At 44.6% G+C, this 121,896-nt stretch overlaps 5 protein-coding genes and 1 pseudogene across 8 annotated transcripts; 3 read left to right on the top strand and 3 right to left on the bottom strand.

Moving 5' to 3' along the window:
- Positions 1 to 1,105: 1,105 nt before the first annotated feature.
- LOC147316540 (uncharacterized) lies at positions 1,106 to 4,178 on the bottom strand. The gene is made up of 5 exons (XM_086258148.1): positions 3,890 to 4,178; positions 3,703 to 3,772; positions 3,120 to 3,294; positions 1,583 to 1,748; positions 1,106 to 1,430 (listed from the first exon to the last, which is right to left on the bottom strand). The coding sequence occupies exons 1-4, from the start codon at positions 3,935 to 3,937 to the stop codon at positions 1,583 to 1,585; spliced, it is 459 nt and encodes a 152-aa protein (XP_086114274.1). The 5' UTR covers positions 3,938 to 4,178; the 3' UTR covers positions 1,106 to 1,430.
- A 2,386-nt stretch (positions 4,179 to 6,564) lies between these two features.
- On the bottom strand, positions 6,565 to 21,225 carry LOC147316539 (uncharacterized; annotated as a pseudogene).
- Positions 21,226 to 22,567: 1,342 nt separating this feature from the next.
- ubr2 (ubiquitin protein ligase E3 component n-recognin 2) lies at positions 22,568 to 79,083 on the top strand. 4 transcript variants are annotated; one of them, XM_086260085.1, is made up of 46 exons: positions 22,568 to 22,681; positions 34,476 to 34,744; positions 34,820 to 34,898; positions 36,551 to 36,664; positions 53,549 to 53,679; positions 53,770 to 53,908; positions 54,059 to 54,121; positions 54,345 to 54,465; positions 54,546 to 54,653; positions 56,952 to 57,040; positions 60,246 to 60,344; positions 60,746 to 60,909; positions 61,273 to 61,372; positions 61,461 to 61,589; positions 61,737 to 61,920; positions 62,000 to 62,061; positions 62,152 to 62,262; positions 62,339 to 62,404; positions 62,530 to 62,646; positions 65,153 to 65,213; positions 65,299 to 65,423; positions 68,271 to 68,323; positions 68,431 to 68,533; positions 68,621 to 68,669; positions 68,751 to 68,905; positions 70,544 to 70,646; positions 70,967 to 71,076; positions 71,169 to 71,252; positions 71,356 to 71,534; positions 71,796 to 72,004; positions 72,085 to 72,178; positions 72,248 to 72,409; positions 72,559 to 72,647; positions 72,720 to 72,780; positions 72,864 to 73,012; positions 73,128 to 73,183; positions 73,360 to 73,456; positions 76,633 to 76,700; positions 76,791 to 76,929; positions 77,019 to 77,106; positions 77,184 to 77,314; positions 77,394 to 77,502; positions 77,580 to 77,714; positions 77,840 to 78,010; positions 78,088 to 78,189; positions 78,285 to 79,083. In XM_086260085.1, exons 1-46 carry the CDS (start codon positions 22,601 to 22,603, stop codon positions 78,424 to 78,426), a joined length of 5,250 nt encoding a protein of 1,749 aa, XP_086116211.1. In that variant the 5' UTR covers positions 22,568 to 22,600; the 3' UTR covers positions 78,427 to 79,083. The 4 variants fall into 4 exon arrangements, with proteins under 4 accessions (XP_086116211.1, XP_086116210.1, XP_086116212.1 ...); XM_086260084.1 differs by having other exon boundaries at positions 77,580 to 77,729; XM_086260086.1 differs by lacking the exon at positions 60,246 to 60,344 and adding an exon at positions 60,079 to 60,177.
- A 22,859-nt stretch (positions 79,084 to 101,942) lies between these two features.
- Positions 101,943 to 107,965, top strand: prph2b (peripherin 2b (retinal degeneration, slow)). Its single transcript, XM_086260080.1, has 3 exons — positions 101,943 to 102,803; positions 104,495 to 104,741; positions 106,340 to 107,965. The coding sequence occupies exons 1-3, from the start codon at positions 102,223 to 102,225 to the stop codon at positions 106,538 to 106,540; spliced, it is 1,029 nt and encodes a 342-aa protein (XP_086116206.1). The 5' UTR covers positions 101,943 to 102,222; the 3' UTR covers positions 106,541 to 107,965.
- A 2,179-nt stretch (positions 107,966 to 110,144) lies between these two features.
- On the bottom strand, positions 110,145 to 111,268 carry LOC147316536 (uncharacterized). The gene has a single exon (XM_086260081.1). It carries the CDS (start codon positions 111,011 to 111,013, stop codon positions 110,384 to 110,386), a length of 630 nt encoding a protein of 209 aa, XP_086116207.1. The 5' UTR covers positions 111,014 to 111,268; the 3' UTR covers positions 110,145 to 110,383.
- A 1,138-nt stretch (positions 111,269 to 112,406) lies between these two features.
- LOC147316535 (voltage-gated potassium channel regulatory subunit KCNG3-like) lies at positions 112,407 to 117,326 on the top strand. The gene is made up of 2 exons (XM_086260079.1): positions 112,407 to 115,484; positions 115,975 to 117,326. Exons 1-2 carry the CDS (start codon positions 114,916 to 114,918, stop codon positions 116,618 to 116,620), a joined length of 1,215 nt encoding a protein of 404 aa, XP_086116205.1. The 5' UTR covers positions 112,407 to 114,915; the 3' UTR covers positions 116,621 to 117,326.
- Positions 117,327 to 121,896: the final 4,570 nt, after the last annotated feature.

The raw sequence follows: 121,896 nt of genomic DNA, 5'->3' as shown, positions 1-121,896 counted from the left end.
AGAGCTGAGGAGAGCCCCAGATGAGAGCTCACTCAGCAGCCGCGGAGCAGAAGCCAGGGGGGGTTGCAGTGACGCGCCCGTGAGCTCCGCCGGCAGCCAGCTGTGCCTGAGTGACCGAGCCCCAGGCCGAGAGGCCGGGGGCACCCCACCTCTGAATTGGCCCGAGCGAGCCCCAGGCTCCAGGCCCCAATAAGCGGCCGCCAAGGAGTGAGCCGGTGTGTACCTGGACGCCCACCCCCAGACACAAAGAACCACCACCAACGCACCGATGTCTGAGGGAGTCCGCCACTGGCAGGGGAAAAACCAAAATAACCACCGGGTTGAGTCAAACGATGATTTCAATGATCACACGCGTGGGAGATGGACACCGTACGCAGACAGCATTAGATCTCAAAATGGTGGAGCATTGATCAAACTCTTATAGCCTCTAGTGGCCCCCACCTAATCATAAAAGCCTAAACATTCACATGCTTTCTCTCACACGGCGCCTAAGCTACGACCTTGGCTCCCTGTTTATCTGCTCCTGCTGAGATGGGGCAGAAAACTCCAGTATATTCTGTTCTCTTCTAATCAGACAAATAAGGCGATGACTTTCTGCGAACAGTATTTCTTATAACTCAGCAGTATAATGCATCATAAAACAATATCATTCATTCACAATAAATCAGCAGTCTAATGTAATGCAAATCAGTTTAACAGATGCAATAGTTACACTGTTAGACATTTTATTGTATTTTTACATTAACTTACTGGCAACACTATTGCCAGTAAGTTACTGTAATTACTGATCTACAGTATCTTTACTGTTGTGATGTTTTACAGTTCAACCACTTTACTGTAAACATATATTACAGTATAACAGTTTTACTGTAAACGTGGTTTACAGTTAGAAAGACTTACCGTGATTAAGTTTTATAGTATCACTGTACTGCAAATGTGGTTTATGGTATAACACTGTAATTGTGTACAGTATAATTTGTTTAGACTGTAATTGTGTTTTACAGCATATAAAATAATATTAACATTCATATTCAATATAAGAACATTTACAAAAAACAATATAATTCAATAAAGTAGTCTCAGAATAGTGAATTAAACCAACATTTATTGTTGATATTTTTTTTAACAAGAAAAACATTTTTCAACTGAATAAAAACAATGTCAATAACCAAAATAAATAGAAGCGTACATGAAAACTACACAGTCCTTCACCTTTCTGTGTCTGATTTTTTTAAGGAAAACAGTTTTTCATTCCACTAAAAACAGGACAAACCCACCAGCATGAACATTAAATAAACTATTACAATTGTAAAACAAAAATCATTTACAAAATGTAATAATTATCAGTGGGTCCCAGGAAATAGAATGTGACATGGGATTTAGATTTCCGTTACCAGGATGGTCGGGTTCAGCGTAGTCTTTATCACCACCTGTCAAAGACACATCATCAATATTCATGTTTGCTCAGGTTATTCACTTGTTCACATCTGTCTGAGATCATTCATACTGTTGTATGGATGTGTGTACAGTATGTATATAATTATCAGCTATGTAAAAGATATTATCATCTCTGTATTCTTACCTAGTTGGAAGTCCTCCATTCAAACTCAGAGAGCCGCTGGAGGAAGGTGGTGATCCGAGGGCTGATGCTTGTAACCTTCCTCTTTACGACACGACCTGTCTTGCGGCTTGTACCAAGTTTTGCAGGGCATTTTGTTCCCATGTCTGGATTGATCCTCACAAAGAACCTTTTAACGGAAAAAAGGCTGCTTTAATTTCAAAATTAAAACATACATTACAGCAATCACCAATATGTTTCTGCAACTGTAGTCAAGCTAGAGTTGGGCGATATAAGATTTTTTCATATCACAATATGTTTTTTTCATTTCAGGCGATAACGATATCTATCACGATATAAGCCAAATAACTATATTTGTAAGATTTAAATGTGCCGTTGCTCACAAGTAAAATGTGAAATAATCAGCAGCTTGTTTTTATTTAAATATTTATTTCCCATAATAAGTTCAACAGGGTAGATGTACTTAAGGAACATGAGACTTTTTCAGATAAATAAAGGCAAATATTGCAAACTACACAAAAGGCAGCCGCTAAAGCGTTTAAGTTTCAAAATAGAACAAACGAAACAGACTAAATTGTCAATTCCACTTAGAAACAAAATATTAATTCTAAAAATAAATCTTAGTTTGTTTTACAGAAGAACAGACAAAACTAACTTTTGTCAATATCAAATAAACTGAGAACTAAAAGGAAATTCTCAATCTCTCCTTGTTGTATAGCTGAGCTTTTCAAACAGTTGTAACAGTTACTTTAGTCTGACAAAAGCCGAATGATGAATTAGCGCTTCCAGTCAGAGACTGAGGCTACGTCCACACGTACACGGGTATTTTTGAAAACGGAGATTTTCCGTTTTCGTTTTAAAAAATAATCTCGTCCACACGTAAAGGCAGAAATGAAGGAAAACGCTGCTATGAACATGCCAAAGCAGCAGGTGGCGCTAGATTCCTAACCGTGCAGAAATGTTGGCCAATCAGAAGTCTAGAAGCCTCGGTGGGAAAAAGTAAACAAAGCTGGGGCATAGAAGCAGAACCGAGTCGTATGTGTGGAGGGACAGTAACTGTGTGTATATGTAAGCATTTAAACACTGCAGAGAGTAGAATTAACAGTAACAGTCTTGTAGAAATTCATTTCACCGAAACAATAACGTGGCGCACAGTGTGACGCATGCACCAGTTTATTGTATTTCCAGACTTGCTTTCGGCACAATTTACAGTGCACGCTGCTCTGTTTTTGTCAGACTTGAAATAGCCGAAATACCTTCACACTACGGAACTTCTTTGGCTCTTCCGTTCGACAATCTCTCCGACGCTGCGGCTGTGATTGGTTCGGCTCTGCGCTACTTAATTTGGATTGGCTGACCTTTTTTTTTTTTTTTAAGAGGACAAGAGCGGCGAGGTCTATCGCGATAGTTTAATTTCTCTATCGAGTAAAAGTTATATCGCGATACATATCGTTATCGTTCTATCGCCCAGCTCTAAGTCAAGCTATCACATATATTTCATTCTTAAATGGTGTAAGCTTTAATGGTGTAAAGTATTTACCTCTGTATCATCTCCAGTGTGATGGACGCTGACTCCTGATACTCAAGGTTGAAAACGTAGTATGACGTAAAGAATACAGCAAGGGTGCTGGCAAAGTCATGCATCTGCTCAGGCTCATAAAATGCCTTGCCCTCCAAACTGATCATCCAGCGGCTTGCAGACATGAAATTATTCCCTAAAAACAGACAAGAGTCCAATAAGACAATGTGCTCACCCTTACAAATAAGGTTTCCACAAGAATGCTGGATAGCAGGCCTCACACTGTACAAAAATAGAATCCACACGGTTTGCTGCTATTTCTCTTATTATTTATTATGTAATGAAAATTATGATCAATTACAGGAAAAAACTGCCTAATGTTTTGGCATTTTGGCCTGTGCTGAAATGTTAGGCTGTTTTTTCCTGTTGGTCATTGTGTATAATAAATAATAAGAGAAACAGCAGCAAACTGTGTGTATTCTATTTTTATACAATATAAAACAGACAAACCCCTGTTAAGTAAGTTGTTGTGGGTACAAATACCACAATAATTACATAGATTTTTTACAAAAATATTACAAGAGGATTGAAACTATTTACTTACCAAGCGCTATTACCCTTGGTGTGATGGGTAAGGTCATCTCTCTCTCAACAGACATCTTGGTGGAAAAAGCCTTTAAAACACAAAAGGAACTGATTTGAATGATGATACCCAAAATCATTGAAATATTTTTCCTTTGTTTATGTTGACAGTATTGAGAGTTCATGTGTAAAATTTTAAATATAATTACGTCAGCCAAGATGAAGATTGAGTCCTCTTTTTCTTGGAAGTACTTCATCAGAAGAAGGATGGCTGCTGTGGCGATCTGGTTGTGGTTCAGCTTTGCACTGTGCACTCAAGTAGCAGATGTTCAATCTCCTTGTTCCACTGAAGTCTCTGGCTTGCAATGCACCACACTGGGCGGGAAAAGACAGAGAGACAATTGTTAATTTAATGTTGCATTTATTTAACCCTTGAAAAATATATTTACATAAGTAAATAAAAGAAAAAAACACACAACCCATCTTTTCCAGAATAATTCAGCTAATGAGCTATTTCGGCCAAGCTAACACCGATTTTAAGCCCCCCCTCCCCCCCACACACAAAAAATATATATGCTCTTAAAAATTAATAAACGAGTATGTTAGGTAGGAGAGTCCTTTGTATTACCTTATGACGTCCCGTTTGCAGTTTCCACACAGAGGTCCAACAATAACGAGGTGCAAAATCTTTTGTCCTCTCGAGCATATCGTAACGAAGAGTTAACAAAGTTGGCCTGTCTTTCCTCTCCTGTCAATCACTGGATCACAGGTCATGTCAGTCAGGATATGGAGTGGTGGTTGGTAGAGGTAGGTGGTAGAGGTAGGTGGGTGGGCGGGGCCAGCATGCATTCAGTGTGTGTTTCACTAAGTTGGGTTGACTAGTTCCCAGAAGAGTTCTGTACATGTTGCATGTTCAGTAAATGAGCAATTCAGTTACTGCTCGACTGAGAAGCCTCCGCCAAATTATTACAATATTCTCCACTGAATGAAGTTCGCCTTTCTGCGTCTTTTTAAAATAACTTTATTCACTACTTGTCACGAGTACAAAATTACACAAAAACAGACAGCAGCAACAACCTAAGTGAAATCCAACAACAGAATAGTGGCAAGTAAAAAAATTAACAAAAGGAAGTGTGAATGTTGTTCAGGGTTAATCAGAGATAAGTGATGGAGATGCAGCAATGTGAATTCTGCTTTTTTTATTTGTAGTTAACCTTATAGTCTTTACATATGAATGGAAGTCAATTAAGAAAACACAGAATTTTGGGAGAGATTTGGAGAACCTTGCTTTATAAAATTTCCCTACAAGGAGGCCTTTCTGCATTCTTTTCCCTCTCCCCAGGAGCAGCTGTCACTTGAATTGATCTCTATGGCAACGCAGTGGCAAGCACACATTTGCAGCAGCTGTGCATGTGCATACAACTGCATGCAGCAGATTAGATGATCAGAATTATTGAACCTTACACACAGGCAAGTCCCCTAAAAAGTCAAAACCATAATACTTTCACTGGTATCATACTGACAAATGGCATAGGTTGGAGGAAAATCTGGAAATGGTAGGTATAACTACTACCGCAATTTAAAAAAATACAGTAAGTAACCTTAATATACCCATAATGCAAAGCAAATTACAGTAATTAACTGTAGAAACGTTTTCAGGTAAGTTACTGGGCATTTTGTGGTATTTTACTGTGAAAAATACAGCAAAGGTTAACAGTGTATCACCTTCTTCTAATTCAGGAGAATAATGCAAACTAAAACTACATAATAATTCACAATCTTTAATTAGGGGTATAACATGGCATAAAATAATATTCTAATCTCACACTCCCCCTGATGAGCTCTTTAGAATAAAGAGCTCACCTACACTCTGCAATCCAGTGTGGCCGAGTTCATTTCTTCTCACTCCTGAGGCCCTTTGTCCCCCTGATGGGCGAACCATATGTGAGATGACCTCTGTGTTTGCGCAGTTCAGATGCAAGAAAAACTGTTATTACAACAGTAGCAGGTACAGATGACACTCCCCAGTTCTCCCACAGCTTTATTTTGGTGCTACCTTATACCCTTCAGACGTACTCAGACTAGAACCTCTGTCCAAGGAGCTTTTAGCCTTTATTTTATTGCTGCAGCTACCAGTGTTGTCCAGTTGGGTGATCCTCTGCTCTCCTTTCTTCAACCTCAGGGGTTAGACAACCCTTCAGTCGTTGCACAGATCAGGGGATTATTCTGCCCTGATTTCAAACAACGATCTGTGTATCCTCGGGTCCTGTGTATCCTGTGCATCCCCCAGAAAAAGGAACAGGAACGTGTCCCCCTTTTGACCATGAGCCTCTCGAACCTTGTTGGTCTGGTGTTCCTGGATTTCCGCCAACCCCTTCATGGTTATTGCTGTGTTTATGGGATCCATCCTTTGAGGTGACTAATCGAAGCCCAAACGCCATGACCCTTGGACCCAGTTGGTGTCTCGGCAGTCACTGTGTCTGTCTCTGCTGCGAAGGATCCTCGTATATTTGTGACCTCGTCTGGTGTCTGTTCCTTTCTCTGTAAGAGACAGAAAACCAAAACACCTCTCTTCCTAGCCCTAATAATCTAATGTTGTTATCTACTGACCTTCTGGTGATTCAGAATTGGTTTAGAATATTCAGAATGTCCCAGGGACTTCTTCTAATCATATCCTATGCATGTGTAAGCGTGTTGGCATTTAGCCCTCTGCACTCAAGGCATTTCCTACACTTTATCAGTCCGGACCATCACGCAGAACAAAGCTTATGACCTTCAAAAGACCGAGTGCCAACTCATTATAAGCACATTTGCAAGGCGTGTCTGAAAATTATTAAAACCACTCATTTTAACAAAAGACATCAAAAACAAATTAGCCATTTTTAATTCTAACATTTGCCCCCCCCCCCTTTTGACACATTCCCATGTGTCAAATCAACGGAGCTAGAAAATTAAAAGAAAAGGTTAGTGACCTCATATCTTAGAAAGTATGAGACCTTCTCCTATCCAGTGTCGTTGCTCCAGTCTGTCATCCTGTGCCAGGGAATGAAGTCAATTTAATTGTCATGTTAGATCTGTTCAACTCCTGGCTCCGCCCAGAGCCTGCATCCGCAGAATTGCCATGAAACAAAACCTGTATTAATATGAACTTCACTTGAATATGAACATGTCGACACAGCAAAGGAACATGCTCTCCTTCTCGAGGACAGGCACTGACTCCCACTTATCTCCTGGAGCCAACTGTCCCTTAGGGAGACACAACATTGCAGCTACAAGGTTCTGCAGATTGTTAAGTTGATCTGTGTGTAATGCTCTGAATCAGGTATGTAAAATTAAATGAATGTCGTTTAATCAACTGCCACTACTTAAAACTTAGCAAAAGATATAACTGAATAAAAGATCACAAAGAAAAGCATGACATCGGTGTTATGTAAGCGCGTGCGGCCTTCAGTGCTCGAAGTCACTCCAGTCTATAGATCAGCCAAACATCGCGCTGACTGTAGCTTTTAACCCTTATTAACTTGAACACAACTCTATAATGAGCAACAAACTGCAATATGTATAAAAATGATCATGGTTACACCTGCAATGAAAGATCATATGATTATCCTGACACCTGTAAATAGAAGATTAACCTGAGGTTATAACAATAACTGTAATACAAATGTTAATGTAATGTCAATAGCTTCAAGCAATGTTTAATGCAATGCTTGTTATATGATTCTGATGTAACGATAATGCTGATGCTGAAATAACAGTAAAACACCCCCTTTTACACCCACTTTACATTCATGGGAACTGTGTGGAGAGGGTATGCTCCATGAGGTTTCTGGGCGTGCAGATCTCTGATGACCTCTCCTGGACTGCAAATACTACGTCGGTGGTTAAAAAGGCCCAGCACCGTCTCCACTTTCTGAGAGTGCTCAGGAGGAACAACCTGGAGGAGAGGCTGCTGGTGACATTTTACAGAGCCACCATAGAGAGCATCCTAACGTACGGCATAACAACATGGTATGCAGGGTGCTCAGCTGCGGACAGGAAAGTACTGCAGAGGGTCATCAACACAGCCCAGAAGATCACTGGCTGCTCTCTGCCCAGCCTGGAGGTCACTGCAAACTCTCGGTACCTCAGCAGAGCTGGCAATATCATCAAGGACCACTCTCACCCCAGCAACCAACTGTTTGAACTATTACCGCCAGGCCGACGGTACAGGTCACATAAAACCAGGACAAACAGATTCAGGGATAGCTTCTTTCCCAGAGCTATCACCGTAGTAAATAAGCACAAAAACAATTGAACCTATTCCATACCGTCACTGTCATTATATTATGCTGCTATTCATACTGTCATTATATTAATGCTGCTATCCTGTATATATTGTACATACTATTGTTTGAGTACTTACGATTGTTTTTTTGTACTTTTTATATTTTACATTTATATTTATTATTGAAACTTGCACCAAGGGAGTGGCACTCCAATTTCGTTGTACTCTGTACAATGACAATAAAGGCTATTCTATTCTATTCTATTCTATTCTATCCCGTTCATAAACGTCACACATAAACGTTTATAAATGCCTCTTTTAAATTATATTTCCCCCTGTTTTTCCCTTACTGACCACAGCAGGGGAAGCTTTGTTTTGATTCAGCCATGAATCCAGCTCACCTGATTCATCACTGAGCCCCACCGTCACTGGCAACTGACAGAGTGGCGCTGCATACTCGTCCTTTAATGTCACTATTTCCAATCTGTTAATTAGAGTGCTTAAACATGAAGTAGACTACGTCCACAACAAGTCAATACAGTTGTAAATGTGGCCAATTATCAATCTATTACCAATCAATAATGAAAAATAGCTTTTATTTTATGCATGCTTTTAGTCAACCACTCACCCAGAGGATCTCCAATCCCAGAAATTTCCTTCTCCTTAATTAATGAGTCCGTCCTCCTTCCATGCCCTGGTAACTGGTCCATCCAGAGCCATATCATCTTGAAATATACATACAACAAGCCAAACCACACCTTGGTCACACCAACCCTTTTCCGCCCTGAAGATGTCCAACGCCATCTTAGTCTGGACCAAGGTTTTAATAGTTTTGCAATTTTCATTAGTTTTTATTTTTATTTAGTTTCGACTTTGGATTTTCAATTTTATGTCAGTTGTAATTAGTTTTTACCAATTGTTTGCTAGTTTAGTTTAGTTTCTATTTTCTTTTTGAAAATCCTTAGTTTCAGTTTAGTTTTGATTAGTTTCAGTTATATTTTTAGTTGTGTTTGCAAAAATTAAGTGTAACAAAATCCCAGTTTCATCATATCAGTCATGCTCTTCTGCTTATCCTTGGGTATTGAGACTAACTATTAACTTTTGCAGCACCAGGTGTTCGTAATTTTGGTTCAAGTGAATTGATAAACCTTTTGAAGGCAATTGACTCACACAGTTATGTAGATGTCCCCGTCCTGTTGTCTCGGGATGCATCACGCTACCTTGCATGGGGTTAGCTTCTGTTTCTGGGGATGAGGGTTGAGTGGGGGAGCTCTTTGAGGAGGGGGAGTGTGCTCCCCCTTACCTTTTCAAGGTAAGCTAGGTTAGCCTTCTTGTGTGAGCTTTTCAAGTGCACTTTAAGGTTTATGGGATTTTTTCCCTTTAGAAATTTCCCTCATAATTTGTCTCTTTCCACTACAAGACACTTGCTTTATCCAAAACACAGTCATATTCAAAGTAATCCCAAATTGGACTCTGGCGCTTTCTCCCGACTTTTCCTGACATGATTCTGCGCGTGGACGGAGCAGCAACACAGACGACTCGACTAACGTACTGGCCACCTGCTGGCATAATGAGACAGCAAGAAAAAATCCGGAAACTAAACTTCATTTTCACCCTTGACTATTGTAGGACACGCACACATCAATGAAACTAAACACATTTTTGCTATAAATTCAGTTAATTTTAGTTAGTTTTGTGAACACTCATTATAGTTTTAGTTAGTTTTCCTTTTTTTTATTTTTTTTTTTATTTTCGTTAACGAAAATGTTTTTTCACTTCTAGTTTTCGTTATTTCGTTAGTTTTCGTTAACGATAATAACCTTTCTCTGCACACTGGAATAAACATAATCAACATGAGCAACATTTTACTGCGTGTTATTTCACCATCTTATTGATTCCAATGCTCCATCCTTATTTGGTTTGCGACATTATGTTTATCTAGAACTCCACTCTGTCTCTAAATGTTTGAAGAATTTTTCATGTTTGGGGTCAAATTTTGAGAATTTGACCATAAGTAAAATTTATGGTGTCATCACCCCCTTCGGGGCTTACCTTTCCCAATGTTGATGATATTCCTCCCTATTCTTTGCAAGTACCCCCTTTTGGTGGCGAGAAACTGTTGGTGTGGTCAAGTGGGTGCTGTAAAAACAAAAGCTCAGGACAGAACAGTTATCAGTCATGTACTTCATACAAAATTAGCATATATTTGATTTCATATTGATCCTCTGAGTGTAATGGTACATTTTAATTTGAATTTATCGAAGCTAAACACAATAATTTTTCTTTATTTGGTCTTGTTCTTGTGCAGCACCACCTCTCAGCACATGCCCCTGTCGGTTCTATCCTACTTTTAAATTGCTGACTATTTCAAGAAAGCACCTAAAAAACGGAGACCAGTGTTTGTTATTACATATCTCCATTTTGAATGTGACAAGCCTACCATTTCCCTGTTATTCCGAGCGAGCCCTTCCGAGATGTATCCAGTCTGCAGTCAGAGATCTTATTCTGAGTATTCACAGCAGCCGTAGCCTCTCCAAGATCTTATCCGTGCTGACTCAATGAGCCCATTTTGAGAAACTCATGCCTCTCCCATCGTTCCAATCCCAGTGGGCAGCCTTGTGGGGGTTTGAACAGCCGGTTCCGCTTTCTTAATTCTTCGATAAGTCAGGGCCAAGCCAGCTCCGATCAGCCAGAACCCTGTTACCATGGTTCCGAATAGGTAGATATCTTCAGTACTCAGGCTCACCCAACCCAAACTTCTTGTTGAGAAAGGGGTGTCAATTGCATTTAGGGACCAGTTGATCCAATCCATAATTCCTCTTTTAGGTTTTAGAGAACAGACTGTGAGAGAATGTTCCAAGGAAAAGTAATACAAAAAACATGAGACAAGACAAGGACATAAGAGACTAAGCAGGGAAGCTAAGGGAGAGGAGGAGGAGGAGAAAAGTGCGACCGCCTTCGTCAAGAGCAAAAGCAGAAAGAAAAAAAAAAGAGGGGTCTGTTAAGAGGGGTCTGAGGAAGAGGTTAGCATAAGCCTGCAAAGGTTTTTATCTGGCTCCAAGACCATTATCAGTCCTTCCTTTCTTCTTGCCTCTTTTTTGGCCATTTTGCAAGCTTATCCCATGGCTATTAGCTAAATGTTTCTATACAAGTTAACACTTCACCGTGTTGGAATTCGGCAGGGAAAAAAAAGAAACTGAGTTCGGCCTGATTTTATGTTATAAAGATGTCCTGTACGTGCGCAAAATACAAGTGCAATGAGTCACTTCTAATAATCTGAGTCCGTTTAGATCTTTTTTTTTTTTTTTTTTTTGCCTGTCCCGTTTGGCTCTTTTGCCATCAGAATTGTTGTCTAAAGGCAAAGAAAGATGCCCAACGGATTTACTTTACCAAATTGACCATCCCAGCCTTGCCGTAATGGTCTATTTGATTCACCTTTTATTGTTCATTTTATTTTCATTTACTGAATACGGGACAGACTTGACTGGGGGAAAGAAGGGGAGAAAGAAAGAGGGAAAGAGAAACAGCTGAGAAGAGGGACGGGGGAGAAGGGCAAAAGACAAAAACCAACAGAATGAGCAGAAAAAAAAAAGAAGAAAAAAAATGCATATAGCAATCACCTGGGTCACCTGCTGAGAAAGTTTAGATCATTTAAAACGTTAGGTACTCATCAGAAATTCACGAGCTTACAGAGAAGTGTCCACACAGGTCGCCATCTTGGCTCCTCCAGCAACTGATATAAGATGCCATAAGCTGAACACAGCTTCAACCGTCTGTTTGTTGAAAAATAGTAACGGACTGCATTTTCTTGTTAGTAACTTTAACGGCGTTGTAACAATAGGAATAGTAATTAGTTAGATTACTCGTTACTGAAAAAAGTAACGCCGTTTGTAACGCCGTTAATTGTAATGCAGTTATTCCCATCACTGATTATTAGAGAGGCACTGGGTTTTTACATTTGTATTGATCCGTATTTGATCTGTTGATTGTCATCACAATAATCGGCCTGTCTGGCTCCATTTTCATTCACTTGTGATGAAAATGGACCAAAACAGAATAACTGACACACCACACTAACGATACTATGAGGTGACGTTATAATACACTAAAACAATCATAAAATGTTGTATTATTACTGTTAACCATTCCTCACCGTCAGTCCCTTGACCGTGGTCGGGAGACGCGAGGGGAGATGCTTCCTCCAGGGCCGAAGTTTGTCCTCCTTCGGGGTTAACTCCCTTCACTTTTGTGGAGTAGTGAGGCAGACAGAAATCAGCCGAGGCACCGGAGAGTACTGAAGAGATGAGGCTTTAATAACAGTACTGCACACTTCGAAAACACACTGCATAGCCTGTAGCCCGTTAGAACGCTGCTCCCGGCCGCCCTCTCTACCCATGACACACTCTCTCCATTTTTATTTTTAGATAAAAGTGTTAGCCATTACCGCATATAAGGTGAGGTATAGTATCAACGAGTGCACTTCAGTGACAAAGAGGTTGGCTCAAGTAAGGTGTACATACATGTGCAAAATAAAGCATTTCAAGTGCTGTTAAGTAGAAAAGAAATTACACAACTGTAACTATTACATGGCGACCGGGAATAACTAACTTATCCTAGCATCTAGGAAGGCACAAATACAAATGGTTAAGTGCATGTAGATAACCCCGTAGGTCCTTCAGATACTTTACTCACTTTTGTTTTTAAATGTAAACACTGGAACAATGAAAAATATAGCTCTTTTAAACCATTGTAGCTAACAGTGTAGGAGGCTGAAACGATTTAAACTTGAACTGAATCTTCAGTCCTACTTGGAACTGTCCATGGTAGGTAAACCAAGCTAAGTGATCCACACTCCATACCGATCTGGAGCTCTGCGCCGACGAGTTGGTCGCTGAAACTGCTGGCCCGGGTGGTCTGGCTCACCCACCACACCCCCACCATTCTCATGGTCTACATGGGAAGGGGACAATGGGACAACCACAACCAGAGCGGGATCAGCTGCAACTGAGACAGAAGGCTGAGAGGAGCTGGGGCCATTGCCAGTTGCAGTAGAGAACAGACTGTCCAGACCCAGATCACGGTCTGCTTGGTCATCCTCTAAAGCTGGTGGTGGGACCTCTGTAGGGGACCACTGATGAGCTTGATCAAGGACCCAGGTATTGTCCAGTGGCTCGCGGCAGCGATAATGCTTTAGCTGGTCATGGTGGACAACTTTCACTTTAGACCTTGGGTTCTTCTGGATCCGATAAACTAGGTCATCCAATTGCCCCAGGACAAAGAATGGTCCTTCATATGATGGGAGGAACTTTCTGACGTGACGTGTTCCTTTGATGAGATACCACACAGGATCTCCAGTCTTATACTGTGTGTGGCAACAGTTCTTGTCGTATTGCCTTTTTGCACGCTTGACTGACTCACCCAGGGCTTCCCTGGCAATGAGGTGGGCCAGCTCCAGCCGCTCACGCATTTGCTGCACATACTCTGGAGCTGAGGGTTGGTTGTCTGGATCAGGAGGTAGACCTGCGACAAGGTCCACTGGCTCACTCAGTTCGCGGCCAAACATCATGAAGTTCGGGGTGAAACCTGTAGCACTGTGTTTGGTCACCCTGTAGGCCATAACAGCGTACGGGATCATCAGGTCCCAGTCCCAATGGCAACGCTCTGCTGTGGAGGCCAGGATCTTCTGGAGAGTGGCATTGAAACGTTCAACCTGGCCATCTGACTGGGGTCGGAATGGCGTTGTATGAGTCTTATCTATGCCAAACAAACTGCACACCCCCTGGTACACATTAGAGTCAAAATTGCGTCCCTGGTCACTGTGCAGTGCTTGAGGTATCCCGTAGCGGCACACCCACTCAGATGCAACGACCTCGGCAACGGTTGCAGCCCGTTCATCTGGGATAGGAAAGGCTTCGGTCCACTTTGTAAAGTAGTCACAAGCACATATTGGCTTCTGCGCTCCGTCTCATTCAGTGGTCCCATAATGTCCAGCGCAACGCGCTCCATTGGGGCTCCTACCCGGACAGTTCCCATCGGAGCTTGCGGTGACATGTCTGTTCTAGTGTGCATTGTCTGTTCTGAGATGTCTGTGTTGGTAGGAGTGTTTTGACATAAAATGTCTGACTTTGTAAGAGCAGTTTGGTCTAAAGTCTTTGTTTCTGGTGTAGTGGTGTTATGACTTACCCCCACTAGACACACCGCTGTAGTAGCCGGTTGTCCCTCCACCCTCACCGGACTCAGCAACAGGGAGCTGGTGTCAGAGTCCAACTCGCATTGGACTGCCTGATGACTGGTCCCCCCGAGATGCTTGGGGGGGTCCTGCACTCTGCATGGACAGGACTGGCGACAGGGTCTTCTGGAGAGGCTATCAGCATTGGTGTGCACTCGACCTGGACGGTGGATGATCTCAAAGTTGTACTCAGCAAGCTTCTCGAGCCATCGAGCTAATTGTCCCTCTGGCTCTTTCATTTTTGTTAGCCACCGTAGACTGCTGTGGTCTGTGCGCACTTTGAAAGGCCATCCAAGGAGGTACTGGCGAAAATGGGACGTGAAATCCACGACGGCTAGTAGTTCACATCGTGTGGTGCAGTAGTTTTGTTCAGTTCTTGATAGCTTACGACTGTCATATGCCAGCACACGTTCCACGCCCTGTTGCATCTGTGACAGCACCGCGCCGATGCCAGTGTCGCTGGCATCAGTGTCTAGTGTCATTTCTCCCTGGTCAAGTGGATAGCCAAGAACAGGGGCAGAGGTGAGTCGACACTTCAGCTTGTCGAAAGCTGCTTGGTGCTCAGCATGCCACTGAAAATGTGCATTCTTCTTGGTCAGGTTGTGCAGGGGTTGGGCTATAGAGGCAAAATCTTTCACGAACCGGCGATAATATGAGGCCAGGCCGATGAAGCGTCTGACCTCCTGGATGGACGTAGGTGTGGGCCACATCTGAACTTTTTGAACTTTGCTGGGGTCGGTAGCCACACCATGCTCGGATACCACATGGCCAAGATAAGCAACTTCGCGGCGAAAGAGGCAGCATTTGGCAGGTTTCAGTTTCAAGTTAGCTTGTTGAAGTCTATAGAATACCTGGCCAAGCCGTTGCAGCATCCCCGACACATCCTTAGCCAGTACGATGATGTCGTCCAAGTAGACCAGGCAGGTCTCCCACTGCATGCCAGCCAGGATGCGGTCCATCAGCCACTGGAACGTTGCCGGGGCATTGCATAGTCCAAATGGCATGACGTTCCACTCAAAGAGGCCTGTCCTAGTGCAGAAAACGGCGGCCCTGCGTGCTCTAGGTGTCAGCTCAACCTGCCAGTAGCCTGATGCGAGGTCTAATGTGCTGAACCATCTGGCAGTTGAGAGTGTCCAGCGTGTCCTGGATGCGGGGCAGCCGGTAGGCGTCTGTTATAGTGTGGTCGTTGAGAGCCCTGTAGTCAATGCAGAGACGGTATGTCCCATCTTTCTTACGCACCATAACGATGGGCGAGGCCCAGCTGCTGCAGCTGCGTTGGGCGAAACTGCTCTGTAGAATGTCTTTGTTTCAAGATGGCCCCGAGTATGGCAGCCTCGTCGCGAGCTCCCCCAAGCAACGGCTTTCTTCTGTGTTTAATTTTACTTTTCCTTTATTTTTTCACGAGCAGCACTTGTCTCCTTGTGTACGACCGACAAACCTTACTGGACATAAAAGACGGTCTTTCTTATAACTTTCCGGAGTTCAAGTTTTGCAACACGGACGCTCCGTTTGCAGACCCCCCATTCATCTCACCTGAGACGCCTTTGTTCTCTGGCCCTGGAGACCGCAAACGCCGACGCAGAGGGAGAAGATCTGGCGTTCTGGTTCGACTGAGACGGCGCACTTACAGACCACCGTTACCCAGTTTATTACTGGCTAATATGCAGTCTCTGGAGAACAAGCTGTGCGAGCTTCGGGCACGGATCTCATTCCAGCGAGAGATGCGGGACTGCTGCGTGATCTGCCTCACAGAAACCTGGCTATCGGACAAAGTACCGGACTCCGCAATACAACTGCCGGGGTTCTCTGTGCACCGCGCGGACAGGTCACAGGATCTTACTGGGAAAAGCAGAGGCGGTGGTGTGTGTTTCATGATCAACAACAGCTGGTGTGATTATGCGAACGTGCACCCGGTCAAATCCTTCTGCTCACCGGACCTGGAGTACCTGATGATTAAGTGCCGGCCATTCTGGCTACCGAGGGAATTTACAGCAGTGATTATTACGGCTGTTTACATTCCCCCACAAGCCGACACTGACCGAGCACTCAGGGAACTGTACAGCGCGATCAGCAGCGAGGAAACCACACACCCAGAGGCAGCGTTTATCACAGCCGGAGACTTTAATAAGGGAAACCTGAAGAAAGTCTCACCAAAACTCCATCAACACATCCTTTTCAACACACGTGGAAACCGGCTACTCGACCACTGTTACACCTCCTTCCGGGATGCGTACAAAGCCCTCCCCCGCGCCCCATTCGGCCAATCAGATCACTGCTCCATCCTGCTCCTGCCCGCCTACAGGCAGAAGCTGAAACAGGAAGCTCCAACCCGGAGGGCGGTGCACTGTTGGACGGACCAATCGGAGTCTGCGCTGCGGGACTGTTTTGATCACGCGGACTGGGAAATGTTTCACGTGGCCGCCAGAGACATTGATGAATACACAGACTCAGTCTGCGGATTTATCAGGAAATGCGTGGAAGATGTCGTCCCATCCAGAACAGTCAAATCCTTCCCAAATCAAAAACCCTGGATTAACGGAGATGTTCGCGCGGCACTGGCGGCACGGAACACCGCCTTTGCCTCCGCGAACACATCGGACTACAAACACGCACATTACCAACTCCGGAAGACGATCAAAGCAGCCAAACGTGAGTACAGGGACAGGGTGGAGCAACAGTTTGACAACCCTCGGAGTATGTGGCAGGGACTAAACACGATCACAGACTTTAGAGGGAAAACCAGCACACCGCAGACCACGGCCTCTCTGTGTGAGGATCTAAACGTATTCTACGCTAGATTCGACACAGCGAACACCATGAGACCGGACAGTGTGCGCACCGCGGATGACGTCAGTGCGCACACTGTGTCTGAGGAGGATGCGCGGAAGTGCTTCAGGAAGGTGAACGCACGCAAAGCTACTGGTCCGGACGGGATTCCCGGCCGCGTCCTCAAGTCATGCGCGGCTCAGCTGGCTGGAGTGTTCACGCACATCTTCAACCTTTCCCTCTCTCTGTCTGTAGTCCCAGCCTGCTTCAAAATGGCCACCATCGTCCCTGTACCCTCCACCATCTCCTCATTGAACGACTGGCGACCTGTAGCCCTGACCCCCATCGTAAGCAAATGCTTCGAGAAGCTGGTCAGGGACTTCATCTGCTCTGCACTACCTGACTCACTGGACCCTCTACAGTTTGCATACCGCCACAACAGGTCCACTGATGATGCCATAGCCCTGACACTACACACTGCCCTGTCACACCTGGAGAAGAGAGACACGTATGTGAGGATGCTGTTTGTAGATTACAGCTCAGCATTCAATACCATCGTTCCCTCGAAGCTGGACAGGAAACTGCAGGATCTAGGACTGAGCAGCTCCCTCTGCAGCTGGATCCTTAGCTTCCTGTCTGACAGACGCCAGGTGGTCAGACTGGGCAGCATCACCTCATCCCCCATCACACTGAACACTGGTGCTCCACAGGGGTGTGTACTGAGCCCTCTCCTGTACTCACTCTACACCTACGACTGCACAGCCACTAACAGCTCCAACATCATTGTGAAGTTTGCGGACGACACTACAGTGGTGGGTCTTATCACCAACGGTGATGAGACGGCTTACAGGGAGGAGGTCAGCGCCCTGACCCACTGGTGTCAAGACAACCATCTCACCCTCAACGTCGCAAAGACAAAGGAGTTGATAGTGGACTTCCGGAGGTGCAGAGAAGTACACACCCCCATCACCATCAACGGCGCTGCTGTGGAGAGAGTGAGCAGCTTCCGGTTCCTTGGTGTACATCTGGCTGAGGATCTTACGTGGTCAGTACACACAAACAAAACAGTGAAGAAGGCGCAGCAGCGCCTCTTCTTTCTCAGGAGACTGAAAAGATTCGGCATGAGCCCCCGCATCCTCAGGACCTTCTATCACTGTGCCATTGAGAGCATCCTCACTGGATGCATCACCACCTGGTATGGCAACAGCACCGCCTACAACTGCAAAGCTCTCCAGCGAGTAGTGCGGTGCTCTGAACGGATAATTGGAGGTGAGCTTCCCTCCCTCCAAGACATCTACAGGAAGCGCTGCCTGAGGAAAGCGGGGAGGATCATCAAGGACTCCAGTCACCCCAGCCATAAACTGTTCAGACTGCTTCCATCAGGAAGGAGGTTCTGCAGCATCCGGTCCCGTACCAGCAGACTGAGAGACAGCTTCTTCCACCAGGCCGTCAGACTGCTGAACACGTCATAGACACCTCAGCTTCACTACTGGAACTTCAACATTATGCACTCCACACTGTATATAAATGCCACTTGTTTTGCACATATTCAACTCTGTATATTTTATATATTTTATTATTATTATTATTATTTTTTTTTTTTTACTATTTAATTTGTAAAAATGTGTATACACAGACACACACACACACACACACACACACACACACACGTAGGAAAATATTTAGTATACACATCCAGAAATGCACACACTATTATATATTGTACATATATTTATTAGTTTCAGGTTGGCCATTCTTGTATTTTGCTCGTTTGTGTTGTTGTGTTTGCACATATCTGTTGCTTGTGGGGCTCGCACACAAGAATTTCACTCGCATGTGCTGTGCCAGTGTGCCTGCACATGTGATGTGACAATAAAAGTGATTTGATTTGATTTGATAGATCTGCTGATTAGCATTTTGCTGCTTTTCCCCTGCCATTCTTCGTGGATTTTGTTTGACTGGGGCACCAGGACGGGTTATGATGTCATGCTGCACAAGGCTGGTTCGGCCCAGGTCAGCAGGCCCTGTAGAAAACACATGTCCATAAGTGCAAAGCAAGCGTTTCAGTTGGAGCTGTTCATAGTCATTGAGGTCTGTGGAGCTCTGGGCATAGAGCTCCTGCAGGTGCAGAGGAACCACAGGAGGGCTGGTCAGAGAGTCTGCAGCTGGGGAGACCATGGAGGGTTCCACAGTCTCAGCTGGCTGGAGGAGCCCGGCAATGGATCCCGCCTTAATTGTTACTGCTTTATTGCCAAGGTTAAAAAGGCGAAGTGGGACAGCTTTAGAAGGCTGTGCGTTGACTAGGACTCTGGCGATAAGTACTTTGTGCTTCTCAACAAAACCTTTGGTGGGACTAAGCATCATGTCACCTCGAGCTGCTGCACCAGGATGCACATTGCCTTTCACCATATACTCTTGCCCCGGTTCCACCACCACAGTACTAGCTATTCTCACTGCATGTGACTTTGTACTGGCTTCGGTTTGGTAGTCGAGCACCTCTTCACCGAACAGAATGATGCGGCGTTTGCCGAAATCAAGACGTGCTTCAGCTTGAGTGAGGAAGGGATGCCCAAGCAGCACCTCATTTCCTGCTATATCTGCCACCAGGAAATCAACATCCACCTGTCGATTGTTGATATTGACAGGTATCTGGGCTTCACCTAGCACCGGCACGTCCCAGGTCCCACACCAAGCAAGGTCTCAACAACTGAGGGCTGTAGTGGTGGTCTCACGTCTGGGTGGATGGAGTTGTAGTAGGGCAGCAGCAGCACGCTCCTCTGGGCTCCACTGTCCAAAACAGCACATACCTCCACTTCGTAGAGGCGCATGGGGATACTCATTTCTTGGCTTTGGCACTTAAGGTGGAGCACAGTGGGTTTTGGGCTGTCCCAAGGGCTACTGTTCAATGTTAAGGCCTTGGTGGTTTTGTGAAGGGAAGGGCACTGCTTTTGGACATGGCCCCAACCTTGACAGTTATGGCAGCAAACCCCACTCCTTTTAAAATTTCTGTGATTGTTCGGTGTTGTCGAGGGTGTGTGTGGGACAAAACGATTCGGTGAGGGGCTAGCTGCAGGTGCATGCTCAGCAACAGTCTCATCTTTGTCTTTTTCTCTGACGACAGCAGCTCGGGGCCGGCGTTCAGCTGCGTTACGGGCTCCTTGCTGCATGGCACTGGTTACATAAGATGCAGCCCTTTTAGTGGTTTCGTGTCGGTGGGCTATTTCGTATGCACAGGCGAGTGTGCCTGGGTGCCTCTCTAGCAACTTCTGTACTATTTCTGCATCACCCAGCCCATTGGTGAAAACTTCAACAGCTATAGAGTCTTGTTCAATCTCTGCTCTATTACCATATGCAACAGCCACTTTCCCATAAATGTCATCTCTGAAAACATGCAGGGCCTCACCAGGTTTACGCACTCGCTGCCTCAGTTCTACAGCAACAGCAGCTGCATGGTCAGAAGAAGGGCCATATGCAGTTTCCAGTTCGTCCACCAGGCGGCGGTAATCCCATTTGGATGAGCGGGGATTTCTGTGGATAATGGCCCCTGCTGCTCCAACTAGGCAGAATTTAAGCTGAGTTGTCATTGGTTTTTCTGACCAATAGTTGGCTTCAGCGCAGCTCTCAAACCTGTGCAGAAATTCCTTCCACGGTGTGGTGCCGTCATATTGGCCCGGACGTAGGGTGGGGACTCTCTCTCTAGTGTCACCGTCCTCTTCACTGTCAGGTGGGGGCTGACGGGGCACACAGCGGGTCTTGCCTGGTTTCGAGCGGGGTTTATGCTGTGCAGTGGTTTCCCCATAGCTTATGGCTTCATTAAGGCTACTGGAAGGCATACATTGCATGGGTGTATTTAACATTGCGTTAAACTGAGCCGGTGTGCTGTGTACAAAACTGTCCATGTGAGCGGAGGAAAATGGGTTTGAGTCTGGATAGTGGATTTTCATTTGGGGAGTAGGAGCTGGATAATAGTTCATGCTGCTGCCCGTGTTTCCCTCACGGCTGTAGCTGCGGCATTCAGCTTCAACGAAGGGATTCGTGCGGGAAAACTGCGGCCGGGCAGGACCATCGGGCGGCGCGAATACACCCTCTCCATTAGCATGTGTGTTAGCACAACTTTCGGCACACAGGAATGGGTTCATATGTTCACATTTAGTCACAGCCCTGTCTCTGTTAGCTTCCCTAATGCTCGCGGCACCCTCGGAGACACTGGTCAGCGATATGAACGGGTTGGAGTAATTGGTCTCAAGTCCGTACTTTTCACAAGAATGGCGAGCAGCGGCCATCGCGAGTTAGTTTAGCTGCGGGCTAATACACTTGTAATTACAGTCACTCGGCTTTATCGTTAGCCGCTTTAGCCTGTCGGTTTTTCTCAGTGCTCACCACTCCTTTGACAACGTGAGAGGGTCCCTTCGTGGTCGCCAGTGTTAACCATTCCTCGCCGTCAGTCCCCTGACCGTGGTCGGGAGACGCGAGGGGAGATGCTTCCTCCAGGGCCGAAGTTTGTCCTCCTTCGGGGTTAACTCCCTTCACTTTTGTGGAGTAGTGAGGCAGACAGAAATCAGCCGAGGCACCGGAGAGTACTGAAGAGATGAGGCTTTAATAACAGTACTGCACACTTCGAAAACACACTGCATAGCCTGTAGCCCGTTAGAACGCTGCTCCCGGCCGCCCTCTCTACCCATGACACACTCTCTCCATTTTTCTCTTTCGCTCCCCGCGTTTCCTTCACGCGCATGCTCACACACACATCACATACACTCCTTACTGCACCCAGTCACACACAAGACAGCAATTCCCGCAACATTACTATTGTTATTAATACATTTTGTTCTTATTAAACTGAACTCGTGCCCAGGAGCTAAACGTTTGTGTTCTTTTAATCTGCGAGTTAAAACCAGTGCAGGTGGTGGAAGACAGAAGGACTCTGGCCAAAATAACATCACTGATGGACAGAGTCTCCCACCCTATGCATGTAAATGTTGTTGAACTGCAGAGCTCCTTCAGTGACAGACTGCTGCATCCTAGATGCATGAAGGAGCGTTTCCGCAGGTCCTTCCTCCCTGCAGCTGTCAGACTGTACAATCAGAACTGCTCCCAACAAACATAGATGTTTACATCAATGCTGTAACTGCAATAATTTAATCAACCGATTCGCACTACAACCTGGTTTTCCTCTTACCTGTAGTTATTTTTATTTAATTTTATAACTGTACAGTACTCTGTTTATAGTAACCATTGTCCATGTGTAAATATGTAAGAAAAATTGTGTATGTTTCTGTTCTGTGTACTGTTTGTTTGTATATGTGTCTTTCTGGCTGCTGTTACAACCAAATTTCCCCTTGTGGGACAATTAAAGGATTATTCTATTCTATTCTACTCACATATGTATACATATACACTGTTTTTTATTTTATTGTATTTATTTGATTATTTATTTATTTTCCGCCTTCGTTGTATTGGTTTCTCTTCTTACTTTAGCACCTTTGTGGTTCAGCTACCCAATTTCGCTGTCCAAGAAACTGCACAATGACAATAAAAAGCTCTAAGTCTCTATTCTAAAAACAAACACCGGAAAAAACAACATTGGCCACGCCCCCCATTCTGGTCATTTCCAGTTCCAGGTTCTTCCTGCTCCAGCACCGAGCAGAGGGAGGAAAGATGGCGGCGACCGAGGCTGACAGAGATCCGTCCGCTTTATGCTCGGAGTTCCTGGATTTCTCCGCCAAAGACACCGCGTCGGTAAGTGGCTCCAGGAGCCTTGAGCCCCGCGGACGCTGCGCAGCGTGTCCCGGTGTGTGGCCGAGCTCCGGCCGCTGCTGTCCGCGCGGGTCAGCGATCCGTGGTTGTTTTCATGCTAATGCTAATGGTAACCCTAAAGCGCTACAACTGTGTGTTCACGCCTGTTAGTAACGCTGATTAAGCTGTTAACCCTTTAATGAGACGGTCCTGAGCGCCTGTTTAACGTCAGAATCACCTGGTTGCAGAAGGTCACCTGACCTGAGTACACACAGGTGAACTTGCCTGTGCAATTGTGAGAGAACAGCTGGAGCAGGTGAGCATCTCGGGTGTGTTTGACAGCTGATGGATAGATACATGAGGTTCAGGTAACGGGGTGGAACAGGTCCTGAGAACGCTTAGACCGCTGCACAGGTACGTCTCACATTTAAGTATGTTTCTTTTTCCTACCTACAGCAGGTTGTTTACCTGACTGATCACCTGATTGATCAGGCCTTACAAAGTGTACCCTGACAAATTCTCCTGATGGAGGATCGTTACCTTTACCGCTGATTCTGAGACTCACCTTTATTTTGTCCTGCTGGCTGAACATAGTTGTGCCGCTCTATAAGAACACTACACCTGTGTGTACCTGCTGACCTCATCAACCCAGCAGGTAGTGTAATCACCAGGTGGGCTAAAACTTTGCAGAGGCTGGAGCGGAAATACAAATTTTAATCTAATGAAACACTCAGAAGATCATCAGGTTCTCTGATCGATCAGGCTGCTCACACAGCTCTCAGGACACGGACAGTTTCCAGTCTGACGCAGCAAAGTGTTTGAAATGTGCGCACCTACACACACACACACACACACACACACACAGCCTCACTGCTGCTCTGTCAGCAGCAGCTGTGTTACAGTCAGTCTGAGTTTAACTCTTCATGTTGCTCTAATATTTCAGTCTTAGGCTCTGTTCACACTGCAGGCGAAGGTGCATCAAATACAGCTTTTTTGACCCTATGTGACCCATCTATCCGATCATGGTGTGACAGTGTGAACGGCACAAATCCAATATTTTCAAATCCGATCTGGGTCACTTTCGTATGTCGTTAGCTTCATAGCATAAGTGCCTAAGTCATTGACTTAGTCAAATGACTTAGGCACTTATGCTATGAAGCTAACGATGTGGTACTGAATCCGATACATATCTGATGTTTTAGAAAGCGACTGCTATTTGAATGGTCATGTTGCATTAAATCCGTCTTTTAGAATAGAATAGAATAGAATTCAACTTTATTGTCATTGCACATGCACAGGTACAGGGCAACGAAATACTTGTGTCAAGCCAGCCTCCAATTCGAGACTTGCAGTCAAGCCAGCCTCCAGTTTGTTTTACGTTCCCTGTGTATTCAAAGTATTACGGGAATGGATGTGGAAACCGGATTTCAAAATAAAAGCCAACTTCGAGTGAATTAACAGATATGTTAAGAACATAATAACATATAATTTAGGCTTTTTTTTTTTTTTTTTTTTTTTTTTACAAACTCTAATGTTAGATCTATATGACACAGCCTTGTACCCTAATTGTGCCCTGTCACTATCAAGGCCATCTTATTTTGGATTTCAAAGTAAAAGCCCTGTGAATCTTCATTTTTGAACTACTCTTTCAATGACTTAATAATGCTCTTAAAAGCAAAAGTCGTATTTCCAAATACTATTTGAACTTTATATCAACGCTTTCCAACCACAGTCTTTTTCACAGTGATACCATATCAATATCAAGTCATTCTGATTTTGCTCTCAAAAATAAAAGCCTTTTCAAATTGTCCATAATTGACCTAACTTTCAGTGATTTCAAAATGCTCTAAAAAGGAAAATTCCTGTATCCACAGGGTAATTCCACCTTAGATCAACAGTATACAGCCCCACAGTGATACCATATCAATATCAAGTCATTCTGATTATGCCTTCCAAAATAAAAGACTTTTTAAATTGTCCATAATTGACCTAACTTTCAGTGATTTCAAAATGCTCTAAAAATGAAAATTCCTGTTTCCACAGTGTAATTCCACTTTAGAGCAACAGTATACAACCTCACGATGTTACCATGTCAATTTCAAGTCAGTCTGATTTTGCCTTTCAAAATAAAAGCTTTTTCAATTTGCCCATATATGACTTACTCTTGGAGCGAATTCAAAATGCTCTAAGATGGAAAATTGCTGTTTCCACAGCATAATTCCACTTTAGATCAATAGTATCCAACCCCACAGTGATACCATATCAATATCAAATCAGTCTGATGTTGCCTTCCAAAATAAGACTTTTCAAATTGCCGATATACGACCTACTCTTTTAAAGAATTCAGAACGCTCTAAAAATGAAAATTGCTCTTTCCACAGGATAATTCCACTTTAGATCAACAGTATCCAACCCGACAGTAAAACCATGTAAATTTCATGTTGGTCTGATTTCGCCTTTCAAATTAATGGCCCGTCGAATTTGTCCATATGTGATATACTCTTTCAATTATTTCAGAATGTTTTAAAAATGAAAATTGCTGTTTCCACGGGATAATTTCACTCAAGATCAACAGTGCACACTATCACGGTGATATCAAGTCAATTTGCCTTTCAAAGTAATGGTCCATTGAAATTGTCCATGTATGACCCACTCTTTCACTGACTTCAGAATCCCATTAAAAGCAAAGTTGCTGTTTCCACAAGATCATTTCACTCTACATTGACAGTATACAACCCCACAGTTTTATCACGTCAGTATCGGAATTATAATTGTTCATTTGGTACTTTTAATAATTAAACGCGGATGCTGTTAACAGGAAAATTACTGTTTCCACTAAGTAATTGGAGTTCATGCAAACCATACACAACCTCTACAGTGGTAACATCTCAATCTCGTTTTGCATTTCAGAGTACAAGCCTTTTGACTTTGTTTATAGGAGATTCTCTTTCCACAACTTCAGAATGGCATTAAATGGAAAGTTCCAGCTTCTATGAATTAATACCAGTTTGTGCCAACACATATCATTGTATATAATCTAACAGTGGAGTTGGTGACCATACTTTTCGGTGACATTAGAATGCTGTTAAATAGGAAAATCCCTGTTCCCATGCAATAATTTTTCCTCTAAATCAATAATATACTCCCTCAAAGTTGTACACTGTGAAAATCAAGTCTTTCTTGTTTTGGATTTAAAAATAATCGCCCTGGAAATGGTTTGCAAGTTGTTTTGTAATTTCTTTATATAGAATGACATCTTTCCACAGACTTGAAATATGAACGTACCATCAATTACAACTTACTGGCGATTTCAGCTTCCTTTTACATCTTCATGATTCGAATTCTGTCATAATCAATTGAGTCTGATTTTGCTTTTCAAAATGAAAACCCAATATGTGTTGAAACAGAAATTTTCATTTTTAAAACATTCTGAAATAATTGAAAGAGTATATCACATATGGACAAATTCGACGGGCCATTAATTTGAAAGGCGAAATCAGATCAACATGAAATTTACATGGTTTTACTGTCGGGTTGGATACTGTTGATCTGGAATGGAATTATGCTGTGGAAACAGCAATTTTCCATCTTAGAGCATTTTGAATTCGCTCCAAGAGTAAGTCATATATGGGCAAATTGAAAAAGCTTTTATTTTGAAAAGCAAAATCAGACTGACTTGAAATTGACATGGTAACATCGTGAGGTTGTATACGGTTGACCTAAAGTGGAATTACCCTGTGGAAACAGAAATTTTCCATTTTAGAGCATTTTGAAATCACTGAAAGTTAGGTAAATTATGGGCATTTTCAACAGGCCTTTATTTTGGAAGGCATAATCAGAATTACTTGAAATTAATATGGTAACATCGTGAGGTTGTATACGGTTGACCTAAAGTGAAATTATCCTGTGGAAACAGCAATTTTCATTTTTAGAGCATTTTGAAATCTTTAAAATAGTAGGTCGTATCTTGGCAATTTGAAAAGTCTTTTATTTTGGAAGGCAAAATCAGAATGACTTGATATTGATATGGTATCACTGTGGGGTTGTATACTGTTGATCTAACATGGATTCATCCTGTGGAAATAGCAAAATTCTGTTTAAGACCATTTTGAAATCGTTAAAAAAGTAGGTCGTATATGCTCAATTTGAAAGGGCTTTTATTTTTGAGAGCATAATCAGAATGACTTGATATTGATATGGTATCACTGTGGGGCTGTATACTGTTGATCTAAGGTGGAATTACCCTGTGGAAACAGGAATTTTCCTTTTTAGAGCATTTTGAAATCACTGAAAGTTAGGTCAATTATGGACAATTTGAAAAGGCTTTTATTTTTGAGAGCAAAATCAGAATGACTTGATATTGATATGGTATCACTGTGAAAAAGACTGTGGTTGGAAAGCGTTGATATAAAGTTCAAATAGTATTTGGAAATACGACTTTTGCTTTTAAGAGCATTATTAAGTCATTGAAAGAGTAGTTCAAAAATGAAGATTCACAGGGCTTTTACTTTGAAATCCAAAATAAGATGGCCTTGATAGTGACAGGGCACAATTAGGGTACAAGGCTGTGTCATATAGATCTAACATTAGAGTTTGTGTAAAAAAAAAAAAAAAAAAAAAAAAAGCCTAAATTATATGTTATGTTCTTAACATATCTGTTAATTCACTCGAAGTTGGCTTTTATTTTGAAATCCAGTTTCCACATCCATTCCCATAATACTTTGAATACACAGGGAACGTAAAACAAACTGGAGGCTGGCTTGACTGCGAGTCTCGAATTGGAGGCTGGCTTGACACCAGTACCACAATGCAGTTTGCATCCATCCAGAAGTGCTTTAGTGATATAGATATATTACAATATATATTAGCAATAGTATAGATATGTAGGTATATTACAGAAATGGGTCTATTATGGTATGTTATAATGTACACGGTATGAAGTATGTTGTGAATATTCGTACTGTAATGTACAGGCTGTAGTGAGTACAAGCTATGTACAGGCTATGAACAGGATATAACTATGAAAAACTATACAGAATATGAAATAAATAACTTTACAGAAATCTGAGATATACAGCTATACAGAAATGGGAACTATGCAAGTTGTAAACAGTTGTAGGATTAAAGATTATCGAATGTACAGAATGATTATTTACACAGAGCTATACAGTAGTGCAGTTAAGATAAGTGAGGGTGTGGATAGTTTCTACAGAGGCTATATAAAGTGCTAGTGGTTGTGAGTGGTGGTTCAGTCCATGTTATTATTGTGTGTTTGAGGGTACAGTTGTCCATTGTGGGTGTGTGTGTGTATGTTCAGTCCAGTTCAGGAGTCTGACAGCTGTGGGGAAGAAGCTGTTCCGGTACCTGGTGCCCTCTGGGAGGCTCCTGTAGCGCCTCCCAGAGGGCAGGAGGGTGAAGAGTCCATGTGATGGGTGACTGGGGTCTTTGATGATTTTCCCAGCCCTTTTCAGACACCGCTTCCTATAGATGTCTTTTATGGCAGGAAGTTGTGCTCCGGCGATGCGCTGGGCAGTTTTCACGACCCTCTGCAACGCCTTCCGGTCCGAGGCAGAGCAGTTCCCGTACCAGACTGTTATACAGTTGGTCAGGATGCTCTCGATGGTGCAACGATAGAAGTTCACCAGGATGTCTGAGGACAGGTGGTTCTTCCTCAGAGTCCTCAAGAAGAAGAGGCGCTGGTGAGCCTTCTTGACCAGCTTGGAGCAGTTGGTCGTCCAGGTGAGATCCTCGGAGATGTGGACTCCCAGGAACTTGAAGCTGCTCACACGCTCCACAGCCGTCCCCTTAATGTGGATGGGTGGATGTGGGTCAGCATTCCTCCTGTAGTCCACGATGAGCTCCTTGGTCTTCTCGGTGTTAAGCAGCAGGTTGGTTCTGTCGCACCACTCAGCCAGACGATCCACCTCCTCCCTGTAGGCGGCCTCATCGTTGTCACTGATGAGGCCAATCACCGTGGTGTCATCTGCAAACTTAATGATGGTGTTGGAACCATCAGCAGGTCTGCAGTCGTGGGTGAAGAGGGAGTAGAGGAAAGGGCTCATCACACAGCCTTGTGGTACACCGGTGTTCATCGTGATTGTAGATGAACAGTGGTTATCCAGCCGGACATGTTGGGGGCGGTTGGTCAGGAAGTCCAGTAACCATTTGCAGATGAGGGAACTGATGCCCAGGTCTGTCAGTTTCCTGATGAGTTGTGAGGGGTGGATTGTATTGAATGCTGAACTGAAGTCTATAAACAGCATTCTGGCGTAGGTGCTGTTGTTGTCCAGGTGTGAGAGGACAGAGTGCAGTGCGATGGAGACTGCATCCTCTGTGCTCCTGTTCTGGCGGTATGTGAATTGGTGGGGGTCCAGGGTGGGGGGGGAGACAGGATTTGAAGTGTGCTAGGACCAGCTGCTCTAAGCACTTAGTGATGATGGGGGTGAGTGCTACTGGGCGGTAGTCATTGAGGCAAGATGGGTTGGAGTTTTTGGGTATCGGGACGATGGAGGTGGATTTGATGCAGGCCGGTACCACAGCGTGGGCCAAGGACAGGTTGAATATGTCTGTGAGCACTCCTGCAAGCTCCCCAGAACACGCTCTGAGAACACGCCCGGGGATGCCATCAGGGCCTGCAGCCTTGTGGACATTGATCCTGCTCAGCACCGCTCCTACATCGGTGGGGGAGAGAGTCAGAGGTTGGTGGTCTGGCGTCACGTCTGCTGTGGTTGTGGGGTTCCCTCGCTCAAAACGAGCATAAAAGTTGTTGAGCTCATTGAGGAAGGAGACATCAGAGGATGCGGGGGAGGGTTTGGTGGTCCTGTAGTCTGTGATGGTCTGGAGTCCTTGCCACATGCGTCGGGGGTTGGAGTTGGAGAAGTGTTCTTCTACCTTTTTTTTGTAATGGTGTTTGGCTTTTTTTGATGCCCTTCTTTAGATTAGCCCTGGCTGTGCTGTAGGCGTGTGCATCTCCTGACCTAAAGGCGGTGTTGTGGGCCTTCAGGAGGAGACGAACATCCCAGTTCATCCAAGGCTTCTGGTTGGGGTACATGGTGATCCGTTTCTGGGAGGTGACACTATCTGTGGTTTCGGAGATGTAATCCAGTACAGATGTACTGGTCCAGGTCTGTGTGGGTGAACATATTCCAGTCTGTGTTTTTAAATCTGTCCTGGAGCACTGCGTCTGTCCCCTCTGGCCACACTTTAATTGTCCTCACAGCAGGTTTCACACGTTGGATGAGTGGTGAATACCTAGGTGTGAGGAACAGGGAGAGATGGTTACGTCGCTGACACAAGACAGACGCCAATTATCAGCGCCGGAGAAGACATCGTGAACGCTTCCTGGGCATCCAGTGAAACTGTTGGGAAGACAATGTTGGAGAAACGTGAACATTTTATTTGTACTGTATATTCTGCAGATTCTGACAGAAATCTGCAGCTATCCTTTGAAGCACCGCTCCTCTAAAACAGCAATAAGGATCATTATTAGGCCAAATGTAGATAACAAAATAACTTTATAACTTAAAGCAAAATTGGGAAACGTAAAGCCCGAAACAGTCAAACAACACTGGTTGCTCTGGGTCTAAACAGAGCGCGTTGTGTGTGACGTCTTCTGTTGCGCATGCGGGCCACTTTGAGGGTTCACACTAGATCGGAATTGAGCATTAAGACCTGCAGTGTGAACGTAGCCTTAGTTTCTAAAGTCAGCTGTTTTGCTGTCACTACACTTGAATCCAGGTTTGATTGGTTCAATGCTGAGAGCCCCGCCCCTTTCATATGAACACATAAAGCACTTTGAGTAGAAAAGCACTATGTAAGAACCAGTCCATTTACAATTTACCAAACTAGTTGTTGTGATATTTTTATACCACGGTTAGCATTTACAGGATATTGTTTTATACAGGAAAACTGTTACTCAATAAGGCCCATCTACTAGTTGTTTTTCTCTTTCTCTGTGACCCAAGAATTAATGTGTAAGACTCACAGGCTGGTACCCCAAGGTCGAAAATACCACAGAGACGAGACCACTTCCTTACTCCCATCCTCCCTTCTTCTTTATCTCTTAGAAAAAGGCTCGTTAAAGGCCAGGTGGTTTGTTTCAGAATTCACTAATGAAAGAACTCTGTATTTTATGTCTAGGAGTGTATTTTGCTGGGATGATCATAAATTGTAGCTGAACTGATAAACTACACACAGGATACTTCTTTGCTCACAAGGCAGGAAGACGTTTCCTTATTTGGTCTGTACCGGTTTGAACTGAGAACTTGCTGACACACGAACCTTTTTTTCCTCTATATAAGCTGTTATGTACTAAATAAACCTTTGAGTCGATTTGGGAAGACAACCTGAAGCAGTCTGTGTTTCCTTGTTCTCCCAAGCTGCTCCCGACGTCGTAACTAACCCAGCTGAATGGCATACCTGAGTGTTACTTTGAATAATTAGGAATCTTATAAGGAAAGGACAAAACTCTGCTTATCGCTCGTGCCTTGGAGGGAAAACCGGGATGGACATTTTTTCCTTCACTAGTCACAATCGTTGACGGCTAATTCAATAGTCGACGCGTCGTTTGAATCTTTGTAAAATCCTGAAAGACGCAGGCATAAGTAGGTTTTAAGAGTGTAATAACGAACTGAAACAGAAGATGGCAGCAATGAATCTACGAGAATGCCAGCTGCCGTTAAACCCGAAGAAGAAGAAGGAACCTCCGGTCCAAATTCAGGGGCCACATCCTTCGGAGGCCGCATTTGTAGGCTGATTACGTTACAGCGACGTGACGAAGACTGTCCAAATTCAAAGACTGCTGCAAATGCATCCTCCTTTTCCCCAGGATCCCAGGATTCATAGCGCGGCTCAGACAATTCAAGTTTCCAACAATGGCGGCCGCTGCTTAGCTTTAATAGTACACTTATTACTCTTTCTGGGTCACAAAATAAACTTTTAACTCCTGGCACATCATTTTCAGATCACCACAGTCTTTCGCTACTTAGTTAAACATGATATATAAGTCACTTAGATAACCTAAAAATGTTATTGTTTGACTTTTTTCAGTGTTTTGTTTGTGAGTAAATCGGTTTGCCTGAGATTAAAGTTATTAGATTAGATAAAATAAAACGTTATTAATCCATCGAGTGGGTTCCTCCTTTGTTTTCACACAGCTGAATAAATGTCAAACGGAAAACTGATTAAACAGTAGTGTGAGACGGCCGAGAGTTTACTCCAGTGTCCTGTTATATTTTAGATAGCAAGGAGCAGACGGCCGAGTTTATTAAACTCCACCGAGACAATCTGTAAATTTTATTAAAAGTTTAATAAACTATCATCTGCTCTTTATTGTTAGTTAGCACCTTAAACACTTCACGCTGTCAGCTAATGATAGTTATATAAGAGCAGATGCATGCTGGTTGTAATCAGCTGTACAATTTATGTCTAATGGATGCATGATCTGACCAGTCGACTATTAAAATAATCGTTTGTGACAGCCCTAATGTCAGCGTTTACTTGTTGTTTGCTGGTTTGGAGCTCAGTGTTTACTGGTTGTTTGCTGGTTTGTAGCTCAGTGTTTACTGGTTGTTAGCTGGTTTGGAGCTCAGTGTTTACTGGTTGTTCGCTGGTTTGTATGTCAGTGTTTACTGGTTGTTCGCTGGTTTGCAGCTCAGTGTTTACTGGTTGTTCGCTGGTTTGTACAGGCAGTGCAGAATTATTAGGCAAGTTGTATTTTTGAGGAATAATGTTATTATTGAACAACAACCATGTTCTCAATGAACCCAAAAAACTCATTAATATCAAAGCTGAATGTTTTTGGAAGTAGTTTTTAGTTTGTTTTTAGTTTTAGCTATTTTAGGGGGATATCTGTGTGTGCAGGTGACTATTACTGTGCAGAATTATTAGGCAACTTAACAAAAAACAAATATATACCCATTTCAATTATTTATTTTTACCAGTGACACCAATATAACATCTCCACATTCACAAATATACATTTCTGACATTCAAAAACAAAACAAAAACAAACCAGCGACCAATATAGCCACCTTTCTTTGCAAGGACACTCAAAAGCCTGCCATCCATGGATTCTGTCAGTGTTTTGATCTGTTCACCATCAACATTGCGTGCAGCAGCAACCACAGCCTCCCAGACACTGTTCAGAGAGGTGTACTGTTTTCCCTCCTTGTAAATCTCACATTTGATGATGGACCACAGGTTCTCAATGGGGTTCAGATCAGGTGAACAAGGTGGCCATGTCATTAGTTTTTCTTCTTTTATACCCTTTCTTGCAGCCACGCTGTGGAGTACTTGGACGCGTGTGATGGAGCATTGTCCTGCATGAAAATCATGTTTTTCTTGAAGGATGCAGACTTCTTCCTGTACCACTGCTTGAAGAAGGTGTCTTCCAGAAACTGGCAGTAGGACTGGGAGTTGAGCTTGACTCCATCCTCAACCCGAAAAGGCCCCACAAGCTCATCTTTGATGATACCAGCCCAAACCAGTACTCCACCTCCACCTTGCTGGCGTCTGAGTCGGACTGGAGCTCTCTGCCCTTTACCAATCCAGCCACGGGCCCATCCATCTGGCCCATCAAGACTCACTCTCATTTCATCAGTCCATAAAACCTTAGAAAAACCAGTCTTGAGATATTTCTTGGCCCAGTCTTGACGTTTCAGCTTGTGTGTCTTGTTCAGTGGTGGTCGTCTTTCAGCCTTTCTTACCTTGGCCATGTCTCTGAGTATTGCACACCTTGTGCTTTTGGGCACTCCAGTGATGTTGCAGCTCTGAAATATGGCCAAACTGGTGGCAAGTGGCATCTTGGCAGCTGCACGCTTGACTTTTCTCAGTTCATGGGCAGTTATTTTGCGCCTTGGTTTTTCCACACGCTTCTTGCGACCCTGTTGACTATTTTGAATGAAACTCTTGATTGTTCGATGATCACGCTTCAGAAGCTTTGCAATTTTGAGACTGCTGCATCCCTCTGCAAGATATCTCACTATTTTTGACTTTTCTGAGCCTGTCAAGTCCTTCTTTTGACCCATTTTGCCAAAGGAAAGGACGTTGCCTAATAATTATGCACACCTGATATAGGGTGTTGATGTCATTAGACCACACCCCTTCTCATTACAGAGATGCACATCACCTAATATGCTTAATTGGTAGTAGGCTTTCGAGCCTATACAGCTTGGAGTAGGACAACATGCATGAAGAGGATGAAGTGGACAAAATACTCATTTGCCTAATAATTCTGCACTCCCTGTATGTCAGTGTTTACTGGTTGTTAGATGGTTTGTATGTCAGCGTTTACTGGTCCTTAGCTGGTTTGTAGCTCAGTGTCTACTGGTTGTTTGCTGCTTTGTAGGTCTGTGTCGGCCTTTTGTCTGTATGCTGTCCCCTGGTAACCAGGTCAGTGTGTTATTCTGACTGAGTGGCTGTGACAGTCTGAGCTGATTATCAGTGACCTGCAGCTCCTATTTCCTGTCAGCGAGCAGAGCCACCGATCTCCATCTGTCACTCTGTTTTTGTTACTTGTATTACATTTAAGCAACACTTCAAAAACCTTCACCATTACTCACCTGTCAGTGCACGCCACAGTGCCACAATTTGAAATTGTTGCACACAGGTGTGAATTTGTACACACCTGTGTGCTGCAGGTGTCTGTTGTGAACAATGAGCTCGAGTTTATTAAAGAATAACTGAAGCTGTTTTTTCGTGCTATGTTTGCCAGAGCACTCACAGTCGTACTGTTTAACCACTGTTCATTAAAGCATGTGTGAGCCGTCACTGATCTCCACCTCTTCCTCCATCTCAGCGGTGGCTCGCAGCTGCCGACCTGCAGCAGGAAGTGTGCCGTCACCTGGCCATATACGTACCCAGAATCTTTTGCTTGGGGCTGAGCAGCAGTGACAGAGAGGAGCAGAGGGAGGAGCTCGCTTGTCAGCTCCTCCTCCTTGCACCACTGGAGTGGCTCCTTCTGGGGGAGGAGCCAGCAGGTGGCCTGGCGCTGCTGCAGGAGAACAACCAACCATCAGCGCTTTGCGGGCACGTGTTTAAGGTGGGAGAGCCCACCTACTCCTGCAGGTAGGAGACGCACGTCCACAGGTGACACATGCAACACAGGTGACTCATTTTAAGTGATGATCTGTGTGTGTGCAGGGAATGTGCGGCCGACCCGACATGTGTCCTCTGCATGAAGTGTTTCTTGGGCAGCGTTCATAAAGAGCATCGATACAGGGTAAGCGCGCGCACACACACACACACACACACACACACACACACACACACACACACACACACACACACACACACACACACACACACACACACACACAGAGAGTTTGGTCATCATGGGTATATGGCGTCCTCTGTTATTCAGTGGACATCACAGTCTATGTGTTGGAAGACAGCGGTTAAGGTTTTTAAGAAGTTACTGATATTTACAAAGTTTTAAAAGGATAAAATAGTTAAAGAGGTTTAAAATAAAGGAGGAGGTCAGTTTAAGAGAACACGCCGAGCAATAATCCAGTAACTCAGGTGTTCTTGCTCAAGTGCTGCAGATGGAACAGAGAAGAGGAGGAAGACCATCTCGGACTTGATCATCATCAGCTGGATGTGTCTGACCTCAGATCTACAGAAAATAAACTGCTTAAATACGTGAAAGGGACACTTTAAAAGAAACAAACGTCAGATCTCAGATGTAAAACAAAATCCTTATCCTGGATAGCTGTACGGATATTACTTGGGTAATGTGTTGGGAAAGAAAAGAAGCCACATCGTTTGATAGACAGAAAAATGACCAACCCTCCCGATATGCCCGATGGGGATTTTTCGTTTTTATGGGCCAATGTCTTTTTTTTTTTTTTTTTTTTTTTTTTTTTGTTCGTTTTTGTAACGGTATAAACAATGAAAGGGGGTGGATTGGCCAACTGGTCATGATCGACTCTGGGCTGGACTAATTACAGCCGAGGAGGTCGGCTGCGCCCTCCCTCTGAAAGCAGTCTTATTACCGAATATTACTGAGGTGAAAAGGAAGCGATTTGTCCTGGACTTCAGCTAGAATGAAACAAAGACACAAAGCTGGACTTATTCCTCCCACTCCTGTTGCTACTTCAATCATGAAACTGATCAAATTGGCTTTGGTGCTGCAAGTCCCCTCTCTCTTGTTTGTTTATTGCCCATAAAGCATAAAGATTTTGACTCAGTCTGCACTCCAGATGGGTTAATTGTTAATCGCGTTAGTCGTGATGACTGTGCATTAACGCTGACAGCACTAAAAAAAATATAAAGTCGGGATGAAAGAGGTAAATTTGGGATGAAAGAGGTAAACCTAAGGATGTAACCAAAGCGGTGTGCCACTTGTGCAGACGTAAAGTGCGAGCAGAGTACTCAAACACGACTAACTTGTATGAGCATCTCCGTGTCCACCGTCCGGCTGAGTATGCGGCTATCACCAGCTTCTGCAGCTCCATCATTTGGGCATACTCTGAGGAGGGGGCATTTGCTCTCAGATGAAAGAGGGTGCTGTTAAAACAGCGGTATTAATTTTTATTTTCCTGTAATACCCGGTGGGCCGGTCTCTAGTCAAAATGCCTGGGCTGATTTTTTTTTTTTTTTTTTTTTTTTTTTTGTCCCAGTCCAGCCCTGCCTTGCGAACGGCTGAATTCAAAGAAACCCCCAAAAATCTAAATGAAAAAATGATCCTAGGCTAGTCCATTTTGCTGAAATTTAATTGGAGCAACTAAAAATGATACTCAGTTATTTGTAGGTCTGATTCTGACTGTTTGGTTTAAGACAATCTGGCAGCTCTCATCCTGTTCGTCCCTAAACAAATGAGCAGAGAACTTTTCTGGGTTTTTTGTGTGTGTGTGTGTGTGCGCACGCGTGCAGATGACAACGTCCGGAGGAGGTGGTTTCTGTGACTGTGGAGACTCTGAAGCCTGGAAGACCGGCCCTTACTGCCAGAAACACACACCGGGAGATGGCAACCAGGACACCGAAGAGGTCAGACTGATGTCTCTCTGTGACTCTCTATTCAATTCAATTCAATTTTATTTATATAGTGCCAAATCACAACAACAGTCACCTCAAGGTGCTTTATATTGTAAGGTAGACCCTACAATAATACATTCAGAGAAAAACCCAACAATCATATGACCCCCTATGAGCAAGCACTTTGGCGACAGTGAGTCCAGCCTGGAAGTAATAAATGCATGAACTAGTTTTTCAGCGTCACTCTGAGACAGGATATTTCTAACTTTAGAGATGTTGCGCAAATGGAAGAAAGCAGTCTTACATATTTGTTTAATATGTGCGTTGAAGGACATGTCCTGGTCAAAAATGACTCCAAGGTTCCTCACAGCGTTACTGGAGGCCAAGGTAATGCCATCCAGAGTAAGAATCTGCTTAGATACCATATTTCTAAGATTTTCAGGGCCGAGTACAATAACCTCAGTTTGATCTGAATGAAGAAGCAGAAAGTTAGCGGCCATCCAGGTCTTTATGTCTTTAAGACATTCCTGCAGTTTAACTAATTGGTGTGTGTTATCTGGCTTCATGGACAGATAGAGCTGGGTGTCATCTGCATAGCAGTGTAAATGTATGCTATGTCTTCTAATGATGCTGCCTAAGGGAAGCATGTATAATGTAAACAGAATTGGTCCTAGCACTGAACCCTGTGGAACTCCATAATTAACCTCAGTGTGTGAAGAGGACTCTCCATTTACATGCACAAACTGGAGTCTATTAGATAGATATGATACAAACCACTGCAGCACAGTACCTGTAATACCTACAGCATGTTCTAATTGCTCTAATAGGATATTATGGTCGACAGTATCGAACGCTGCACTGAGGTCTAGCAGGACAAGCACAGAGATGAGTCCACTGTCAGAGGCCATAAGAAGATCATTTGTAACTAGGGCTGTGCGATATGACTAAAATCTCATATCCTGATATAAGACATCTATCGTCCGAAAACGATATAAATCACAAAAATGTAACATTTTCTGTAAATTCTGTGAATCTCGGGCAGCTCGTCTTGCGTGAAGTGTTTCCAGCTGCGCGTCATGTTGCTGGAGTCGAGTGTTTTATCCGATGCATGAAACGATACATTTTTAGACATAAGTTGTAACGGCCGCCGTTTTCTTTGTAAGTATTTATTACACGGCGTGCTATGGGGAAAAGCCTGTTCTAACGTTTGAGTCTAAGGTTTAATTTTAGCATCTGGCGGCTCTTTTTTAATTCTCATCCGTAAACAATCTGCTTTTTCACGTGATTCAGTTTATTTTGAAAAGTCTCAACAAGATCTTGAGCTTTATTGTGAAAGGTTTATGTGGAACATAAACAAACGGACACGGATGCTGTTACCGTCGTTGTTGTTAACCACAACGCATAAAAACAGGCACTTGTCCGTCCGTAGTGTGGTTATATTAAATATAAGAGAAAGAGAGAACTTTAAGAAATTAATATAGTGACCATCAAAATGGTGAAAAAATATTGCCGTAAACAGTTTATTTTGCGACACCACGAAACAAATGATAGCATAAAATGAAACGATAGATGTTTTTATATCGTCATCCGATATATATCGTTATATCGAACAGCCCTATTTGTAACCTTCACTAAAGCTGTTTCTGTGCTGTGCTGAGCTCTGAAACCTGACTGAAACTCTTCAAATAAACCATTCCTCTGCAGATGATCTGTTAGCTGTTTGACAACCACTCTTTCAAGGATGTTTGATATAAAGGAAGGTTGGAGATTGGCCTATAATTAGCTAAGACTGCTGGGTCTAGAGATGCTTTTTGAGTAAAGGTTTAACTACAGCCAGCTTGAAGACCTGTGGTACATAGCCGATCATTAGAGATAGGTTGATCATATTTAAGATTGAAGAATTAATTAATGGCAGGACTTCTTTGAGCAGTTTTGTAGGAATGGGGTCTAAAAGACACGTTGATGGTTTGGAGGAAGTAATTATTGAAGTTAACTCAGAAAGATCAATTGGAGAAAAAGAGTCTAACTTAACATCAATGGTACTAAGAGTAGCTGTAGATAATATTACATCTGTGGGATGATTATTGGTAATTTTTTCTCTAATGATAAAAATTTTATTTGTGGGGGACTTCTGGTGAGCGCTCCAAGATGGCGGATTAACTTTTTGTCCGCTCCTGATCATAAGTGAGGAAAACTCCACAAACTCGATACAATAAACGTATTCATACTGACGATGATATACAATGCGTGGAGGCAGATGTAAAAAGACACAGGTAGCTCCAAAAGTTACGGAGAGGCAAAAGACACCTTACGCGACGGCGACGGAGCTAGCATGAAGAGGAGCACGGAGCAAAGTGAGGAAAACGAGCTAACAATGGCTAAAGCAATGCAAAATTTGAGCGATAACATCCGAGAGATGAGGAAAGAAATCAAAGAAGATCTGAATAACCTAAAGGCTGAGATGAATCAGAAGCTACAAGATGCCATCGTGGATATTCTTAATCACGCCACTAGGCTAACTGAAGCAGAACAACATGTGAACGAATTTGAGACAGTGAATGTGGACCTGAGAGATGCGCTAATTCACTGTCTGGACCAGCAGAAAACTCTCCAGACCAAAGTCACGGACCTGGAAGGAAGATCGCGCCGCAACAACCTCCGTATATACGGAATTAAGGAAGGTGCTGAGGAGAATGATATGATGGCATTCATTAACAACTTCATAAAGAAAGAACTTGCCCTTTCCGAAGATGAGTTGCAGATTCAGCGTGCTCACCGATCACTGGGACCAAAGACATAGCGATTGCAAGGTCTATTGTGGTTAATTTCCAGAGGTATGACATAAAAGACAAAATCCTGAGAGCAGCTTGGGCTAAGAAAATTTCTTATGAGGGCAAAACTATCACTTTTACACACGACTTACCGACTGAGATTAACAACAAGCTCAAAGAATAGAAGGACATTAAGAAGATCCTCAAAGAACAAAAAATTTGTTTCCAGACACCATACCCAGCTAAAATGAGAATTCATATGAAGAAGCGGGGTTACGCTGTGGAGATGCCACGCTGCGGGGACGTCAACTGGGAACAGGTTCTCACCCGAAGCGCACACTGGGAGAAAATGGATAGCTCACACTCCGAACGTGTCCGCGGAAGGCTTCGTGGATTTCTCAGACAATAAGTATTAACTATCTTGTGTTAAGCCTCACTGGACTAAGCGGCTAAAATACGTGTTTTGGCTCTGTAAGTACTGTTTCCTAATCTTAGTTTAATATAATAGAGGAAGAGGTGTTTACCTTTCTATTACATCTTATTTAAGATTTATAAAGAAATACCTCTACCATATGCTGGCATTGTACGTATTGCTCCAGTAACATTTTTACTTTATACCATTTTTTGCGTTAGACCTGTGTCGTGTAAAACAGACTATGTTGATCAGGACCGAGAGAGATATACTTAAAATGCGCAGAGACAAGAGAAAGCTGCTGGATGCAGCGATGGAGCTCCTATATATGGTAGGATTTTTTTTCTCCAATATTGTAAGAATGGACACTATAGAATGACAGGGCACTATAAAGCCCCAGGAGTGGAAGTCAAGGTAACATATGTTCAGTTTTTGTGGTTAATCTGTTCTTATAGTTCTAACTATGTTCAGAGCGTCGACATAAGTGGTTGGAAATACCTGTATGAGTAACTGTGACTTTAGAGCAGCTTCATGGAATGTAAATGGACTTAACAACCCTGTTAAGAGGAGTAGAGTCATGTCTAAGATAAAGCGGGGGAAAATACAGATTGTGTTTCTCCAAGAAACTCATTTATCTCAAACAGAGCATGAGAAGTTAAAGAAGTTTGGATTCACAAATACATTTTACAGCTCTTTTAAAACAGGTAACAAAAGAGGAGTTGCGGTATTGATACACAACTCCCTACATTTTGAACTTACCAGACAAGTAAAGGATAATGAAGGCAGATATGTGTTAATTCAAGGTAAAATAGAGGGCAAAATGGTAACTCTTCTTTCAGTCTACCTACAACCAAATTATGATTTGAAACTTCTTAAGAAAATCCTTGAATTGATCTCCTCGGAGTCTCAGGGTGTGTTAATATGCGCAGGGGACTTTAATACAATCATGCATAAGGATGATACCTCTAATAATAAGAGGATAGTGACTTCACAGAGTAAATTGCTAAGAAAGGGCCTGGATGACTTGGGCTTATTGGATATTTGGCGAGAAATGCATCCAAAGCATAGAGATTTTACTTACTTTTCACCCCCCCATGCCATATATTCAAGAATAGATCTTTTCTTTGTCTTTAGAAATGATAGACATAGGGTAAAAAGTTGTGACATAGGCACTAGGAATATGTCAGACCATTCACCAATTTATCTAACAATTAACCTAGAGACTAGACCAAAAAAAACTGTATGGAGGCTAAATACAGGTCTACTTAACAATAAGGCTATTATAAAAGAGATAAAAGCTGAAATAAAATATTTTCTAGAAATAAATGATAATGGCCAGGTAAATCCTAACATTTTATGGGACACCTTAAAGGCAGTTGTTAGGGGCAAATTTATATCACTAAGTGCAGCTCTGAAGAAAGCTAAAGAGAATCAGCTGAATGGACTTGAAAATACACTAAAAGATTTAGAAAACAGACACAAAAATACTCAATCTGACCAGACCTTGAAACAAATTCAGAAAATTAAAAAACAAATTCTTGATATATATCAGGAAGAAGAAGAGAAAAAATACAAATTTATGAGGCAATCATATTATGAAACTGGGCCAAGGGCAACAAAATTACTTGCTAGAAAATTTCGTAAAAGGCAAATGACGCATTCTATGTGCTCAGTCCTTGGTCCCCAAACTGGGAAATTACAAAGTGACCTGGAAGGAATTGACTTGGCATTCCAAACCTATTACAAAATGTTATACGCACAACCTGCACAAGCCAATACAGAAGATATGAAAATGTTTCTTAATTCATTAGATTTGCCATCAATTGGCGAGTGTCAAAATGAATGCCTAACCAAACAGATTCAGAAAGAAGAACTGGAAATGGCCTTAAAGAAACTAAAAAATAACAAAACACCAGGTACAGACGGCCTGCCGGCTGAGTGGTATAAAGCATTTGAGGTGGAGGTGCTTCCAGTTTTGCTAAGGTCATTGAACTGGACATTAGAGAATATGTCCACCCCCCCATCATGGTCTGAGGCAATCATAACAATTATACCTAAAGACGGTAAGAATAAAATGCTGTGCAGCTCATATAGGCCGATATCAGTCCTAAACCAAGATTATAAGCTTTATGCCTCAATTATATCTAATAGGCTAAACTCGTTCATCCCAGATTTGATTGATGAAGATCAAACTGGATTTGTTGGGGGCCGGCAAATCCAAGACAACATAAGACGCTCTCTCCACATAATCAATAATGTAAGAGAAAATAATCATAAAGCGGTACTAATTAGTCTGGATGCCGAAAAGGCCTTTGATTGTGTCAGCTGGTCGTATTTGTTCTTGGTCTTAGAAAGGTTTGGTTTTGCTGAAAACTCCATTAACAGTATTAAGACATTATATTTAATGCCTACCGCGAGAATCAAGATAAATGGACGAGTCACGGACCGTGTAAAGTTGGAAAGATCTACTCGTCAAGGTTGTCCCTTGTCTCCGACTCTTTTCGCTCTTTACATTGAACCTTTAGCACAAGCAATAAGAGAAAATAATAGTGTTCATGGGGTCGTAGTTAATTCAAGAGAACATAAAATAGCACTATATGCTGATGATGTCCTCTTGTACTTGTCGAATCCAGACCAGTCCATCCGGACCCTTTTAGATTTGCTGGGAAGGTTTGGGATGTATTCTGGTTAAAAACTCAACATAGGAAAAACACAAATTTTGAGTTTTAACTATAGCCTGTTGAATGAGGTTAAATTATTATTTTTTTTCTGTTGATTGGTCTCTGAAAGCAATTAGATATTTAGGAGTATGGCTGACTAAATCGTTAGATGACTTGTATAAAAAAAAAAACTTTGAACCCGTGAGCCAAAAGATTAAAGAGGACCTCACTCAATGGTCAACACTTGTTTTTGATTTTAGCGCGAGAATGGAGGTCATTAAAATGTCAGTCCTACCCAGACTACTGTATCTGTTTATGTCTCTGCCTATCAAAATCCCCAAATCTCAGTTCCATGTCTGGGACAAACAAATACCTTGATTTATTTGGAGGGGGCGGAAACCTAGAATTAAATATAGCACATTATTATTCCATAAAGATAAAGGCGGCTTCTCCCTCCCAAGTCTCAGGGATTACTACCTTGCTGCTCAACTCAAAATAATTATACAATGGTATGTTGACACTTATGGGGCCCGATGGAAAGACATTGAGAATATGTGTGGGGTCATTCCAATACAAGCCTTGATAGGAGATCGGAAGCTGGCAAGAGCCCACCAGAAAGAACTGAACCCTTTCACATCTTTTACATTGCTTATCTGGTTTGAGATAGTGAAGGAACTAAATCTAAGGAACCACATTCAAGTACTTAAGTGGGTGGCTTATGACTCTGAGTTTAAACCAAACCAATTGGATTTACAATTTAAGAATTGGTCGCATAAAGGCATTAATGTATACTGTAAAATACTGGATAAGAATGGCCTGCAAAGTTTCCAAACATTACAAGAAAAATATGAACTAGGAAAAAGGGATTTTTTTTTCAGATACCTACAATTACGGCAGTATTTATCCTCAAAAGTGACTAAAGAAATTAATACACAACCCAATGAAATAATTAATCTGATTTCACAAACATATTATAAGGGCTGCAAGTCAGTTATCTCTAAACTCTACCAGGGCATATTGAAAAGTAGGGGAACCTCAACAGCTTACTGTATATAAAGGAAAGATGGGAGAGAGAGTTGTCCTCAGTTATAACTTCTGAGCAATGGGACAATATGTGTGAGACTGCCAGTTCAACCTCATCCTCTGCATACTGGCGAGAATTTAGTTGGAAAAATCTGGTACGATTTTTCATAACACCAAAACAACAAACACGGGGAAATTCTTCATGCTGGAGGAGCTGTGGGGAAACTGTTGCAAACCATACCCACATATTCTGGTCGTGTCGAAAAATTTTGGGAAGATGTTATATCAAAGATAGAACAGACTATAGGCTTTAAATCAAAACAACGGCCTGTCATAACATTTTATTTAGGAGACCTACCCGAAGAATTAACAAGCAATGACAAATATCTCCTGAAGATTCTTACTGCTGCAGCAAAAAAAGCAATTACTCGTAAGTGGCTCTGTACTGACCCCCCTGTTCTGGACGACTGGTTGAGCGTTGTTGAGGAGATTCATAAAATGGAAAAACGTACCTTTTTGTTAAGACTGCAGGCTAATATTTATACCACAAGATGGTACAAGTGGTTGAAATATATCCGAAATTAGAATGTTGTTTGTTTTGTTTTTTGTTTTTAAATTTAATTTATTTTTTCTTTCTCCTGTTTGTGCCTACTCTATATAAATACACACACACATATACATCTATATAAACCTCTGTATGCCTCTCCTAGGCTGCTCTTACATCTGTAGATCTGCTGTCAATTCATGAATATAAAGTCATGTTCTCACTGCCAGAATTGCTTTGTGGGAAAAAGCTGTGCTTTTCAGTCAACTGCTTGTTTTGTTATTGTTGTTTTCGGTTGTTTGTTGTTTTCCTTTTCTGTTGTAAAAATATGTAAAACCTTTATTAAAAGCTAAGTAATAAAAAAAAAAAAACATTTTATTTGTGAAGAAGTTCATGAAGTCATTACTAGTTAACGTTAAAGGGATGGTTGGCTCAACAGAGCTCTGACTTTTTGTCAGACTGGCTACAGTGCTGAAGAGAAACCTGGGGTTGTTCTTATTTTCTTCAATCAGTGATGAATAGTAAGATGTTCTGGCTTTGCAGAGGGCTTTCTTATAAAGCAGCAAACTATTTCTCCAGGCTAAATGATGATCCTCTGAATTTGGGACACGCCATTTCCTCTCCAGCTTACGAGTCATCTGCTTTAGGGTACGTGTTTGAGAATTATACCACAGAGTCAGGTACTTCTGATTTGAGACCTTAGTTTTCACAGGAGCTACAGCAGGGGTGCCCAATCCCGGTCCTCGAGAGCTACCGTCCTGCAGCTTTTAGATGCATCCTTGTTCCCACACACCTGAATCAAATGAATGGCTCGTTATCAGGCCTTTGCCAAACATGATGGCATGCTGAAGAGGTAATCAAACCATTTGATTCAGCTGTGTTGGAGTAGGGATGCATCTAAAAGCTGCAGGATAGTAGCTCTTGAGGACTGGGATTGGGCAGCCCTGAGCTACAGTATCCAGAGTCGTACGTAGTGAGGAGGTGAAATTATTAACAAGATAATCGACCTCTGTTGGAGTAGCGTTCAGATAGCTGCGCTGTGGGCTGGCCTTGTGTTTTGGTTTTTCTGTTACCTGTTTCTTGCAGGTAGGTGGAGCTGACCCAATTATAGATGCAGCACACCTGAGAAGGCCAGTCCCAGTGTATATAAAGACACCTTGACTGAACCAGCTGTCTTGCTCTGGCTCTGTCTGTCTGGCACCCATCATGTTCATTTGGAAGTTTCAGTTATGGCTGTTATGTCCTTTAAATTGTGTTTAAGTTGCTTTACCTTATTTTCATTAAATATGTCTTACAGCCTTTAAATGAATTTTAGGTGAATCAGGTTATGATCTGACTTGTGCCAATTGTGAGGAGGGAACCTGTGACCACCAGGACTGTTAGGAGGTGGTCAGAGGAGGCAATAGCGGAACTACAGGGCTGTTTCGAGGTGACCGACTGGGAAACACTCTGTGAGCCTCACGCTGAGGACATCAATGGGCTTACTGAGTGTATCACAGGCTACATAACTTTCTGCACCGACTCCATTGTTCCAGCTCAGACTGTTCATTGTTACCCAAATAACAAGCCGTGGGTGACTAAGAACATCAAAGCCCTCCTCAACAACAAGAAGAGGGCTTTCAGAGGGGGCAACAAAGAGGAGGTGAGGAAGGTCCAGGTGTTACTAAAGGACAAGATCAGAGAGGCTAAGGACAATTACAGGAGGAAGCTGGAGTGGAAACTCCAGCAGAACAGCATGAGAGAGGTGTGGAGGGGCATGAAGACCATCACTGGATTCAGGCCAACCAACAGCAGGGGAGCTGAGGGAGGTGAGAATAGAGCCGACGAGTTGAAACTGTTTTTCAATAGATTCGACACCACAGTGTCTGCTCCCACCCCCACAACCTCACCTGTAGTCAGCCTGGAACCCAGAGCCACACCACTGTGCCAGCCTCTCTCTTCACATGGCGCTGTTGCCTCCTGTGAGATTCCTGACACCCCACCCATCACCTTCACTCAATAGGGCTTTGGAGTTGACGTCACGCCGCAATGCATTATGGGAGCGCAGCGCCATTTTCGGGGTCTACGAATCAACACAAACACACTGTGTTGGAACGACGACTACAAGAAAGATGCTTAAAAGCAGCTCAAAAGAGAATGAACTGTATAAAGACTGATTGCGTCCAGAGGCGAAGCAGCGGTACTTGCAGAAAAGAGCGTGCATTGGAAATGTGGACCCGTATGAAATACGGCCGTGGAGTAGAAACCCTGAAGACCAACCGCTACTGACGTAGCCTGACCTTGTCTGTGGAGTCAGCGCGTACAAGTCGTCATTCAAACAAAGGTAAGTCAGCTTGAGTACTGCGAGTGAAATGCGTTTGATTTCCCTGCAGACATTCACATTAGTGCAGCACAAATTCATTCATGAGGGGAAATTACAGTGAGAACATGTGGAGGCTGTTAGATGGATAACATAGTGAGTTCAGTGCATTGATGTGACATTGTCCTGAAGGATTGTTGTTCTTTATGGTTAAAGAAATTGCACTAATTTATTCATATTTATTATAAATAATCCTAATTATACATCTTGCTTCCATGTTTGTGTCCTGTGTCACTAAAAATACATTTTATTTTAATTTTATACATTGATTAATGACCTGCAGAATCTCCTTATCATATTAAGTGATTCATAATTGTCACTTTATGCTTTCTCCATCTCTAAAGTGATGACATCCTTGCATTACATACTTTAGGTTCATTTTCTGCAGGCAGATTTACACTATAACATGCAGCGTTCTATAGATGGACACATAAAGAAATGAAAAATTACATGTATGTGCTAACTTTCTAAACACTTTGTTACATTTATGATAAAGTAGATAAAACACATTTACGTCGGCCTTGGCTCATAGTTCTTGTCTTTAAATGAACTTTGTCTGTGTGTGTTTCAGGTCCTGCACTCTCAAAGACTGAATGAACCAGCATTGCAGCCATGGGTCACTGTGAGCATCACAGGGAAGGTTGAAGCCGCCCACTGCACCTGTAAGGCCGGAGTCGCGGAGACCTGCACCCACGTCACTGCTCTTCTGTTTAATGTAGAAGCAACAGTGTTGATCTGTGGCACAAGGACTGTTACAGATGAACCTGCATACTGGGTTTTGCTGGGTAATGTGACCAAGATACAGCAAGAGGTTGGCCATAAGATAGACGTCTCCTCTTCAGCTGCCCAAAAAAGGCTCTTGATCAAAACCTAAACAGACCATCTGTAGTGACGGGGAAAAGGAGCCGTCCTCAAAACAGAAAAATCCCACCTGCTACTTTGGAGGAGTCGTCACTGCTATTGGATACTTTGCTGGAACACAGTAAAGCTGTGGGTTGTGGGAATGACCCATAATGTTTTATCTAGGGGTCTAGATTTATGCCTGTAGTGCACTGCTGTGTAAATAATTTGCATTTACTGAATATGTACTATATATGTATATGTACATTTACTGAATATGTACTGACTGAGTCCCACTGTTCAAAAGTTGAATAAAGAAACAAACTAATTTTTTTATTAAAACCACCTTATAGAACATCACATCAGTTACAATGTAGAATCCATGTCATTTATAGTTTACAAATGACAAAATGTTTACACAAAATCATGAGTGTTTACATGATATCACCCACTACTAACATTACTTTATTTACTGTATCTTTAGAAAAAATACAGCAATTTTAACAGCACAATACTTAAGAACGTTTAACAGGAGCAGGTTTCATTCTTCCCTGGTTTTATTATCACACTGTTCACCAAAACGCAGCAAACCTTCACCATCTTATCCAGGAGGGTCACCTCTTCACCCTCACATGGAAGAAGTAATCTGGTTGGCATGGTGGTATGTTTGAAGCAGGTCCCTTGTGTAGCGCTGGAACCCAGTCACGATGTTTCATCCATTTCATAGGTTGGTTTGCTGCAATAATGCCAAATAATTAGCAACTCTATAAATAGAAGGTAGTTCTGCAAAATCACTCAGTAGGATGTTTGTTCTAATTTGCTATGAGCTCAGAGCGCATCGAAAATAAAACTAATAGGCTATAAAGAGTGAACATATTTAGAACTTACCGGAATGAAAATGTATGGAGCACCAACAGATATTTGGAGATGGAAGAGAACTGGATATCAGCTCGTCTCACAGCTGCTATCCAGGCTAGATGCCTTCGTTTGGTAACATCGATACACGAGCTGCCTCATGTTGCTTCCAGGTTGGGAAAGAATGAAAAGATAAACCATTTTCAACCTTATTCTCTTGCCGGTCGTGTGATCGTACATTGCAGCCGACCACACAGCAAATACGAACCATGGCTGTTGTGTGTGCCTTCGCTCCCTTTTCACTTGCGCTAGACCCCCAAAATGGCGGATCGGGCCAAAATCCTTTCCACGCCCACCCCTGTGACATCACGCTCCAAAGCCCTATACCAGGTTGAGATGCAAATGAGGAGACTTCACTCAGGCAAGTCTGCTGGACCAGACGGAGTGAGTCCCCTCGTCCTCAAGACCTGTGCCCCCCAGCTGTGTGGAGTCTTTCATAAACTGTTTATGCTGAGTCTGAGTCTGCAGAGGGTCCCGGTGATGTGGAAGACATCATGCCTCGTCCCTGTACCAAAGACGCCACGTCCCAGTGCCCCCCAGGATTACAGGCCCGTGGCACTGACCTCTCACATCATGAAGACCCTGGAAAGGCTCATCCTGGACCAGCTGCGACCCATAGTAAGACCACATCTGGATCCCCTTCAGTTCGCTTATCAGCCTCGTCTCGGAACTGAGGACGCCATCATCTACCTGCTCAATCGTGTCTACACCCATCTGGACCAGCCGGCGAGCACTGTGAGGGTCATGTTTTTTGACTTTTCTAGTGCTTTCAACGCCATCAGGCCGACCCTCCTGGGTGATAAGTTAGCAGCGATGCAGGTGGATGCTTCTCTGGTGTCCTGGATTGTTGATTACCTGACAGGAAGACCACAATATGTACGTCTCCCACAGTGAGTGTGACAAGGTAATCAGCAACACAGGGGCACCACAGGGGACTGTCCTCTCCCCCTTCCTCTTCACCCTCTACACCACAGACTTCAGCCACTGCACAGAGACCTCCATCTTCAGAAGTTTTCTGATGACTCTGCGGTGGTTGGATGCATCAGCAGGGATGATGAGACAGAGTACCGGGCTGTGGTCGACTCCTTTGTCACGCGTGTGAGCAGAATCATCTGCAGCTCAACGTGGCAAAGACCAAGGAACTGATCGTGGACTTCAGGAAGACCAGGAAACACTTGACCCCTGTTTCAATTCAGGGGGTCAGTGTTGACATTGTGGAGGACTATAAATACCTTGGAGTTCACATTGACAATAAACTGGACTGGGCTAAAAACACCACAGCACTTTACAGGAAGGGCCAGAGTCGTCTCTATTTTTTGAGGCGATTGAGGTCCTTCAACATCTGCCAGAAAATGCTCAGGATTTTCTATGAGTCTGTTGTGGCCAGTGCGATATGATAAACACTCGACAAACTCTTGGCTTGTTCTCCTCGTCATCAGTTCGTGTGACGTGATATTGTCGGCATGGCAACATGTTTCATTTAGAAGAATACCACAGTGGCTCTTTGTGAAGTGCCCGCAGGTACAAACGGCTGCCTCTGTGTGATGACGGCATTGTGGACGGTATGTTAGCACCTTAACCATCTGTGGCTCTGTCCGTCGGTCTGACTTAATGTTTTTTAAATTATTGTTAAGTATAAACCTTCCTGCCGTGAACAGAATTAGAAAATCAAGCAAATTGAGCAGAGCTGATGACATGACCCCATCTGTCTGTTCCCCCCCCCAGTCTGAACGTGAGTCGTTCCTTTGACCTCGATCATCTGTTCGATGTATTTAAACTTTTCTGCATGTTTCAATCCATTTGATTATTCTCAGTTTAATGTTCACGTCATTCTCCAGAGAGCAAGTGTTCAGGTGAAACTTAGAGTTTTCTGAAGCGAGGATTAGCTGGTAAGCGACGCTGAGTCACCTGTGGTCAGACAGTTTGTACGGAGGGGCATTTTTCTTCCTTGTCCCTGCTTGATTATGTAGGGCCTGGACCTGTGAGACTATGCTACCTCAGGAGTGTTTATACAGACTTTCCAGTTGTTTGGCCTTCTGTCCACACAGTGAGTGGAATTTACAAAGGTCGCGGATCAAAGCTTCAGTTTTTATGTTCCCTAATTTGGGCCATTTCTGTTAATGATTCAACTTCTACCTCGCAGAGCATGGCGCTCTTTAATGCCCAATCAATGACAAATAAAACGTTCTTGTTGAACAATTTTATTCTTTCCAAAAAAAACCTGGATTTCTTATTTCTAACTGAAACCTGGCAGCGCGATGGTGAGTACTCATCCCTCATCGAGCTTTGCCCGGGCGGGTACTCCTTCATCAGCCAGCCTTGGACGTCCGGTCAAGGAGGTCATCTCACTGCAGTGTTTGGAAGCCGGTTTGACTGTCGCTCAGTAATGGTCCGACATTTTTCATCATTTGAATTACAGCTGGTTAAAATTGGAGATAAAGATCTGTGTTACTGTGCTGTAGTGTATCATCTACCTGGTCTAAATGGTCAGTTTTAAAGGTGTTCAGTGACTTTTTATCCTCCACCTTGAAGCTGTTCAGACTGGTTACAGTCGGGGATTTTAATATACACATTGACGATGACTCTGACCTCTTTGCCAGAGGTTTCCTTAGCGTCATGGATTCTTTTCATTTTACACAGCATGTGTCTGGTCCCACTAACACCAAAGGACACACACTGGGCCTTGTTTATACTTTAGGTTTAAACAGTGATTTTTTTTGTACTGAGGACATTTTTATTTTGGACCATCGTTGTATTCTTTTTAACTTGTCTTTCCATCTGTCCCTCTCTCCTGTTCAACATGTGGTTAGCTCTCGCATCTTAAATTCCTCTACTGCTGCCAAAATTTCTGATGTTTTTTTATTTAGTCTTACCTTCCTATAATTTTGATTTATTAACAAATGTTTTTAATAATCTTTGTCTTTCTATTTTAGACAATGTTTGTCCTGTTTAAACTAGACTAGCTCCGGTTTCAAAGTTGTCCCCCTGGATAAATGACAGCATTTGCTGTTTAAAGCGTTGCTGCCGTAAGGTTGAGCGTTTATGGAGGAAAACTCGTTTGCATGTCCATCTCTTTTATTTAAAGGACCTTTTAGTTTCTTTTAACTCTTCAGTTCAAGATGCGAGGGCTGCCTATTTCTCAGAGCTAGTGTCTTTACTGACTTTTTCAACAAAGAAAGACAATGTGAGGAACAATGTCTCTCCTTCTGTGTCTCTGTTGTCAGCTTCAACTCAAGCTAGGCCTGCTATTTTAGAAAGATTTTTACCTGTGTCCTTACCTGAGCTGTCAAGTTAGTTGATTCAATGAAAGCATCCTCCTGCTCTCTTGATATTTTACCTGGATCTTTGTTTAAAAATGTCTTTCAGTTTATTGGTCCCTGTGTGCTTACAATTATCAATGCCTCACTGGTTTCTGGTCAGGTCCCTGTTTATTGTAAGAATGCTGTTATTCACCCACTGTTAAAAAAAACAACAACAACCCCAAGCTTGACACTTCTCTGCTTAGCAGTTGTAGACCAAATTTAAAACTATCATTCATCGCTAAGATTTTAGAAAAAGTTGTTTCTAAGCAGTTCACAGCTGATTTAGATAAATACAACATTCTCGATAAATTCCAATCTGACTTTCGTAGCGCTCACTCTATTGAAACTGCACTTCTTTAGAGTGTCCAGTGACATTTTGATGTCTTGCTGATGTTGGACCTGACCTGTGCTTTTGGTACCGTCACATTTTGTTACATAGGCTGAGACGCTGGATGGGTATATCGGGGTCTTGTTTGTGTGAACGATCCTTCTCTATGGCTAGCTCTAAGTTCAGGTCCTCCTCCACTTGTCTTGCCTATGGTGTGCCACAAGGTTCTGTGTTGGGACCCTTATTGTTTTTTGTTGTATATACTCTCTCTTCAGGACCTTCTTAGCACAAGGACATTTCGTATCACTGCTATGCAGATGATATTCAGTTGTATATCTCTTTTAAGCCACATGATGTTTCCAAACTACAGATCTTGCATAGGTGCATAGACTCCATGAGAGGTTGGAGGCTGATAACTTTCTTCAACTTAATGAGGAGAAAACTAAAGTCCTTGTTTGTGTTCCTGATAAATTTGTGCCCTTGGTAGTGGAAAATTTAGGCCCTCTTGCTTCATTTGCCAAACCTTCTATCAGGAGCCTTGATGTAACTTTTGACTCAGCTCTGACTTTGGAGGCTCATGTTAAATCTCTGGTCTGCTCCTGTTTTTACCATTTAAGAAACATTGCTAAGCTGAGTACCATTGAGTCACGCTCTGAACTGGAAATAATCATTCATGCATTTGTCTCATCTCGTTTGGACTATTGTAATTCCTTGTTCACCTGTTTATGTAATGCCTCTTTGAAATATCTGCAGGGTGCTCAGAATGCTCCAGCAAAGCTTCAGACCAAGCCTTCCAAGTAATGCCACACCCCTGCTGATATAGCTGCACTAGCTCCCCATAATATTCAGAGTCCACTTTAAGATTATGATTTTGACATTCAGGGCTCTACATGGACAAGCACCAACATACATCAGTGATGTTTTACATCCGTACATCCACAGGTCTCTGAGGTCATGTGATCAGGGCTTGCTGGTTGTCGAGCACACGAGGCTGAAAACAAAAGGCGACAGAGCTTTTGTAACTGTGGCCCCCAGACTGTGGAACTCTCTCCCTTTGAGCCTGAGATCTGTGGACTCAGTGGTCTCTTTTAAAAAACAGCTAAAAACTCATCTTTTTAAACTTGCTTTTGGTTGATTTTTGTTTTTATGTTTTAGCTTCTGTGAAGCACTTCGTGATTTTATCTTGAAAGGTGCTGTATAAAAATTTCTTTACTTACTTATTCACTTTCAGCAGACCTGAGCGCTGATAAGTTGTCCTCTGAGAGCTCCCCGACTAAAACATTAAAAGGAGGTTCCTATTTGAGGAGGTTCCTAAGCGTCTTTTCAGAGAATATAAAAGCAGCCATGCAAATATTTCCTCCGTTCCCTGGATCCTGTAGTTTGGATTTTATTTTTATTTTTGAGTGGCAGTAATCGTGGGTTGTTTTACTCGGTGTTGGATGGAAGGAAGAAGGATCTTCACAGCTGTGGTCTAAGGAGCTTGGAAAGAAAAACCATTTGACCCTAGAACTGAACAAGCTTCTCAGATGAGAGGTGAAACGTCTTCAAGCAACTTAAACAAGTCCAGATGCCTTTTTCTTTCTTAGACTATGATGACAGGGATGACTGAGAACCTTCACAGACATACTTCACAGCTGTGGTTTGAGTGTGAGAGACTGATTAGAGGCTGGTGTGAACTGAGCTGGCTTAGGATGGTAACCCTGTCTCTCAGAGTGCTCACTCTGTGCTGTTTGTCCTTCCAGGACCCCGTAGCTCAGCTACCCACTGACATGGTCGGCCGTGCGTTCAGTGTCTTTTTCATCATCCTGAAGTATGCCGTCGACCTGCTGACCTGGGAGCACGAGGACCTGCTCCCCACAGGACTGCAGCCACCGTAGGCTCACTCTACCTTTACCTGAGACACGTGACAGTAAACGCGTCATACTGCAGCGTTCACACTGTGTGTGTGTGTATGTGTCTGCAGGGAGCGAGAGGACACCTACTACTGCATGCTGTTCAATGATGAAGTGCACACGTACGAGCAGGTGATCTACACGCTGCAGAAAGCTGTCAGCTGCAGCCAGAAGGAGGCCGTGAGCTTCGCCACTACGGTGGATCGAGATGTCAGTACACACACACAGTAACACGTTTATAGGAACTCAGAAATGTGACAAGGAGCTTCTTGTTTTTCATGTTCTGGTGATTATTCTAAGAATCTGTTTTGTGTGTGTGTGTGTGTGTGTGTGTGTGTGTGTGTGTGCGTGCGCGCGCAGGGCAGGAAGTCGGTTCGGTATGGAGACTTCCAGTTCTGTGAACAGGCCAAGTCCGTGATTGTGGTGAGTGTTTCCAAGTTTGGTAAATGACAGGAAGTCTTGAACTGATGTGGGGGGGGTGCTGACGGTGCCTGCTTCAGGGACGTTCAATGTCGCACTCATTTACATTCACTGCCTTCTGGTTTTACTCATCACAACAATTTAAGAAAACAAAGAATGTCTCACCTCCTCTTCCTACATCCCCATCACCTCCTTCTCTGCTCCTCCTCCTATCCTATCCCCTCAGAGAAACACCAGCCGTCAGTCAAAGCCTCTCCGGGTTCAGGTGATGCACTCGTCTGTCGTTGCTCATCAGTGTTTTGCTCTGAAGGCTCTGAGCTGGCTGGGTCAGATTATTCAGTACTCTGGTACGTGTGGACTTCATTACCCACAATTCCTCTGTGTGTGTCTCTGCTGCTGCATGTGGTGACTGTGCACTGTGTTTTAGATGGCCTGAGGAGGATCCTGTGTCAGGTGGGATTGCAGAAAGGTCCAGAGGGAGAGAACTCCTCGCTTGTCGACCGACTGATGCTCAACGACTCCAAGATGTGGAAAGGTAACCGCACGTACCGCTGCTAGTCATATGGCGCTCGAACGGCCACGGTCGTGAAGCCAACGGATGTGAAACAGTTTGTGTTTATCTGTGAGTTGGTCCTTCAAAGACACACAGCAGAGATACAGTCCCAATTAAATGTTTAAGACCACTTGAAAAGTGGCCAAAAGTCATATTTTGCATGGTTGGATCTTCACCAGGTTCCAACTAGAGCTTTAACATGCAGAAATGTGATTGAGACAAAACATTTGAGCATGCAGTTTATTGAAAACAACACAAACTGAAACGGGCTGTTTTACGGCTGATCAAAAGTTTCGGGCCACATGCCTTTAAAAGGACAAATCTGGGCACAAATGTGGATTCACTGTCATTTCCTGTCAGGTAGTCACACTGTCATGATGTTCTGATGGCAAAGGCAAACAAATGTTCCCTTTTTGAACGGGGTCGGGTTGTTGAACTGCATAAGCATGGTCTCTCACAGCACCGTCACTGCTGAGGTGGGACGCAGTGAGACAGTTATTTGGAATTCCTGAAATGATCCTTCCTGAGGTTTATGGAACAAAAGTCAAGTGGAAGACCCAAACAAATGTCATCAGCACTGAGCCGGAGGATCCAGTTGGCTGTCCGTCGAGACACTGGATAACCCTCGACCCAAATTAAGGCCGTTCCTGGTGCCGACTGCAGCCCCATAACCATCAGACGGCCTCAAAACACGTCTTCAGAGGCCTCGTCTCCATGGACGCCACAGAACTGACCGTTTTGACCAAACATGGGACATTGAAAGGTCCTCTAGCTAATCACATGAGCCTCTTTCACACCTTGGCTCATGTGATTAGGTAGAGGATCATTAGGGGGTCCATTGTCCCCTCTCGGGGGGTTACTCCCACAGGGCTTAAATCTGGGACTCTCCACCATTTGACCCTAGAACTGAAGAAGCTTCTCGTATGAGAGGTGAAACGTCTTCAAGCAACTTCCAGAAGTCCAGACACTTTTCTTTCCAAGCTCCTTAGACGATGAGAACAAATGTAACTTTGATGGTCCTGATGGTTTGCAGTGTTACTGCCATGATAAGCAGGTCTCACCTGAGGTGTTTACTACGCCTACAGCGAGGGGGCTCCATAATGATCTGGGGTGCTTTTTCCTTCAATGGAACAACGGAGCTTCAGGAGGTGCAGGGGTGGCAAATGGCTGCTGGCCATGTCCAGATGTTGCAGAGAGCGTCCTCGTGACTGAGGGCCCTCATCTGTGTGATAAACACTGGGTTTATCAGCAGGACAACGCTACAGTCCACCTCCCCTGCAGCGGCGCTGCAGACCACGCCCCGCCACACACATTAACCAGGTAAATACATATTTAAGCAGAATTTTGCAAATATCTATTTTTTTTTAGCAGCATAGAGCTTTTTTTCCCAATTACTTTTTAAAAGTCAGGTCAAGGCTCCAAAAGCCCAAAGGCGATATGAGCGGGGCGGCTCACAACAGTTTTTGTTTGCTGGATCATTTTAGTTCAGCTTTCCTTTTGTTATATTTCTTTAAGAGTTCAAAATGTGTTAATTACATGAATAAAAGGTAATTTTCTCTGTAGCACTTCATGGATTTCATAAGCAACACACCTTAGTTGCTCCGTGGATTCTTTTAAAAAGCAGTTAAAAACTTTTCTGTTCAAACAAGCCTTTTGTTGTACGTATTTTATATTCTTTACATTATTTACATTTGATCTTTTACATTGTGTATAATGTCTGTTGATTGTATTGTTTATTTTAATATTTGTGTACAGCACTTTGTGAGTGCTTGTCTGTGAAAAGCGCTTAATAAATAAACTTTACTTACTTACTTTAGTTGTTCACACAAAGCATAAAGGTTAAAAAAACAAACAAACAAACAATATATACAGTGTTATCTTCATTTTAGATTTTAAAAAGTATTTGCGGCTCCCAGTGTTTTCTTTTGCGTGGAAACCGGGTCCAAGTGGCTCTTTAGGTGTTAACGTTTGCAGACCCCTGGTATAAGTTTTGTTTTTAGTAAACTGCATGCTCAAAGCATGTTATGTCTCACTCCCGTTTCTGCATGTTGAAGCTCTACTTGGAACTTGGAAGATCCAACAATGCAAAATAGGATTTTTGGCCATTTTTCAAGTGGTCTTAAACTCTCGATTGGCGCTGAATGTGACTGACAGGCACTCTAACTAGCTGAAGTTTGGATGCATGGCAGTCTCCTTGATCTGTTTGTTCATGGTGTGCGAGTTGATGAGCTGCAAGTAAATGCGAGCAAGTTGAGGTCAGCTGATCTGTCATGTTTGCAGGAGCGAGGAACATCTATCACCAGCTACTCATGAACAGCCTCCTCATGGACCTCAAGTACAAGAAGATCTTTGCCATCCAATTTGCCAAGGTAACACACCTGTGCAGTATACCTGACACCCGCCAGCCACTTCATTAGGTACACCTTGCTGGTACTGGTTGGTTCTCCTTTTTCTTTAAGAGCTGCTTCAATTCTTCACGGCTGGTAAGCTGCTGGAAACACTCAGAGAGGCTGGTCCATGTGGACACGGCATGATGAGAACTTCTGTTCCATCTGAGCACAGAGGAGCTCTGCTGCACTGAGATCTTTGACCGTGGAGGCCCTTATACAGCAAACTCACTGTCATATTTAAGACATGGTTGGTGGGAACATGACATCAGATCAGCAGTCTGAAACACCAACAACCATCCCACGCTTAAAGTCTCTTAAATCACTTTCCTTCATTAATCTGATGTTCATTTTGAACTTCAGCTCGTCTGATATCTACATGTCTGAATACACTGAGCTGAAGCCCTGTGATTGCCTGATTACATATTTGCATTAAGCTGTTGAACAGGAATACCTAATAAAGTGGCTGGTGAGTGTATATACCTGATCGGAACACCCATGACAGCTGTGGAGCTTTATATAGTCTGGGGGGGTTTATGCTAGTAGAATCTCGATGATCTGTGATTCCCTGGCAGCATCTGTTTCCTCAGTGCAACAGCCTAAAACCTCACCACATGACCTTGTTGGCTTGTTTACAGCTAAAATGAAAAACTTCATCCAGCCAGTCGTGTGTCGATTGAATTTTTAGATCCAAATAAATCAAAGTACTCAAAAAGATCCTCTGGAGTGAACTTTGTTCATTGAAACAGACTTTACTAAACAGTGTCATATAAACAACAAAACATGTAACAACAAGACATCACAAAGTAGAACAGAGCAACCCTGAGGTGTAGAGCCTTCATGCTCATGTAGCAGACAAAAACAACAGAGAAAAGGGGTTACGCTGCCAAAAATAAACCATAAATCTCATTAATTTGGGGTTTTTCTCTCTTTGGAAAGTGTGTCCTGTCAAAGAGCGCCATAACTCACATTAACCCCTCCATGAACTGCTGTCTTAGTGTGGTAGACTAGTTTGTTTGTCCTAGGGAACCCAGGGGCTATGTTCTCAGGGCCTTTTGCCTCCTAGTAGGGTTTCCCATGGCAAATTGGTCCTGTGTCAGGAACCAGGCAAAGAGATATTCAAAAGACCCTTATGAGTTTAACAACAAGGGAGTTCACCCTGCCTGGGATACGGTTACTGGGACCCCGTCCTGGAGCCAGGCCTGGGAAGTGTGTCCAATGGGAGAACGCCAGGTGGCCAGGCCTTAGCTCAAAAGGCCCGGCTGGGTGCACCCGACACCCGACGTAGGCCTGCACCAGCCCCATGGGGTGCCGTAGAGGTCTGGTGCAGTGTGTGCTAATGGCAAGAGATCCTGACCGATCGATCCCCGAGTTTGGCGTTCGGGACACGGAACATCATCCCTCTGGTGGAGAAGGAGTATGCGAGGTTGAGATGTACCGGCTAGATATAGTCAGGCTCACCTCAACACACAGCTTGGGCTCTAGAACCTGTCTCCTAGAGAGGGGCTGTACTCTGTTCCAGTCTGGAGTTGCCTTTGGTAAGAGACAGTGTGTTGATGTGGGTATCTTGGGCCCTGTATGTTGGATTTTTTCCCAGTAGACCAGACACCTTCAGGTTGGGGAGTCTTTGGGTGGGGTGCTCGAGGTGCTCCATCTGGAGACTCAACACTCATATGAGCAATTGACAGTGAGACTTAGAGGGGCGTCATTGGGAGGAACGGCCTGCCTGGTCTGATCTCAAGTGGTGTTCTATTACTTGTCTATAACAAACACCATGTTCAAAGGGCGTCTGTAAATGCACATGGCAGCAGGGAAACCCTAGGTTGATGATCGATGCTGTAATCGTATCATCGGATCTGCAGGTGTATATTCTGGATACACGGGTGAAAAGAGCTGCTGAGGTGTCAACTGATCACCTCCTGGTGGTGAGTTGGATCAGGTTGTAGGTTAGGACTGTGGACAGGCTTGCCTCACTTAAACATATAGTGAGAGTGCAATGTGAATGCCGGGCACAGTCCGTGAGCTCTTGAACTCTTACTTCCAACTGAGCCATCAGGCTGAAGAACAATCCTATTGGCCTTTGTTAGCCTGCGGGACTTCACAGACAGCTGATGGGTACCGGAAGGTAAAGCGGAACACTTATTCAGACAGTGGCTGAAGCAAAAACTTGGGTGTGGGAGGAGTTCAGTAAGGTCAATGACTTTCCTTGAAAGCGATTCTGGCAAACTGCAGCGCTCTACAGCGCTCTACCCGCACTGTAGAGCGCTGCTGACTGAGGATATAGTTGGACGATGGAAGGAATACTTCCAGGACCTCCTTAATCCCACTGATACAACTTCTGTAGAGGAAGCAGCAAATGGGGGTGGTGAGTCATCCATCACTGGAGGCGAGGTCACTGAGGCAGGTAAACGACTCCTTGATGGCAGAGCCCCTGGGGTGGATGAGGTTTGCTGTGAGTTTCTGAAGGCTCAGATGTTGTAGGGCTGTGTTGGACACGTCTCTACAGTGTTGCATGGAGATGTAGGGCAGTACCTCTGGATTGGCAGACTGGTGGTTCTCAATTTGAAGAAGGATAGGATGATATATCAGGATAAAAATTCACTGAAGTTAAAGATGCTGGTGATCACTCAGCTAGAAAATGAATCATTAAAAAGTCGACTGACAGAAAGACTTCAGTGATCAAAGCACGTATGTCCACATATTATTCACAGGAATCGGTCTTCGGACTGAAAATAACCCTCAGGTGGGAAACAAATAATTTAAAATGGGTCATGCTGAGCTGATCGCCTAAAGCTGCTGCTGATCTTGATTAAAGAACCAGTCGCTGCTGTGCATGTGCTGTGTTAAGGTCAGGTTTACAGAACTAACAGAAGTCTTGATACACTTTTCTTTTGTGAGCTGTCTTAAAAATATCAGAGTTTTAGCGACAGGTTTTTAAAGGAGTCAGTGTGTGGGTGGTGGTGGGGTGTTGGGCGGACAGCAGCGACCTCTGACCCAGAGGTGAAATGTCGTCCCTCCAGAACTACAGACGCCTACAGACAGATTTTATGGAGGACGACCACGAGCGAGTGGTGTCAGTGACGTCGCTGTCTGTCCAGCTCTTCACCGTCCCGACCATGGTGAGTACTCCTCCTGCACCTCCACACAACTCTCTCTCTCTGTGTTCCCCTCTCTCTCCCGCTGCTAGAATTACGAACGCTTGCAGAACGACTATGTGAAAGACGACCACGGCCGTGAGTTCTCCATCACTGACCTGTCAGTGCAAATGTTCACCGTACCGTCACTGGTGAGTTCAGGTGGCTGCCGCCGGAGTAGATGTCATCCCACCGGCTGAGTTGTTTAAAGTGGGTGCTTCACCCTCAGGTGGAACAGATGTCAGACATCACTGAAAAAATGTTATGATCTAAAGTCATCCCTGAAGTTTCATTGAAAGCTGATTAGTTGATAATCAATAATTATAACAGATATAATTATTATTAATATATTATGTATTAATAATAGTATTAATAATAATCAGATCAATCACCTTTAAAGTTTAGTTCTTCAGAATCCACCAAAATAAATGTCACAAGCAAAGAAACACAGATCGAAATGATAACAGGCCCAACACTGAACATGAGGAACGACACGTCTGTACATGTGTGGGGGTGTGTGTGTGTTGGTGTGTGGGTCTCAAATGTTCTGCAGGCCCGGATGCTGATGGTGGAGGAGAACCTGATGACCACCATCATCAGGACCTTTGTGGATCACCTCCGCCACAGAGACCCGCAGGGGCGCTTCCAGTTCGACCGCTACACCGCCCAGCAGGCCTTCAAGTTCGGGAGAGTCCAGAGCCTCATTGGTGACCTCAAGTGAGCCCCAGTTAGAGGTTATGAAGAGCCAGTTAGAGGTTATGAAGAGCCAGTTAGAGGTTATGAAGAGCCAGTTAGAGGTTAAGGGCCAGTTAGAGGTTATGAAGAGCCAGTTAGAGGTTATGAAGAGCCAGTTAGAGGTTAAGGGCCAGTTAGAGGTTATGAAGAGCCAGTTAGAGGTTAGTTGGAGACTAAACAGAGACTGGTTCTTGTGCGATGACCCTACACTGTGTATGCAGGGTACCCATGAATCCTGTTCTGTAGCTTGATGAATCTTCTTTCACAAGTGTAAACGCTGTGGGTGTGTGTCGTGTTTTATGATAAAACCAGGCCTGTCAGTGTAACCAGTGCTTCTACATGCAGGTATGTCCTGATCAGCCCTCCGTCCAAGTGGAGCGATCAGCTCAGACTCAAGTTTCTAGAAGGTTTCTACGCTTTTCTGGAGCTGCTCAAGTGCATGCAGGTAACATGGAGACAGTGTGAGGTTTACCTGTACAGGTGCAGCCCGAACATCTCTGAGCCTGTCTGTCTGTGAACCCACCTCCCTGCAGGGCATGGACCCAGTGGTGAGACAGGTGGGGCAGCATATTGAGATGGAGCCTGAGTGGGAGGCGGCGTTCACGCTGCAGATGAAGCTGACAAACATCATCACGATGATCCAGGAATGGTGCTCCACTGATGTGAGACAACACACTGAACACGCTACATGTAACATTACAAATGTTACCTTTTATGTTCCTACAGTTTATTTTTTGTTTTTTTTTTAAATAAACAGATTGATTGAGTGAGCCATCCAAGCCTTTTCTTTGCTCCTTTGTGTGTGTCAGGAGCGTGTGCTGATCGAGGCCTACAAGAAGTGTCTGAGCGCTCTCAGTCACTGTCATAACAGCCTTCCAGATGGTGAGCAGCCAATCAGCTTGAGCCTGGCAGGCCACAGCGTGGAAACATTCAGGTATCAGGTGTCTCAGGAAAAAGTCTCCATACACCTGCCGGTCTGCAGGCTGCTGGCAGGTAAACACACACACACATTTTAAAAGTCACACCATCTGTCTCCACGTCCTGTTTGAAGTTGTATCAATCACCTCCTCAGGTCTGCACATCCTCCTCAGCAGAACAGAGGTGGCGTCTCATTTCCCTGAGCAGCTCCCATTGGTCAGTAACAGATTATTATTGATCCCTGATTGGAAACGCCATTTTCCAACCAGTTTGATTCATTGATTGTTGATGCCACGTGTCCCTCAGGGTGAACTAAGCCCCCCCCTTCTGATCGAACTCCCCCTCCGTTGCCTGGTGCTCTGTGCCCAGGTGCATGCTGGGATGTGGAGGAGGAACGGATTCTCACTGATTAATCAGGTGAGTTCTAACCTGTTAATCTATGCTGAAGAGATCAATGCTGATTAGCTAAGTTTTTTGCTGTTTGTTGTTTCAGATTTATTATTACCACAATGTAAAGTGTCGAGTCGAGATGTTCGACAAAGACATCATCATGCTACAGGTACAACTCGCCTCTACTGACGCTCCACTTATTCTACCAGTGCTGATTCAACAGCACTAATGCCTCTGTGAAGCGTTGGTGCAGACTCTCTGCTCATGCTTGCTGCTGTTTTTGGTTGGGTGCAGGCAGGGGCGTCCATGATGGATCCAAACCACTTCCTGATGATTGTTCTGAGTCGATTTGAAGTGTTTCACGTTTTCAGCACCGCTGACATCAGGAAAAGATACAGAGAGGCCAACAAGGTCAGTCCTCTTCTGTTGTCAAGACGCCATGATTTTACTGCTAAGCTTATCCGCCCCACCCTCGACACAGATACATTTCCAAAGATTGTTATGTTAAAGCTCCTGCAGCGTCAGGTGATGCAAAGCTGCAGCAGATTAAATTCAGACACCTGCATGAACAGACAAGAAGTCAGATTTTGCAGCAGGTCGCTTTGACTTGTCTGTTTATTTGCACGTAACGAGAAATTAGAATCACATCTGCAGGTCAGACATTCACATTACGTCGTGTTTGACATTCAAATCAAATCAAATCACTTTTATTGTCACATCACATGTGCAGGTACATTGGTACAGCACATGTGAGTGAAATTCATGTGTGCGAGCTTCACAAGCAACAGAGTTGTGCAAATACAATAATGTAAACAAGCAAAATACAAGAATGGCTACATCTGAAACTAATAAATATATGTACAATATATAATAGTATATGCATTTCTGGATGTGTATACTAAATATTTTTCTACGTGTGTGTGTGTGTGTGTGTGTGTGTGTACACATATTTTACAAATTAAATAGAGTAAACAATAAATAAAATATATAAAATATACAGAGTGAGACATGTGCAAAACAGTGGCATTACTGTACAGTATGGAGTGCATAATGTTAAAGTTCCAGTAGTGAAGCTGAGGTGTCTATGACGTGTTCAGCAGTCTGATGGCCTGGTGGAAGAAGCTGTCTCTCAGTCTGCTGGTACGGGACCGGATGCTGCAGAACCTCCTTCCTGATGGAAGCAGTCTGAACAGTTTATGGCTGGGGTGACTGGAGTCCTTGATGATCCTCCCCGCTTTCCTCAGGCAGCGCTTCCTGTAGATGTCTTGGAGGGAGGGAAGCTCACCTCCAATTATCCGTTCAGAGCACCGCACTACTGTCTGGAGAGCTTTGCAGTTGTAGGTGGTGCTGTTGCCGTACCAGGTGGTGATGCATCCAGTGAGGATGCTCTCAATGGCACAGTGATAGAAGGTCCTGAGGATGCGGGGGCTCATGCCGAATCTTTTCAGTCTCCTGAGAAAGAAGAGGCGCTGCTGCGCCTTCTTCACTGTTTTGTTTGTGTGTACTGACCACGTAAGATCCTCAGCCAGGTGTACGCCAAGGAACCGGAAGCTGCTCACTCTCTCCACAGCAGCGCCGTTGATGGTGATGGGGGTGTGTACTTCTCTGCACCTCCGGAAGTCCACTATCAACTCCTTTGTCTTTGCGACGTTGAGGGTGAGATGGTTGTCTTGACACCAGTGGGTCAGGGCGCTGACCTCCTCCCTGTAAGCCGTCTCATCACCGTTGGTGATAAGACCCACCACTGTAGTGTCGTCCGCAAACTTCACAATGATGTTGGAGTTGTTAGTGGCTGTGCAGTCGTAGGTGTAGAGTGAGTACAGGAGAGGGCTCAGTACACACCTCTGTGGAGCACCAGTGTTCAGTGTGATGGGGGATGAGGTGATGCTGCCCAGTCTGACCACTTGGCGTCTGTCAGACAGGAAGCTAAGGATCCAGCTGCAGAGGGAGCTGCTCAGTCCTAGATCCTGCAGTTTCCTGTCCAGCTTCGAGGGAACGATGGTATTGAATGCTGAGCTGTAATCTACAAACAGCATCCTCACATACGTGTCTCTCTTCTCCAGGTGTGACAGGGCAGTGTGTAGTGTCAGGGCTATGGCATCATCAGTGGACCTGTTGTGGCGGTATGCGAACTGTAGAGGGTCCAGTGAGTCAGGTAGTGCAGAGCAGATGAAGTCCCTGACCAGCTTCTCGAAGCATTTGCTTACGATGGGGGTCAGGGCTACAGGTCGCCAGTCGTTCAATGAGGAGATGGTGGAGGATTTGGGTACAGGGACGACGGTGGCCATTTTGAAGCAGGCTGGGACTACAGACAGAGAGAGGGAAAGGTTGAAGATGTGCGTGAACACTCCAGCCAGCTGAGCCGCGCATGACTTGAGGACGCGGCCGGGAATCCCGTCCGGACCAGTAGCTTTGCGCGCGTTCACCTTCCTGAAGCACTTCCGCACATCCTCCTCAGACACAGTGTGCGCACTGACGTCATCCGCGGTGCGCACACTGTCCGGTCTCATGGTGTTCGCTGTGTCGAATCTAGCGTAGAATACGTTTAGATCCTCACACAGAGAGGCCGTGGTCTGCGGTGTGCTGGTTTTCCCTCTAAAGTCTGTGATCGTGTTTAGTCCCTGCCACATACTCCGAGGGTTGTCAAACTGTTGCTCCACCCTGTCCCTGTACTCACGTTTGGCTGCTTTGATCATCTTCCGGAGTTGGTAATGTGCGTGTTTGTAGTCCGATGTGTTCGCGGAGGCAAAGGCGGTGCTCTGTGCCGCGCGAACATCTCCGTTAATCCAGGGTTTTTGATTTGGGAAGGATTTTAAGAAGGATTCAAGTCCTCAAAAATCCATTTGCAATGTTGAATCTTTCGAGTTAAACGCTACAGGTGTATGACTGACTCCTCCCACTCTGTCCTGTGTTTCAGGACCTGGTCCAGCAGAACACTCTCATCGAAGAGATGCTTCATCTCATCATTATGGTGGTCGGTGAGTTTGTTTCCTCTGAAAATGAGTCAGAGAGGTCGCCTTGTCCAGGTGCAACATTAGCACTGCCTCTGCATGTGTGTTACAGGTGAGCGGTACGTGGCGGGCGTTGGCCAGGTGGAGCCCTACGATGAGGTCAGAAGAGAAATCATCCACCTGCTGTCCATCAGACCGATGGCTCACAGCGAGCTTGCCAAGGCTCTACCTGAGAATGTGAGACCCTAACCTGTCTGTTAATGTTTTTTTAGTTATGCTGTTACATATTTGTAAGTATTTGTGAGTTCTGCTTTTAAAAGTTTATTAACCCTCTGGGCTCGACGGACGCGTCGGCACATCCAAATCACACGACCAATTTAAGATGACTTTGCAACAAGATGCAGCCAACCCGAGTCTCCAAGTTTAAAGTCTAAGTGCGGACTTCAAACTATATACAAGTTTTTAAGTTGTGTTGATAGGACACGAAAAACCAGAGTCATGATCAAAAATATACCTGATGTTTTTTGCTGAATACTATCGGCACTCTCTGCTTGTGACCAAATAAAAGAAAGAAAAAGCACCGCTTTCCTATTGGTGGAAAAATGTACCATGTCAACCAATCACAAAATGATATGGGAACATGTGACAATTGGTTGTTTAGGAAGAAGGAGAGGTTTTAGGAGTGACAGCGGTGAGAGAGTGTTTAGACACAAGAGATTTGTGACATTCAGTGTGTTTGGAGTGTGTAGTTGATGTGTACTTTTATGTAGTTTGCAGTTTTATGCAGTTACCCTGTACTTTTGTGTAGTTCGTGTGTACTTTTGTGTAGTTGGTGTGCAGTTTTGTGTAGTCTTTTGTGTTGTCGGTGGGTAGTTTTGTGTAGTTTGTGGCTAGTTAGTGCGTACTTTTGTGTAGTGTGTGCAGTTTTAACTACACTCAACAAAAATATAAACCCAACACCTTTGTTACTGCTCCCATTCCCCATGGGATGGACGTAGAGACCTAAAATTCATTCCAGATACACAATATAACCATCCCTCCCAAACAGTGGTCACAAATCAGTCCAAATGTGTGGTAGTGGGCACATCTGCTATATTGAGATAATCCATCCCACCTCACAGGTGTGCCACATCAGGATGCTGATCTGACATCATGAGTAGTGCACAGGTGTACCTCAGACTGCCCACAACAAAAGGCCACCCTGGAATGTGCAGTTTTGTCTCACAGCAAAATGCCACAGATGCCACAAGCAATGAGGGAGCGTGCAATTGGCATGCTGACAGCAGGAATGTCAACCAGATCTGTCGCCCGTGCATTGAATGTTCATTTCTCAACCATAAGCCGTCTCCACAGGCGTTTCAGAGAATATGGCAGCACATCCAACCGGCCTCACAACCGCAGACCTCGTGTAACCACACCAGCCCAGGACCTCCACATCCAGCAGGTTCACCTCCAAGATCGTCTGAGACCAGCCACCCAGACAGCTGCTGGAACAATTGGTTTGCACAACCAAACAATTTCTGCACAAACTGTCAGAAACCGTCTCAGGGACGCTCAACTGCATGCCCGTCGTCCTCATCGGGGTCTTGACCTGACTCCAGCTCGTCGCCGTAACAGACTTGTGTGGGCAAATGCTCACATTCGATGGCGTCTGGCACGTTGGAGAGGTGTGCGCTTCACGGATGAATCATGGTTCACATTGTTCAGGGCAGATGGCAGCTGAGAATGTCCCAGTTCTTGCATGGCCAGCATACTCACCGGACATGTCACCCATTGAGCATGTTCGGGATGTGCTTGACCGGCGTATACGACAGCGTGTACCAGTTCCCACGAATATCCAACAACCTCGCACAGCCATTGAAGTGGAGTGGACCAACATTCCACAGGCCACAATTGACAATCTGATAGACTCCATGCGACGATGTGTTGCACTGCATGAGGCAAATGGTGGTCACACCAGATACTGACCGGTTCTGGGTCCCCAGACCCCCAATAGCGCAAAAAACTGCACATTCCAGGGTGGCCTTTTGTTGTGGGCAGTCTGAGGTACACCTGTGCACTACTCATGATGTCAGATCAGCATCCTGATGTGGCACACCTGTGAGGTGGGATGGATTATCTCAATATAGCAGATGTGCCCACTACCACACATTTGGACTGATTTGTGACCACTGTTTGGGAGGGATGGTTATATTGTGTATCTGGAATGAATTTTAGGTCTCTACGTCCATCCCATGGGGAATGGGAGCAGTAACAAAGGTGTTGCGTTTATATTTTTGTTGAGTGTAGTTAGTGGGTAGTTTTGTGTTGTTGGTGTGCAGTTTTATGTACTTAGTGTGCAATTTTGTGTAGTTAGTCGACTGCTGAATGTCACAGTTGCTGCCAAAAAGCCACCAAAGGCAGATTACAGTGTAAACTGTGTCTCCAACACCTGCTGCTGTCTGGCCTGCAGGTATTAGGCTGTGATGTTCTCCTTTATCTTATAGTGGACACAAATTATATTTTAGAGTGGCGGAAATAATTTGTGTCGCATGATATTTGATGCAGAACAGCTGATTGTTCTGTGAATTGTTTGAAATGGTTTGAAATGGCCCGCCTTGGCTGCATTTTTAGGTAAATAGATGCAAATAACTTGTGCATAGGTTATTAAAATGTACAGTTTATATTTGCATTTCAAATTACGAAAATGATTCATTAATGTTTGTGTTAGTTACAGCAAAAAATATAACCTTTTTTTCTACTCAGATTTTATGTTTTTTACCTGACTTTAGATCAGTTGTGTTAATACAACTGTAGTAGTTTGACTGTAAATTCAGACATGTGAGGTCGTGCTGAAAAGAATGATACCAAACAAGGCAAAGTAAATGAGTAAAATCAAAGGTAACCCCAGAGCGTTAAACTCAGACACTTTGTAAGGCTCGATCATACAAGATCTGCTGAACAGGTGAACCCTGACTTACCTGAGGCTAAAATGTTTTGTTTGTTTGCTATTCAGTGTTTCTGAGCGCAGGGAATTTACTGTTTTTACTTCTGTGCGCTGAAACATTTTTAGTTTGATGTAATAACCTGAGTTTGTGTCTTCAGGGGAACAAGGAGACGGGGCTGGAGAGAGTCATCGACAGCGTGGCTTCATTCAAGTCAGTCTTCCACCTCAAATATCATCAGTCCACCTTAAATACACGTGCATCCTTACAATTTCTCTATGTTACAATAACTGCAGTACTGAGTGTATTTGTACTAACAGGAAACCAGGTGTGACAGGTAGAGGGCTGTATGAGCTCCGCCCTGAGTGGAACAGATACTTCAACCTGTACTTCCATCACTACAGCAGAGCTGACCAGTCAAAGGTACGCTCACTGATCTGGATGCGGATCAGAGCGTTATTGATTGGTGTACGTGTTGTTGCTATGGTAACGCTGCGTCCTGTGTTTCAGGCTGAGGAAGCTCAGAGAAAGCTGAGGAGACAGAGTGGCGAGGACACAGGTAAGCACACCTGTACAAAACACCAGCAGGAAGACTGATGGATGACATGGTCACCTTGGTAACGTGTCTTTGTGTGCATAGCCCTGCCCCCTCCCCCTCCTCCCCCCCTCTGCCCTCTCTTCGGCAGCCTGGTGAACCTCCTGCAATGTGATGCGCTGCTCGCCATAGAGGGCGCCGTGCTGCAGTGGGCCGTGGAGCCCAGCGGGGGGGGCTGGACTGAGTCCATGCTGCAGAGGGTGAGTGTGTGTGTTTAGAATAGAGTAGCTCTTTATTGTCGTTGCACATGAAATAAAATGTAAATGAGGGAGCAGGAATAAATAAGCAACAGGAGGGACACACTGGAGAGGAGAGGTCTGGGAACCAGTCCAGAGACTTGGTCTGAACACAGTGTGAGTGGCCTGAGTGATGGGGGGTTAGTCAGACCATGGGCCTTTCTCAATACGCAAGTCCGTACTCGGGTTACAGACTCACGATTTGTACAACTGGAACACCAGCGTACTTGATGATGTCACAGTTTTTACTGCTGTCACCTCTTAATTTAACTGTGAGTAATATGTTATGAAGCTGAACTTTCATCTCAGCCAAACCGATTTACTCAGGAACAAATAAAACACTGAAATAAACCAAACATTAACATTTAGAAGTGATCTACGTGACTTATATATCATGTTTAACCTGAGTAGCCAAAGACCGCAGGTGGTTTGAAAACGATCTGCCGGTAGTTCGCTGTTCCTGCTGGCTCTAGTGACCCTTGACCTCCCGGTCAGCTATCGAGTTGGTGGGTACAGACGTCTCTGAAAACGTCGGAGCACTTTTGCAAGTATGTGATGTTTTGATAAACTGAGCAGATATTTGAAGCTTACACAGCTACATTCTCGCCTGAAAGTATCTAAAAATTTTATTTTAAGAGTAATATTTAAATTTAAACGTTTTTAGCCGCACTCCTCCACCATTGCCATGTTTGAGCTTTGGACGAAATGCATTCTGGGGTATTTAGCTGTACCAAGTACACACAAGTCACCGCCGATGTATGCTCGATAAAATTTGCGGAGCGAGAACACATCTGGGAATTTTTCACGTTCTCGGCTTGATGTGTACTTTGAATTGGAACAGTACTTGGTCTCCGACTGATGACATATCACGAGTCCACGAGTACTGTATTGTCCCCCTGGTAGGACGCTTGACCTGTTGGTGGCATTTGTAGAGTACAGATTGCAAACTTGCCTCATTAATGTCCCCAACAATGATATGGACAGATATGCTCTCTCTGCTGTTTACTAATAGTAAGCTGGAGGTGGTTGAGCGCTGAGCTAACGTTAGCATCAGGGGGATGTAAACAATGGTAACTATGGCTACCGTTAGCTTGCAAGGTAGATCAAAGGGACATGACATGACCTCTGAGTCCGGTGAGCAGTGACTGTTTATAGTTGTGTTGTTACGACTGTAGTCCTACAGCCCCTGCCCTTACCTTTGTTGTGGTCCTGGTGGTGTAGGGTCCAGCCTGGTGACTCCACTGGGGCATCAGGGATGTTAGGATGGAGCCAGGATTCAGTTACACTCAGTAGACAACACTCCCAGACAACACGGTTGTAGTACATCTCTGATTGTAGCTCCTCCCTTTTGTATGTGAGGGATCTGGTGTTGGTGAGGAAGCTGGGTGAAAGCGGAGATTTGCGTTGCTGTTTTCGATAGTCAGCTCTGCGTCCCGCTTTTGTTTTCTCGTGTGTTCATCAGTGTTAGATCAGGTGACCAGCTTTAATGGCTGACTGTAATCATCACTGTGATCTTCAGAAACACCTGTAGAGGCCGCCCTCTGTCCTAAATAAAATGAACATCAGATTCAAAGTGTGTGTGTGTTTGTACCTCACCTGCAGGTGCTCCACCTGGTGGGCATGGCTCTGCTGGAAGAGCAGCAGCAGCTGGAGAGCAGCAGCGGAGATGAAGATGTCACTTTCAACTACACCTGCAAGATCACACGTTAGTACACCTGTGTGTGTGTGTGTGTGTTTGAGTGTTTACCTGTGTGTGTGTGTGTGTGTGTGTGTGTGTGTGTGTGTGTGTGTGTGTGTGTGTGTGTGTGTTTGAGTGTTTACCTGTGTGTGTGTGTGTGTGTGTGTGTGTGTGTGTTTGAGTGTTTACCTGTGTGTGTGTGTGTGTGTGTGTGTGTGTTTGAGTGTTTACCTGTGTGTGTGTGTGTGTGTGTGTTTGAGTGTTTACCTGTGTGTGTGTGTGTGTGTGTGTGTGTGTGTGTGTGTGTGTGTGTTTACCTGTGTGTGTGTGTGCGTGTGTGTGTTTAGGTCCAGGTGAAGCACCCAGTACTTCAGGAAGTGTCCTGGCTCTGCTGGAAAGTCTGCAGAACACTCCTCACCTGGAAGTCCATAAAGACATGATCACCTGGATTCTCAAGGTAACCGCTGATGTCACTGTGATGTCATTGTGAATTAACACCAGAGTGAAGGTGTGAAGCTGAATCAGTATGATCTCTGTGTGTGTGTGTAGATGGTGTCAAACATCAAAATGATGAGAGAGCGAACATCGTCAGCCTCCTCTTTTACCGTCAGCCTGGAAAGAGGCTCTGAGGAGGTGAGACTCAGCACCGCTTCCTCTTCCCTGGTTATCTACTGACTGATTGGCTCATTAACGTATGTGTTGATTAAGTGATGAATTGATTGGTTCCGTGCTGCAGACGATGAGGGACAAAGATAAGGCAGAGAGGAAGAGGAAAGCGGAGATGGCGAGGCTCCGCAGGGAAAAGATCATGGCTCAGATGTCAGAGATGCAGAAACACTTCATCAACGAGAACAAAGAGCTGTTCCAGCAGAGCATGGAAGAGCTGGAGGCGTCCACGTCAGCTGCCGACCACAGGTACAACTGCATATTTACACCAGTACATTCCTAATACACCTGTATACCCACTTTCATTCACATTTACTAGATGCCTTACTATCAGCTGAGCACAGGTATGACTGTACAAAGCCGTATTTATCTGCTGGAATATGAAATGCACTTAACATTAAGTGCAGGCAAGGACTGGTACACCTGTGGACTCACCTGCTGCAGAGCACACGTGTGATTGAAGAGCTTATTCAGAGAATATTAAAAGATCCTCTCCCTCCTGCTTTACAGTCCTCCCAGTGCAGAGCTCACCTGTGTGTCCCAGGTGGCTGTTGGTCCCAGGAGGGTGGGAGGGACTGAGCGCCGACAGCTGGTCACCTGTATCCTGTGTCAGGAAGAGCAAGAGGTCAGAGGTCACAGCAGAGCAATGGTGCTTGCAGCATTTGTCCAAAGGTCCACTGTTCTGTCCAAAAACCGCCACTGCAACCTGCCCAACCCAGGTGGGCAGAGCTCCAGTTTGACATCATCAGGCGAGTGACCAGTCGAAGTTCAGGTGTTAACCTGTGATCGTGTGTTTCAGAGCACCGTGACCCCCTGTTCATGCACCCCGACCTCTGTCTGGGGATTCACACCGCCAGCTGTGGACACATCATGCACGCCACCTGCTGGCAGAGGTGACTCCCTTCACTTGCACACCTTCCAGTCGGCTCTCAGGATGTTACACCTGTCCTCACTCTGTTCAGGTACTTTGAGGCGGTACAGCTGAAGGAGCAGCGGCGTCAGCAGCGTCTGAGAGGCCACACGAGCTACGATGTGGAGAACGGCGAGTTCCTCTGTCCACTCTGCGAGTGTCTGAGCAACACCGTGATCCCCATGCTACCGCACGCAGCCTCACCTGACCACAGGTACGCTCACCTGACTGCAGTGAGACACTCACACAATAAGCACACCTGTGCTGACCACAGGTACACAGGTTCCTGGCTTTTACCTGATGTTGCGTGAATGGTTTTCTCTCTCTCTCTCTGTTTTTTTTTTTTTTCTTCTTCTTCTTCAGTGTTGAAAATCCTAGTTTCGAGGTGTGGCTTAAGACAACCAATCAGCTGATAGCAGCTCTGCACTCTGCACACAGGACGCAGTCTGAAGGTGAGTTACCTGTAAGAAAACGGAGTCAAACTGAGCCGTGTGTGTTAATGTTAATTAATGCGTGTGTTACAGGTGCAGCAGAAGAGGCGGAGCCTGTCGTTCCTCAAGGGTTCAGAGTAGACTTCACGCCACAGTGAGTCATGTGCTGTTTGTACTGATCCTGATCAATAACCTAATGGGACATTACGTGGTGATGATGTCATTGTGATGTCACAGGAACCCATTCTCAAGCAGCATCAGTGAGATGATTACCACTTTCAGCCTGTCCACCTATAAGGTGGGACTGAAGGTGAACCCCAACGAGCAGGACCCCCGAGTCCCGGTGCTGAGCTGGTCCTCCTGCGCCTACACCATCCAAAGCATAGGTATACACACCCGAGACAGATGCACGCACAACCACCCGAGACAGGTGTACACCTGACACAGGTGTGCTCCCACCTGAGAGGTCACAGGTTGTCCTGTTATTTTGTTTTTCTGCAGAGCGCCTGCTAATGGATGAGGAGAAGCCACTTTTTGGAAGTTTACCTTGCCGACAGGTAACACTGTTTATGACAAAGAAGAGCTGTGAATGGTCAGGCAGAGGGGGTGGGGTTTAAGAAGAGTTCACCGAATATATTATAGATCAGTGTATTGATTACTGAGTTCTGTGCGTCGATTGGTCTCCGGCGGATGCTGCGGTTTCCTTGGTAACCTGATAATGTGTGTGTTGCAGGACGACTGTTTGAGTTCTCTCACCAGGTTCAGTTCAGCGTGTTGGACTGCAGCTCCTCTGAAAACTGTTCACACCCACTTCATCAGACTGTTGTCAGGTACAAACACACACAGTCTCATTTACACTCAATGCCTCAATTTACAAAAGAGACCTATTACTGACAAACACACTAAAATTTCAACAATAAAAGAAACAAAATGTAAAAGAGTCCCCAGAGACGATTTCACAGACGCATTTGTACGTCTTTTGAAGTCTGCAAGTGAAGAGAGCTTCAGATCGTTGTGCAATGAGGACAGAGCAGAAAAGGAGAAAGCCTTCTTCCCAAGCTCTGTACGAACTGATGGAACAACGAACGTAATGATGTCCTGAGTCTGCAGTCTGTGACTGTTTGTGCAACATATACTCTGATATATAAGAGGACAATAAATCAGAATAGATTTTATAGAGAAAGTGATACCTGCGTGGGGCCAATGAGGACCAGTCAACCTGAGAACAGTGGTGTGTTAAAGGTTTGCAGCCAGTTATAAATCTGAATGCCTGGCCATAGACAGCAAATCTAACAGGTGAAGAGAGCAAGCATAGGTATCCAGTAATGTCTGACATAAAATGCCATGATCAGCAGTGTCAAAGATTTCTGCTAGATCAATAAAAAGAGCTGCACTGTAGTTCTTTGTGTCCAAGGCTTCATAGACATCATTGAGAACAGTTAGAGTACTGCGCAGTTTCCTGATGAAAGGAGGTAAAATACTATTTTCATCCAGATAACTTTGAAGTTGATTATTTACCAGTTTGGAACGACCACCCTCTCCAATCCAGACTCAACGACCTCCACCACACCTCTCACCCCCCTTTCCTCCTCCCTGAAACTCAGAATACACACTCAGGATGTGAGCCGACTATTCCAGAAACAGAAGCCCAGGAAAGCCCCCGGACCAGACGGCGTCTCACCGGTTGATCTGATATCCTCGTGTTGGTGTTGTTCCCAGATCATCATACTAAATGTTGTTCCAGGATCAACGTTGCAAGTGACCAATCAGAATGTTGTGATGTCATACTTTTGCGACTTCGGGAAAAACCGGCGTAAAACAAAAAACTGTACTTAAGCTGCGTGAAACCGCCTCTGTCCGCCGATCAACGGACCCTGACCCTGACCCTAACCGTAACCCTTTAATAAACAGTAAGCAGAATTGATATTGTCCTTGCAACATTGGAATTTCATAAATGCACGAATGGCTTGGTGCGCAAAGGAATAACGTCACAACAATGTGATTGGTCACTTGCAATGTTGAACCTGGAACAACATTTTCATGATGGTCTGGGAACAACACCAACACGAGGATATCAGATCATCCGCGTCTCACCCTCCTGCCTCAAAACCTGTGCTGAACAGCTGGCTCCCATCTTTACTCGCATCTTCAACAGATCCCTGGAGCTGTGTGAAGTTCCCTCCTGCTTCAAACGCTCCACCATCATCCCTGTTCCCAAGAAATCCACCATCACAGGACTGAATGACTACAGACCTGTCGCCTTGACGTCTGTGGTCATGAAATCCTTCGAACGACTGGTGTTAGCCCATCTGAAAGACATTACAGGCCACCAGCTGGACCCTCTGCAGTTTGCCTACCGGGCAAACAGGTCAGTGGATGATGCAGTGAACATGGGGCTGCATTACATCCTGCAACACCTTGACCGCCCGGGAACTTATGCCAGGGTCCTGTTTGTGGACTTTAGTTCGGCTTTTAACACCATTGTGCCTGAACTTCTTTCCTCCAAACTCTCCCAGCTCAGCGTGTCACCAGATACCTGTCAGTGGATCACCAGCTTCCTGACAGACAGGAAGCAGCAAGTGAGGCTGGGGGAGATCACCTCTGAAACCCGGTCCCTCAGTATTGGTGCCCCTCAAGGATGTGTCCTCTCACCACTACTGTTCTACCTCTACACTAACGACTGCACCTCCAATAACTCAGCTGTCAAACTCCTAAAGTTTGCAGATGACACCACTGTCATTGGCCTCATTCAAGATGGTGATGAGTCTGCATACCGGCAGGAAGTTGAGCGGCTGGTACTCTGGTGCAGTCAGCACAATCTGGAGCTGAACACTCTTAAGACTGTAGAGATGACAGTGGACTTCAGGAGACATCCCTCAACTCTGCTCCCCCTCACCATATCAGACAGCCCCGTGTCAACTGTGAAGACCTTCAAGTTCCTGGGTACAACCATCTCCCAGGACCTGGAGTGGGAGACCAACATCAACTCCATCCTCAAAAAGACCCAGCAGAGGATGTACTTCCTGAGACAACTGGGGAAGTACAGTCTTCCACAGGAGCTGCTGATCCAGTTCTACACTGCGGTCATTGAGTCTGTCCTGTGCTCCTCCATCACAGTCTGGTATGGAGCAGCCACTAAACAGGACAGGAGCAGACTGCAGCGGACTGTACGGGCAGCACAAAGGATCATCGGCACCCCCCTGCCCTCCATCCAGGATCTGTACCTCTCAAGAACCAGGAAACAGGCAGGGAAAATCATTGCAGACCCCTCACACCCTGCACACAGACTTTTTGATCTGCTGCCCTCTGGCAGACGGTACAGAAGCCTGCAGACCAGGACCACCCGACACAGGAACAGTTTCTTTCCCCTCGCCATCTCCCTTCTTAACAGTTGACCTGTCACACTGCTCCCACTGCCAGACTGCAGCTGCCTTATGCACATTTTGTAGTATTCATTCCACCTCATTCATTTCTGTATTTTATGTATATAAGGTTAGATTCGTTATTTATAGTTGGTTTACACAGCTTTGTGTATGTGTGAATGTGTGTGTGAATGGGTGGATGACTGGATGTGTAAAGCGCTTTGGGGTCCTTAGGGACTAGGAAAGCGCTATATAAATACAGGCCATTTACCATTTACCATGTATGTGTAATGTGTATATATAGACGTGTGTGTGTGTGTGTGTGTGTGTGTGTGTGTGTGTGTGTGTGTGTGTGTGTGTGTGTGTGTGTGTGATTTACATTGCTGTGCTTGAGAGCCACCATCTACCGGAACCAAATTCCCTGTATGTGTCTGCACATATACTTGGCCAATAAACACGATTCTGATTCTGGAAATTATCCTGCAATTATTAACCATTGAGGGCGATAACATTTATTTGATATATATATACACATATATTTATACATGTGTGTGAGTGTGTGTGTATATATATGTATATCTGTTATGTATATATATATATATATATATATATATATATATAATTGTGTGTGTTTGTTTGTTTAGCTCTGGTTCCAGACACTCAGGTAGAAAATACTCCGAGTATCCTCGAGATCGACATGTTTCACCTGCTGGTGAGTTTATACACCTGTCCATTGTGGACCACTTAAAGCTCAGTTTTCGTCGGGTGGGTGCAGGTGACTCTGATTTCTCGGCATCTGCAGGTTTACTCTGTGCTGGCATACTCCTCCGTTCACTGTTTGGACCAATCAGGATGCGGTGTGGTGGACTCGAGCCACCTCCACCTCCTTCACTTGGTCACTGTGGCTCACCTGGTTCAGATCCTGCTCACCTCCACCACAGGTGTCGCTCTCTCTCACTCACACACAGTCTCTTGAGTTTTGTGAACCCGATGCTTCTGTCTCACCTGTGTGTATTACCTGTGTGTGCAGAGGAGGTATGTATGGATCAGGACAACAGTGGATCAGAGGAGGAGCTCACCTGTCAGCTGTACAGCACACTGAGGAAACACCTGGGCAGGTGAGTTTGGATTGTGAGACATATTTACCCTGTTAGTACATTCAAAATCAGTAAAGAGGACTTCATTTCATCATCAGTGTGTTACCTGAGGTGTCCTCTGGGTGGCAGCTGTATCGTTGTCTTAAAGCTGGTGTCCTGCCGTTCCTCCGAGCCGCCGCCCTCTTCTTCCACTACCTGAACTCCACAGCGCCTCCCGCTGAGCTGATGAGTAAGACGAACACCGAGCAAAGTTCCTGTAACGATTCTGTTACACTGTGTGTTCACAGAAGTGTGTGTGTTTGTTGTAGTTGCAGGTCCTGGTCAGTGGGAGGCACTGTGCAGCTACCTCAGTCTGCCCTCCAACCTGCTGCTACTTCACCACAACCAGCAAACACTGCTGAAGCCGCTCATACACAGGTAACACCTGAATGACGCATCTCATACTCCAAAATACCTGGAAAAGCATTACCTGACACTCCTGTGTGTGTGTTCAGTTGGTGTTGTCATCCAGGTATGAGACAGACCCTGCAGGGGGGCGGAGCCATCATCAGGTTCCCCAGAGAGTCAAATCGACTCATCGAGTTGCCGGAAGATTACAGCGTGCTCATCAATCAGGCGTCCAGCTTCACGTCAGTGAACACACAGTGAGATCAGAGTGATCGATTTAAAAAGGATCAATGCTGTGAAGTTCTTTTGTGAGGTGACCTGAAACTTTGCCGGCCCATCTGAACTCACCTGAGTGTTACATGTGCAGGTGTCCGCGCTCAGGCGGGGATAAGTCTCGCGCTCCCACGCTGTGCCTGGTGTGCGGCTGCATGCTGTGCTCTCAGAGTTACTGCTGTCAGACGGAGGTGGACGGCGAGGACGTGGGCGCCTGCACCGCACACACCTTCACCTGCGGAGCTGGCCTCGGCCTATTCCTCAGGTAACGCCTGCACAAGTGAACTGACGCATGTCGCTCGGCCATGCCCTGCTAACCTGTGTGTGTCTGTGTGTGAGCAGGGTCAGAGAGAGTCAGGTGTTGTTTGTAGCAGGTAAAACAAAGGGCTGCTTCTACCCGCCCCCATACCTGGATGACTATGGAGAAACTGACCAGGGCCTCAAGTATGTACGTTTGGTTGTTCAGCCCCACCCCCTCTACCAGTTTGTTTGGCCCCACCCCTGACCACACCCTCTACCTGTTTATTTGTTTGTTACAGGCGTGGGAATCCTCTCCACCTGTGTGCCGAGCGTTACAGGAAGATCGAGCGCCTGTGGCGCCAGCACGGCATCGCTGAGGTCATAGGTCACGCCCAGGAGGCCAATCAGGCGCTGGTTGCTATCGACTGGCAGCACCTGTGATGTTTGACTCTGCGCCGCCCCTGCCCTTAGAGAGACACTGATTGGCTCTCAATTGTGTCCCGCCCCTTTCTATATAAAACCACATCCTTGAACCAATAAGCTGCCTGCTTGATGCTAAGTTGCTTTCAGGGATTTTTCACCTTTGACCCTCCACATGTCTCTCCACCAATCAGTGTGGGACAGGAACAGGAAACTCGAATTCGGTCCAGTGACGCCCTGCCTCCTGACTTCAAACACATCACCACCTTCATTTCTGATTGGCTAAGAGCATAAAGCAGCCATCTCCATGGTAGCAGATTGATGGATGGATGGTCAGTAAAGTGTCTGGTAGGGGTTGAGCTTCAGCTGAAGACTGATCAGTGAAGACATATCAGAGCACATATCAGCGATCGATCGCTTTTTACTTTAGTTTAACATTTTGCTTAGAACTGATTGGTGGCGTGCTGTGTGATGTCACTTTCTGTGTTTTACTTTTGAATGCTGAGAATTATTTAAAACATGGCGCGGTCAGGTCTTCAGCTTGATGTCTTTTGTTTTTTGGGGGTATTTTTTAATGGCTGTCAGCTGAGCGCCTCATTGATCACATGATCTGTTAATATGTGAATTCCTGTATAAACGAGGACGTGTATGATAAAAACAATAAAAACTTTAAAGTGACATCACTTCCTGTCAGTTCATTACTTCAGGGGCAGATACCCTGTTATGAGGACATAGACATTCCAGTAAGCCTGCTCTCACCTGCCAGGTGGGTCAAATCTGTGGAGGTAAAGAAGTAGCTAATCAATAAACTGAGAAAACACCTGCTGGAGGTGGAGCTTGTTCAAGTGAAGCAAAGATTGGTTGTTGTTGTTTTTTTATATTGACAACTTTTAATTGCGCTGAGCAAACATGAAAATGTGGAAATCCTATAAAAGGTAAGAATGTGTGTGTATTGCTCATATTGAGGTGTATTCATTTATAGGTGATTTACTGTATCAGAAACTTCAGTCAGACTCAGTTGAGTCGCTTTCTTGTGGAAGGCTAGGTGACGTCAGCGACACGACAAATCGTCAGCGATTTGTCAGGAACCTGATAAGTTGATGACAGTACTTGGAGGTGAAACAATTTTTTATTTTATTCTATTTTATTAAGTTTTGTTTTTTGTTTTTTTTGCTTGTCAGTGATTGATACATCCATTCTTAAGTTGGCTCATAAAAGCTCCTTCAGCTTTGCCTAATCTGACCAATGCCGCTTGTAAGTCCTCTCAGACTCACTCAGGGCGTCTTTAGGGTTTCTTTTTTTTTTTTTTTTTTTTTTTTTTAGGTTTTCCCAGTCTTCTCATTTTTAGTAAAAACTCACTCAGAAATTTGACAGTTTTAACTAACAGACTCCAGTTTGTGCATGTAAATGGAGAGTCCTCTTCACACACTGAGGTTAATTATGGAGTTCCACAGGGTTCAGTGCTAGGACCAATTCTGTTTACATTATACATGCTTCCCTTAGGCAGTATCATTAGAAGACATAGCATACATTTACACTGCTATGCAGATGACACCCAGCTCTATCTGTCCATGAAGCCAGATAACACACACCAATGAGTTAAACTGCAGGAATGTCTTAAAGACATAAAGACCTGGATGGCTGCTAACTTTCTGCTTCTTAATTCAGATCAAACTGAGGTTATTGTACTCGGCCCTGAAAATCTTAGAAATATGGTCTCTAAGCAGATTCTTACTCTGGATGGCATTACCTTGGCCTCCAGTAATGCTGTGAGGAACCTTGGAGTCATTTTTGACCAGGACATGTCCTTCAATGCACATATTAAACAAATATGTAAGACTGCTTTCTTCCATTTGTGCAACATCTTATCCATCACCTTAACACTAAACTGAACAGATCACACAACACTCGCGCTCTGTACCAGAAGGGCCAAACTTGGCACTAGTGGATGATGAGAGTCAAACCTTAGATACTGATCCGTATGCGTAGGTTTCCGGTACACATCAGCTTTTAGATGTCCCCCATTACTGATGGAAATCTCACAGTCTAAGAAGACTAACCTGCCACTTTTCATATCCTCCCTGGTGAATTTGATGTGTCAGTCCAACAAGTTAATGTGATCTGTGAAATGTACGTCCTGAGATTTGATTTTCACCCAGGTGTCATCCACATATCTCAACCAATGGCTTGGTGGTGTTCCAGGGTAGGATAGCAAAGCCCTCTTTTCCACAACCATACCATAGTTTATTTCTAAAGCACTTTGGTCAGCCATGTGCTGTTTTTGAAGTGCTGCACAACAGAAATATAAGAGGGACAGTAAGAATAATAAATATGATGAATAAATAACAATAATGATAACAATAAAATAACATTATCAGTTACCCACCGAGTCAAAGGCCAGCGAGTGAAAATAAGTTTTTAATGTGGATTTAAAAACCAGCACTGATGTAGACTGCCTGATGTGAAGACGAAGATCATCCAAAGCTTCGGAGCCACAATAGAGAACACTCTGTCTCTAAGTTTCAGCTGTGCTTTCAGGACTGAGAGCATTTGAGAAAGAAGGCTTGACCTTCGACAGACGGCTGAGGTGATAGGATGAAGATTTCACCACCCCGTTTACGTGGCCATCAAAACTAAGTGCAGAGTCGATTTTTATCCCAAGATTAGTAACTGAGCTCTTCAGGTGAGGGTCAGAGCAGCAAAGTCAACATCTGGGGTACCAGAGGAACGACTGGGACCAAATAAAATTGCTTCTGTTTTATGCTCATTAAAATTTAAAAGATTTTGAGTGATCCCTGATTTATCATCACTAAGACGATCAAGCATGTCCTATGGAGGAGCTATGAGAGTGACTGAAAGCTGGCAATCATCAGCATATAGAAGAAATGCAATTGTGTTTCTGAAGATCGTACCCAGTGCAGGAGATACAATGAAAACAATAATGGCCCAAGAATAGATCCCTGCGGTACCCCCCATGGCAGAGGGACCAGAGAGGATGAGGCCTAACCCAACGTAAGACAAAAGTTCCTGAGGGATATGATTTTATCCACGAAAGTGCCAAGCCACCTCTAATGCTTCCATGACTGGAACGCAAGTGAAGAGAGATGTAACATCGTACAAAACCATGGTTTCATCTGCCTCCATAACGACATCTCTCACCTTCTCAACAAAATCCAAGGTGTTCTGGATGTGGTGTTCAGAGCTGCCTACCAACGGGATGAGGATCGAAGCCAAAAACCTTCAGAGTTATAGGATCATTGGTGATTGATCAGTGGTTGTTGATCAATGGTCATCGCAGTTTGCATTTTAATCTTGATAAACTGACCTCACAGGCCATTCTTAGTCAGTGGTGCTAGTTTTTGTCATTATGCAAATGTCCTGTTTATAAGGTTGGAAACCTGCAGTCAGCTGAGACTGAAGACGTCACCTGATGATGATGAAACGTTTCTCCAAACGTCCAGATGAACAGAATCAACTTTTGGGATTTCCTTCCCTGGATGATTGAGAGTGCATCAAGGTAAGCGACGGTAAGTGACGAGTAAGGTAAGCGACCCATGTTGTAGGTGACGTCAGACGCCGGAGAATTGGCGGAAAAAAAGCAAATGGTAGCATAGAGTTTAACAAAAGTTTTTCAAGCTTCAGTATTACCAAATATACTAATCAATTGTCATATAACTAACAACATCTGTTTTATCATCTCTAACACCCTGGAGGACAACGGGGAGAGTTTAGACGCTCTCCAAGATTACATCGACCGCTGTTTTCAAGATTTAGTAATGAAGAAGGCCCAGAGTGCATCCTCCCCGACCAAAATTGAGACGCCGTCATCGAAGAGATGTCGCCCGGCAGACTCCCCCGGTACAACATCGCCTGCCGGCAAAGACATCGCAGACATCCTGGAGTCAATCGACAAGCGATTGTCCAGTTTCGATGCGAGGCTGTCCCTGGTGGAGATTTTACACCGGGAATTTAAATCTCTGAGAGAATCCCTGGAATTCAGCCAGCAGCAGGTGGAAACGCTTGCCGCTGAAAATGCCACGCTACGGGAGTCGGTCAAATCTCTCACCAATAACGTGACCCAGCTAAACATTGAAAATAAAAAAATAAAAGAGTCCGTTATCGATCTACAAGCCCGTAGCATGAGAGATAATCTTGTGTTTTCTGGTATTCCAGAATCTGCCGGAGAGGACGCGGAGGCAACGGTGAAAAGCTTCATCAAAATCCACCTGAAGCTGCCGGAGGACACCGTAAAGAACATCGACTTCGATAGAGTACATCGCTTGGGGGGCGTGAGGTCGCGGACCGGGAGACCACGGCCTATTGTGGCCAAATTCGGTCAATTCAAACAGAAGGAACAGGTGAAGAGTCGCGGCAGAGAGCTGAAAGGAACGGACTTCAGCGTGAACGACCAGTTCCCCAAAGAGATCCTGGAACGACGCAAGGTCCTGTTCCCAGTTCGACGTAGCTTCATCCAGAAAGGCTTCCGTGCTGTCATCGCCGTGGACCGGCTCTACGTGAACGGACAGCTGTACCGCGACCCCGGCACCACACCGTGGTTATATTGACTGCACTCCAGATAAGAACCCGCTACACTCTTTTCTTATTCATTCACACTTTCCCCTTTAACATGGGTTTAACCTAGTAATATCAATATGATGTCATAGCAGATATAACACCGTCACCCTCCGTCATTGCTTTAATTGGAATGTTTCCGTTTTGTTTCTTTTCTTTTGTTGTTGCTCACAGTTCATGTGGTTTCTTTCTTTCTCTTGTGTTTCACCTCTGTGATCACCCACTTCCCCACTCACCTACAAACAACACCCTCTATTTCTCCATATTTTCACACCACGATCACGCAAACACATCCGCTCAACGGCAGCACATTCACAACAGCCTCACAGCACGCACAGACTTGCAGGACACATAAGCAAGCCACGCTTGTTCATATTAGTGAATATTCACACACATAGTCAGACTTATGGAGCCTCTCACCACACTTCTTTTTCTCTTTCTATTTACAAACAAGGGATGTTTCCACATTCTCTCCACCTGTCTAAACGAAACACCCAGCGTACATCATTAGACATACACACACAATTATGGGCATGCTGAGGTTTGTCACATGGAATGTAAATGGAGCTGGCACCAGAGGAAAGAAGTTAAAGATATTTAACCAGCTTAAAAAACTACAGGCAGATGTTGTTTTATTACAAGAAACTCACAGACCTGTCACAGGTTTAAACGAACTTAAAACACCTGAGTTTCCTAACGTGTTTGCAGCCTGTTATAATTCTAGACAACGGGGAGTAGCAATTTTAATACATAAAAATGTTAATTTTACAGTGCTCGATACAGTTATAGATCCAGAGGGTAGATTTCTAATTATTAAACTATCAATATTGAACAAAAAACTATGTATTGTAAGTATATATGGTCCAATGGTGCAGGAGAACTGACAGACATATTCAACCTGTCCTTGGCCCACGCTGTGGTACCGGCCTGCTTCAACTCCACCTCCATCGTCCCGATACCCAAAAACTCCAACCCATCTTGCCTCAATGACTACCGCCCAGTAGCACTCACCCCCATCATCACTAAGTGCTTAGAGCAGCTGGTCCTAGCACACTTCAAATCCTGTCTCCCCCCCACCCTGGACCCCCACCAATTCGCATACCGCCAGAACAGGAGCACAGAGGATGCAGTCTCCATCGCACTGCACTCTGTCCTCTCACACCTGGACAACAACAACACCTACGCCAGAATGCTGTTTATAGACTTCAGTTCAGCATTCAATACAATCCACCCCTCACAACTCATCAGGAAACTGACAGACCTGGGCATCAGTTCCCTCATCTGCAAATGGTTACTGGACTTCCTGACCAACCGCCCCCAACATGTCCGGCTGGATAACCGCTGCTCATCTACCATCACAATGAACACCGGTGTACCACAAGGCTGTGTGATGAGCCCTTTCCTCTACTCCCTCTTTACCCACGACTGCAGACCTGCTGATGGTTCCAACACCATCATTAAGTTTGCAGATGACACCACGGTGATTGGCCTCATCAGTGACAACGATGAGGCCGCCTACAGGGAGGAGGTGGATCGTCTGGCTGAGTGGTGCGACACAAACAACCTGCTGCTTAACACCGAGAAGACCAAGGAGCTCATCGTGGACTACAGGAGGAATGCTGACCCACATCCACCCATCCACATTAAGGGGACGGCTGTGGAGCGTGTGAGCAGCTTCAAGTTCCTGGGAGTCCACATCTCCGAGGATCTCACCTGGACGACCAACTGCTCCAAGCTGGTCAAGAAGGCTCACCAGCGCCTCTTCTTCTTGAGGACTCTGAGGAAGAACCACCTGTCCTCAGACATCCTGGTGAACTTCTATCGCTGCACCATCGAGAGCATCCTGACCAACTGTATAACAGTCTGGTACGGGAACTGCTCTGCCTCGGACCGGAAGGCGTTGCAGAGGGTCGTGAAAACTGCCCAGCGCATCGCCGGAGCACCACTTCCTGCCATAAAAGACATCTACAGGAAGCGGTGTCTGAAAAGGGCTGGGAAAATCATCAGAGACCCCAGTCACCCATCACATGGACTGTTCACCCTCCTGCCCTCTGGGAGGCGCTACAGGAGCCTCCGGACTAAGACCACCAGGTACCGGAACAGCTTCTTCCCCACAGCTGTCAGACTCCTGAACTCTGCCTCCTGACATCTGACCCACGTTAAACTCATGGACTGAACATACACACACCCACACACAATGGACAACTGTACCCTCAAACACACAATAATAACATGGAGTGAACCACCACTCACAACCACTAGCACTTTATATAGCCTCTGTAGAAATTATCCACACCCTCACTTACCTTAACTGCACTACTGTATAGCCCTGTGTAAACAATCATTCTGTACATACGATAATTTTTAACCCTACAACTGTTTACAACTTGCATAGTTCCCATTTCTGTATAGCTGTATATCTCAGATTCCTGTAAAGTTATTTATTTCATATTCTGTATAGTTTTTCATATTTATATCCTGTCCATATCCTGTACATAGCTTGTACTCACTACAGCCTGTACATACTTATAGTTATAGAATATTCACAACATACTTCATACCGTGTACATTATAACATAATAGACCCATTTCTGTAATATACTTACATATCTATATTATTGCTAATATATATTGTAATATATCTATATCACTAAAGCACTTCTGGATGGATGCAAACTGCATTTCGTTGCCCTGTACCTGTGCATGTGCAATGACAATAAAGTTGAATTCTATTCTATTCTATTCTATTCTAAATGTTGATGAACCCTCATTCTTCCACGGATTTTTTAGTGCACTCTCTGAACACCTCGAATGCACACTCATTCTTGGCGGTGACCTCAACCTTGGACTAAATGAAGACATGGATAGGCTCAACACAACAGGAACTCAGCGCAATTGGCAATCCACAAATATAATCAAACAGTATATGAGCGACTTTGGTCTTTGCGATGCATGGCGCTCCCTTCACCCCAACAGTAAGGAATATACTTTTTTCTCACATGTCCATCACTCTTACTCTCGTCTGGATTATTTTCTGGTCAGCAGCTCACTGCCGAACGACATTTCAGACACTGAGATTCATCCTATAGCTGTCAGTGATCATGCTCCTGTATCTTTAACACTAATGCACAAGAATAACACTACGCCAAGTAAAAACTGGAGATTTAATACATCATTGCTTAAAGATGAAGACTTTATTAAATATTTTAAAAAGGAATGGACTTCATATTTAGATTTTAATGACACTCCCGGAATATCTGCTTCTGTTCTATGGGAAGCAGGGAAAGCTGTAATGAGAGGTAAAATAATTTCTTTCTCATCACATAAAAAGAAAGAAGAAAACAAAAATATTCAGGAATTAGAAAAAAACATCAAATCACTAGAAGAAGCCTACGCGTGCGACCAAGATCAGGAAACATTGAACAAAATACGCAAGACAAAACTAGAATTAAATGAAACTATTAATAAAAAAACACAATTCCTTATACAAAGACTTCGCTTGCAGAATTTTGAACACAGTAACAAATCAGGTCGATTTCTAGCTAACCAGTTAAAAATAAATAAAGAAAAAACAACTATATGTGCTGCTAAAGATTTATCGGGGAACACAATATATGACCCTGGAAGAATAAACAAAATTTTTAGGGATTTCTATGAAACTTTATACTCACCACAAATAAACCCATCTAAAAATGAAATTGATCTGTTCCTTGACAACGTAACTCTTCCAAAATTACTAGACAGTCAAGCAATGGAACTGGATTTGCCACTGACGCCAAGTGAATTCCAGGAAGCCCTGATAAGTATGCCCAATAATAAGGCTCCAGGTCCAGACGGCTTTCCTGCAGAATTCTACAAAGAATTCTGGACAATTCTGGCACCAGTATTCCACGGAATGATGCAGGAAATCGAGGAAAATGGCAGACTACCACCAAATATGAATTCTGCCAACATTAGTCTCCTGCTAAAACCAGGCAAAGACCCTTTATTTCCCTCAAGCTATCGTCCAATTTCTCTTTTAAATGTAGACCTTAAAATAATCTGCAAAGCTCTCTCAAAGAGATTAGAGAAAATAACCCCCCTCTTAATTCATCCTGACCAAACTGGTTTCATAAAAGGTCGGCACTCCTCAACAAACACTCGTAGATTACTTAATTTAATAGACTACTCATACAATAAAAACATCGAAACCACAATATTATCTCTAGATGCAGAAAAAGCATTTGATAGAGTTAACTGGAAATTTTTATTTGCAACTTTCATAAACTGGATAAGAATATTATACAATTCCCCAACAGCTCGTATCAGAACAAATGACCAGACATCCTCCAGCTTCTGTCTTCTGAGGGGCACCAGACAGGGATGCCCACTCTCCCCTTCACTTTTTGCAATTTTTATCGAACCTCTAGCAGCAGCATTTAGACAGGCTACAACAATTAAGGGCATAAAATGTAAGAACATAGAACATAAAATCAGTCTCTATGCGGATGATGTGTTGCTTTTTCTGCAAAACACACAAACCAACCTCTCTGAGGTAATTACTCTACTAAACTGGTTTTCAAGAGTTTCAGATTATTCAATTAACTGGCCAAAATCCACAGTTCTCCCCATTAACTGCTCCTTCCATAATTCTTCCTCTGCCCCACTGCAATCCGGAAATATTAAATATTAAGGTATTAATGTTTCTCCTAAGCTTTCAGACTTAACTAAATTAAACCACATCCCACTTCTAAAGAAAGTAGAAGGCGATCTGACTAGATGGAAATCTTTACCCATATCACTCATGGGAAGGGTCGCCACTATAAAAATGATGATCTTGCCAAAAATAAATTACTTATTTTTGATGATCCCTAACAAACCATCACAAGATTGGTTCAGATCTCTGGATTCATATATTTCCAAATTCCTTTGGAAAGATAAACCCCCGCATATCAGCTTAAAAACGCTACAAAGAACTAGAGATGGACCGATCCGATATTACGTATCGGTATCGGTCCGATACTGACCTAAATTACTGGATCGGATATTGGAGAAAAATAAAAAATGTAATCCGATCCATTAAATATCACGAAAGCACCTCACAAAACTTGCAACACGCCGTAACTCACCTCAGAACGTTAGCACGTCGGAGCAGTATGCATCACGTGATAGAGCGGCTGTGGCATGTGGGACCTGTCGGTGGTCTGGATAGCATTTGGAGCTTCGCTAGCAACCCGGCATTTCATCTCCGACAAAGTTATCCCGAGAGAAGTAAAGCAAGTGTGTAAGTCCATCTCTGAATGTTTGTAAAGCATTCCTGCGTTAAGCTTAACAAGCGACTGCCTCTTCTCGCTGCTACTTCAATCATGAAACTGCTTAATGATCAGCTGATCGGCTTTTCTGTCGGGACTCCGTCTCTCTTCTTTTTTTCGGCCCACTTTGCACCAGAAAGAGGAAACCAGCGGCTGAACAACAGCAGCACATTTAAGCTTGATAAGCTGTTGTTAGAATGTATTTAATATTTTAGGAATATTACAAACTACAAGCCTAAAACCCCCCACTCCACTGATGACTTGCTCTTAGCCAACACCCTTAACGACTTCTACTGTCGTTTTGACGAGCCATCAGGCAGCCTTCACACCTCCAACGACCCCAACAATAGAGGCACTTTGGACACTCATTCCCCCACCTCTCCCCCCTCCATAGAGCCATCACCACCTTCAAACTGTTCACCTGCAACACCCGCCCCCTCACCCCACACAAAAGAGGATTTCACACCACCTCCTCCGACCACAACTCTTCATATTCATGAAGCAGTTGTGAGGAAGCAGTTTAGGAGTCTGAATGCTCGGAAAGCTCCCGGCCCAGACGGTGTGTCTCCTGCCACCCTCAGACACTGTGCAAACGAGCTGGCCCCAGTGTTTTCTGGCATCTTCAACTCCTCACTGCAGGCATGTCATGTGCCTGCCTGCTTCAAGTCCTCTACCATAATCCCTGTCCCCAAGAAACCTAGGATCACTGGACTAAATGACTACAGACCCGTGGCTCTGACATCTGTGGTCATGAAGTCATTTGAGCGCCTAGTTCTCTCCCATCTCAAGACCCTCACGGCCCCCCTCCTGGACCCCCTGCAGTTTGCATATAGAGCCAACAGGTCTGTAGACGACGCCATCAACATGGCCCTACACTTCATCCTGCAGCATCTGGACTCCCCAGGAACCTACGCCAGGATCCTGTTTGTGGACTTCAGCTCTGCCTTCAACACCATCCTTCCAGACCATCTCCGAGGCAAGCTTTCCCAGATGAATGTGCCTGATCCCATCTGCCGGTGGATCACTGACTTCCTGACGGACAGGAAGCAGCACGTGAGGCTGGGAAAGAATGTCTCGGACTCCCGGACCATCAGCACCGGCTCCCCTCAGGGCTGTGTTCTTTCTCCTCTGCTCTTCTCCCTGTACACCAACTGCTGCACCTCCACCCACCAGTCTGTCAAGCTAATCAAGTTTGCAGATGACACCACCGTTATTGGACTCATCTCTGACGGGGATGAGTCTGCCTACAGGAGGGAGGTTGAACGTCTGGTGTCTTGGTGCAGCCACAACAACCTGGTGCTGAATGCCCAGAAGACAGTGGAGATTATTGTGGACTTCAGGAAGCACACAGCCCCACTCCCCCCCATCATCCTGACTGACACCCCCATCATCACTGTGGACTCATTCCGCTTCCTGGGTACCACCATCACCCAGGACCTGAAGTGGGAGCCCACCATCACCTCCGTCATCAAGAAAGCCCAGCAGAGGATGTACTTCCTGAGGCAGCTGAAGAAATTCAACCTGCCAACACGGACGATGATGCAATTCTACACTGCAATCATCGAGTCCATCCTCACCTCCTCCATCACCGTGTGGTACGCTGGAGCCACTATCAGGGACAAACAGAGACTGCAGCGTGTTGTGCGCTCTGCTGAGAAGGTGATTGGCTGCAGACTCCCATCTCTGCAGGACCTGTACACCTCCAGGACTCTGCGGCGTGCAGCCCGGATCTCAGCTGACCCTTCTCACCCTGGACACAGTCTGTTTGACCTGCTCCCCTCAGGCAGGAGGCTCCGGTCCATTCGCACCAGAACCTCTCGCCACAAGAACAGTTTCTTCCCCTCTGCTGTTGGACACATGAACAATAACCACATGACTGTCCCCGCCACTAACACATGACCCTACGCTGTGTCACTGCATCATTTCATGTCTGGCACTGATCACCACCTGCACTCATGTATATATCTTTCTACGTAGCACTCATAATTCTTACTCTCATGTATATATGTTTGGCACTGATCACCACCTGCACTCATGTATATATCTTTCTACGTAGCACTCATAATTCTTATTCTCATGTATATATCTCATGTATATCTCATGCACATATCTTTCTTTCTACATAGCACTTTAATTCTTATTGTCTGCACTGAAGCACCGCAGCAATTTCCTAATGTTGTAAACCTCAACATCTGGCAATAAACCCATTCTGATTCTGATTCTGATTCTGATATTACTTTCTACTCGAGGATCTTTTTCTACGTAGCTGACGGCTGGTAACTGTGCAGGGGCGGATCTAGCAAAGTTTAGCCAGGGGGGCCGATAGGGCATTAACAGGGAAAAGGGGGCACAAAGACATACTTTTCTTTCTTATTCTCATTTAAAATGTCTAGCTTATTATTATCCAAATCTTACACCCAAAGTTTTAATTTGATGTAAAATGAATAGAAGTCAATTACTGTATATAGTGACTATTAAGTCTAATATATATACCCTAGTAAGCTATAGTACTCTTTCCTTTGGGAAGGTACCATCTGTGCAGTCTGCAATTTTGTTGAAGAAAGATGTTGAATCTATTTAATATTTCTTGAAAAATAATTGATTTCTGTGCATTTTTTTTCACACTGCATCAAATTAAGGTTGATTACGTCGATTAAGCATCATGAGGTGGAGCGTGAGGGGTGGTTCCCTATTTTTTATTTATTTATTTTTGTTGTTGCTGGGAGTTGGAACCCTATTAGTTAGGTTGCTTAATATTTACGCTAAGTACTCTTTAAAATACCAGAATAGGGAGGATGGTGTAGGTTTAAGTTTATTAGATTGATCAGTATTGCTGAACTATGAAATATTTTTTTTTGCATACAGGTATAACAGAATAGCTTTAGTGTAGTTGTTGTTTTAAACTTGAGTATGAACTTATACAAAATGCAGCAAGATATTTAAAAAACAGTTTTGTTGATTAAAAAACACTATATCGGATTCATATCAGTATCGGCAGATATCCAAATTTATGATATCGGTATCGGTATTGGACATAAAAAAGTGGTATCGTGCCATCTCTACAAAGAACCAAGGATAGAGGAGGATTAGATCTGCCTAACTTTCAGCACTACTTCTTAGCCAACAGGCTTCAGTTCATCTCAGAATGGTCAAAACATACCTTCTTAGATGAGCGCTGGCTAGATGTTGAACAGGCACTATGCAAGGATCTAGAGATTTCAGACCTACCATTTATTAGCTCAAACATCAAAAGACATGAATGCTTTAAAAGTATCAACATCAGCTTCTCTCTGACAGCATGGTGGGAGTTTCTAAAAATAACGGAGTCTTCATTAATCCCATGCAAACGTACACCTATCTGGAATAACCCTGACATATTACAAAACAATAATATGATTAATTTCCCAGAATGGAGTTGTAAAGGAATTAAATACTTAGAACATATATTGGAGGGAACAGAATTTATTCCATTTGACAGACTAGTTGCACAATATGGGATCAACAAGAAAAGATTTTTAGAATATCAACAAATTAAATCCATAGTAAAAAAGAAATTTAACCTCAGTCAAGTTGAATTACAAACACCACCAAGTGCGGCACATTTCCTTACTCTTAAATCCCCCAAATTATTATCTAAAATATACAGAACACTTTCTAAATTAGATGAATCAATATCCCTTCCTATTGCAAAGTGGGAAGCAGATTTATCAGTCAGCTTAGACCAAAACTTCTGGTCTCAGATTTGCTTAAAAACCTTTAAATTGATTAAAAATCCCAGTCTGCAATTAATACAATACAAAATACTACATAGAGTGCACTATACAGGTCATCGGATGTTCAAGATGGGCTTTACATCTTCCAACAACTGCTCACACTGCCAAACCAATTCACCGGACAATTATATCCACGCTCTTTGGTTCTGTCCACCAGTTCAGAAGTTTTGGCGCGAGATATGTGAAGACTTATCAAAGTGTCTGAAATGTAACATTCCAACTTCCCCCTTAGTGTGTTTGTTGGGCAGCTTAGATAATGTCACTTCAGAAAAGAATATAGCCCATATGGTTTTCACTGCCCTATGCATAGCCAAGAAAACAGTCCTCATGAACTGGAAAAATAAAAACAATCTTAATTCTAACCAATATAGAAATTATCTATTAGATTACATTAGTCTTGATACAGCCTCTGCCACCACATCAGATCAATTGCTCTGGGCTCCTTTGATCAGCTCCATCACCTAGTGGGGGTGGGGGGGTCATAGTTTGGTCCCGCCTTCACTGTTGTGATTGGTGTGGGGGTAGGGACAGGCTTAGGGCGTCGGGGGGTTCCCCGGAGGCATCTTCCTTGGGGGGCTCAACCCGGGGTAGCGGTCATGTCCGGGTGGGGGCTCTTTTGGCTCTCGGGTGACTGTTTCCTCGTGGCTGCGTGCAGCGGGGCTAGGGGAAGGTCTGTGCTGACGGATGTGGGTTACTGACCTGGTAGCCTGTCTGCTCCTGGGTGGGTCCGGGATGGGCGTGAGGTTCTGGGGGCGCTCCGTCTCTGGGCTGGGGCCCTGGCCGGGCCTCGGGGCCTTGGGTCCTGGTTGGTGTGTTGCCGGGGTTGTGGGCGGGTGGGTGCGTGGGGGCCCATCCCTGGCGCAGGGTGCCGCCGGTGTGTCGAGCCGCCTGGGGGGCTCTTCAACTGGTGGGGGAGATTGTCACACCTTGCAGGAGCTTTCCTCTCCTCAGGAACTCTCTGCAGGAGGGGGAGATACAGGAGAGGTGGAGGAAGATCTCAGCCTGGGCGTCTATTGTCTTATGTAGTCTGGAAGATGAATGGATGGTGGGGTGGGTGCAGTTTTCTCTGTGGTGGGGTTGGGTGGACTGTCCCGGGCTCTGTGGGGCCGGGGCCTGGGCCTGGGCCCCCTTTCCCTGGCGGGTCGCGGAGTATGGGAGTGCCTAATGGGGTCAGCGGGGGAGCTGGCCCCAGGGAGGGGTCACCTGCCCCTCCATTCCTTCCCTCCCCATCTCCAGCTGCCTCCCTCTTCCCGCTCCACCACAACCACCCACACATGCAGGGCCTTGGAGTAGGGGTATGTCACCAGGGTGCAGAGGAGGCTACCCCCCCCCCTGTCCCCTGTCCCCTTCTGGCTGCCTCTGCCTCAATTTTATCCTACAACTTAGACATTCACATCACTCACACTCTCATTACACATACATATAGGACCTTGGGGGTGGGCACGATACACGGAGTCCAAATTACCATCAGGGTGTACACCTCACCCCTGGCGTCGTTGCCCACCTCTCAATTTTGAATACACGTAGACATTGAGGGCTAGCAGGAGGGACCATGCGCTTACCTGCTGCTCTCTGGCAGGTAGCTCCATGCCCTCCTGGGTTTTAATTGCACCTTAGAACACACATGCATCAACACTACAATGAGCGGGTGGAGGGAGGTTTGGAGTCTTCTCTCACCCCCGTTCTCTGCGGCCTGCTGGAGCGGGGGGGGGGCTAGGAGGAGTTGGCCGTCCGACTGCGGTCTGGAGTGTGGGGCCTCCCTGCTGCTGCGGAGTCGGGGCGGTCTGCCTCTCCCCACCGCAGGGAAAAGGGTAACACCACCTGGGTCTGGGTGCAGTTCCCCCCTCCAGGGGCAAGGGTACCTAGACCCGGTTTGTAGAGTACGCTTGGGGAGTGTGATCGTGTGTACAGCGTCTCTTTATGTCTGTCTCCACGTTGGTTGAGTGTGGAGTAAGTGCATATGAGAGCATGAGGGTGGGAATGGATGTTTGTGTCTGTGTGTGCCTGTATCTATATGTCAGGTTGGGTATCAGACGCCACCTCTCTGGGGACATCTCAGGCCCTCCAAGGTTTGGAGGCCTATCTCCACCTACCACCACTTCGCCTGCCAGTGGCGGACTCCCTCAGGTGTCGGTGCGTTGGTGGTTCTTTGTGTCTGGGGGTGGGCTCACTCCTTGGCGGCCGCTTATTGGGGCCTGGAGCCTGGGGCTCGCTCGGGCCACTTCGGAGGTGGGGTGCCCCTGGCCTCTCGGCCTGGGGCTCGGTCACTCAGGCACGGCTGGCTGCTCACGGGCTCACGGGCGCGTCACTGCAACTCCCCCTGGCTTCTGCTCCGCGGCTGCTGAGTGAGCCCTCATCTGGGACTCTCCTCAGCTCTTTCTGGGACAGTGGTGCGGCTGCCCCTCTGTTTGTCTTCCTTGGTCTCTTGTGTTCTGGGGGCCTCTGGATCTCTGGAGTTTTGATCTCCTCCATACCTGCTTCACACCCTGGAGGACGGGACTGTGGCTCCCCACACTCCCTAGCAGATCGTTACATGGAGAAACCTTTGGAATGCAAGCATGCTGATCCACACAGGTGTACACACGGGTATTCACAGACGCGGACTAAAGCTTTCTTGGCTGCTGCCTCAAAGCACATTGTGCGCTGTCTATCTTGCGTGCTGCACAATATCGTTTATTATTTAGTATCTACTGATATCTACTGCTAGCTAGTTTATTGTGATGGTGCCGTTTTTTTTTATTATGTTGCTCTTTGTTGTTTGCTTTCTCTTCTGTTTTTTTTCTCCATACAGGTGACCCAGGTGTTTTTTTTTTTTTTGTTTTTTTTTTCTTTCTTCCCCCCCTTCTCACCGTCTCTTCTCCCCTTTGGTTTTCTTTCTCTCCCTCTCTTTCTTTCATTCTTTCTCCCTGTCCTATCCCCCAGTCATGTCTGTCCCGTTTGTAGCAACTGAAAATAAAATAAATTCATACCGTATTTTCACGACCATAAGGCGCACTGTGCTAAAAGGCGCAGTCTCAGTTATGTGTGCCATTACTGTATTTAACACACACATAAGGCGCACTGGATCATAGGGCGCATACAAGTACCGTATGCGTATTTAAAAATAAAGCGGGAGCAAACCTGAGTTCGGTACCTTACTCACATTTCTATTATCGGTAATCGTCATCATCAACAACACACAAGCATACAAGTGTGCGTATTTAAAAATAAAGCAGGAGCAAAACGAAGTTTGGTACTCACATTTTTATCATCAATCAAACCCATCGAAGTCCTCATCCTCTGTGTCTGAAATGAACAGCTGCGCTAAATCTCCATCAAACATGCCAGGTTCACTTTCTTCACTGTCAGAGTCACTTTCCGTGCCGTGCGGCTCCTCGGAAATGATGCTGGCTTTTGCGAAAGCTCGAACAACAGTGCCAGCAGACATGTTAGCCCAAGCATTTACAATCCATTGGCAAATTGTGGCGTAACTCGCCCGGCGCTGCCTTCCACTCTTGGTGAAACTGGTCTCCATCGGTCATCCATCGCTCCCAGGCCGCTCGCAGCCTTACTTTGAACGGGCGGTTCACACCGATGTCCAGCGGTTGGAGTTCCTTTGTCAGTGCCTCCCGGAATGACAGCAAGCTCACAGTTCATTTGTTTCACTTGTTTTTTCACATCGGCTGTGAGATGGGCACGCATAGAGTCACAGATTAAGAGCGATGGTGATGCGTGGAAAAAACCACCTGGTCTCCTTACATACACCTCCCTCAGCCACTCTTTCATCATTTCCTCATCCATCCAGCCCTTTTCATTTGCCTTAATGATGATTCCTGCTGGAAACTTCTCTTTAGGCAAAGTCTTTCTCTTAAAAATCACCATAGGCGGCAGTTTCTGTCCATTAGCATGGCAGCCAAGCACAACAGTGAAAGAAGACTTTTTGTGCCCCGTTGTGCGTATCGCTACCGTGCTGGTCCCCTGCTTCTCCACAGTGTGACTCACCGGGATGTCAAAAGTGAGCGGGACCTCGTCCATGTTTGTGATGTGGCTGGGCTGGATGTTTTTGTCGCCGATGTGTTTGCTGCAGTAGGAGCGGAAGATGGCCAGCTTTTCCTTTTAATCCGCTGGAAGTTGCTGCGCTACCGTAGTCCTGTTCCGGATGGAAAAATGGCACCGTTTCATAAAACGAAAGCACCAAGACGGACCTCCTCGGAAATGTTCAATGTTCATCTCTTCAGCTAGTGAAACTGCTTTTAGCCGAATGGTGACCGTCGAAACGCTTCTCCCGCTCGTTCTTTGCTCGATGACCCACCGCTCGAGTCTTTCCTCCAACTCGGGCCACCTCGCCTTATGTCCGCGGAAACTCAGCTGCGTTTTCTTGACCTGCCGGAGCTCGTTTTCTAGCTTCCTCCATTTGCGAACCATTGATTCGTTAATCTTAAATTCTCTCGCGGCTGCTCGATTTCCATGTTCCTCCGCATAGCTGATGGCCTTCAGTTTAAACTGTGCTTCATAAGCGTGTCTCTTTGCCATTTTCAGGGTTGTTAAAACAACGATGTTCCACATAATGCACATACCTGTCCTTTTATACAGGTATGTGCGATTGTCCCGGTATATACGATCAACGCCCACACTTCACCCTTTAGCGTTCTCATGGTGTTCTCTACTACGTCCTCCTTACAACACACAGGGCGCACTGCGCTATAGGGCGCGCCGTACTTTTTGAAGAAAATCTAAGGCTTTTAAGTGCGCCTTATGGTCGTGAAAATACGGTAATTATAATAAAGGTCAATCAAATGGACCAATATGGCAAGGCCATGATGATCCACTTGGTAAAATAAATCTGCTTGGCATCTTTCTTGGCCTTAAGACAACAATTCTGATGGCTAAAGATCCAAACGGGACACGAAAAAAAAGAAGAAAAAAAAAAAAGAGAGTGCATCAAGAGATTTAGCATGGTGGTTAGTCTGCCAAGTAATTCTGGGAAGACTTTTTGATTTCTTTTATTTTTATTTTTTTGGTTACAAAATTGTAGGTCGCTGACAGAAGTCTGCTATTTTTCTTTTCTGTTTTTGTATTACTACTAAAAGGTTTTCTTCAGTCACACTTGTAAATGGCTCTAAGTGGGTGTATTATGTTCCGTTATCTTTTATTTTTGTTGCTGTTATGGTATCTCCAAAAGTTGATTCTGTTCATCTGGACGTACCGTTTTGTGGGAGAAACGTTTTCGTCACTCATCCAGGTGACTTCTTCAGTCTCAGCTGACTGCAGGTTTCCCCAAATCTTATAAACAGTAAAGGAAGGAACAATGGACTGGGAGGTCAGTTCCTTAATCATAATTATGCAAATTCTCATGACCAGAATTTGCATAATTTACTGTCTATAAGATTTGGGGAAACCTGCAGTCAGCTGAGACTGAAGAAGGATGACTGACGAAACGTTTCTCCCACAAAACGCTACGTCCTTTTGGAGATATCATTGCATATGTTAAGAAGCTGTGTTTTGTGAACCAAACAACAAATGAGATTAGCCCCAAACTTGTCGAGCAGCTGTGTATAAGGAATCTCTGTATATGATACATGCAGCAGCATTACACCAGCTGACTCCACTGCAAAGCTTGTTCACACTCCCTGGATCCTGTTGGTAGGTTATGACATATTTTACCCTGTGTGCTCGATCACAATGACTGGACTGTAACTGTTACCACATCTTTTCAATTTTTCACACTAAACAAAATAATAATGTACCCACCACACAAATACTGAGGGATGTGTAATGCAATTATAACACAGGCACACTCATGAAATCTCCAGTATCTCCAGTTGTGAAGAGAAAGTTGCTAGAAGGCAAAGAAACTCAAACTCAAGATATCTTTTTCATGCATACATGGACGATCCCCCCTCATCGCCCGATCCATCCTGCAGCAATGTGTGCAGGACAGATGTGACAGAGAGGAAAGACCGCCCAGGGCTTTCAGAGCTTTCTTTCTTTATACTTAAGCAAGTTTTCAAGGAGGTAGGAGTGGCATGTTCAGAATATAAAACATTTCCATAAAAGGAGAGACTGTTCGCTTGTCAGCTGAAACAGGAGATAACTTGGTATGTATAGAAATTCAGACATTCCCATAAAAGGAGAGAGAGAGAGAGAGAGAGAGAGAGCGACAGCTTGTCTGTTAAAACAGGAGGAAGTGTCGTATGTCACCGCATTCCTCTACACATATGGCTTCAATCTCTCTTCCTGTGTTGGTTCCAATTCACAAGCTCTTCTTCCTTTAAATGAAGCTACAAATAAACATAACACAAACTAAAAAATCTTATATCACCAGTCATGAAGCAATTTTAGTTTACTATCATCATCAGGGAATTGTGCAGCGTTTAAAGCGATCATTGTAGCTGTGATATTCTGGATCAGGCTCTTGAAAAGATCAGGACAGAAGGACGTGGATAGGTGCCTTTATTGAACAGCAGGACATCACACACTAACTTGTTGTTTCTTAGCGGTGCAGAAACTACCCTTTTTTGTTGTTATATATTGGTCAACCAAGAACTAGCCCTGTAACAGGCACTTCTGTATTTTACCACTTGGGGGCAACAATTCACTCTATTACATTCCTCCCCTTTTAGATTTGTAATTGAAATAAGCAACCCTTTAAAGAATGTATTTCACTGCCCCCACCATAAAGAAATATTCTGTGGCCCTTACGAACAATGAATAAATGTAGCCATTACTTCCATTATTAACTCTTCACTTCTAAAATAACTGGCAGTAAATAACTAAAACATAACTCTACATTTTCAAAGATTCAGTCTCTTTGGGGGAACTCTGCGTCTCTCTGGGTATCTGCGTTCCACAGATGGGCTTTGGGTGGTTTCTAGGGTGGATACTGGTGGTTCATCGGTTGTCTGTTTAGGTGGTTCAGGAGGTAAGGGGTGTGATGTTAAAATCCCAGGTGGACTTGGTGGTATCTCTGGAACAACACTGTCCATAATCACTTCTGGCCGTCCCTCTGAAACCGGTGAAAATATAACTGGGGGTTTCTCCACAGTCTGTCTCCATGGTAACAGGTGGTCCACATGTATTGTGCGTGTTCTCTGTCCCTCTTGTATCAGGTAAGTAACACTTCCCATTTTCTTCAGAACCGTTCCCTGAGTCCATTTTGTTTCCCCCCCCCCTGAAGTTTCGGATACCCACAGCGTCTCCCTCTGAAAAAACACGAACAGGTTGGGTTTTGTAATCATGGTGTCGCTTCTGCTCAGACTGTTTCTGTTCAATGTGTCTGCTTAGTTCAGGTTTCAGCAGGCTGAAGCGAGTCCGGATCTGATGTTTCAGGAACAACTCTGCTGGTGTACGAACCGTCACAGTGTGCGGTGTACTGCGATACATGATAAGGAAGTTTGCCAAACGATGACTGAGTGGCAATGTGGCCTTACCATCTGCTTCCAGCACATTTTTCATCAGGGATCGTTTCAGGATTTGTACTGACCTCTCTGCTGCCCCCGTTTGATGCAGGATGATAGGCAGGAACAGCTGTGTGTCTGATCCCATTTAACTCCACGGTGTAGCTCCAGACCTTGCTGAGGATTGGATCCTTCATGGTTGCTCTCTCAATGTCTTTAGCTACTATTGGTAGCTCTTCCACATGTGAGAAATAGAAGATACTTCCCTCCTCGGCAATGTTTTCTGGCGTATTCCGAGGTAGACGTGACAATGCATCTGCATTAGCATGTTCAGCTGATCTTCTATATTCAATGTCATAGTTGTATGCCATTAGGATAAGAGCCCAGCGTTGCATTCTTAGTGCAGCGAGTGTTGGGACAGCTGACTTTGGCCCTAGTATAGCCAGCAGTGGCTTATGATCTGTTATGAGGGTGAATTTCCTTCCATACAGATATTTATGGAATTTCTTTACTCCAAAACTTATGGCAAGGGCCTCTTTTTCTATCTGGGCATACTTTTGCTCAGCTTCAGTTAATGTTCTTGATGCAAAAGCCACAGGCCTTTCCTCTCCATTTTCCATGACATGAGAGATGACTGCGCCCAATCCATAAGGTGATGCATTGCAGGCTAACTTCAATGGCAGATTTGTGCTGTAGTGCACCAACACTTTGTTCTGCAGCAGTAGACTTTTTGCATCCCTGAATGCTTTTGCACATTCCATGGTCCAAATCCATTTACGGTAGCATCTTTTCTCAACAGGTTATGCAAAGGCTGAAGAATGGTGGATGGATTTTCCAAAAATCGACTGTAGTAATTTAGAAGACCAAGAAAGGACTTCAGTTCAGTGACGTTTGTTGGTTCTGGTGCATTTGCTATGGCTGCTACCTTTTCCTCTAAAGGATGCAGACCATCCCTGTCAATACGATGTCCCAGGTACTCCACACTGCTCTGAAGAAAGTGGCACTTGGAAAGCTTCACTCTGACACCATGCTTCTCCAGACGTGTGAGTACTTCCTCCAACCTCTTCAAATGATCCCTTTCAGATGAAGCAGTGATGAGGATGTCATCCAAAAAGCAGGTGACATGCTCCATCCCCTGAAGGATTTGATCCATCACAGACTGGAAAAGAGCCGGAGCACTGGAAACACCATAGCTGAGGCGATTGTACTTATAGAGACCTTTGTGTGTGTTTAAGCATATTTGCACTGCAGAAGACATAATGTGGATTGCACAACACTGGACATTATATTCTTCATTTCCAGTTAATACTTGTACAACTGCTGTTATTGTGGATATATTTATTTATATTTCTTCATACATTCTTATATAGTTCTATATTGTGTATTTTGTTGTACAGTTATTTTATTTTCAACTTTAATTTATATATTTTATCTTATTCTTTCCCAGTTAAATTTACCCTTCATTCTAATTTGTGTTGTACAGTTATTTCCTTTTTAACCTTAATTTATATTTTATTCCTTCCTAGTAAAATTTACCCTTTTTAATTTTTCATATTTATTTCCTATCTTATTCATAGCCTTTTCCTTTTTTTGTTTTCTTTAGGTCACGAGCAGTTGTCCAAGCATTTCACTGCATATCGTACTGTGTATGACTGTGTACGTGACAAATAAAATTTGAATTTGAAATTTGATGCCCAGATACTTCTCTGATTCTTCATCTAACTGTAGCTGCTGATAGGCATGAGAAAGGTCAAGTTTACTTGGTGCCTTTATTGAACAGCAGGACATCACACACTAACTTGTTGTTTCTTAGCGGTGCAGAAACTACCCTTTTTTGTTGTTATATATTGGTCAACCAAGAACTAGCCCTGTAACAGGCACTTCTGTATTTTACCACTGGGGGGGCAACAATTCACTCTATTACAGTAGCGGTCACTCAGAGAGGCAGCTGTGCTGTGTTTGATGGTTTCTCTTTACAATACTTTGCAAATGCATCCTCAGCCTTCAGCATTCACTTCTGCAGGTATGAGAGCATCGTGGACATCACACGAAGGTGTGGAGTCTAGATAAACAGTCTGACTGGTAAGCCTTGATAGTTTAAAAACTAGTAAAATCACTGCCTGACTTCAGATCGGGAAGTGCTCTGTTGTATTCGGTCTCTGCTTTGGGATCTCTACAAAACACCAGGACTGTGAGATGGCCTAACTCTCTGTGTACCTGCACAGTAAGCTCCCCTGGGTCTCTGGGTTTTCAAGTTCTCTCAAATGTAACCTGCTCAGTGCATGTGCACAGCATCTTTTACCACGGAGATACAAGTTTTCTCACTAAACAGAGTTCAGGCTCCTGCTCACAGGAGGTTTGTTGGACTGCTTACTGAGACTACCCTGCCCTGAGGTGAGGCAGGTGAACTCTGCTCAGTGAAGCTTGTGACAGTGAGGAGGAAGCAGCTGCTTAACATCAAACCAATTAGGAGTTAGAGGAGGGATTAGAGGCAGCAGCTGATCTGCTGATAATGAGCTCAGGAGGCTTTAGGATGACGAGCTGCCGCACGCTCGCATTCACACCTCCATACATCCTGCAGGAAATACTCACTTGGTCTGTGTGAATATTGTGCAGTGTTTGATGGTGGACTCCTCTGCTCCCTCAGTAACATGGACTGTCCCCCCTTGCAGCTCAGCATTATGGGCCTGAAACCAGTAGATGTTGTTTTTTCACGAGTAAAGCTCTGAATCTGAGTCTGAACTGCAGCTGCTTCTTATTGAATCCTGACCCTCAGTGTCTGTTTGAATTCTCAGAGTTGCTAAAATGCCTTTCATGCCGGTGAAGTTCAACCTGCAGAAGCGGGTCAAGCTGGCTCAGGGTCTATGGATGCTCTACTGGTTTTCAGTCATCGCAGGGATCCTCATCTTCAGCCTCGGCATCTTCTTCAAGATTGAGCTGCGGAAGAGAAGTGAGATGATGGACAACAACGAGAGCCACCTGGTGCCCAACTTGCTGATCCTGGTGGGATTGCTGGCTTGCGGCCTTAATGCCTTTGGAGGGAAGGTGTGCCATGACTCTCTGGATCCCATCAAGTTCTCCAAATGGAAGCCGATGTTGAAGACATATTTGCTGCTGTGCTGCGGCTTCAACGTGTTGCTGGTACTCGTGTCGCTGCTCTGCTTCCTTATGCAGTTCTCCGTATACCTGACACTGGCCGAGGGCCTGAGTTACGCCATCCGGTTTTACAAGGACACGGACACTCCAGGGCGCTGCTTCATGAAGAGGACGCTGGACATGACGCAGATCGAGTTCCACTGCTGCGGGAACAACAATTTCAGGGATTGGTTTGAGGTTCAGTGGATCAGCAACCGCTACCTGGACATGAGCAACGATGTGGTCAAAGAGTGAGTATCTGAGCGGGGTGGCCGGTCACGTGGAGCCATTATTGAAAAGTTATCGATGTTGTTGGATAATGTATCTGCTGTTTAAGAATTTACACACAGAGCTGGCACCTGATTCTATTAGATGAATCCATAATTATTCTATAGAAATTGTCCATCTGAATATTCCTCTATATTTTAATCAAACTCCTCAATTTTTAACAAAGCAGCAGCCTCGGGAAAAGTGTCTCTGGGATCACGACACAAGTCTGATCAGCAGCTCCTCGTTGAACTGAGCACCTCAGATATTTCTAAATTAAATTTCTCAGGTTTTATTCATTAGTTTCTCAGATGAATTAAACATTGGGCTCAGCAGAGGATCAGAGAGGTCTTAAGGAGGTAAAAGTCAACGTTTAGGAGCTTCGTGCGGGGCGTCTCCTCTGAGACTCTAATCTGTCACTTGATCCTTAAACACAGCAAAGCGGACATTAAAGAAACAGCTTCTGATCAGAAATGAACACGTCTGATTGGCTGCAGCTCTGAAATAGTGGCAAACCTGTAACTATTTTGTTTTCTGTTATAATGTGTTTAAAAGAGATTTTTTTTTTCTCTAATATAATTGATCCAACTTAAAGCCATACCCACAGCTTGTACCAATTAACAAGTTAAATAACATACTGCATCTGACAAAGTGAAAACTTTACATGTCGCTGTTCTTCATATTTGAACGAAGCAGTCTTATTCTCCATCAGTGTCTCTGCTGAGTTGAATTGTGGGATATAAATTATATTGTATGCTCTTGCCATACGAAGGTTTCCGATTGACTAAAACGTCTAATGGACTATTTTGTACTCTACTTTTCTCACTTTGAGTCTAAAACTGCAACGTTTAATGATGATTTTTATCAGATAATTTGATCACATCTGGTAGTACCATCCATAGACAAATTTACCAATATTTTTAACATATTGGTTAAATTTGACATCACCCTCCAAGATAATCTAACAAGTTTAAACGTGACAGGAAAAGGGAGAGTTTATTTTCTTCTTAATGACCTTCCTCCAAAAGGGCAAACCAGTTTTCAGATTTGGAGAGGAGATAAATCATCCAGAGGTGCAGACTGTAGTGAGTTTCACTGTTGTCATGAAACATTTGCGTGGCTTTACTTCCACTTAAATTGAGCGGAAGGCTGCCATAAGAGACATTTCCTCTGCAGCATTCAGTGCCTGGTCCTCAACAGTTTTCCATCACAGTGAATAATCTTATTAAAGCAGAGTGCAGCTGTATGCTGACGGTCCTCTCAGTTATGGCTCTGATGTTCTGCTCAGTTATGATTCTTTTGAAATTCTTACTTTCCATGCAAACAGCCTTGCCTTGCAAACATAACTGTTATGGAGGCCTTCCTCCACAGTGGCCAGTGAGTGTTTCACCTCCACATGGTTCTTGCTCATAGGGTTGCCCTCTCTGAAAGTTCAGGAACTCAGGAAAATTGGTCGACTTCTTGCCGTATTTTATTGATCTTTGGTTTAGTCTCTGTAGTAACGTATAGTTCCTATTAGCTTACTTTTGTCTTGAGTCACCTGTGCTGCAACCGTTCATTCATTTCAGCATAGATTTAACTAACCCATTTCCAGAGCAATGGGGGGGTCGTCGCTAATCTCTCCTCAGTCCCCAGGCTGGCTTTGTTTGACCTCTGACCTGTGTTTGGCCTGCAGTCGAGTCCTCAGTAACGTGGAGGGGAAGTATCTGATGGACAGCGTCCCATTCAGCTGCTGTAACCCCGGGTCCCCCCGGCCCTGCATCCAGCACCACCTGACCAATAACTCTGCTCATTACGACTATGACCACCGCACAGAGGAGCTCAACATCTGGACCCGGGGCTGCCTTGAGGCCCTCTTCTCCTATTACAGCAGCCTGATGAGCAGCATTGGTGTTTTTGTCCTCTTTGCCATCATCCTGGAGGTAAGACCCCACCCACATTCCACTGCAGCCAATCAGCCAAACAGACATCTCTTTGATTCAGATGTTCAGCTTAGAAAATCTGAAGCTGCAACATAACGACTAAAATTGAATGGAAACAGCTAGCCTGGTCCTGTGACATACTCCATCTGCAAATGTCTGAGAAGCTGTGATGGCGCGTGAGACCCAGAAATAAAAAGCGTTGCTCTACAGTTTATTAGCAGTTTCCAGCTGCTCTTCTGCTCATCTAACATATCAAATCTAGTCTGACAAATTATTTCAATAAGCAGCCAATGGAAGGCTGAAACCTAACCTAAGCATATCTTCTGTTGTTTTAATGTCAAACTTGTCAGTGCATCTCAGATTTGTTAGTTTCACTTTATTTACCTTCTGCTCTAATGAAAGCTTCACATTGTACAGGAGAAACCGGGCATGTGGCTGTTCTAAAGCCGGGTGCTTTGTTTGAAAAAGCAATGGAAAAAAAATCAGTGAATGTGTGTTTGGTGCTGTTTTTAACTCATTTGTTCAAAGTGAACAGGCTTAAGTCTTTGACTTTCTCTCTCGGGTGAATCCAGGCTCCAAGTTCTCTTCCTAATCTTGTGATTTAGAACGAGATCATTGCAGCAGCACCCCTGCAGTAAATTCAGCGGAGTGAGCAGGTTAACAGAATAACTGATTGGTGTGGGATTAGCATTAGTACTGATGTTCCTGAGCGGCTGCTGTATCACGACACGGCACACACCATTTAAAAAGGCCGTTTTTGTTTAAATTCTCTGTGCAACTCCAACTGCATCATGAAAACGCACACATTCTCTGCATGACTGTTTCTGTTGTGGCTGTGACTGTGTGATTTCTGTTGTGCTCATACGTGACTCAGGACCTGAGGTGGATCATCTGGTGAAATGTCACATTAAGTGGTGGTCAGGCTCACTGAGGATAAGGAGCTATTTCTGGGGGGTTAATCTGTCCACAGAAACAGCAGGTTGCATTCTGGGAAAATAAGGATGAGGGACACTTCCTGAGAGGGAGAAGTGAGTTGGAATCTGGGTCAAAACAACATGTTTGACCTGAAAGGCTTAAGTTAAAAAAACAACATCCTGAACTCAGTTTTTCCTCACTCCTCAGTTTAAAGGGCGAGCCTCGGGGTTCAGTACCAGGCTCTCTGTAGTTTGCAATTCGGTCTATGATCTTAATAAAGCAGAGTGTGACTGTATGCTCATGATATTGCCATTTGCCACTCGGAGGCTCTCACGCTGTTCTCTGAACAAAGCAAACAATAATGTGTAATTGTCGTTAGGGTGCTGCTAAAGAAAATAAAAGGGCCCAAAATTGTACTGAAGCCTTCTAACAGAAAATTTCACATTTCTTTTGACAGAGTCGGTTAAATGAGCACAAAACAAAACTACTAATACCAACTAAAAATGACCACAAACAACATTCCTGTCACCACAATGTTCTCTGGGGGGACTGTAGGGATTTAAAACTCGGTCAGAACCAGAGATTCACCTTAAAATGATGAGGTCATAAAATATTACATGTACTTGGCTGGATGGGTTTTTCCTGGATTTGCCATAAATGTGAGCTGTGTGTGTCTATGTCAGTCTGTGGACATGGCAGGGCTGAAGTACTTGAGCACAGCGCTTGAGACGATGGCAGAGCCGGAGAACCCCGAGTGTGAGAGTGAGGGCTGGCTGCTCGAGAAGGGCGTCAAGGAGACGTTCAGCGATCTGCTCACCAAATTGAAGACCCTTGGGAGGACCAACCAGGTGGAAGGCGGAGATGCTCCAGAGGCCAACACCTGATAGCCAAACCCACCACAGAGGACTGATGTCTCCCCTTCTCTTCACCCCCCTCAAATGCCATCTCTCCCCCCCTAAGAGGGAGAAAAGAACTGTATATAAGCCACACATGCACATTAATGTGAACATTTGAAGTTCCTGTGAATGTCGATATTTTCTGTAAATATGTTAAACAGAGTTTATTTTTAAAAAAGAGGAACGTGCTCCTGTAATTAAAACATCATCACCCCTTTCAGAGTAGCAGTTCCTGTCAGGCGGTGGTTAGACCATCAGACAGCATCGGGTCCCAGTGAGTCTATTCCCACCAATGTGTCTGAGTGTTGCAGTTCCGTGTTTGTCCAGCAGGGAGCACACAGCCAAGACAGCACGGATCCATCGACGTCATCATTAGTGTAAAAAGATCAACCTAGTTATTATTTCTTACATCCAGATGTTTGAATGTGTGTCATTTCTGCTGGCTTTCTCCAGCAATCACTGGAGACTTTAACATGAGAGAACAAACCACTAAGCAGCACACAACGTACCAGTCCTGCCATCTGTGAGAGCAGGCAGCAATGACAGAGGTTCATACACAGCAGCATGACTCCTGTATAAAACTCCTGTCAGTACAGAGGCTCAGATGGTGTTCACACAGCTGTACTTATTGCCTGTATACGAAACATGCACATGCAGGTGTATATACAGGTGTAAAGTTAATGTAACTGATGTAGGACTAACAGAAACGGCACATCTTACATTATTATAAAGGCCGGTGTGCACAGGTGTATACAGAGCTAAGCACATAAACTACAGGTATAAAAATGATCATTTGTCAGTTTGATGTGGTCGTTATTTTTCTTTTTTTTTTTTAAATGTCAACATCTTATCAAGTCTTTGTTGATAAATGGCTACCGAATGCTTCACCTTAACACAAGTTAAGTGTGTTTCTGCTTGGGTCTGTTCATTATGCACTGAGCAGGTGAGTTAACAGCACTGACTGTCTCTGCAGTTTAAAAAATTTAATACCCCTCACTGACGAAATGCTCCTAGTGTGATTTCAAACCGCACAACGAATGGAGCAAAGCTGTGTCCAACACATGCCGTCACAGATGGGTTATTCCTGCAGGTGTGGGTGACATGTCCAGAAAGAACACCCGGCAGACTGAATTCAGGTTGAAAAATGGGCTGTGGCAATCGTGTGATTGGTTATGAGGCGTTTCCTTTATTGCTTTCTTTCTCTGTAAGGTCTGAAACCTGTGATTATTTAAGGGACAGGAAAGAGAGAGAGAAATCTGCTCTCAGATTTGTAGTTAAAGCCAAGTCCACTGCATAGAGCATCATATGTTTCTGTTTCTTTGGAGAGAGTGATGTCTTCAGTCAGTTGTTGTGGGTTGGTTGGAGCTTCTAGTTCTGTGTATGATAAAACCTATAAAGAGATTGTGACTGAAACCAAGCTGTCTGACTCATCTTTTATCAAACACAGCTTTGGAACACGTAACATAAAAATATATTTATATATTATTAGATATCTATAACTACTGTGAGAAAACCTTCAGCTTTGGTCTTTATTGTGCTGTCTTAGGTGTTCAGGTGTGAAATACTTTAGTGTTTTACAGCTTATATTAAATTCACATTACATTTTTGTAAGTACATCTTTAGCAGTATGTCTGTGAAGGTTCTCAGTCATCCAGGCCATCGTAGTCTAAGGAGCTTGGAAAGAAAAGCGTCTGGACTTCTTTAAGTTGCTTGAAGACGTTTCACTTCTCATCCGAGAAGCTTCTTCTGTTCAACTGAAGAAGCTTTTCTTTCCAAGCTATCTTTAGCAGTACATTTTACAGGGGTTTTTTTTGGTGTTTTTCTTGCAGTATTTATTGTGCTTTATTAAAAAAAAGTGTCATTTAAAGTTCCTTGGGATGTTATTACAGTGTTTTGTTTTACTTTTTTGGTCTTATCACTAGTACCATCGCTTTTATTGTGATATTTTTACAGTTTTCTTTTATAGTTTTTTGGGGGGAGTTTCTTGCAGTATTTTTCCAGTGTTATACATCATTGTGTGACATGTGCAGTTCATTACCTCACCTGAGCAGATAAATGGTTAATCAGCTCACAGGGAGATTAACTCTGTTTATATCAGCTAAAGATCAAAGACAGTGACCGTGACGCAGAGAGGAACCTGGGGGGTCCAGAGATGGAGCCAAGTCCAAGTCCTTTAAAGGACACTGTAGACATCGTGAAGCAATACGAACACAAACCTACCCCGCACTAGCTGACTGCAGACAGTGTAAATGGACTGGACTCTGCCTCGAATCTTCCGCCTTTTTGAAATGTACATTGGTCAGTGCATGGTGTAACCAAAACCTGAAAACCTGCACACCAGTACCTTTGCCACAGACTGGTTGTAACTAATGTTTATCGTGTTGGACCAGTATTACCAGCTACTGAAGAACAGGAGGGTCAGCTGACGGTCGAGAACTGGGGAAGATGAGGATCCACTCAGAGGTTAGAGATTAAAGCAAAGCTGAGGAAGCGATTTAAACTTTGATCCTTTTAATGCAGCACGCAATGCTTTAACCCAGTGGGAGGTTAACGAGAATACAGGTGATGCTAACTCTGTTCCAAAGTACAGTGCCTCAGTCTGAGCATGATTAGAGAAACAGAAAAAAATGGAGACTTCGTACAAAAGTGTAAAAACGAACATTAATGAGAGACAATAAAGGAGTTCAACATGAATGAAATATTCTAAAGTGGAGAGATGTGAAGACCTGATGATTAGTTTTGGTTAAGACAGAAGTTTCTGTTTTACACATTTGTGGCGGGGCGTGGTCAGTGGCGCGGCTGCAGCGAGGTGAACACACCTGAACGGCATCTGCAATCACGCCTCACCTGCATAAAAGGAAGAACTGGGTCCGGTCTGAGGGTTGTTGTTGGTGTTGTTGGTGATGTGCTCGGCTATGAGCTGAAAAGCTGCAGCTGTGTGTGTAAAGAACAGCAACCAGAAATAAAAGATGAGATGATGATGAGATAGCCTTTATTTGTCAGTTGCAGGTCTTTTGCCCACAACCGAGCTGACAGACCTTGCCGACCGTACATACAATACAAACATCACATTGGGGAGACAGGTCAGGCTAGGTAGCAAGGAAAAAAACATCAAAATGTGTAACACAAAAGGATAATACAGGAATGCACAGATATCAACACATCATAGCACAATAAACACAGACAGCAACATGGGAAAGAGTTCCAGTGTGTACATCTGATCTGGGACCGCTGCAATCTTTCAACTGCGCCTCCAACTGACCCGACGTCCACATCAGAGGGGAGGTAAGCGTTGGAGGTGGCGTTGGATCCGGGGTAGGGAGGGTGATACGTCGGTGAGTGCTTATCAGTATCAGTATGTGTGTGCGTGTCCATAGTTCAGCTGAGACAGTGTCCTTCGCCCTGCCAGGCTAAGTAAACAGTCTTCCAGCCAACCCTGGCGGCCTTGTAGGGAATGGGAACCCATATGGAAAAGAAATTGTAAAAACTTATATGTGATTACTCATGAAAGTAGCCACTTTCTCATTACTTTCATACATTGTTTTAGTAAGTATCCAAAACATACAAGTTTCATCATATAATTTTTCAAGGGATCTTATATCTGTTTTCACTCTTATATGCTTTTCATACAAGTTTCACACAAGACAGATACAAACTTTATAAGATTTATATATATCTTTTCCATATGGAAAGGAACAGACTCAACACAGTCGTTATCAGGGAGTTTTTGTTCAGCTCCAGCCTTGAGCCCACAGCTGGCGCCGAAGGGGTAACCGCATTATGATGGTGATTTTTCTTTTGCAACAACTCATGAGAATTTCAAGCTGTTCTTTAACACTCCGACACTGGTCTCTCAATCTCCCGTTGGATAGCCGCGAGTTTCTCCATGATGTTATTAACCTTCAGTTCCGTGGTGTTGTCATTCTTTTGCTCAAAAGGCAGATTCTGAGACCTCACAACCGCAGTCAGCTGTTCCAAGATGTAATCCAACTTCCGCGCAGAGGTGTTGTTCCGGGTGGACTTTTCCTTGATGTAATCCAATATACACTCAGAGGTCTTATTCTGAGCATTCACTGCAGCTGTAAGCGCCTCCAAGCGCTTAACCATGCTGCACTCAGTGAGCCCTTTCTGAGAAGTCGCGCCTCGTCCCATCGTTCCAATCCCAGTGGGCAGCCTTGGGGGAGTTTGAAGAGCCGGTTCCGCTTTCTTAATTCTCCAATAAGCCAGGGCCAAGCCAGCTCCGATCAGCAAGAACCCTGTTATCATGGTTCCGAATAGGTAGATATCTTCAGCGTCCTCGATCCACAGTCCCGCCAGGCACACGATCCTCCAGTTCTGCCACCCGTCCATCGTGTACCCGGCAGGGAAAGTCCCTCCAGGGCACTCGGGCTCTCCCAAGCCCAGACTTCTCGTTGAGAAAAGGGTGTCAATAGCATTCAGAGACCAGTTGATGAAATCCATAATTCTCTTTAGGTTTTAGAAACAGACTGTGAGAGAGTGTTCCAGGGAAAGTAATACAAAAAACACGAGACTAGACAAGGACATAAGAACTAAGCAGGGAAGATAAGGGAGAGGAGAAAAAGTGCGTCCGCCTCCTCCGAGAGCCAAAGCAGAAAATAAAAGTGTATGCTGGAAAGCATGGAGACGTGGTCAGGTCTGCTGTGGATTTCTTCCAACATTATATGTTGGATTCATGAGGTTTGGGGCATGGCAACCCAGTACCGGGCAAGCCAGGGAAGGTGCTGGCCCAAAGTGTAGCCAAGCTCGTGACCACCTCCACCCTGACCACCACCTCTTCAACATCCTGGCTTCTGGAGAAAGCTTCAGATCCATCAGGTGCAAAACCAACAGACTAAAGAACAGCTTCTTCCCGTAGGCTGTCAGAACTCTTTTTTTTTTTCTTTTTTTTTGCCTGTCCCATTTGGTTCTTTAGCCGTCAGAATTGTTGTCTGAAGACCAACAAGGAGACCCAATGGATTTACCACCGGGAGTGAGCTGGTACATACCTGAGCGCCCAGCCCCGGACACCAAGAACCACCAATGCACCGACCCCTGAGGGCATCAGTCACCGGCAGGGAGTGTGGTGAGGGGAGATAGGCATTGGAGGGCCTAGAAGTTCCCAGAGAGGTGGAGTCTAAGACCCGACCTGACATATAGACACAGACAAACAGGCACACACAGACACAAACATGCATTCCCACCCTCATGCACACATGTACAAATACTCAGCACTCACCCAACGTAAGGATTGACATAAATGGACATATACACACAATCACACTCCCCAAACATACTCTATACCCCAGGTCCAGAACCCAGACCCAAGAGATGTTACCCTTCCCCCCGGGGTGGAGGCAAGCAGACCGTCCCAGGCTCCGCAGCAGCAGGGAGGCCAATCGGACAGCCAACATCTCCTCCCAGCCCCCCCGCCCCGATGGCTAGCAGAGAACGGGGGTGTGTGTGAAGACCCCATACCTCCCTCCTCCCGCTCATGTGTAGTGTTGCTGCGTGTTGTTCTAAAGTGCATTTAAAACAAGGGAGAGCATGGTGCTGCTGCCAGAGAGCAGCAGGTGTTAGCACGGCCCCTCCCGAGAACCCTCAATGTCTACATGGATTTAAAATTGAGAGGTGGGCACCGGTGCCAGAGGTAGGTTTGAGTACACAGACCGTCCACTGGACGCCGTTAACGTGCCCACCCTCAAGGCCCTACATATATATGTGTGTTATGAGAGTGTAAGTAATGTGGATGTCTAAGTTGTGAGATAAAATTGAGGCACAGGTGGCCAGAAGAGGACAGAGGGGGGGGGGGGGGGGGAATGTCTCCCCTGCACCCTGGTGACACACCCGCACCCCAAGGCCCTACCTGTGTGGGTGAGTGTGGTGGAGCGGGAAGAGGGAGGTAGCCAGGGATGGGGAGGAAAACGAGGGAGGATGCCCCTCCCTAGGGCCAGCTCCCCCGCTGACCCCAGTAGGCACCCTCGTCCTCTGGTGCCCACCAAGGCAAGGGAGCCCAGGTCCATCCACACCGGGGCCTACAGTAGCAGCACTGCAGAGCCCCACAGGACCCGGGGCAGCCCACCCTACCCCACCGCAGAGGAAACTGTACCCACCCCAACATTCAATCATCTCAGAACTCTTAATGCAAGAGTGTGAGCAGACCTCTCCCATACAGTCATACAGCCACTCTGTCGCTGCTATTTATTATGCTCCCATTTTTTTTTCTCCTATGCAATATTTCAGCAGATGTGCAGATGATCCATGTCCTTAATGACCTTCCACCCTTATTTATTATTTATTATATTTTATTACGATGCCCTTGTAATGCTTGTTTTTCTTTTTCTTTTTTTGTATATTGTTTTCTTTACTTTCAGACCTTTGTGATCTTGCTGCCTAACTTCACAGTGCAAGCAACTGTATAATGATAATAAAAGTTCTAGGTTCTTTATGCATTTTAAGTTAATTTTATGTTTTTAAGCTACAATAAATAAGCAACTTCATGTTTAAAAAATCAGATTGTAATGTTTAGATTGTTGGTTTTAAAACAAACATTGGTGGAAACAATGTTCAATCTATTTACAGTTGACGATATTTTAAGTTACACGCCACACTCGGTAGAGGGCAGCATGTTTTCCTTTCTCAGTGGGTGGTAGAGATTTGGAGATGGATGCAGCAAAGTTTTCCAGCTGTGGGTAAAGAGTGTGAGTGTCATTGCTCCCTTCACGTTAATGCAGCCATTGAGGTATGCAATTAGCATTTTATGTGTTGCTAGAAAAATAAGATGTTTTTTTGTGACAGAGCTGTTTATATGTTAGTCACAGAATGTGTCAACATTTTGTAAAGGTCAAAATGTGAATGTTTATGTTGTTGAATAATATGCTTTATGAGAACGCCTTACTGTAAAAAATTGATTATTTTATGTTGTTTTGTACATCATGGCATCATTGGTAGCACCTGTGTCCAACAACCTGGAGAGAGTTACGTCGTGACAGAAACATATTCTGCTAGACTGCTGTTCAAGTATGTTGAAGACTTAAAGGCCATCCAGGCCCTTAACCTCTTCAATTTTAATGAGAAAAAGACTGAAGTGATGATGTTTGCAGGTATCACTCTGACACCCTTGTTGATATCTGTTCCTTGGCCCAGTACATCAGGCTGACTATTACAAACCAGTGTGGAAAAATTATTTTATTTCCAGTTGAGGCAGCTGGCCAAAATAAAGCCAGTTCTTTCCAGGCAGCACTTTGAGAGTGTAATCCACACCTTTGTTACCATTCTGCTGGACTACTGGAATGAACTTTGCTTGAGGGCTGGTGCTTCTTCAGTGGCTCATCTTCAGTTAGTACAGAATGCTGCTGCATGTCTTTGAACCAGCACACACAATTATAAGCATGTTTCTCCCATTTTAACCTGGAACCACTGGCCGCCTATAAATTTTAGGATCACTTTTGGAATTGCTTTAAAAGGCTCTAATTATCTCGTCCCACATTACTTCCTGTTCTCTCAGGTCGGCCGATCAGCTGCTCCTGAGTGTATCGAAAACTAAGCATAAGCTCAGAGGGCACCTTCACCGTTACAGCTCGTAAAACATTTGGAACAACTTAGCCTTGTAAAGACATTTATTAATCTTTATTCGTTTTTGTTGCATGGCTGTAGTTCCTTGTTTTCTCCAAAATCCGATGATGATGATGAGGATGATGATGATGATGATGATGATGAGCTGTGTCCAGCAGGGGGAAACCTTTACACAGCTCTGCAGGTTATTACTGAGTTCATAAAATCATTATGCACACATGCTTTGATGCGCACTGAAACATTAAATTATGATTAAGAGGATTAAATGTTTAATATGTGATGAAAATGAGGACAGCTAAAGAGGAAGAAGATCAACAGCAGAGGATGAGGAGATGCTGAAGCACAGGAAGGAGGTTTTGGGGGATATAAAGTGTCTCTGGCTCGGACTCTTCGGATCAGCGAGTGATCCTCCCCCTCTCTGACAGGAGGAGGAGGAGGGTGAGCTGCTGCTCTTCACTCTCAGAGATGCAGCAGAAGTCAAAGAGAATCCTCGCTGATTTCTGCTGAGCAGGAAATCTGTCTATGGCATTGATTCAGTTTCTCAGAGTTTGACTAAAAATAATCGATGAAAGTGGGTCACTGCTCATTTGATCTTCTTTACATTCCTGACACGCTTCCATTTTCACTGAAGCTGCAAAGACATTTTTATCTGAGGAGGAAACTTGAGAAGCAACAGCGTTCTCGCACTCTTTGGCTGCTGACATGAAACTTTGGAGCATCTTGGCTGCGCTCGCAGGAGTCTGAAGGTTTCCAGCACGAACTGCGGCAACGCCTCCTCACGCAGAGAAAACATGAAATGTGGCAGCAGCCTCTGCACGCTGAACGTTGGTGGCCGCAGGTTCTCCTACACTGCGGAGCTGATGAGGCGTCTCCCCCTCAGCAGACTCAGTCGACTGCTTCGCTGCGTGTCGGAGAGCGAGCTTCTTGAGCTCTGCGATGACTACGATCGTGATCGCAATGAGTTCTTCTTTGACCGCCACTCTGAGGCCTTCAGTTTCATCATGCTGTACGTGCAGCACGGGAAACTGCGCTTTGTGCCACACATGTGTGAGCTTTCCTTCTACAACGAGATGCTGTACTGGGGCCTGGAGAGCTCTGATCTGCAGCTGTGCTGCCAGCGTCTTCTGGACGACCGCATGTCTGACGCCCTCGTGCACTTCTTCCCGGAGGAGGAGCCACCACGTGGCCCTGAGATTACGCAGAATCCTTGGCTGGAGAAGATGAGGAGAACATTTGAGGAGCCCACGTCCTCGTTGGCTGCGCAGCTCCTTGCTTCAGTGTCAGTGCTGTTTGTAGTCATCTCCATGGTGATGCTATGTGCCAGCACCTTACCTGATTGGACAGCGCTGGAACAGCAAAGGTAGGACTCACACTGACACACACACTGCACTATTCAGAATCAGCCCCTGACAGACCCGGTCCAGTTCTGACGGGTACCTGCAGCAGGTAGAGAACTGGTGCAGTTCGGAGGAAAACCGGGACCAGCAGCGGATTATTGATAATTGACTGATAAGTCACAAAGTGTACATGCTCCTGTGTGTGTAAAGCTTCTTGCCACAGTGGTAGCTCTGCATGCTTGAGTTGGCTGTGAGATGTGCTACCCAACACAACCGCAGAGGGATCTGTGTCTTCAGCTGGAATCAAACCAGCAACCTTTTGCTCACCAAGCAAATGCGTTAACCATTGCGTCATTGTCAGTGTACCTAATATGAATAACTTAACTCCCCTTCTGTGTGAAACCATTGTGAATGATTGTCTGACATCTCCACCTGTGATTTGTTAATTTTCAGCAACATCTCATTGGTCTATCTCTGCTTTCTCATTTGTCCCCTCTGGCCCCTCCCTTGCAGCATCATCGAGGCGGTGTGCATTGGTTGGTTCACAGCAGAGTGCATTGTCCATTTCCTAGTGTCTCGTGATAAGTGGGACTTCATTCAGCGGCCTCTGAACATCATTGACCTTCTGGCCATCCTGCCATACTACATCTCTGTTGCCATGACGAGCCTGACGGGCGAGAACTCGCAGCTGCAGCGAGCCGGTGTGACACTGCGTGTTCTTCGCATGATGCGGATCTTCTGGGTTATCAAGCTGGCGCGTCACTTCATGGGCCTGCAGACACTTGGCCTGACGCTTCGTCGCTGCTATCGTGAGATGGTAATGCTCCTGGTCTTCGTCTGTGTTGCCATGGCGATCTTCAGTGCGCTGGCTCAGCTGCTAGAGCACGGCCTTGACCTGGAGGCTGGAAACCATGACTACGCCAGTATCCCCGCTGCCTGCTGGTGGGTCATCATATCCATGACCACAGTGGGCTACGGGGACATGTACCCGATGACGGTGGCGGGACGCATGCTCGGAGGCCTCTGCGTGGTGAGCGGCATCGTCCTGCTGGCGCTGCCCATCACCTTCATCTATCACAGCTTTGTCCAGTGCTACCACGAGCTGAAGATGCGTTCAGCTCGCTGTGGCCGCAGTCTGTCGGGCGAATTCATCAACTGACCGTCATCCTGCTGCTGAGGAGGGGCGCTGCCATCAGCTCCATCACAATGAGAAGGATACAATCGATCGGACCGATCAAAAAGCAACTTGAGTTTTCCCCTGACGCCTCCATCGGAGTGAGTGTGTGTGATTGGCTGAATACAGGGTGTAGTGAAACATAACCTAACCCTCCATTTGCTGTTTTCAAGTCCAAACAGGACTCAGGTGACTTTACTTTGATAGTTTCTCATCCTGATTCGATCTCACAGACAGTCAGGTTCTGTTAGGTTGCTCAGAAGAGTCGGGGAATAATGCGCTCACACAGTGAAATGGTGGTGAGATAAACTCACACCATGCAATGCCCCCTCAGGTTAGGCATGAGAGGCAACCCGGCGGTCTGTGGCATAATTGAACCCCTCCTTTGTTTCCATGATGACCATAGAGCCAGTCAGCTGAAGTGTTGAAAGCATTTGGTTTGAATGTCCGGATGGAGAAGCGGGCGGAGTGTGAAGTATCTGACTACTTCTTCTTCTGTGTGAAATGCTGCAGGGTTTGAACCAAAGTACACTTATACAGGCGACCCCTTTAACCTTTGACCTTTACTTCAGAGATGTCAAACTCTCCATTTAGGAGAGTGTTTAAAAGGCTCATGTGTTTATGAACTCTGACCTCTGTTGCCTGATTTCGATCAGAAAACCACATCAGCTCATTAAAGGTTAAACCTGAAAACCTCACTGACTCCACCTGTCCATCATTTAAACATCGTCTCAGTGTTGCACAAAATACAATAACAATGAAATCAGGTTTTCACATTAGAGTTACAATGGGATTCACACAAAACACCTGACATTAAAGCTCCTCCCACTGTGTCACAGGTGGAGTCCATGTCAGAAGGTCAGACAAAAGGCTGAAACATAAAAAAAAAACCTCTTCATATATTTTACAGGTGAGACTCTGAGAAGATGCTGAAGGTTTCAGCTAAATAAAGACGAAGAACGAAGTAACCTGGAAACACCTGAGTGATGAGAAAGTCCACACTCAGAGCTTCTGACAAACTGTGAGAGCAACAGACCGTGGGCCTCGTGAGACCCAAGATTTTTACTATCCGGCTGAGCCGTCCTCTGGGGACACACACACACACCCACACGCTGTGAGGGTGTGTGTGTGTGTCTGACGGGTTCTCCTGGCGTGTTCTCAGAGTGAGAGCTAATCAGTAACATGGCAGCTGAACAGCCGAGACCATCTCATTTGTGAACTTTTCTCAGCAAATGTTTGTTTGTGTTCTTTGTGTGTGACGTCACACATCACGTTAGTTTGATGTTTTTAAATCCAAGCATGCACATGCCAAGTGGCGTGCTGATGGTGATTAGTTGATTCTGATTGGGCTGAGATCTCCTCGGTGCCTGAAGCTGACCTTGGATCAGCTCCTCTCTTTGAGTTTAAAAAAACTCTTTCTAAATCATCTGTTAACAAACCGAGCGAGCTGGAAGTAGACGAGAGCAGCGAGGAGGCGGGAAGGTCGTCACAATAAAGCGAGTTTGTGATGAATCACGCGTGGTTCATCGCCTCTTGCCGTGTGACTCCAAATCTTAAATCAGAGAAAACATTCACGGAGTGTGTGAGTTCTCACAGGAACGCAGCGTGTCGAGCATCTCTGAAGGACGTGGCTGATCAGAGACAGGAGCAGAGTTCAGCTTATTATTAGCCGGGTCTGCAGATAGAGACGAGGCACAGGAACCTTTCAGTCTTTTGTTTTGCAGAAACATCAGCAAATGTAAAATGATTCTGTGGGGAGAATAAACACCAGCATCACCCAGTCTTCAGGAATAACTTCCTGCAGATTTTTTATCCAGTCTGTGGTAACCCCTTCAGTTTCTCATGAATGGATATAGTATCTGAGACAGCAAACAGCCAGCTGTTCATCTGCATCTAAAGGTCAAAGGTCACTCTTTGAGAATGCCCACATGTTGGACAGAGAAGACAGATGGAGTGAAGGAAGCATGTCCACTGTGAACAACCATCTTTGAACAGAGGGTGGGGCTTACGACACCAACTGTCTGCCATCTATAATCCAGTCTGAGATGGTAAATGGCAAATGGCCTGTATTTGTATAGCGCTTTACTCAGTCCCTAAGGACCCCAAAGCGCTTTACACTACATTCAGTCATTCACAGACACATTCACACACTGGCAATGGCAAGCTACATTGTAGCCACAGCTGCCCTGGGGCGCAATGACAGAGGCGAGAGATCAGAAGCCATAAGAAGATCACCTGTAACCTTCACTAAAGCTGTTTCTGTGCTGTGATGGGCTCTGAAACCTGATGGAAACTCCTCAAATAAACCCAGCTGTTTTAGAACTACTACTCTCAGTGTTCTTGTTCAATTTTGGTTGGAGAGACAAAACCTGCAGCTCAGAATCAGCGCAAAAAGACGTAATCACAGCGCGGACCGGACGCATCAGGATCGCTAAGCTCCGACAGCGTGTCCGTCTACGGGCCGTCGGGTGAGAAAGCCTAGAAAGACAAAGCTGATTCTGATGCGTGGGGTCCGTTCTGTGTTTACGTCTTTGTGTGGAATCCGTGTACCTGCTCTCATTTGCTGTTTGGTTGTTGTTGAAATGGTTTGGTGAGCTTTAATCTGAGAATCTGGCATTTCTGGCAAAACACTGTTATATTTAAAAGTCAGGATTTAATGAATTGATATCGCTTTATTCAAGCTACTCACCTCCCACTTCCACCTGCTCTTTCAACTGGACCACGGCCAATCAGAGAGGTCCCGCCCCTTACTATCTCTGATTGGTTTAGTCCACGATAGGGGCATAATGTGTGTCTGTTGTTGACCACAGGGAAGGTTGCAGATTTTTTGTTTTTTGCTACCGGAACATTTGGTCGCACAGGTGCAACCAAATATCTTTTTTTAGTCGCACCACTGAAAAATTTGGTCGCATTTGTGACCAAATTGGTCGCACTCTAGAGCCCTGAGGAGGCGTGCTGACCTGGACGGGACACTTCATTGTTATTCCTGTGTACTGCCTCACTGCCTACTGGAGATCACCATCTGATGGACCAACAGAACCGCATCAGAGAGATTCTGAGACCATCAAACCCTCCCCCCTTCACCCTCCATCGCTTGGCTGCACTTAGAAAGCCTGAAAAAGTCCAACATTCACCAAGAACAGATCCGAGTTCTGCTTGATAGAACAAACCTGGTCTACAGTGAACCAACACACCTGAAAAAACCCGATGGTTTCATTGCAGCCACCTTAATAAAAATTCTAATAAATACAAAGCAATTATAATTCAAATCAAAGCATGAATTAATTTAAAACCTTCATTAAATGCTCTTGTTTGGTGAAGAGCTGCCAAAAAATAAAACCACAAAAACAAAATTAAAATAAGATCAACCTCTCTGCTGAACTTTGACCTCAATCAGCTTATTGAATGAAAGTAAGTTTGTCAATTAGACCTAGAAGCAGCTGTGAACGATAAAATTGATGTTTTTTTACTAGACGCACAGTGATTTCAGTGAAGCAGCTGCAGTGAGTGTAGCATGCTCATAGGTTTGGAGATATGACTCAGTGAGCACACTCAGTGAGCACGCTTAGTGAGTTCAGCTGCTCTCTGCGGAACAGCAGCTTCTATTTTCAGTCATTTTCATCCACAGAACTGCAGCCTCGAATCTCTGCAGCTCAGAGTCACGAAGATTCCCACAGGACTGGAAAACGGTCCAAAAGCCCGGAGAGGCTGGAGAGCCTCAGGTGTCGCTCACTTCACACCTCCTTTGAGGGATTCGGCCCTCAGGAGGGGTCAGGGGTCATTAGAAAGAACCAAACGTCATCACCATCATCATCGGGACAGTGCAGGGCTAAATAAAGCCTGAGCCCACCCGGAGGTTAAATGGGCTAACTGAGCTCAGGTGTGTCTGGAGTTGAGCCAAGAGTTTCCCCTCAAATAAAAACTGATGATGTCACACACGGAGGCGATGAACATGTCTGATTCATTCAACACGCTTTTAATCTGACGACCTTCACATCTGCTCAGACACACACATCCTGCTTTCAGTTTGGACACGCAGGTTTCTATTCACACACACCTTTGAAAGACACACACACATTTTCTACTCATCTTTTATTTGGTGAGATTCTGAAAGGTTCTGAAATAGAGTTCATTAGAAATATTGATCAGGAGGAGATTTTCAAAATAAAATGAGGAGGATTTTTTAAAATGTTACACACATTTGTTCTTCCAAAGCTGCTGCGTGCCATAGTTCTCCCTCTGTTGCCATGGAGATGGTGACAGGATGCTTGAAGCAAGATGTCAGGGTAAGAGATCACACACACACACACACACACACACACAAGCCCTTTCAGCTATCTTAGTGAGGACCTTCATTGACATAATGGTTTCCCTAGCCCCTTACCCTAATCCTAACCATTAAAATGAATGTCTAACCCTAACCCTTACCCTATACCTAACCATAATCTAATTGTAACCCTGACACCACATTTTGAGCCTCAAAAAGGACCGGTGTGTGTGTCCTCACAAGTGACTGCTGGTTCACACAAGTATAGTAGAATGCAGATTTCAGTGCTCAGAAAGATAGCTAGACAGGAACACACACACACACTTTATGTTTGTGTTATTGTTTTTTCAAAACTGCAGCTGATCCTCACAGCTGACCATCGGTAACCATGACAACAGAAAGCACCAGGCCACTGTTTCCTTGGCAACAGCAAGGCAAAGGCCTCAAATAAGTGATATGTGACATATTACCATGACAGCCTGACAGGAAGTTAATCGTGGCCATGAAAAACATTAGTAGGCAGCTCTGATTGGCTGTTGTCATGGTTACGCTACAGGGTGTCAAAACATACATGCCACTTACATACATGTCAGTTCTTTCCCAAATTTAGCAACCCATTCATCCATTAGGGCCTCAAGTAAAAACAAAGAAACAAATTTATCCGCTCTTTGGGGTTCCGAGTGTTTCAAATAATTCATAATTATACGATCAATAAACTCCTCTATCACCTAATTTCTGTTCCAGTCATGTGATCATTTCGGTGGTCTTAAAGTCTGACTGAAAATAAACACAAGAACATAAGGAGCAGTGAGGCAAAACAACAACAACAACACTTTTAAAACTGAGGGGAAGAGATCACAACTTCAGTTTTTTTTTTTTTCAAGACTTCCTGCAGAGTTTTTCAGATTTCCTATCTAGTTTGCAGAGCTCATTCTTCGTTTGGACTCCTTTGTGGTTATAAACCTGGCTGCTGATGAGGCTGGAAACCAGCGGC

The sequence above is a fragment of the Aulonocara sp. 'chitande type north' Nkhata Bay genome, linkage group LG13 (assembly GCF_057382095.1).
Source record: "Aulonocara sp. 'chitande type north' Nkhata Bay isolate Kocher_YH1m ecotype deep benthic linkage group LG13, A_spYH_male_GT1.1, whole genome shotgun sequence".
Classification (NCBI taxonomy): domain Eukaryota; kingdom Metazoa; phylum Chordata; class Actinopteri; order Cichliformes; family Cichlidae; genus Aulonocara; species Aulonocara sp. 'chitande type north' Nkhata Bay.
Note: the sequence above shows the minus strand (reverse complement) of the source record. Positions and strands in the feature narration are given on the sequence as shown.

Coding starts and splice junctions, on each gene's coding strand:
- LOC147316540 (XM_086258148.1), bottom strand. CDS start 3,937: ATGAAGTACTTCCAAGAAAAAGAGGACTCAATCTTCATCTTGGCTGAC. Junction 3,773..3,889: donor CAATCTTCATCTTGGCTGAC/GTAATTATATTT, acceptor TGTGTTTTAAAG/GCTTTTTCCACCAAGATGTC. Junction 3,295..3,702: donor ACCAAGGGTAATAGCGCTTG/GTAAGTAAATAG, acceptor GTCTGTTTTTAG/GGAATAATTTCATGTCTGCA.
- LOC147316535 (XM_086260079.1), top strand. CDS start 114,916: ATGAAATGTGGCAGCAGCCTCTGCACGCTGAACGTTGGTGGCCGCAGG. Junction 115,485..115,974: donor ACAGCGCTGGAACAGCAAAG/GTAGGACTCACA, acceptor CCTCCCTTGCAG/CATCATCGAGGCGGTGTGCA.
- ubr2 (XM_086260084.1), top strand. CDS start 22,601: ATGGCGGCGACCGAGGCTGACAGAGATCCGTCCGCTTTATGCTCGGAG. Junction 53,680..53,769: donor CCCACAGGACTGCAGCCACC/GTAGGCTCACTC, acceptor ATGTGTCTGCAG/GGAGCGAGAGGACACCTACT. Junction 61,373..61,460: donor AGCTGCTCAAGTGCATGCAG/GTAACATGGAGA, acceptor ACCTCCCTGCAG/GGCATGGACCCAGTGGTGAG.
- LOC147316536 (XM_086260081.1), bottom strand. CDS start 111,013: ATGGATTTCATCAACTGGTCTCTGAATGCTATTGACACCCTTTTCTCA.
- prph2b (XM_086260080.1), top strand. CDS start 102,223: ATGCCTTTCATGCCGGTGAAGTTCAACCTGCAGAAGCGGGTCAAGCTG. Junction 102,804..104,494: donor AGCAACGATGTGGTCAAAGA/GTGAGTATCTGA, acceptor TTTGGCCTGCAG/TCGAGTCCTCAGTAACGTGG. Junction 104,742..106,339: donor TCTTTGCCATCATCCTGGAG/GTAAGACCCCAC, acceptor TGTCTATGTCAG/TCTGTGGACATGGCAGGGCT.